This window comes from Paramormyrops kingsleyae, chromosome 4 (assembly GCF_048594095.1).
Source record: "Paramormyrops kingsleyae isolate MSU_618 chromosome 4, PKINGS_0.4, whole genome shotgun sequence".
NCBI lineage: Eukaryota > Metazoa > Chordata > Actinopteri > Osteoglossiformes > Mormyridae > Paramormyrops > Paramormyrops kingsleyae.
This window is the reverse complement of record NC_132800.1, coordinates 19,576,296-19,692,440: the sequence shown is the minus strand read 5'-3', so window position 1 is coordinate 19,692,440 and position 116,145 is coordinate 19,576,296. Positions and strand designations below refer to the sequence as shown.

At 42.5% G+C, this 116,145-nt stretch overlaps 2 protein-coding genes and 1 long non-coding RNA gene across 4 annotated transcripts; 1 reads left to right on the top strand and 2 right to left on the bottom strand.

The window, feature by feature from the left end:
• Window positions 1–17,541: 17,541 nt before the first annotated feature.
• Window positions 17,542–25,796, bottom strand: LOC111859617 (uncharacterized). Of its 2 annotated transcripts, XR_011989950.1 has the most exons (7): window positions 25,450–25,796; window positions 24,940–25,182; window positions 24,777–24,848; window positions 24,414–24,507; window positions 19,201–19,255; window positions 18,729–18,809; window positions 17,542–18,344 (listed from the first exon to the last, which is right to left on the bottom strand). It is a non-coding gene; the product is annotated as an uncharacterized lncRNA (long non-coding RNA). The 2 variants fall into 2 exon arrangements; XR_011989951.1 differs by lacking the exon at window positions 24,414–24,507.
• Window positions 25,797–39,613: 13,817 nt separating this feature from the next.
• On the top strand, window positions 39,614–91,446 carry LOC111852867 (uncharacterized). The gene is made up of 17 exons (XM_072710782.1): window positions 39,614–39,778; window positions 50,178–50,279; window positions 54,479–54,592; window positions 57,801–57,914; window positions 65,525–65,638; window positions 67,707–67,767; window positions 67,950–68,178; window positions 68,336–70,049; window positions 71,591–71,764; window positions 72,006–72,179; window positions 76,770–76,943; window positions 83,207–83,380; window positions 83,518–83,691; window positions 83,874–84,047; window positions 84,230–84,403; window positions 84,600–84,773; window positions 91,216–91,446. The coding sequence occupies exons 2-17, from the start codon at window positions 50,218–50,220 to the stop codon at window positions 91,316–91,318; spliced, it is 3,903 nt and encodes a 1,300-aa protein (XP_072566883.1). The 5' UTR covers window positions 39,614–39,778; window positions 50,178–50,217; the 3' UTR covers window positions 91,319–91,446.
• Window positions 91,447–96,884: 5,438 nt separating this feature from the next.
• Window positions 96,885–104,730, bottom strand: LOC140588771 (E3 ubiquitin/ISG15 ligase TRIM25-like). The gene is made up of 6 exons (XM_072710786.1): window positions 104,103–104,730; window positions 102,595–102,690; window positions 102,080–102,313; window positions 101,741–101,900; window positions 101,338–101,397; window positions 96,885–100,949 (listed from the first exon to the last, which is right to left on the bottom strand). Exons 1-6 carry the CDS (start codon window positions 104,691–104,693, stop codon window positions 100,432–100,434), a joined length of 1,659 nt encoding a protein of 552 aa, XP_072566887.1. The 5' UTR covers window positions 104,694–104,730; the 3' UTR covers window positions 96,885–100,431.
• Window positions 104,731–116,145: the final 11,415 nt, after the last annotated feature.

Below are 116,145 nucleotides of genomic sequence, written 5' to 3'. Positions count from 1 at the left end.
AATAACAAGGGAAGTACTGGCACCTGGCACTGAATAACAAGGGAAGTACTGGCACCTGGCACTGAATAACAAGGGGAGCACTGGCACTGAATAACAAGGGGGAGCACCAACACCTGATTCTAAATAACAAGGGGAGCACTGGCACCTGGCACTGAATGACAAGGGGAGCACTGGCACCTGGTGCTGAGTAACAAGGGGAGTACCTGCATATAGTACTTTATAAAAATCAAGTTTTTCCCCACTTCATGCACTGAATGCATTTGACTGCAACAAAGGTTGGAATAACTCACAGCCACACTTCTGTGGAAGTTAACTAGACTTTGATATACCGACAAAGCACTGTTGCTTGGAGAAAAATACAGTGAGAAATCAGCAGAAGACCGCACATGCTGAGGTGCAAACAACGTAAAACAAGAACCTTTACCATAAACAGTCTAATAGATCACTGCACTGTAAAAAGATATTTCCTCATTCCTATTAAAACTTCTTAAATAACTGATTACAATAACACTTTTGACTTTGCCCAACATTTTAATGACTAATTGTAGTAATGACAAGAGAAACTTCTTCTTCTTGTCTCTTGCCTTGCTTGTGATTTTATGCTGACTTTGAATTAAAATCTCTTGGAGATTTATGAAACAAGTCTCCAGAGTGGTACAAGTACCTTCCATGTGCTTCAGAAAAGAGCACTGCCTTCGCACTGACAGGCCTGCCGAGAGGCCAGTTTGATTACCAGTCTTGGCCGTGTGGATAAGAAGACAAGACCAATCGCATACAGCTGTTTAATAGTAAATACTCCCTGTTTTATCATTCTCCTCAAAACCATACATTTTATTCACTTTTATGCCACAGGTGATTGTAAGGTAGCCAAAAGTAAATTATCTTACCTTAAAATTTTAAGGCAGCACAGTAATATTTTTTTTAAGCTGAAACAACATTTTTTGTTTATTACAGTATATATCAACTTCAGTGCACTCAAGTTAGGTTCACAAAATAGTACACTGAAACAACTGAAAGTCAAGTTGTTACAGTGTAACTCCTGGCTCCGATTCCGCATTCACACACACCTCCATACAGAACTGGCAGGTATTGCACCACTAAAATCATGCTGCCTGGTATTATTCTTCTGCACATGTGGGTCACTTCACTGGAATCTGATACTGACACATCTGCATTTAAAAAATGAAAGTGAAACTTTTGAGGCCCTTTGCTGTTTTAGGGAAATGATAAACATATGATGGAAAATTAAATTTTAAATAATTTTTTTTTCTGTTATAGAGCTCAGTTACTCTTAAAATATATGGTAAGTTTCCATTTTGTACTCTGTTCTGAGGCTGGACAGACAGTTCCTGCAAGTTCTTCAGGAGCAGGAAGTTTGTGTAACACATACATCACACAGAAAACAAGCCCCGTGTTTATTAATATTATCACATTGGTCTATTCAGTAACTAATGTAACAAAGTACTGTGTAAGTAAGAATTCCTGCACAAAACAGCTCACGGAGGAACACTGAGACACCCACGTAAAGACATAGCAACATTCTTATGTAGGTAATTATACTGATTTAAAATATGTATTTAAAAATATATAATTTTTACTTGGGTCTTCAACATGTCACACTTCTAGTCCTGGAATTAAAAATCATGAACTACCACTAAAGTAACTGGTATCATTTTGCTAAAATATTCTCCGTCTTACCTTGAGAACTGAACAGGAAGATGGACAAAACCGGGTAATACTGGCTTGGGGAGAGAAATCGCTAAAGGTGTTTCAACTTCCTTTTTTGTAGTTAAGGGGTGGGACAGAACACATGAAAGTGAAAGGAAGGTAGAACAGTTCAGTGGATGGACAGACAGACGGATAGATGAAATAAGATAAGATAAGATAAGACTTTATCGATCCCAGACCGGGGAAATTTACTTGATACTACAGCCTAAGAAATAAAACAGCAATAAAAAAAACAAACCGAAATCTACTATAACAAAATAGAAATAAATAAGAAAGAAAAACAATGAAAAACTCACGCACACAGTTACTCATATTGTACACATGACGTGGGTAGTTGCATAGATGATACATATACAGATAATGCACCGAGTGGTTATAAATATACAAGTTGCATAGATACAGTGGATATTGTGCAGTGTAAGAACATAGTGGACAGTCAGTAGGGGAATTGCACGAGGGTAATTGCACAGATGAATGACACATATACAGATGCACCGGGTGAATATAAATATACAAGTGACATATATACAAAAATTGTGGACAAAACTGTGACCTTCTCACACTGTTCACTGCTGTGTTATAAAGTCTAATGGTAGACAGAATGAAAGATATGCAGAAGCGTTCCTTCTTACATGCTGGGTGCAGCCGTCTGGTGCTGAAGGAGCTGCATGACGCTCCCTCTGTCACGTGCAGGGGGTGAGAGGGATCGTCCACCATGGATGTAAGTTTGGCCAACAGCCTCCTCTCAGCCGCCTCCTCAGTGGAGGCCAAAGAGCAGCCCAGGACAGAGCCAGCACTCCTCACCAGCTTCTTCAGTCTCTTCCTGTCCCTCTCTGAGCTCCCGCATCCCCAGCAGGCCACTGCAAAGAATACTGCAGATGCTGCTACTGTCATAAAATGTCCTTAACAGTGTCCTGCACACTGCGAAGGACCTCAGTCTTCTCAGCAGGCGGAGACGGCCCTTCTTCTACAGGGGCGTCTGTATTGTGTGACCAGTCAGAATCAGAATTCACTTTATTGGCCTGGAATAACTACATGAACTACCCCTGAAAACTACCCCTGTGTTTTCTCCCTGTGTGTCCTGTCCGTGTCCTTGGACGGACCTCCCGGCTCTACGACTTAACGGCACCCGACCCGACAACGATCACGGATTCCCCTTTGGCTTGTGTATTTCTAATAGGACGGATTCTGGTTTTGACCCTGCTCGTGACTTGGATTTCCCTTTGGTTCGCCCCAATAAAGGACTATCAGACCCGGCCCAAGTGTTCTGTCGTGACAAATAACTTGAATAAATGAATTATACAACAGCACCTGTTCTCCCCTTTAAGGAGGAACAGTATCTGTCCGGCAAATGGAGAGTTTATGATTTCTGTGCAATTTATGGTAAAAACCTCTTCAGTGGGACATAAAATATACATATAGAGAACGGTCCCCATGTAAGAAAGCGAGTGAGAGGATGGAGGGTGGGGGACAGAGCAGGTGGGCCTGTGGGCTAAATAGGTCTATACAAATAAATCCAAGTCTGCATCTACCGCCCCCCCCCATCTAACCGTTACAGGTAACAATAAAGGAGCCAAAGAAAACTCAGCCTTATGGGCTGCTTGAGCAGATATATGAGATGAGGAGCATTTATTCAGGCTCTATGGTGATCTGAGGATCCTCTGACCAGTAGGTGGCATAGTGGTAAAAGAACTGCAAGCGTAAATCCATATTCTGCATAGAACCAAGTAGGTTCTTCAATAAAACTTAACTAGCTCATTAAACTACAAAAACCCCTGTTTACATGTAAGTCCCTGGCAATACAGGAGTAAAATGCAAAATTATTTATCATTCACACTCATTACCCACAATTCACCTTTCTCCATTTCACACACCATACATTTGTGACTCTAATTACTCTGAACATATTTACATGCTGAACATATGCTTATAGTCCTTGCATTTTGAATGGAGTATTTTAATAGTGCATGTATGTCCTGTGTCAATTTGTGCAAAACATAAAGAGGACCCTGTAATGAATATACAAGCACATCAAAATGTACCACCTACAATAATGAGTGTATCAAACATGCAGTTTTTGGGGGTGGTGTGTGACTCAGCAGGGTAGGACACCTGTGATCGGAGGATTGCTGGTTCAAATCCCAGGCTCAGCACAGTGATGTCACCACTGGGCCCCTGAGCGAGGCCCTTAATCCCCAGTCACTTGTAGGATCACATATGCACATATCACAGGGCCTAAATTCCAGGTGGCCTGAGACAAGGCCGAGCCTGGTACGAGAGGCACCAAAGGGGAGTTACATAATGTGTCCTTAGATAATCTTAGTGTTTAGTGTGCCACCCTTATAACCATGTTCACCGAGTATCACCTATTTTACCCCTTTGCACTTGAACACATATAAATTTAAATAAATAGATTGGTATAGCTACCATTGTATGTATGTTCTCATGGTATACCAGAAGAATCTGGAAAATTAGTGTAACCAGTGTGTCCTAACTTTTAGAGAGTCTTCTTTGTTAAAACCCCCCCTTCTCTTCCAACATTCCGTTGTGGTCCTTATCTGATCTTGGTGGACCGTCACCAAGTTTCTTTGTTTCTACCATGCTATGTTAAAAGAACTGAATTTAGGTGTATCTTATCCATTCTGGAGAAGATGAATTGGCATAAGCCACACCAAACAAAATATGTTGTTTCCAGATGTGCAACTTATATTGATATTACCACAAACTAACGGCCACGCCTATCTATGTATAAGACGTGCTGTTTGTAATATGAATATTTGATGTAATGTCTGCACAAAGTGTAACATCTGTTGAGGTGCAACCCAAAACCCCTGTATCCTATACTGATGTGAATCAGTCACATAGATAAAGTAATTAATTGTTTAATCAATTAATACAGATGGTATGAGGTATGTACCTGTGAAGCTGGTATGGCATGTTTGGTGTCAAACTGATTGTTAATCACCCCTGATTCCAAATCTGGTCAGTGATTACCATAAAAGTGGATGTATCAAAAGTTATAACAGCTTAATGAAAATCATCAGTAAAGGGAGAATCAGTCGGGCCATAAATCCCAAAAGGACTGATACAGACCCCCTTCCGAAAGCCCGCCAAATGGATGGCCAGCCATTGGGCCAGGAGTCGAATTCCTGGTCATCCCTATTCATGAACTTTAGACCATAAAAATCTAGCACCTCAGAACAAAGGTGTGCAGAGAATAACCGCCAGCCCGAAGGAGAACATCAGCCGGGGCAAACAGATCATCAAGCGCAGAAAAGACCATCAGCCCGGGAGACGAGAAGCCCACAAGAAACCCTCCGGTGAAGGCCCAGCTGAACAGAGAACAGCACCCAAGACAAAGCTTCACCAGGAGAGAGAATCCAGAGGGGCTCCACTCCACTGCTCCAAACGCCGCGCCTTCCTGAGTGCCATCAGCTCAACAGCTCTGCCATCAACTGCCAAGACCCCCCCCCCCCCCCACTCTTCAACCAAGTAAACCAACTTCCTTTCATTCTAACAACTTAAGCTGTTCTGTTAACCTGCTATAAGACTTTAGGGTCGTGTTTCCACAAACTGTGCTTGCTTTGCAGAACAGTATTTCCCATTTAAGGTTACTCATTTAAAATCCGGTCATTGCATTTTCATAATTACATCGTTTGTTTTATTCCGTTATTTCGTGTTTGATGTTTGTGTTAGGTGTAATGTCTGTCTTATGTTAGTTGTAGTGTTAGCTAGGAATAAATGCATGTCTTTTACACAACTTCAGCCTCCGTCATTGAGTACTCACACTAAGTTCCTGCCTCTGTGCGATCTTGCTTCACGCTCTGAACCTCAAACTCGCCTGAAACATCGCGAGACTCTCTCTCATCGGCCGTGAGGGGAGCTTCGCTACCAATCGTTTACATTACCTGGTGATGCAGCACGCTGGACGAGCCTTCTAACCCAGGTTACTAAGCGATACTGGTAATCGGTGAATCCCATTTAAGTCTCACATTAACAGACTCACAGGGATAACGCAATTGAGTTTGGAGGAGCCGACCATTCGGCATAACATTTGGTTAATAATTAGCATTAAATAATAATTAATTAAACTTTAATTAATTTCAAACATATTGGTGGAGATATTAAAAATTACCTGAGCTAATAATTCCTACACACTCCAGGGACTGATTGACCATGATTTCTCAAAAGTGTAAATTGCTTTGGATAAAAGCATCTGCCAGATATATTAAATGGAAATTAATGGTTATAGGACATGATGTCACACCCGTACTGCACTGGCCATCAGGTAAATGGATGGTTATAGGACATGATGTCACACCCGTACTGCACTGGCCATCAGGTAAATTGATGGTTATAGGACATGATGTCACACCCGTACTGCACTGGCCATCAGGTAAATGGATGGTTATAGGACATGATGTCACACCCGTACTGCACTGGCCATCAGGTAAATGGATGCTTATAGGACATGCTGTCACACCCGTACTGCACTGGCCATCAGGTAAATGGATGCTTATAGGACATGATGTCACACCCGTACTGCACTGGCGATCAGGTAAATGGATGCTTATAGGACATGCTGTCACATGATGCAGGGTACCAACCAAGATCACTTCAGTTTTAGAGCAGTCAAACTGGAGAAAATTTTGTTTCATCCGCACACTGATCTCCTCAAGACAGATGCTGAGTTTCGATGGCATTGATGGTGAAGATGATGCTGCAGAGGAGTTTTTATCAGTTTTCATGTAAAGCTGTGTGTCATCAGCATAACAGTGAAATGAAATTCCATAGCGACTAATGATTTGGCCAAGAGGGAGCATGTACTGTACTGTATAAAGTGAAAAGGATGGGGCCGAGAACTGACCCCTGCGGGACTCCACAGGTCACAGTGTGCGTCCGGGACCTTGCTTTTCCAAGGGAAATGTACTCTGTTCTGTCTGTAAGATGGGATTGAAACCAAGACCAGGCAGTGTCAGTTAGTCCAATGGTGTGATGTAACCGACTGAGGAGTATATCACGGTCAATGGTGTCGAACGCAGCAGATAAATCAAGGAGAACGAGTAGAGAAGGTGAGCCAGCATCAGCCGTCATCAGCAAGTCATTTGTGACTCTAATCAAAGCTGTTTCTGTGCTATGGGCAGAGTGAAAACCAGACTGAAATTAAGAGGTTGTTGTATTTGAGGTGATCCTGAATATAGATGGCAACTACTTTCTCCAGTACTTTAGTGAGGAATGGAAGGTTGGAAATAGGCCTATAGTTGGCAAAAACTTCTGGATCAAGGGTGGGTTTTCTGAGAAGTGGTCGGATTATAGCGGTTTTTAAAGCAGATGGAATGCAGCCAGCCTGGAGGGATTGATTTATGATTGTGGTGATCTGAGGAGTGATGGCAGAGATGTTTGCTTTCACCAAGGCTGTAGAAAAGGGATCCAGAGCACAGGTGGAGGGCTTCATCTTCCTAATAATTTCTTCAACCTCTTGTTGAGAAACTTCTAGGAAGCAATCGAGAGGCTGAACAATCTCAGGCTGTGGATTGATGGTCAGAACAGATAGACCTGGGGGACCTGGAAAAGCCGAGCGAATTGAGTTAATTTTTGCTTTGAAGAAGGTCATAAAATCGTTACAGCGCTCTTCTGTATTTTCAACAGGTATAGAAGTTTCTGGTTGGAGAATTTGATTTACAGTGGAGAATAGCTGCTTAGAGTTTCCATGGCTGTTTTTAATGACATTTGAATAAAACTGAGACCGTGCCTGTCTAAGGGACTTTGAGTATGCCTTTTGATGTTCCCGAAAGGCCAGCTTGTGGACAGTGAGACCAGTAGCATTGTGACGCCGCTCAAGGGCAGGCCCAGCTGCCTTAATTTTTCGTAGCTCATTTGTAGACCAGGGTGCTGAGCGAGAGAAGGTGACTGCTCTGGATTTGACCGGGGCATGGAGATCCAATATACTGCTCAGGGTTTCATTATAAAAGTCCACTGCAGTATCAACTGATGAGAAGTTTACATGTAGAAGATTCTGTAAGTCAACTGTCATAGATACTGGGTTGATATTTTTCAAATTTCTAAAGCAGATTTGGCGTTTGGCCTTGATGAGAGGGGAAGGAAATAGCAGCTCCATGGAGACAACCTTATGGTCAGACACACCCAAGTCATATATTAATAAATTGCTGACAAGGGCAGAGTTGGTAATGACCAAATCGAGCGTGTGCCCCCTAGTATGCGTGGGGACATCAACAAGTTGGCTGAAATTAAAGCAGTCCAATAATTGGAGAAGGTCAGCAGCAAGACGACAGGAAGGTGAATCTACATGAATATTCAGATCCCCAAGTATTAGAGCATTGGCAGAGGTTGTACTAAAAGTTGAGAGAAGCTCAGACATTTCAGTGATGAAAGATGGATTTGGTTTAGGTGGACGATAAATGAGAAGTATTGCCATAGAAGGATTGGATTTACATTTAAATGCCAGGCATTCGAAGGATGACAGCTCAGGTAGAGGCAAAGGGGACAATATCCAGGTCATTACGATAGATGACAGCCAGACCACCACCATGTTATAAACCTCAATGGCTTGCGGGCCAGCTATTGTAAGCAATAAAGCAACCTGCCTGGCATCCGGTTCTGAATCCAGTCCCATGACTTCAAGATATAGACGAAACCGCTGTTTAAAAGTGCGGCAATTGCTGTCGACATTCCCTGTTAGCTTCAGGTGCTCTGGAGGCTTCAGACCGTCCATTATGTCGCTTTCACAATCCGCTTCACTCCACAGATTCCTCATTCACAGTAGTTTCACTCCTGGTACCATGTTTTGTTCTCTTAACAATAAAGACCTTTGTCTTTAATTGTATTTTATATTTGTTTTATTCAGATCGTGAGAACCACGTTACAACTTTCTTTTTTTTTCTCTTCCTGTTCCCATAATGCCACTGACCCCTAGTGGCCTGGGGTAGAACACTATATGTCATCACACGGTACTTCTTAAAAAATGCTTTAACACTGACTGCAGCGTAACAATAATCACAGACGTATGATTCCCCAAAAAACGCCGTCAAGCTTTTTATACCGAAATAATGTTGATCTTGAAGGTACAGAAAGATTGTTTTATCACAAGGCTCGGGGTTTGTCTGAAATTTCTTAAAAATGCCAGACTTGTCACAGCGGTACCACACCACAATTTTGACTCCAAGCATTTGCTCAAACTCTGCTATGTTTGAGAATGATACCATGTCTGACTCAGTTAGACCTACTGCTTCCTGCAAACGCTTAGCTTCTAGCACTGCGATATCGTGAGCCATGTCGGGGTTTAAGAGGCGGACTACACAGTAAGCAAAGCATAGATTGTTGTCAGAGTTTTCAGAAACAATAAGCCATCTGAGCTTCTTTTGCAAAATGTCAGACTTTAAAAGCTTTGTTAATTTCTGTTGTTTGGCTGCACCACCATTTAGATTATGAACAATCTGAACGACCAGCTCCAGCGTTTCATCACTGAAAACCTCGGCATTGCTCTGCGAAAGGTTGTCTACTATCGATAGCAGATCATTTAGATCGATCTCGCCTCGAACATGTATAGCTGTGTTTTGGTTACTGAATCCCCCTGCAGTTCCACCTGTATGATATCCCCAGGCCCTGCTAAATCATTCACTGCCTTTGCCTCCAGTCCACTGTCACCCCTAACACCAGAACCGGTTCTACATCCATAGACACATTTGTATTTGGTGGCCCCCCATCTACATCGTTATCCATATTAACACAGTCCATAGCTTCATCAATACCATTCTCATTTAAATCATTTATTAAGGCGAGCATGAAGGGGCTAATTTCAGCCGGCGGTCCATCATTCAGTTCATCAATCAGCCGCTGCAGATCAGGGTTAATCGTTGCTTCACCACCGTTGTCGTTTATATGCATTCTTCTAGACCCCCCAGCTCCATCAAAACTACACATCCACCGTTTTTCAGACATGCCCCCTGCTTATTCTTTAGATCTGGTCAGACAGATCCGCCAAAAAAATCACACATCTGATCCTGATGAAGGAAGAAAACTAGTTTGAGCCCCTTCAAACGCTCCTCCCGGGAAACAGCTCTGGCCAGGGAATTCACAACAGGCAATTGCCAAGGTGTTAAGGGGTCAGTATCCCGATCTTGTGTCCACTGCAATGGTTCCGCTAAGGCACGGGTTGAGGATGCTGGAACACCGCTCGCAGATCCCCCTTGGTCCGGCAGTACGCTTCGTGTCGTGGGAGGCCCCAGTTGTCCGGTCGTCTGCTCCTGTACGCTGTCGGTTGAGGTAGCTAGCTTCGCTTCTATTCTTTCAGCAGCGGCGATCAACAATTCATCATCGGCCGTGTCTTGGGGGTGAAACGGGTGCAAAATCAAATAAGCATTTCATACAGAAAAATCAATTATACGGGGTAAGCAATATTGTTCCACGTACCGTTAAAACTATCCACTCTTTTCCGCTTATGGCTAAATTCTCGGTGTACAGGTCCTTCACGATTATCTCTGAAAATAACCATTGACGTGCATAGCAGTTCATTGCCGCTATCTGCAATTGTGAGCATATTCACATTCAGTCATTGCCACATTTAAACAATAAACCCAATAGAGATAAATAACTATGAACCAATAACTTACCACTGTCCCCTTCCTCTGTTACACGGGCCTTACTCGGACTTGACAGCGTGGGAAATTCTTGGTCAGAAATAATCGTAATGTTTTCACAGTAGAAAAATCTATAACGGCAATTCTAAAATACATTTAAATGAAAATGTAGCTAGCATACCTCCAGTTTAGCGTTTCCATCGTCACTTTGAAAGTTGATGTTTCAGATGTCAGGTGTATTTTGCACATTCATTTGCCCCCCTTAACCCCTACCCAGCCCTAACCATAACCAAACAAAACACCAGTAACCAAACAAAACACAAGAGTTTTTGCATGTCTAGTTTTTTCATTGCAGTAGAGGTTTTCCAGGTGGGGACCAGGAAACTGGTCCCCATAAGGTAAAAAAACAAACTGATATTCATCACGTTGTGGGGACATTTGTTCCCCACAAAATAAGGTACACCTGGACCACATACACACACAGACTCAGAGTGCCTGGCTAGAGCACCCATGCCTGGTATTTCATGTCATTGACTGTTTGAAACAATTATTCCTATTCAGCGCCCAAACACCTGGCATCTACGCCAGCTACACTATATGAACAAAATTACTGGGACACGCCTCTTAATCATTGAATTCAGGTGTTTCATTCAGTCCCATTGCCACAGGTGTATAACATCAAGCAACTAACAAAGAGTCAGGTTTACAAACATTTGTGAAAGAATGGAAAGTGTGGTGCTGTCATAGGATGTCACCTTCACGATAAGTCAGTCTGTGTAAAAAGCCATTGCTTTTCAGCCATTCTTGATACTTCACAACATGTACTTTGAGACCAACCATAAGATACTGCTGGAAAGTACAGCATATGGTGTTCCTTCACCTTTCTCCCCAACTCCCCCCTAACCCCCCTTATCATACACGCCAGACACACATAGGCATATATGTTTTAAAGAAGTGATTTATTGATGTTAAATGTTTTATACTTTTAAAAAGCACATTAACAAAAAGTGTTAAAACTTATTGGATAAATATTTTATACTGATTTCTAATAGCCCATTTAAGTTAAAATATTTTATTCCTTCTTTAAAACCTGTTGATTAAAAACTTTATACTTATTTGGCATGCCCTGCATTCCTGCCCCCTCGACCTCTAACGAGCCACAGCTGTTGATTTGTCTTGCCTCTCATTTCAGCCCTTGTGTGGATCACTCCAGCTGCCCCTCATCTGCTCCCCCATTAGTCCAGTATAAGAGTGCCTCCCAGTCCTGTGCTCCCCAGTCTGGTCATTGTAATTGTCCTAGTGTCTGCGTGCCTCATTGTTCCCCACCTCCTCATGGGTAGTTGTGCCTTCTCTTTGACCCCATGCGGTCAGCTTGTTTACCCTGTTCCTTTAATAAACACCTTATCTGTTTGTCCTCCTGCCTCCATTGTTGAATTGTGACCTATTTAAAACACATTTAAGTTGGTGTTTTAGTGCTTCTTTAAAACATTGGTGGTACAGCTGCTTGACTGGTGATTCTCAGAATGGAGAGTTTCAATACAAGTTTAACCTCAAAGTTACGGCTTCAGGAGGCACTGCTTGAGTGGACAAGTGTGGGTGTGACAAGACCTCACTTCTGTCTCTGAATGGTTCATTTCAGACAGGCATTATATGTAGCTGGAGCATATTAAAGTGTTTAAGTTGCTCTTGCTGTGGGCATTCCACTTTTCTCCTGCGGTCCAACATACAGGGCGACAAAACTCCACACACAGAGGACAGAATTCAACCCCCCTAACCCTGACAGTGTAAGATGACAGTGCTACACATGGGGCCAATACTGAACTCTTTATCAAATGTGTCTGGATGACATGAAATGTAATAAAAATGAAGTTATATTGGAAACAAGGAACTGGGATAAACTAGAATAAATGACAAAGATCCACATTATTTATCAGTATTATTCTCCACAAGCACAACCCTACAATGCATCATTGTAGGGTTGTGTCATCTTTCCCCTCTTCTGATGTGAAATGTGATCCTGACAGACTGACAAAATCCTTCCAAGCACAAGACAAGACATTTTCAAATCCACAGAGCTCAGGTCCTTAACTGAGAGAGGATCTCCCTCACTGTGCTCCACATCTCCATACCCAGCTCCTCAGAGAGGACATGTCCTGTAAAGAAGAAAGTCAGTCTTGTACTCAGGGAGAAGCTGCATGAAGTTTCCTCTGGTGCCTCTCAGACTGAGAGAAGGCAGCATGTGTAGGGTTAGCATAGCTAACGCCCACGCGCAGCATGTGTAGGGTTAGCATAGCTAATGCCCACGCGCAGCATGTGTAGGGCTAGCATAGCTAACGCCCACGCGCAGCATGTGTAGGGTTAGCATAGCTAACGCCCACGTGCAGCATGTGTAGGGTTAGCATAGCTAATGCCCACGCGCAGCATGTGTAGGGTTAGCATAGCTAATGCCCACGCACAGCATGTGTAGGGTTAGCATAGCTAACGCTCACACCCATGCAAGCTAACTAAAACTTTTACCAGCAACATCCTCCTCCTTCCTATTGGCTGGCTTCGCTTTCACCATGAGTGGTTTATAGCAATTCAGCTATGAGGCCCTTGTGTGGTTTCTAAACCATGATCACAAGGTTAGATAAATGTACTGTAGTTAAATTTTCCGAAAAAAAAGATGCCTGATAGACTTTTACCTGCAGTGACATCATAAAGTCAGATTAGGAAAATGGAACATTGGAACGTTTGGAAACACATGACTAGCATCCAGTCCTGCTTGTTCCCTGCCTTGTGCCCTATGCTGCCTGCGACCAAGACCCTGTATGAGATAAGTGGTATGGAAGATGGGTGGATGGATGAACACAGGGGATTTAGCACACCAATGGGGTACATTGATCCGTCCTTCTGAGACTGAAACAAGAACTAGATTGTGTGTCAGGTGTGCTGATGTTTCGAGGATCTGTTGCTGCCATCCTGGTGCCTCTGTGACTGTTCAGCACCATCCTCACCAGCTCCTGTCACTGTGTGATCTGAACTCTGCACAAATTTCAACAGATTTACATATATAAATACAGATACAGATACTTTCAGGTTAAAAACCACAATGACGTGACTTATGACACAGCGTGCGATTTGGGGTATCGGTGGTCCAGTGGCTGAAGTCCAGTCCCATGTGGGTATGGGGTTTTTACCTCTAACCTGAAAGATTATAGGACACCATAATAACATCTGTTTAATGAGCCTTACAGAGCATGTGGGAAGATTAGTATAAATTGTATTAGAATGCCATCATTATGACTTTAATCCCATTTGAAGTACTTATCTGTTTTCTGTCCTCAGTTGTTTTACATAACACAGCAACAGGAATGCCTAATGTGTCTCTGCCAAATGCACTCTTATATCTGGTGACAAGGACAGCGGGGAAGTCACTGGTTCTCAATACATACTTACAAGAATGAGGTAGCCGTGATAATGGCCTTACCATAATTCTTAACTACAATGTAATACAAAACAGTGCATGCAGACAGTCACTTGTCTTTACAAAAAAGCACAGACTATTTTATAGCAGGTAAAATTACTATATAATAATATAAAATCTCATTTAAATTAATGTAAATCTAACTTGATTAAATATTCAGTATTCTGGCACCTTGACCATGCTTTTACTGTTACAGGAAGTTACCAACGTGTTAGGCCAGAAGAATATTCTGATCCAGGAGTAGCTTTCAAAGAACCATACTATCATGCAGCAGGACCAGAAGGGGGCAGTGTGGTCTCCTATGATCTGGTCTGGGCTCTTATTTCTATAGCTGCTTGCTTGGCCATGGTTCACAGTAAACACTTTCACCCACCTCCCCCAGGGACACAGCAGTGTGGGCTTTGTTACATCACAGCTTCTCGCTCAAGGCCTGTTTTTGTGTGATGCCTTGACCAGCACTGTTTTCATTCCGTATAGTTGTTTTAAAGTGTATGACAATACATGTAAACAGCTTGTAATGTGTCTTTTATACAATGCATAGTCGTTCTACCTTCATGGCACCTGAAAAGGTCAAATACTGAGGATCTCCAAAGCAGAGGATACTGCAATATCTCAGTAGAGACCAGCGCTGAGCTTTGGTCACTGTATGCTAGTGATGGACAAAATGACGCTTCTTGAAACATTTACTGGTTTTTTGACCCCACTAGATGGCGCTCTTGGTTTGCTTTGGGGCATGTTTTGTGCCCTTTTTGAACAGAAAGCACTATCTAGTAGAGTCAAAGAAAATCAGCAAATGGTTCATGAAGCGTCATTTTGTCCTTCACTACCATGTGCATTTCCTTCAGCTTGATCGACCCATATGGAGGGAAGCATGTGATCATCAGTCAGGATCGATTCGGCTTGTGGCACAAGAAGCTGTCTGAGGAGGCTCCTGTCAGCATCATCCTGAAGGTGAGCTGCTTCACCTGGCCTGTTAACCAAATGTTACCAACACCAATGAGAAAAAACTGCATAAACTATTTGCATAAAAGAAACACTTTGCATAGACTATATATGCTTCAGGGATCTGTGAGTGTTTATTATCCACTGAGTGTAACACTGCATTACTGTCAGTTGGGTTCCATATTTTAATTGGAACAAACTCAACAACAGTTTCTTTCATCACATTTTTAATTGTGGTACTTTTCTGCTATGTCAATAGTAAGTGAACTGTGCTACTGAAATTAGTTATTTAACTAGCTATGTATGGCTAAAATTATTGTTATTGCTGATAATAGATCACTAAATTGAAATGATGATTTTATAGTATTGTAGATGCGGGGTATGGTGCAGGTGGGAAATGGTGACGATCCACTTGCAGCTCAGATACTAACGGGGGTTTATCGAAATAAAGAACACTGGGGAAATGCACAAAGAAACAGAACCACGAGGAGTCAAAAGCAAACGGGGAAAACAAATGATAACTACAAGTAACAAAGGCGGGAAACAGGGCGACACCAGGAACCAAACTAAGGGAACAGGGGAGTAACATCAGCACAGCACATAATACATGCAATAACTCACTGGAGAACAGAGCAAGACAGCCACTTACATAGAAAACTGGGGCAAACAAGGAACAGGTGTAAGACAATCAATTAACCAATTATCAAACACTAGCACAAGGAAAAAGGAGGAACTAATAACACCTAATGGACACAGAAACTAGGGAGCGTTAGAAATACCAAAAACTAGGAAAGATTAACTGGGAATTAACACTAGGAATAAAATGCAAGGCAGTGGCAGAGAACCATAAACAAGACTAATTAAACACAGGGATAAATAATATCCAACTAAGGATAAACTAAAACAAGGAAACAAAAGACTAAACACTAGGAAAAACAAAAAGGCAAATAAATCAAATCAAATTTATTTATACAGCACATTTAAAAACAACAATGTTGACAAAAGTGCTTTACATTAAAAATTAGGTCATGGAACATCAAATTTAAAACACGGAAAAATAATAATAAACTACAATAGATATGGACCACCAGAAAGTACAGCCTCACTGCTAATTAAAAGCCAGGGATTAAAGGTGAGTTTTGAGACGAGATTTAAAAACGGAGAGGCTAGGAGCCAGTCTGATGTGACGAAGCAGTTCATTCCACAACCTGGGTACAAGGACCGAGAACGCTCTGTCACCCCTATTCTTTAGCCGTGCCCGTGGAATAAGTAAAAGGGACTGGTCTGCAGACTTCAAAGATCTCAATGGAGAATAAGATTCTAAAAGATCAGCAATATACGATGGAGCCAGCCCATGTAGCGCCTTAAAAACAAACAAAGCTCAATTCTTCTCTGAACAGGGAGCCAATGCAAAGCGGCAAGAATAGGAGAGATAGGCTCTCGTTTACGAGCCAGTAAGAAGACGAGCAGCAGCATTTTGGACAATTTGTAATCGTGACAATGAAACCTGACTGATGCCAGCATAAAAAGCATTACAATAGTCATGGCAACTAATAAAAGTATGAACAACCCTCTCAAAGACATTAAAAGATATACATGGCTTAATTTTAGAGAGGAGCCTTAATTGAAATAATTGGCTTCAAACCAACAACTTGTCACGTCCGGCTCGTATGATCCTCGTGTGTGCCATGCCCCCCTCATTACCTCGTGTTAATTCCTGATTGTGATCACCTGTTGCTTGTTCAGTTCAGCCTGTCTGGTGTATTTAGTCCGTGTCTAAGTCCGTATGCGTCAGATTTGTCATTGAAGTTTCGTAATATCTGTTGCCGTCTGTTCCATCTCTCTGAATAAACCCCGTTTGTCCGTATCTACGGCTCCGCTCGCCTGCTTCTCCGCTCGCCCGCTTCTCCGCTCGCCCGCTTGCCTACGTGACACAACTGCAGGGTTAACAGCCTCTGTGCTGCACACTCAACCCCCTTATCTATGTGACAGCAATGAAATATTCAAATAGAATATTGCAAAAATATTTTTTGCCTTTTCTGTTTCAGAATCCAGTGGGCAGGTCACTGTGACTCCTGCAGTTGCAGTTCTTCTTCCAGGACAGGTTATCACTGCAGAACCATTTCGGCTATAGCTAGTAGCTGTTACAATGGTGAATTGTGTACCTATTCCTGTCTATAGTAGTACCTTCAGTAACCTGGAGAAGCTCTCGTACTGTCTATCTAGGCTGTTACTAGGTTAATGATGGATCAGTATTTTGAAATGGCAAAATATTGTGAGTTTAATGAACTTTCGTCATTACCTTTCATGCTTTCATGTACATCATGTGGTGCAACCATAATTAATATTAAAAAATTATATTTCCTTAATATATATAACATTTTAACAAATCATCAGTATACGGAAAGTTATCCTGAAATAAAAAATGGTTTGCTCTTTTTTAAAGAAAAACAATCAGTTTTAGATCACTGTTGTAATAGCACCTTGAACATGGTGGTCATGTAATTTATAGACCAATTATTTCTCAAGAACCCATATAATTGACAAATGTATAATGATACTATCCACATACGCATGCATATGGCATCAGTGATTAATATTTCATCCATAGTAATTAAAAATGTAATTTTAAATTTAATTTCCTTCCATTTTTGGTTATACACCAAATGAGCACATGGTCACACTAAATGATATAAGGACTTCATGAGTTTCAATAATTAGTCAAAAAGCTCATAGACACATACCATACAACAAGGATATTTTTATTATTTCATGAAATAAGTGCAATACACATCAGAGAACCTAACAGTGAAATACAATGCACATCATAAAAATAAGACTGAAATAGAGCTTTGAGGACTAACCCCAGGCATCTTGGAACTTTACCCAGTCTAGGCCAGTCAACTCTGGCCTTTTTCCCCTCCCTGTAACTCCTGGATGCAGCCCACTGTTTATTGGTCTCTGTTTCTTCCTCTTGGTCACCCTGAGCTCATTTGACTTGATATATTTAATCAGTCTCTGCTGTTTTCTTATATGATATCTAAAATAGTGATGTATGCTGTCATTCTGTGTCAGTGGTAGACAATGGTAGAATAAAGTTGCATGTTACCATAAAAAAACTATTAAGAATCCTTAACTAATTACAATTAGACCACAGTAATTTCTTCTTCTTTTTTAGTTTTCTTCTAGCAAGATATTCTTTTGCTAGAGGGATCAGCATTAACACAGTGCCTATGGTACCCTGATTTTTTTTGCTTGTTAAGGACATATGGGTAATAGGTTAAAATGGTTATAAAACATGTTATTAATGTAATGAATAGGTAATAAACGCAATTGCCACTGTGAATTTTCATTCAGTTAATCATTTTGGTACTTTTCATATGAATTATCAACCCATCTGAATGAAAACTGTGTTGAAATTATGGAAAAACAATAGCAATTTAAGGTAAAATTATGCCTTATATATGTAAGCTAATGTATATTTAAGCTAAGCTAAAACAATTTTATAGGGCAGTTTGTTACACACATAACCAATGTTCTGCAACAGAAGCTGATCAGAAATAGGAATGTCTATACTTCTGACGTGCAGGGTCTCTGTCACTGGCTGCAGTCTTCACCATGTAAGATAAGATACACAAGACATTATGAAGTCACACACTATTAATATCTTGAAATATCTTTGATTACCTGAGCTACTTATAAGTGTCACGACGTATGCAGGGCACAGACCAGGGAAACAAAGGCAGGACTCCAGGGGTAGGGAGAATATGGGGTTTAACTGAAGGGAAGACAAGCAGGACCAGAGAATAAGCAAAACAACACACACTGACGTTAATGACCGGACTGGGGAAACACTTGAATGCAGACTTATATACACAAGACTAATTAACAACAACAGGAAACAGCTGGTAACACAGGGATTCCACACGAGGTAGCGAGGGGGTCGTGGCACATGGGAGGATCGGACGAGCAGGACATGACAATAAGAGACTCACCATAAGAGTGTTATGCTCAGGTGGCTTTTTACTCACATCTTTAACTGCATATGTATTATTGTCAGAATCAGAATGACAGCTCTGTAGAGACAAAACGTTATATGCAGGTTTTTCCATTTCATTTATAATAACTTGCTGAAGATTTTATTCACAGTGACCATTTTAACAGTTTCTACAGGGTGATATTTAGCTGGAGAAATTGAGGTTTAGTACCTCATTCAATGGTGCTACAGCAGAACCCTTACAAAGTCTGACTACTGGCTGATACAGTTCATTGACTACAGCTGTAAGAGGATTCTGAGTTACAGCTTTCTGGTTTAATTTGCATGTAACATACACTCCCAACTTTTATCGAATTTAGGTTTGTACATGGTAACTACAGTTTAATTTAACTGAGTATTACCAGAGCAGCAGTTTGCTTTTTCTGTGAAAATGGTCTTACACTGAACCCCCTACATTACAGTCATCTCACCTGTTTAATTCCTCCTCTGTTACCTCCTCTGTTACACAGTAATTTAATCTTCCACCTAAAAGAGACAATATCAGGGAGCTCCTGAGCGGGAACACGGCACACTGACAAGGTGATGTGTAAGAGATGTGTCCCAACCAGGGATGTACGAAAGCAGCTGATACAATTATCAGTGTTGGGCAGTTCAGGTCCAGAAAGTACGAATCCAGACCAAGATTTTGTTTCTACCATTCAACTATCACAGTTGAATGAATCAGCAGTATTCCTGCACCGGCTTTGGGATTGCTGCGAGGATTGCTGGGATTGCTGCGAGAGAGTGGTGTTGAGCTGCAGCGATTGTTTGGGATTGTTTTTTTGGAGTGTTTTGAGTGTTTGTGTGCTTTACCTGTTTACGTGGGTGGCTGTTTATTTCTATTTATTGTTCTTATTTCGGTCAGCGTGAGTGCTTGTCTGTCCTGTCTGTTAATCAACAGCGCGATTATTACCGACAGAGAGCTGCGGGTGTCGCGTGCGCGGCGTTTTTCTGTCCGCGTTTAAACTCCGTAACAAACACCCGCGGGGCGATTATAACTAATAACATCTAACGTCGGTATCGCTACCAAGCGTCGGAAAAGGACAGTTGCTCCTGAGCTTTGCTCGGTCGCCAGTCGGGGCCGGGAGGACATTTTCCACTTTTTTCCCGCTCCGGCAGTAGCCTGCTGTGAGGGGGTTTTTGTGGTTTTTCGACCTCCCAAGAGCAACTTCGATTTCGCCTTGTTTTTAGTTCATACTTGGTTCAGGCAGAAGTTCTTCTGGTAAGTAGTAGTAAGTTTATCAGGTTTAAAATTTTTAATAAAATAATAATTAAGTTCCGTTTTAACACAAGTAATAACTTATTTTAGTGTACTCCGCACGTTACTGCATTTATTGTTACGCAAATTAATCTTTATAGTTAAATACACTATATAAATTTACTGGGCTGGGAGTACGGGGTCATAGTGAGTTAGTTAATTATGGGGCCAGCTCAGTGTTGCGTTTGCAAGATGTTTGCCCTTCTGGACGTTAGTGTCCAGTCGGACTTCATCTGCGAGCGATGTAAGCTAGTGGACTCACTCATGGTCAAGGTTCGCGACCTTGAGGAGCAACTGGCTCTCATCCAATGCAACAGTGAGTTAGATGAGCTAGTTGATACGCCGTTTAGGGAGACGGTGTGTACGCCACTAACGGGGGGGAGGGAGAATGAAGAGCAGAGAGGTCGAGAGAGCTGGGTGACCGTAGGTCGTAGACGCAGGAAAAGGCGTACACACGTTACAGAGGCGGCATCACCTGAGGTGTCTGTGTCTAACAGGTTTCAGGTGCTTCCAGCTTTAGAGCCGGAAGGGACTGGGGAAGCAGGTGGGCCCTTGGGCACTGAGGAGCCCCCTCCCCCCAGAAAGAGGGAGGTTGTGGTAGTGGGGGATTCAATTATTAGGGGAGTAGACAGTTATGTGTGCACGCGTGATAGAGGGTCCCGTACGGTGTCTTGCCTGCCTGGTGCCCAGGTAGGAGACCTTCCAGATCGTGTGGACAAGCTTTTGGCCCCAGCTGGGGTGGATCCAGTTGTCGTGGTGCATGTTGGCACCAACGACATAGGCAAGGGTAGAAGGGCTGTTCTGCAGGATAAATTTATAGAAGTCGCCAATAAGCTTAGAAGCAGAACGTCCATGGTGGTATTTTCCGAAATACTCCCCGTGCCACGCGCAAGTGAGGCTAAGTTAGCTGAGATAAGGAGATTAAATGCGTGGCTAAAAGGATGGTGTAGGAAAGAGGGGTTTAGGTTTATGGGGCACTGGAGGACCTTCTGGAACAGGTGGGACCTGTTCAAGCCGGATGGGTTGCATCTGAACCGGAGGGGAACCAGTGTACTGGGAAGGCGTATTTGTAGAGTAGTTGAGGAATGTTTAAACTAGGGACTGGGGGGGCAGGGAGGTTAGTTAAGTATGTAACTGGGGGGAAACGGAAAGCCCAAAAAAATCATATTATAAGTAGGCACTGTAATAAGCCTACCCTTTGTTGTCTGTATTTAAACGCCAGGAGTATTAGGAATAAAATTCATGATTTAGAGGCTCTTATCTCATCGGACTCTTATGATATTATAGCAATAACTGAAACGTGGTTGAGTGATAAGGATGGACAAGAATATAATATGGATGGTTACACATTGTTCCGTAAAGACCGTATAGGTAAGAAGGGAGGTGGTGTTGCAGTATATGTAAAGGAAATCTTGCAGGCAAGGGAGCTTACTGATATAAGTAAAAGTACGGAAGCTATATGGGTAAAATTAGATGCTACAAACTCAAATAGCCTAATTGTCGGTGTTTGTTACAGAGCACCCAATGTAGCTGCTGAGGAAAGCAGATTGTTATACAGTGATATTAGGATTATGAGCAATAAAAATGATGTGGTAGTTATGGGTGATTTTAATCTACCGGGGATACAGTGGGACATTGTTGCTGGCTCTTCTGAAAATGAACTTGAGATGGTGGAATTAGTACAGGATTGTTTTTTTACTCAGTTTGTTAACACCCCTACCAGGGGAGATGCCATTCTTGATCTTGTTTTGTCTAATAACCAGGACAGGATTGGTAAATTAGATGTTTTAGAACCACTTGACAGTAGCGATCATAACATGGTTAAATTTGAGGTTAAGTTTAGTGCCCGAAGAGCAAAGTCCAAATCAAAAATATATAATGTTAGGAAGGCTAACTTCAATTGTATGAGATTAAAACTAGAAACCGTGAACTGGATGGAGTTAAATAACAAAACTGTTGAAGAGACATGGGAATTTTTTAAAAGCACATTATTGCAAGTACAAGAGGACTTCATACCTGTTTCTAGCAAGAATAAATCTAGGAAATTGCAACCTAGGTGGTTTAATAGGGACATAAAGTATAAAGTAAGGAGGAAAAGGGCTTTGTTCCAGAGATGGAAAATAACTGATGATGACATAATAAAGCAAGAGTATCTAAATCTACAGGCTGAATTAAAAAATGACATTAGACGAGCTAAAAGGAATGTCGAAAGGAAGATTGCATTGGAGGCTAAGGATGACGTTAAAAGTTTCTTCCAGTATTTTAACTCTAAAAGAGCTCTAAAAGCTGAAATTACTAATCTGCAGGATAGTAAGGGTCTTATAATTGAAAACGACATTGACATAGTAAATGAGTTCAATGATAGTTTTGCACGGGTATTCACTGTCGAGGACACTAGTAACTTACCAGTTCTTATTACTAATTCAACATCGTCTATAACTAATATATATATAACTGAAGCTGATGTTTTGCAAAGCCTAGCTAAGCTCAAAATAAATAAATCACAGGGCCCTGATGGCATCTTACCTATAGTGTTAAAAGAGATGAGGGATATTATTTGCCGACCCTTAACATTACTGTTTCAAAAATCCTTATCTGAAGGTGTGGTACCTTCTGATTGGAAGCATGCCAACATAACGCCCATTTTCAAAAAAGGGGATAGAAGTAATTTGTCAAACTATAGGCCAATCAGTCTAACTTGTATAACTGGTAAAGTTATGGAGGCTATAATCAAAGAGAAAATGGTAGATTACCTGGACTCAAATAACATTTTGAGGGATAGCCAGCATGGATTTAGGAGAGGTAGATCCTGTTTAACAAATCTGTTGGAGTTTTTTGAGGAAGCTACTCAGGAAGTTGATGATAAGAAGGCCTATGATGTCATCTATTTAGATTTCCAAAAGGCTTTTGATGTTGTTCCCCACAAGAGGCTCTCACTTAAACTCAAAGCGACAGGTATTTTAGGAACTGTAGCGACTTGGATTGATAACTGGTTAACGGATAGGAAGCAGCGAGTAGTTATAAGAGGCTCGATGTCACAGTGGGCCTGCGTTCATAGTGGGGTACCGCAGGGTTCAATTTTAGGACCACTTTTGTTCCTAATTTACATAAATGATATAGACATCAATATATACAGTAAACTGGTGAAATTTGCAGATGACACCAAGGTGGGTGGTGTAGCAGATACTGAACTAGCGGCTCAGCAGCTACAGCGGGATCTTAATTTAATTAGTGACTGGGCTGACACCTGGCAGATGAAATTTAACATAGACAAATGTAAGGTACTCCATGTAGGGAGCAGAAATATAAAGTACAGGTATTTTATGGGACCTACTGAAATAAAGGTAGCTGATTATGAGAAAGACCTTGGTGTGTATGTTGATGCTTCCATGTCTCATTCTCGCCAGTGTGGGGAAGCAATAAAAAAGGCCAATAGGATGTTGGGGTACATCTCCAGGTGTGTGGAGTTTAAGTCAAGGGAGGTAATGCTAAGATTATACAATTCCTTGGTGAGACCTCACCTAGAATATTGTGTACAGGTTTGGTCACCATATCTTAAAAAGGACATAGCGGCCTTAGAAAAGGTGCAGCGTAGGGCCACAAGAATGATTCCTGGTCTTAGAGGAATGTCATACGAGGAAAGGTTATTTGAGCTAAATCTGTTCAGCCTCAAGCAAAGGAGACTGAGGGGGGACATGATCCAGGTCTATAAGATTCTAACAGGTTTGGATGCTGTTCAACCGAATAGTTACTTCAGCATTAGTTCAAATACAAGAACTCGTGGCCATAGGTGGAAATTAGCGGGAGAACATTTCAAACTGGATTTAAGGAAGCACTTCTTTACACAGCGTGTAGTCAGAGTATGGAATAGTCTTCCTGATAACGTAGTGCACGCTGAATCCTTGGGTTCCTTTAAATCAGAGCTAGATAAGATTTTAACAACTCTGAGCTATTAGTTAAGTTCTCCCCAAGCGAGCTCGATGGGCCGAATGGCCTCCTCTCGTTTGTATAGTTCTTATGTTCTTATGTTCACCCATTAGTGTCAGAAATGGGAGGTTACCGGGGAAGACGGTTAGGTTAGCTGGTTAGATGTCACCAGCTATTGGGATAAAAGGGCAGGCAGGACAGAGGGAAGGGAAAACAGTGAGGACTGGAGAGAGAAAGGGGGTCTCTGGAGCAGCGGGAGAGGGAGGGGTCTTGTTTTTGAGGGCATCACTCTGGGATTCATTTAATTTCATTGACTTTAATCATGTTAATTTAGGCATTTTAAGTCAGTTACCTGTTTCACCGAATCAACTATAACATCAATAAATAAATATTTTCGAATACTGAAAATGTTAAAAAAACATTAATTATTTTAAAGCAAATGAATCCTGAAACACTCACCCTATTATGCAAATTATTATAGGTAAAACATACAGCAGAATTCCCAAAACCATTAGGATTACTGTCATTAGACTCCAATTAGCCAAAATATGCCCTGTGCCAATAAAAAATGCATGTTAATCAAGACAAATCTCTTTTTATTATTACACTTAATTCTGTTTCTATTGGTATTTTTACGTTTTGAGCAACTGTGAGAATGAGACTGTATCTGACAAAATACTCTCTGCTCTGCTCTGCCTCTGTACTCAGCTTTGATGTTTATATTATTACTGTGACAGACATATGATTTTCCAGTACAATCCTCTGAGTTACGGCTCCACATCATCGATTCCACATTGAATGACTTTGGATAATGATATTCACATTGAAACACCTCAGTTGATCTCCTTACTGCACATTGGGTTTCCTCTGGGTAATCTACAGTCCATGCTCCACCTAATACCAACAAAAAAACATATTGAAAAGTTAAATCAATGTTGTTTATGCTTTTTTTCTTAAGAACAAAAGCTACAAAAAATCATTTTACCTTGAACAATTAAATCCATTTTGTTAGACACTTTACTGTCTTTCAAAGCACATGAGTATTTTCCAGAGTGATATTTGCAGACAGGACTGAAGTGAAGTGTGGATTTTGTCTCTGTCATGGGCTGGTCGTCCTTAAACCAGGTGAATTCTGATTGGCTGAGAGAGCAGCTCTCTGTGTCACATGTCAGAATCACAGAATCTCCTTCTCTCACTCCTTTAGATCGCGTCACCATAACCTTTAATTCTACAGAAAGTCACACACAGTTTTTCATTCACTGATTCTCCCCCTTTTTATGAGTAAATTTAGCATCAACACACAGAACTACTAGATGACTTCTCACTATTTTTTAAATTTCAACCTACTCATGATCCATTCTATTTATCATTTAAAAATGACTCTTATAGAACAGCGCCTTTAGAAGGAAGAGTTTATTTAATTACTTTCATTAGAGTACATTGAATTGTTATGTTTAATGGTAGCATTTACTGAAAGTGTTTAAGCAAGACTTACCACATACTTGAAGAGTCACTCCAGGCCAACCAACTGATATTCCTGTAACATAACTGGATGTAAACCCGAATTGATACACTCCAGCATCAGTGGCTTTAATGTCCTTTATCTTTAATGCGCAGTTCTTCACTCTGTCCCCCAAACACTCTGCTCTGCCCCAGTAGTCAGCATTGATGTTTGTATTATCACTGTGACAGACATGTGTTGGCTGCTCACAGTGAACATCATTATGACACCACATGAATGTCTCCACTCTGAGTGACTGTGGATAAGCAAATTCACAGGGAATCACCACAGTAGATCCTGTCACAGCACAGACTGGACTCAATGGATAGTTTATATCCAAGGCTCCTGGAAAACAAAATATTATGGAAGGCAGCATAATATAAATTGATATAAATATCAATTTTTTAATTGATTACTCAGGAGATGTGCTGAAGCAAACCGATATTTTTTTTGCAGGTTAAAATGATTATACATGCAGGATTCATCCATCTGTCTTCTGTAACTACTGTCCTGTTCAGAGTCGAGGGGGTCCAGAGTCTATCCCAAAGGCTACGGGCACAAGGCAGGGAATAACCCAGCGTGCACCATCTTATCGCGGAGGACACTAACACACTATTCACCTACACATGCATACCTACGGGCAATTTGGCATGTTTATGCAGGGAAACCGGAGTACCTGGAGGAAACCCCACGATGACATGTAGAGAACATGCAAACTCCACACACATAATAAAGAATTTAAACATAACCTGAATTTGAATTGTTCAGTATAATATTAATGGGAGTGCTACCTGTGGCCATCAGACTCACCAATGAGTCTCCTTCCTGACCAGGTATGTGCGGACAGGGGGGGCTGGGGTGCCTTAGTGCCTGCCCCCTTTGCTTGAATGAAATTGCCCCCTTTTCATGTTCAAAGTGCCCTTCTTAGACAACTGACGATCACGCAAAATTGTAGAAATTTACCAACTGCCCCCCCCCCACCCCCAGATCGCAAAAACGCACCACAATGTACCGGTTGCACATGATCCCCCATTCAGGTAGCTCCCCCTCGAAAGGTCTGCACATGCAACAGGAACGTTGTACCCTGGGCAAAATTTGAGCCAACTGCTTCACCAGAGATTTAGAATAATTTTATAGAAAAGCTGTCAGCGCAGATTTTGTCCAGGGACTCTGGTTTCAATTTGTAGCCCAAAGATGTGCAGTAAGGTTCACTGGTGCTTCTCAGTTGCCCACAGTAGGCATGGGTTGGTATGAGGTTCTGACGATATGATAACCTTAAGCAAACATATCATGGTATTGAATTTGAAAAACAAAGACATGTAAATTTACCCTAAATCTGTAATGATACTTAAAGGGGCAGTTCACCCCAAAACTGAAAAAAGATATGTTTCAGTGGGGCTTTAGTGCTATTTATCCATCTACTGTAGGTTGTTCTGTTGGGAGTTGCCTAGTTTTTGGAGATATTGTCCGTAGAAATGTCGGGCTTCTCTCGAATACAATGGGAGTGAATGGCATTATTTCTCTGGTGATTAAAGCGCCAGAAACATACATTTCAAAAATTCAACAGCAATGTCTCTTATCAGAAATCATTACCCAGTTATTGAATATTATCCACAGCCTTTGTAGTGAGCAGTTTAATGTATGAACAATTTTCTTCTACTGAGTCCACACACCAATCATATCACTGCACAGAAGATACACTGCCCGGCCAAAAAAAAAAGTCGCCATTTGAATTTTTCATTGGACCGCCTTTAGCTTTGATTATGGCACACATTTGTTATGGCATTGTTTCTACAAGCTTATGCAATATCTCACCCTTTATTTTCATCCAGATTTGCATTCATTTCTCACCGAGATCCTGTATTGACAATTGACAACTACTCCATAAAGCCTCCTTCATCACATCCCAAAGACCTTCAATGGGGTTAAGGTCATAACTCTGTGGTGACCAAGTCACACGTGAAAATGATTCCTCATGCTCCCTGAACCACTCTTTGACAATTCGAACCCATTGAATCTTGGCATTCTTGTCCTGGAATATGCCCATGCCAACAGGGAAGAAAAAAAATCCATTGATGATGAATGGAGGTGTAACCTGGCCATTCAGTAGATTCAGGTACTCAGCTGACTTCACTTTATTGCTGCATAACGTTACTGAGCTGTAATAATGATCCAGTCATTGGCTCTTAAGTATTTGCTGATATAAATTCAAATGGCGACTTTTTTTTTGGCCGGGCAGTGTATAATCCTGAGTCCCCCAGCGCTATCTGCTGCTCAGTAATACGATTTGTGTGTGAAGTTCGGTAGAAGAAAATACTTCATACATGATGTAATACTGATAATTATAACCTGTTTTTTTTCTTTTACTTTATGTCTGAGGCATATTACCCTATAACTGACATTTGTATATTTATCACATGAGTATAAGGTAATAAAATGGACGGTGTCGCTATGTACTGAATTTTATTGACTTGTTCAGCTGTATTTTATAGACGTATATGTATATACATGTATATGTATATATGTACACATACCTCACGTATATCTAAAATGTATTATGCACATTATTAATATATTATACACAATATGTGTATATACATACAGACACACACATATATATGTCTGCCAATTTTAGCTTGGATTTCTAATTTATGAGATTGACGGCTTCAGAGAAGAAGTTGTGCAGAAGGCGAGTGCTTTGAGAGGTGATGGACCAGTAACGTGTCCCTGATGATTAGAATTTAGTGATTAATTGTCATGGTTGACACACCACAGCACATAACAACGAAATGTATCCTCTGCATTTTACCCATATGTGACATAGCAGGGGGCAGCTAATTCAGCACCCTGAGAGCAGTGCTTGGGGGCGGTACCTTGCTCAGGGTACCTCAATGGCGCCTTGTTGGTCGGGGATTTGAACCAGCAATCTTTCAATTACAGGGGGGCAGGCTCTGTGGCCAAGAGGAAGCACACTTCCTCCTCACTGCCTGACATTTAAGTTTAGACTGGGGGGGGGGGGGGTCTTGTTTTGCCTACTTGCATGTAGTGATGATGAGATGAAGCCTCATTTAACACTGACGCTTTCCAGCTAACTGTGTTAAAAATAGGTTCGAAGGTTCAAATTTGACTTAATGACATACTTAGGGAACAGATCTCATTAATAGCACTGTAGATCGTCATTTTCTATGTCCATGACATCAATCTACCCCAGTTGCCTGAAACATTGAGCCCACACTGGCCAAACATCAAGCAGTTCTGCTGCCTGGAAGCCCAGAAAGAGAGAGATCATCAAGCACGCCATCACACTCACTGCATACCTGACTCGCCATCACGCTCACTGCATACCTGACTCGCCATCAAGCTCACTGCATACCTGACTCGCCATCACGCTCACTGCATACCTGACTCGCCATCACGCTCACTGCATACCTGACTCGCACCCAGGCCAGAATGTATGGATCACCACTGTGAACCAGCACTCGAGGGCAATGCTGTGCATAGCAGTGCTAAATGAGCACAATTCACTGAACATGCTCATATTTTTGGTGAACGGTGAACTAAATAAATCAGATTGCAACTCATGAATGTGAACATGAACATCGTTCACTCTGTCGAGAGTGAACAATGCTCAGACACCAGAAGTAGCACTAATAGGCAGAAAAAGTTCATATTGTGATTTGAAATACGATGCATTACGATGTGAGTCACACCTCGGAAAATGATCCTGATTTTCTTGCACATTTTTTGTCTTGACCAGTGTTGATGTGCTGTAATGCACTGGTCATGACACTAATGATTTGTTTATATCAACACACTCCAAGAGCTTTCTAACAGTAGGTGATGCTACTGATATTTTAATTGCTTATATCATTACAGCAGGTGATGATATAGGTGAACAAGAGAGTGATTATAAGGGTCTCTAACTGCTAGTTATGAATCCACCCTTTTTATATAGTCACATTTACCTTTCGTTTACTTAGCAAATGCTTTTTTCCAAAGGGACATACATTTGATCAAGGGTCAAAACAAACCACACTGTTTACCCTGGGCCTTGAACCAACAACCTTCAAGTCACAGACCCAACATCTCAAGCCACTGAGCCACATTCTCCACAGGGCTCAGGTACCCTTGGATTGTTACTAAGCACATAGAGACTAAAACTGCAAATACATGTAAACGTATAGTTACCTTTTAACATTGTGAAAATATTTGAAATGTGATTTTAAGATCATACATATCAATAATGTAGAATGGCCTCTCAGAATGAACCCTGACCCACTAAATATGAGTGGAAGCAGAAATAGGAACCTTACTGGTTGTGGTGAGCAGGAGCAGGCATGAGAGAGGGAGGATGAACTGGCAGATCTCCATCCTCATCAGGACCAACCTGCTCTCCTGAAGCTGAAACGCCAGCCTTCACTTCTGAGCTCTCAGTGTGAGCGAGTGCCTTTTTACCGTCCTGCCCCCCAGAGAGAACACGCCCCCACCCACCACTCACACTCAGAGCTGCCTATTTAGAAGTAATAACACAGAGATAGCTCATTAATCCCCATGGGGAAACGGTCTCCTTGCTTTACGCCATTGTGGTCTGTATGAGACAGACAGGCATGGGACAGCAAGCTCAGTGGTCACTGTGAGGGAGCAGCCACCTTGCAGCACCCCGGGAGCTGGGGGTTATAGGTCTTTGTCAAGGACCTACGGCCATATGACTCTTCTGCTGAGGCTGGACAACCTTCTTATTACAGACACAGAGGCTTAGCCTGCTGAGCCACACAGCATAACCGTCAGAGGGGCACAGAGACAAATCAGAGGAATCTATGCTTCTTTTTCTCCATATATGCATACAGGAGCAGTGATGTCTATCAGGACTCCTCCTCTTAGCAGTGATCCCCGACGTTAAGTCAGGTTAACATTGGGCCGTGTTTAATTCTGTGGTAAAGGACAGAAATCAGGCTTTGTTCTAATGTCCAGACCAAGATGAATGGTCATCAGTATGGAGTGGACAAATCTATATTGACTCTTGTCACAAATCTCCAGATGAGCCCACTGGCAAATGGAAACCACCAGGCTCTGTCCTCAGTGTTCCTTTACGTTAACAGTCTCACTGGGGATGAAATGGATCCCAGCCTATCGGACACAGAACTCGTACAGCTGCAAACAGTACATTGAGATTCTGTGACTGGTGTCCAACTTGAGGAAAATCCATTCTAAGAAACTCAAAAATGAATACAGGGCTAGACTTTGAAGATCAAGTGCAAAGCGCAGCTAACATTTATGGGCATGACCGAATTCATTTTGCTATTTTGACGCCGGAAACAACAGACTTTGCACAAGTGCAAGGCAAGGTTGTCCTAACTCTCTTAATATTCAGAGGCATGTTTTGGGTGTAATTAGCAATAAATAAATCGGAATGGCGCATTACTTCACCTTTACAAGGCAGCAGCTTATGATTTACAGTGGATTGCTATTACAATGTGTCACAAGGCGGGTGAGCTCGGCGAAAACGGAAGCACAGTAGTCCAGGAATCAGGGGTAAATGTGGGGCTTTTTAAAGGGATAACACACTCGGGAGCACAGGCCAACATTAGCGGGGTGGAGACATTAATGACAAGACTAGGGAAACATACTCGAACAAGGACTTAAATGCACAGGACTAATGAAACAAGAAACAGCTGGTAAACACAGGGATTCCACATGAGGTAAATGAGGGGGCGTGGCACAAGGGAGGAGCAGCACAATCAGGGTGTGACACAATGGCACGTTTGCCCAGCTAACAAAATCGCTTTTTGCCTGAGGAAACGGATGTGCTCGTGTGCGAGGTGAAAAGGTGCAAGCACATCATCTACAGGAGCTCCACTGTTCCACCTTAAGCCTTTCAGGGTGAAGCAGGCGTGGGATGAGGTAGCAGCAAGTGTGCTGAAAGTGGTATAATGATGTCAGAAGACAGAGAAAACAGAAGCTCACTGCTGACTTAATTATGCTTGTGTGTTTTTTAATTTTAATTTTGGGTCTACATTTCATAAAATATAAACAGAAATGAAATCTTTGTTCAAACAAAACACAACATACAGCTTTTAAGGTGTTTTAAAATGTTCAAATACACGGGCTGTTTTGTAATGTTCCACCTACCTTATAAATATCTGAATGTCCTTTCAATTACAGCACCTGCTTAATTCTAGTAATGAACTCAAATGATTTTTTAATGATAAGGTTTATTCTTCACTATATGCAGTATATACATATATATACACTATACAGTATTGCCAAAAGTATTGGGACACCCCTCCAAATCATTGAATTCAGGTGTCACTTCCATAGCCACAGGTGTATAAAATCAGCCACCTAGGCATGCAGACTGCTTCTACAAACATTTGCGAAAGAATGGGTCACGACCAGGAGCTCAGTGAATTCAAGTGTGGTACCGTGATAGGATGTCCTCTGTGTAATAAGTCCATTTGTGAAATTTCCTCACTACTAAATATTCCACGGTTAATTATTAGTGGTATTATAACAAAGTGGAAGCAATTGGGAACAACAGCAACTCAGCCATGAAGTGTTAGGCCACGTAAAATCACAGAGCGGGGTCAACGCTTGCTGAGGTGCACAGTGTGCAGAAGTCGCCAGCTGTCTGCAGAGTCAATAGCTACAGACCTCCAAACTTCGTGTAGTCTTCAGGTTAGCTTAAGAACAATGAATAGAGAACTTCATGGAATGGGTTTCAATGGCCGAGCAGCTGCATCCAAGCCTTACATCACCAAGTGCAATGCAAAGCGTTCGATGCAGTGGTGTAACACACGCAACCACTGGACTCTAGAGCAGCGGAAACGTGTTCTCAGGAGTGACGAATTACTCTTCTCTGTCTGGCAATCCGATGGACGAGTCTGGGTTTGGCGGTTGCCAGGAGAACGGTACTTGCCTGACTGCATTGTGCCAAGTGTAAAGTTTGGTGGAGGGGGGATTATGGTGTGGGCTTGTTTTTCAGGGGTTGGGCTTGGCCCCTTAGTACAAGTTAAAGGAACAATTAATGCTGCAGCATTCTAAGCCATTTTGGACAATTTCATGCTCCTTACTTTGGGGACGGCCCCTTCCTGTTCCTGACTGCGCACTAGTGCACAAAGCAAGGTCCATAAGGACATGCATGAGTGAGTCTGGTGTGGAGGAACTTCACTGGCCTGCACAGAGCCCTGACCTCAACCCGACAGAACACCTTTGGGATGAATTAGAGTGGAGACTGTGAACCAGGCCTTCTCGTCCAACATCAGTGCCTGACCTCGCAAATGCTGGTCAAAAATTCCCATAAACACACCCCTAAACCTTGTGGACAGCCTTCCCAGAATATCAGCTGACTGCTTCTTCCCTAAATAGTTCTTGCATAGTTTGGAGCTGTGCTTGGGTCATTGTTCTGTTGTAGGATGAAATTGCCTCAAATTAAGCGCTATTCACAGGGTATGGTATGGCGTTGCAAAATGCAGTGATAGCCTTTCTACTTCAAGGTCCCTTTTACCCCTTACAAATCTTCCACTTTACCATCACCAAAGCAGCCCCAGACCATCTCATTGCCTCCACCATGTTTGACGGATGTTGTCAAGCACTTCTCCGGCGTCTTTTCATTTGTTCTGCATCTCACAAACGTTCTTCTTTGTGATCCGAACACCTCAAACGTAGATTTGTCTATCCATAGCACTTTTTCCAATCTTCCTCTGTCCAATGCCTGTGTTCATTTGCCCATCTCAGTCTTTTCATTTTGTTGGGCATTCTGAAATATGGCTTTTCCTTTGCAATTCTCCCTAGAAGGCCAGCATCCCAGAGTTGCCTCTTCCCTGCTGACGTTGAGACTGTTATTTTGCAGGATCTATCTAATAAGGCTGCCAGTTGAAGATCTATGAGGCGTCTGTTTCTCAAACTACACACTCTAAGATAAATATCTTCTTGCTCAGTTGTGCACCAGGGTTTTCCGTTCCTCTTCCTATTGTGGTTAGAGCCAGTTTGTGCTGCTCTGTGAAGGAAGTAGTACAAAGTATTGTACGAAATCTTCAGTTTCCTGGCAATTTCTCACGTGGAGTAACGTTCATTTTTCAGAACAAGAATAGACTGACGAGTATCAGAAGAAAGTTCTTTGTTTCTGACCATTTTGAGCTTGTAATCGAACCCATGATTGCTGATGCTCCAGATACTCAACTAGTCCAAAGGAGGCCAGTTTTATTGCTTCTTTAATCAGCACAACAATTTTCATCTTTGCTGGCATAATTGCAAAAGGCTTTTCTAATGATCAGTTAACCTTTTAAAATGATAAACTTGCATTAGCAAACACAACATTCCACTGGGATACAGGACTAATTGATGCTGATAATGAGCCTCTATACACCTATGTAGATGTTACATTGATAAACAGCCATTTCCAGCTATGATAGCCATTTACAACATTAACAATGTCTACACAGTATTTCTGATCAATCTGATGTTATTTTAATGGGCAAAAACTTGCTTTTTTTCAAAACAATAACAATAATGAAATAAGTGGCATTTAGCACACATCTCAGCTTTTTCACTCTATATACAAAATGTATATATGTATATATAAAATGAAGATTTATTTGCCATTTGTACAATGGCAAATAAAGTGAGTTAAAGTGAAGCTTGGGGTCACTTTAAGCACAGTCTCAGAAGAGAGCTGGTTACCCTGTCATGCACTGGATTCAAACAGCAACCTTATGATTATAGGCCAAACCTGCTGATCCACCAACTGCTCCCCTACATACAGCATTTAAATAATCAGTGCAAATTTAGAATGACCAGAACCATTTCCTCTTTGATTAACTCATCTGCGACTGAATTAAAAATGTCACATTTGGTGATCAGTGGTTAGTGCTGTGTCTCACACTTCTGCAGATCCCATGCTGCCGCTGTGCTTCTGGACATTACAGGTCCTCCTCATGTTCATGTGGGTTTCCTCTGCGTGAGAAGAGTTTTCTCTTCATCAGCTCAAGATGCTGTCCTACCTTTGTCAGGCCACCTGTACATTTGAAGAATTTAAATTGACAACAAAATAACATTTCATCATTTCTCCCTGGCCAGTGCTATGGATTTTTCTTTTGTTACAAGATATGCACTTTGTACTGAAATGCACTTGATCAAGATGGCAGGCATCTCTGAGCACTACCATCTGTGCAAGCAAGATGTTTAACGGTCTACATAACCATGCTTCAGAGGAGACTCATGTTAAAAATCATCAGACAGACTTCCGGTTTGGTCATGGAGGAGTGAGGTGTGTGAAAGAGGGGCTCCTGACCAACTTTTCAAACATTCCACTTGATACATTTATCCGAACGAACAAAAAGCTGTCATGGTAGCAGTACTCTTGATTAGGAGGTTTCAAGGCAGGAAATGAGTTGTTCAAAGCAAAAACAAGTTCAGTCTACACCTGCTACGAGATCTACGGTTAGTATCACTAGTAAACTAGCCGCGATGACGGCGTGCGTTGGTGCAGAAAAGGAGAAAAACTCAGCTGAAAAAAACAAAAGCTCATCCATGATAAAGCTTGTTTCAGAACTAACTAGCGAATCAGTATTAAAGACGACATTTCAGCGCTTATCCAAGAATCTATTGGCCCACTACAGACCTCTGAGAACAGGTTATGGGAGACTGAACAGTTTCCGGAACCGTCTGGGTGCAGCGGTGTCCCGTGACATGTTGGTCACGGCTGAGAAATCTATCTGCAGATTCAGAACACGGCTCTGCTGGACCGCATCGACGATTTAGAAAACTGATCATACAGAGCAAACCTGCGAATCATGAATATTCCAGAGGACAGTGAAAATGGCCAAGAGACTCTCACGTTTGTGTCAGCAACGCTATCGGAGATAACGGATGCCAAGCTATTCAATAAACCGCCAGAACTTGAGAGCGAACTGCATACCTCACCCTAAAACCAGGTCAACACCACCCACCCAGGCCCTTCATGGTGTGCTCTCATAGGTTCCAGGAGAAGAAGCATCTGCTGAGGTGGGCTGGAGGACAAAGGAAATACTGTCAGGATTTACCCGGACCTTAGCACTGCCCTCACGATGAAGCACGCAGCATTCAACCCTATTACTGGATCTCACTGGATCCACTGCAGTTTGCATACAGCCAGAACAGGTCCTCCGATGACGCCACAGCCCTGACTCTCCACACTGCCCTATCCCACCTGGAGAAGAGGGACACATATGTGAGAATGCTGTTTGTAGATTACAGCTCAACGTTGAACACCATTGTTCCTTAAAGGCTGTACAGGAAACTGCAAGACCTGGGCCAGAGCAGCACCCTGTGCAGCTGGATCCTCAACTTCCTGTCAGACGCCAGGCGGTCAGACTGGGCAGCATCACCTCACCCTCTTTGACACTGAACACCGGCGCTTCCCAGGGATGTGTACCGAGGCCTCTCCTGTACTCACTTTACACCCACGACTGCTCAGCCATTAATGGCTCCAACATCATCGTTAAGTTCGCAGACGACACCAAGGTTGTGGGTCTCATCACCTACAGCAACGAAACGGCGTACAGGGAGGAGGTCCTGACACACCACAGCCAGGAGAACCACCTCACCCACAACGTTGCTAAGACCAAGGAACTGATAGTGGACTTCAGAAAGCAGAAAGGAGCCCACACCCCCATCACCATCAATGGCTCTGCTTTGGAGAGGGTGATCAGCTTCCGTTCCTCAGAGTGCACTTGGCAGAGGACCTCAAACGGACAGCTCACACGGACAAACAGTGAGGAAGGCGCAGCAGCGTCTTTTATTTCTCAGGAGACTGAAGAGGTTTGGAACAACCGCGAAGCTCTGCAGAGAGTGGTGTGGTGTTCTGAGGGGATTATTGGAGGTGAGCTTCCCTCCCTCCAGGACATCTACATCAAGAGGTGCCTGAGGAAAGCTGGGAAGTTCATCAAAGACCCCAGTCACCCCAGCCATAAACTCTTCAGGCTGCTACCGTCAGGCAGAGGGTGCTGCAGCGTCTGGTCCCAGACCAGCAGACTGAGGGACAGTTTCTTCCACTGTCAGAACTATATGGGGATCATACTGAATGACGACACAGTCTAACAGCGCGCAGGGACTGAACGGACCAGTTTAAAGATCGCGTATACTTGCTCACCTAAAAAGAATGAATACAGATACAGCGTTTCGGCAGGAAACACATCTACAAATGGCAGATTCATGTGGGATTCATGAAGTCATTGGTTGGGCAAGTTTTCCATTCTCAATTTAACACAAAGGTGAGAGGAACAGCTATTTTAATTCATAAAAAGGTGCACTTCACCGTATCCATCATTGTGTCAGACACGTAAGGAAGATACGTCATTGTTTCAGGTTGCCGTTTTCATACTCCTGTTGTATTAATCTGTGTCTATGCACCCAACTGGGATGACCTACCTTTGTTCATAAGTTCATTTCTAAGCTTCCAGACGTGAACAGATACAGTATCATATCATTTTTGGTGGGGATTTACAGTTTTTCTCAAATGCTAAAACACATTTCACAAACGTTTCCTCCATGTTCCCCAATGTCTAAACACAACACCCTTTTCTAAAGCTACATAAACACAACCACACCTTCTCACTTCAAAACTCAAACTTTCACACCAAAAGAGCAGCTCGAAGCTTTCAAAAATGTAAACACTATACACATCATTACACACTACAGCAAAACAATTGAAAACACAATGCTCAATTTGTGAGAAAGTTCTTTGTTTTATAACTGCTAATGCATATTTTTAGAAACTTTACAGTAACGGATCTTCTTAGATCTCTGCAGAGGATTAGGCATTTAGATTTGTGAGTTTCATATGAAGAGTATAAATCTATAGAAAATTCTGCATGTACACTACTGTAACACAACTCAATGCAAAAACAGAATCTATTGCACACAACAGTACTCTTGAAAACATGATCAGGGTGTGAAGTTTTTTTATTTACTTTATTCACACCACACACACACCACAATCACTGTGCGGCATCATGTCGCTGAGCTGCATCGGGCCACATCACCTCATCCACATAGCAGGCTATATTGTCTCTTGCCAGGCACCGCGGGAAAAACCCCCTGGAATGGCGAATCCATCCTTGGAAGGCCTCCACTGGGATGTCAACACAGGCCAGCTCCATTGCCCTAAGGAGGTTCTCTCTAGTGTATGGTTGTCTGTCATAAACCTTCCATCTCCACGATGAGAAGAACTCCTCTATAGGGTTCAGGAAAGGGGAGTAGGGTGGCAGACAGACGTTTAAAGAGTGGTTACTGTTGGTGGTGAACCACTCTCTGATTTGGTTTGTTCTGTGGAAGCGGACATTGTCCCAAATGATCACATAAATGTGATGTGCGGGCCCAGGATGGTGTTGTTGGCGGTCCAGGAGGATGTCTTTTAGCTCCTCTAGGAAGGTGAGGAGACGTTGGGTGTTGTAAGACCCAAGGACAGCATACCGGTGGACAAGCCCCTCCGAACCCATGGCCACACAAAGAGTAATATTACGCCCCCGTTGGCCAGGAACCTCAGTGATGGCTCTTTGGCCAATGATGTTACGGCCTCTTTGCCTTCGTTTCTGCAGCTTGAAGCCAGCCTCATCCAGGAAGAGATACTCATGAGGTCTGGCCATCGCGTCCAACTGTAATATCCTCTGTGAAAAAGTGAAAATGCACAGGTGTTCAGAACAACAGTCAATCAGGTAGCACAGTATTGTCCAGAAGTAATGTAGGCCACTGAGCAACACAGTATGTCCACTAACTGTACTGTGAACATGGATGTATACTTACTTGCACATACTCGTAATGTAGGTCTTTGTGTCGCGCAGAGTTGCGCTCAAAGGGAACCCTATACTGTAGACCTGTTTCATCCGCATCTTTTGGCGCCGGAGAACTCGGTCTATTGTGGCCAAGCTGACATCATCAATGCTCTCAAAGTTGACATTATCGGCAATGACTTTGTCTCTGATCTCCCGGAGTCTGATGAGGTTGTTCTCACGAACCATATCCACAATGAGGATTTCTTGTGCCGCTGTAAATATGGCAACCCTCCCACCTCTATGTGGTATTCTTTCAACTCTAAAGAAAGAAACGTGTTGTCAATTGACATGTTACATTTTTATTTGGTGGTGATTGTTATGGCTGGACTCACTCCATACCACTGGAATTTTTCATCCTCTTTAGGTCGCTTTAAATAGAAAGACACACCATTCGGTTTCTTTGCTGAGGCAAAAAAAAAAAAAAAAAAAAAAAATTGACATGTTTTGCAATGACAACTGATTTGAAACCAACAGACTACTTTCACAGGCTTGTAAAACTGTATTGTGACAAAGACAGCAATAGAGTACAATACCTGTTGTGTTGTCTGAATGCCCTGATAATGGTGGCCACGGTGAACCTACTCAGGTTTGGACGGACTCTTAGTCCTGCTTCAGATGACCGGACTTGGAGATCCCTGATCTAGGGGGATGGTGGTGGTCTAGTGGTTATGGATCTGGCTGGGCTATTGTGTCCTGCTTCACAATGACATGGTCAATGACTGTTGCTCGCATCTCGTCCGTAATGATGGTGCGAGGTTGTCTTGCTCTCCCTCCTGGACCTTCTCCTCTCCCTTGTTGGCCTCCTCCTCTTCCTCGTTGGCCTGCTCCTCTTCTTCCATGGCCAGCTCTTCTCCCTCCTCTGACTCGAATTCCTCTTCCCCTGACTCTGCCTTCATCCATTGTGTTTGTTTGGAATCTTCAGCAAACTGTGCACTCTGAACGTGCTTTTATACATGTGGTCACAGCATTAGCAACAAGTGTCTTCAATTTTGAGTCGTTGTGTGTAATGAATGACGCCAGGTGTGTTCATTGTGTTCAAATATTGCTGACTGTGGCAAGCATTTTGCATCACATGAGCTTTCATTTGAGAATATGAGCAGAGTTCTTTTGCAACTTGTGTTTTAGCAAGGAAAAATGTGTTTAGATTTATGAGAACGGAGGATTATGTTTTGTGAATTGTGTCTTCATGTGAAATGTGTTTATGATATTGGAAAATGATGGCTAGATTTAGTAAATGTGTTTATACAACTGGTCATTTGGTTTAGAGGATTGGCTTTTGTGTTTTAGCATTTGAGAAAAACTGTAAGTTACATGGATAATATCCCCCCGCCCCCCCAAAAAAAAACCCCTACGCTGTGCTGCTGAGTCCGTGTCCATCTTTTGTATGATACGGAACTGATAATTTCCTGTCTACATGAAAATGAAAGTGTCACCATTTTAAAGAAAGAATCGCCATTTTACCAAGAAACATGAGCACGATTCTGGAATAATATAAAGATATTCTGCATTTTAAGGTAAGATTATACTCAACACAATTACTTTGTAAACATGGACCGGGGGGCTAGGCTATAATATTTTGAAGCTATATTAAGTTTATGTTTTTGTAAGTGTTGGGGATAACTGCTAGTGTGCCGAAACATCCGGGTTTACAGTTTTTTCCAATCATTTTAACGCGTGTCTCAATACCATGTCCACTTTTTCACACCACTTACAGTTTTTTCCAATCATTTTCACACTTGTCTCAATACCATGTCCACTTTTTCACAACACTTCACACAGTGGGCTGTACCAATACACACCTGAGCACATCACTTAACCTTTGGTGCAAAATGCCCTACAATCACCAAAACGTTTCACAAGTGACTCATGCTGCCATAACCATGACAAATGCTGTCAGCCAACAACACTACTGGGCACTCAATGTTCATTGGGCTAAAAAACACTAACAACTTTCAGCATTGCAAATTACATATATAAAGTGTGGCTGTATCCTCCAGTTTGGCACAAATTACTGTCATGTTGCATTGTAAAAATAAAATAAACAAGAACTACTTTTGCATGTGAAAATTGTAATACCAACCAATTCTGAAATGCTGCAATATATTTCATTAGAAATCATGTAAGTGTTACTGTTTCTTTTTTGCAGTATGTAAATATTTCATTCCTAGCAGAAAATGCCAATCCAAAGATGGCCCCTTTTGTACATATGGCAAATTGGCACTAACCAAACAAATTCCTAGATAGGTTCTTAGCTGAAATTTCAGGCTGGTGTGTGTTTTCATTCAGCTTTCCAGCTTCAACCATTGTAAAATGCTTGGGGTGATCTAGGGCAGGGGTCTCCAACTCCAGTCCTGGAGAGCTACTGTCCAGTAGGTTTTCTATCCTACCTGGCTTCTGATGAGTCACACCTTTACTCAAGTAAATACCAGGAACAGGTGTGGCTCATCAGAAGCCAGGTAGGATAGAAAACCTACTGGACAGTAGCTCTCCAGGACCGGACTTGGAGATCTCTGATCTAGGGGGATGGTAGTGGTCTAGTAGTTAGGGATCTGGCTGGGCTCTCATTAGGAACCCCGGAAGATTGTGAGTTCACTCCCAGGAGGTGCCATCATTGTGCCCCTGAGCAAGGCCCTTGACCCCAACTTGCTCCAGGGGGACTGTCTCTGTAGATATAGTACTTCACTGTAAGTCGCTTTGGATAAAAGTGCCTGCTAAATGAATACATGTAAATGTTGTACTGTAATATATGTGTTGCCATACCCACTGTTTTTGCACAGATTACATTGTGTTGCCTTGCAAAAAGGAAAGGGACACTCCATGGCCTCATTCGTATAGATGGTGTAGATGGTAACGAAGCAGCAAACAAAAACAAAATTAGGAAATTTCTGCTAAAAGCACAATTATTTGTGTTAGTGCACGTGCATAGTGTCCTTTGTCTGTCAAAATGCAGCATATTTCAATTGACAGTGCTCTAAATTTCATTAGGTTTTGACCTGAAAGTTAACTGTTTTGAACAGATTATCTAAACGTCTGAAAAATCGGCTGTAGTTGTACAAAGTTTTGCTGGTGGCGAACACTGACTGAGAGAAGTATTCATGAAATTGTGGTGATTGAATGCATATTGTGTCAAAGCAATGCAAACGTATACATAGTTTAGCTCACATGGTCCAATGGTATGGTGCATGTGTTAAGTGTTTTGAAAAAGTGGACATGGTATTGAGACACGCGTTAAAATGATTGGAAAAAACTGTAACACATGCACCATACCATTGGACCATGTGAGCTAAACTATGTATACGTTTGCATTGCTTTGACACAATATGCATTCAATCACCACTTCCCCCAAATCTCATGAATACTTCTCTCAGTCAGTGTTCGCCACCAGCAAAACTTTGTACAACTACAGCCAATTTTTCAGACGTTTAGATAATCTGTTCAAAAGGCTTCTGATGAGCCACACCTGTTCCTGGTATTTACTTGAGTATAGGTGTGACTCATCAGAAGCCAGCTAGGATAGAAAACCTACTGGACAGTAGCTCTCCAGGACTGGAGTTGGAGACCCCTGCCCTAGATCACCCCAAGCATTTTACAATGATTGAAGCTGGAAAGCTGAATGAAACTGCCTGAAATTTCAGCTAAGAACCTATCTAGGAATTTGTTTGGTTAGTGCCAATTTGCCATATGTACGAAAGGGGCCATCTTTGGATTGGCATTTTCTGCTAGGAATGAAATATTTACATACTGCAAAAAAGAAACGGAAACACCTACATGATTTCTAATGAAATATATTACAGCATTTTAGAATTGGTTGGTATTACAATTTTTACACGCAAAAGTAGTTCTTGTTTATTTTATTTTTACAGTGCAACATGACAGTAATTTGTGCCAAACTAGAGGATACAGCCACACTTTATATATGTAATTTGCAATGCTGAAAGTTGTTAGTGTTTTTTAGCCCATTGAACATTGAGTGCCCCAGCAGTGTTGTTGGGTGACAGCATTTGTCATTGTTATGGCAGCATGAGTCACTTTTGGGTGAATTATGAAACGTTTTGGTGATTGTAGGGCATTTTGCACCAAAGGTTAAGTGATGTGCTCAGTTGTGTATTGGTACAGCCCACTGTGTTAAGTGTTGTGAAAAAGTAGATATGGTATTGAGACAAGTGTGAAAATGATTGGAAAAAACTGTAACTTAAGGCTTAATATTTTATTACAGTTTTTGCCTATTGCTTACACACTTTTTGCTAAATTTGGCACATTGTGTCAAAACTCTACACACAAACCCATCAGATATAGCACTTGGAGATTAACAACTCACGTCTATGCCAAAATGAAACACTGCAATCAAAACTTTACACTCCTTTCTAAAAATCTAATTCTTGCAACAAAACCATACACACAAGCACCATTTGAATTACTCTTTCATATCAGCAGCAACACACTGATGGGCTTTATATAAAACACTGCAGTCTTTGTGTTTCTAGTTTGCTCAGACTCAGTTTTCTGTAAAACTCAAAAGTAGAATTTCTGCAGTAATCAAACAAGAGTTTTTACAAAAAAACAAACATTCTTACAGAAATAAAAAAAAATTGAATCACAAAACAAAAGAAAAAAAAAAAAAACACTGAAGAAATTGCTCTTGGGGGAAAACATATGCTTTATTTGTGTGTGTGTGTGTGCATGCGCGTGTGTGTGTGTTTGTGGTGGGGGAGTGGGCTTATGGATCCCGCCTTCTGTTTGGATCTGGCCACAAGACCTCGTCAACATCACAGGCGATGTCCTCACGGGCTAGGCATCGGGGAAAATATCGCCTTGTGTGCCGAATCCACCCTTGGATTGATCCTATCTCAATGTCTCCACATGCCTCTTCCATTGCTTGCAGAAGAGTCATTCGGGCATGTGGTTGCCGATCATATACTTTCCACCGCCACGCTGAAAAGAATTCCTCGATTGCATTTAGAAAGGGGCTGTAAGGGGGCAGGTATAAAACTGTGAAATGATTATGGTTGTTGAACCAATCTCGGACCAGAGCTGCCCGGTGGAAACTAACATTATCCCAGATGACAACAAACCTGGACTGCTCTAGTCTGTCCTGCACAACTGCATGTAGTGCATCTAGAAATGCAACGATCTGTCCTGTATTGTAGGGACCTAGAGTGGCATGGTGATGCAGGACTCCTTGGACACTAATTGCAGCACACATGGTGATATTTCCCCCACGCTGCCCAGGGACATTTACAACAGCCCTTTGTCCAACTATGTTACGGCCCAGACGCCTGGTTTTGGCTAGATTGAAGCCTGCCTCATCCACGTAGATGAACTCATGTGGCAGTTCGGCGGCATCAAAATCCAGAACTGTCTGTAACAGAAAATATGGAATAGTGTTACTGAAAACACATATTGTATATATTTTCACACAAGTAGGGGCTGGGTTGGGTCACTATAGACAAAAATTACAAGCTGCAGGCAGGGCAGGAGGCAGCATAAACCCTCATTCCCACATCACAACATATAGTATGTAAAGTAAAGTGACACATACCTGCACATAATCATGGCGCAGATCCTTGACCCTGACACTGTTTCTCTCAAATGGCACCCTATACAGCTGCTTCATTCTGAAGTTATGTTTCTGTAGGATGGGACTTAGTGTAGAAGTGCTGACCCTGTTGATATTGCTGAATACATTTCTATCAGCAATTATGCGTTGTTGCAACTCACGAAGTCGGATTGCATTATTTTCTCGCACCATTTCAATGATGGCAAGCTCTTGTTGTTCAGTGAAGAGCCGTTTCCTTCCACCTTGAGGCGGTCGTCTAACCATTCTGTTGAAAATGCCACCACAAGATGTCATTGGTTAGGTTCTTTTTCACATACTGTACTTTCTGTACTTTTTTTCACAACTGTACACAGTACTGTAACATCACAATGTTATTCCTACCCATTTAGTACATTTAGTACAGTTAGTACAGTAATACTGTAATATGATACAGAATCATGTGACACATACAGTAGGTACAGTCTGGTGTAGAAACTTGAAGATATACCTGTCCTAGGGCTGGGCGATATGACTGAAAACTGTATCACGATATGAGTGTTTCATATCGGTCGATATCGATAATTATTGACATTTTTTATGACCCATTTAAAATAAAGACCAGGAGAAAAATATATTACATTTAAACATTTTTATTTTAAACATGGCAACAACCATGGAAAATAAAGTGTTTTTAAAATATGTGCAGTGTTTTGTAAACATAAATAAAACTGACGTAGACTGAGATACAGTACATCTGTAATATAAAAAAACAAACCTGATACAGTACAGTAACATTGTTTGAAATATAAAACCTGCAGAAATATGAAAAAGTAACTCTTCAAGTTATTCTTACTCTAATCATACTTGAAGTTGAACTATTCAAGTATATTTTCAGTCCAGGTTTTGTGCTAGGAAAAGACACACATGCAAACACTAACGAGGAAGACGCGATACGTAGGGAGCCGGAACCCGGAAGTGCGCCGTAAACACAGAGAGGAAAGAGAGAAGGGGAAACAAAAGACACGGCAGACTCGAAACGAAACACGGGATACGCGAAAAACCGGACAACATGACACATACAAACCGAAAGGATACAGACCTATAACTTAATATTCAGGAGACGGGGGGCGAGCGGCGTTAGGGAAGGGCGAGGCGACCGTCACAGTGATTCACAAAAAACCGGCAAAACTTCCATAAAGCAGTTGTTTTGCTGTGCTACGACCATTTATGACAGCTGCGTTTCCGGTGTTCCGGGCAATTCAGTTTCCCTATGTTTCCCCTGTCGCGCGCTGATTTGTACACGGTTTCGCTGTTGTTTTCATGTCTTTTTACGAAGCTCTTGAGGTAAACAAGCCACATATTTTAAAACATCACATGTTTTTTGTTTTTACTGATAATAAATGAAAGTATTTAATTCGCTGGATAGAGATATTTCTTTATGAAAACGGTATAGTATTTCTTATAAGACTATATTATGCGTGACGAACTACTGTATTCGCATGTAATACTGTACCTGAGTGATTTTCAGACATCCCACATACATATTTGCCTAAATATTAGGAGAAACATTATTTCCTGACATCCAGGATATTTGGTTCCCCCCTGTTAAAACAGGTATACAGCAACTCTGGGCCTCGGTACTAATAACAATACAGTATTCACATGTAATAATGTACTTGAGTGATTTTCAGACATTTCACATACCTCTTTGATTTAATATTAGGGGAAACATTATTTCCCGATAGACAGGGGAAACATAGGGAAACCGAATTGCCCGGAACACCTGTTCGGATCCAAACTAGCTTCGCAACCTCTGTTTTCTTCCGACGAAGAATAAAAAATATCGAACGTTTTATCGAACACATTTTTTATTGATATCGATCACGTGTCTATCGCGATACATATCGTAATCGTTTTATCGCCCAGCCCTAACCTGTCCTCCAGTCGGAATGTCCTTATTATCGATGCTACTGTGTAGCGACTGAGATTAGGGTGGACTCTTTGCCCAGCCTCCCTCATGGACAGGCCATGATTGATCACGTGGTCCACCAGAGTAGCCCTGATGTCATCTGACACACGTCTCCGCACTGGTCCTTGTCTTTGTCCTCGTCCTCTTCCACGTCCGACTCCTCTCTGTCTTTGTCCTCCTCTTCCTCTCACTCTCATTGCCTCCATGCTTGCAAAGTTCTCAAAATGTCTCACCTGAGGTCTAATTGTAGTGCTAAGGCTCAGAATGATTGGTGTTCTGTTTTCTGTGAAAGTGATTTCAGGTGTGTATGTACAGTAAGTGTGTACAATTGCCAGATGAGTTGTGCTTTTTGAACAGAGTGTTTTCTCAATGATAACAGGTGATTTCATTTTTGAACAAAGTGTCTAATGTAGAAAACGTGTTTAGTGTTTTGCAATAAGTGTGTTACAGAATTGTAAACAAAGTGCAAAGTTGAAAATGTGTTTAAGCTATGGTTACATTGTGTTTAAGATAAGATACAAGAAGTTTAGGTATTGAGGCTTTGGTGTAAGCATTCAGATTTAGTGTGTAAGCAATAGGCAAAAACTGTAAATTAGTGGCTTTACCACGGATCTCACGGATCTGTTCTGTGTTCTCCAATCTGAAAGGTGTTCAAAGAAAATAGTACGCAAGTCTGATTTCAATAATCGGTAAACAATAGGCCTAAGTCAAATTCTACCCACAGTGTAGCTGAATAACTGGAGGTGGTGTGTGTGTATCACACCGACCCACACACACACACGCACATGTAGGGTAAACATATCCTTATGGGGACCGCTCATTCATTTCAATGGGAAAAATGCTAACGCTAACTATGACAACCTTAACCCCTACCCTGCCCTAACCATAACCATAAGTAAGCAAACAAAATACAAGAGTTTTTGCATTTTTAGTTTTTTCATAGCAGTCACCGATTTTTGTAAAATAGAGTTTTCCTTTATGGGGACCAGGAAACCGGTCCCCGTAAGGAAAAAAAAAACGGATATTTATCACATTATGGGGACATTGTGTCCCCATAAGGATAGATAAACCCGCTCGCAGAGACAGATGTGTATATAGGCATTTGAGCTTGAATTTGAATTTGAGTTCAGAAAGAAATATATCCACTACATCAGCCCCTAGAATTTCAAAGGCTTATTGGCACAAGGTGGACATGCAGATACATGGCGTGCCACACTCTGCCAAACATACCTCCTGCAGCTGATAGGGGATTACAGGATATCAGTACTTTTTTCTCTTACTTTAGAACCTCTTGCGCAGGATTTTAGACTCCACTGCTGCTACCCACTTCAAAATTACAATAGTACAGATATTTTATGGGTTCTACTGAAATAATGGTAGCTGATTATGAGAAAGACCTGAACACGAACAACAGTGAACACGAATAAGATTCTGGAGTAATAGGAAGACATTTTGCATTGTAAGGTAAGACTATTGTTAATTGAATCACACATAATGACGAAGTAAAAGCACGTTTGAAGAGATTTTTGAACATTTATTCAAAATCAGTATACAACAATGAAGAGTAATATATATAAGTAATGTATACATGTACTGCGACGTGTCAATGTGTCCGAGTCCATTTTTGCTTAGACCGCTTCTGCGTTTGATGCGAGGCAGATATGCAGGAGAGATATAATGTACAAAATACGTTATTAGTCTATATAACTAACCCTTTCTTGTTGCGGCACGGTACCGCAGTGGTTAGCTCTGCTAAGAAGGTCCTGGGTTTGTTCCCCGGGTTGGGCGTAGGACCTTTCTATGTTTAGTTCGCGTGGGTTTCCACCGAGGGCTTCGGTTTTCTCTCACTGTGCATGGTAGGTTAATTGGCAACTCTAAGTTGGCTCCGTAATTGTGTGAGTGTGTGTATGTGTGTGTGAGTGTCTGTCTGTGTGAGTGTGTCTGTGAGTGTGTCTGTGTGAGTGCCCGTGTGTCTGTGAGTGTGTGTGTGTGAGTGCCCGTGTGTCTGTGAGTGTGTGTGTGTGAGTGCCCGTGTGTCTGTGAGTGTGCCTGTGTGAGTGCCCGTGTATGTGTGTGAGTGCCTGTGTGTGTGTCTGTGAGTGTTTGTGTCTGTGAGTGTGTGTGTGTGTCTGTGTGTGTGTGCCTGTGTGTGTGTGTGAGTATGTGTGTGTGTGTGTGTGTGAGTATGTGTGTGTGTGTGAGTATGTGTGTGTGTGTGTGTGTGCGCCCTGCGGTGTGTTGGCGGCTGCCCTGGGTTGTCAACTGCAATGCGTCCATTGTTACCGGGATAGGCTCCGGTCCCCACCGCGACCCCAGTTGGGATTAAGCAGTTACGGTGATGGATGGATGGAATTCAATCAACTAGGTTGTTGATATGATCAATTCATATTTCACACTAGAATAATGGTAATAAGTTTTACCATGTCGGGGTACCACAAAAAGAGAAGTAGCAGAGTAAAAATCGTAACAGATGGAATTATTTTGGACCCCAATTACATTTAATTTGTCAATTAATATTGTAGCGCGGAGGTTATTATGAACTTAACTGTACCTTCTTCGTAGATGGATGAAATGAACGAATGTCCGAACAGAAGTCTCCATTTCAAATTGATTTTACTGAAAAATCAACTGCTGCAATACATAAAACATATTTGCGGATTGTCTTCTGTGGGTCCAGTAAAAACTTCCATACAAGTGCCATATCTCATGTGGTGGTGTGTACCCTTGCAAAACTGTCATCCAAATGATAGAAAATATGTTGCCATATATTGTGTATTTTGCAACATCACAAAATAAATGGTAGAGAATAATATGAAATATTATGTTTTTATTTCCTCATTGAATATATCGCCATATCACACTGACCTATATGAAACTGTGATAAAGTTTAACCTACGAACTTTTTACATCTCCGACGCTTATGCGGCAAAAAGGTCCCACTTTCTGTTGTGCGGTGGAAGTGACACATGAAAGTGGCCAGGAGCTACCAAAGTTCCAGGTCAAGACAGCCCAGGGACTTTTAAACTGGGACCAGGTTCCAGAACTTCAGTGTGAAAGCGCCTTATAAGATTTTTGGAAGCCAGGATATGCTATGTAGGATAATAAAATAAATAAATTCTAACTTAATAATAATAATCATCACTTTACTCTTTTTTATGCCTCCCTCAACTTGCTCTTTGTAAACAAGTTGTCTGTGAATGGCACCCAGGGAGCTGGGGGTTAAGGGCCTTGCTCAAGGACCTACAGACATGCTGAGGCTGGGTTTGAATTGGTGACCTTCTGATTACAAGCACATACAGTAGGCTTAGCACATAGCTCTCACAGCCCCCATGTGTATTTTGGACAAAAATGTATACTACGTACTGTGTATAAAAATCAGTGAACCCCAAAACAGAATGGAGACCCCATGTGTAAATTCAGTGTGTTCAGTGTGTCAATGTGTTCATAAAGTGTTGAGTACTGTATCTGAGGGGAGGGGGGGCAAGCCAGCTTATTCGGGGCCCCAGCTGAGGCCAACATAAACCAATTATTACAGACCATAGTGCTGCTACTGCTTGGTCATTGTGATGTACAGTAGGTGTAACTATAATGAAGAATAATAACTAACCAATCACTGACAATCTGCAGTGTGAACTTTCTAGACTAGCCAGTGCAAAACAGTAGTGTGGCCATGCAGGTTACATTAACCTAAGCTATGTGATCATATGTCCAATATCGGATTTACATTAAGTGTATTTAGCAGCGGTGTAATGATACACAAAACTCATGGTTTGAATCCAGCCATTTGTCAACCTGTTAGAATAACAATACCTAAGAATCATGTTTTCCACAGTGAACATTTACTTGAGAATTTAGGTTCCGCCTGTGCCAAATATTTTTATGCATTTCATTGTGTGTACCCAACCAAAAACGGTGTATGAAAATGGTACACAATGAATGCTTGTACCATTACAGTCCTAATATTTAGCCAAAATGACATATTCAGATGAAATGTGTCAGCACGCGGCAAGCAGGCAAGCGGTGAAGCAGGAGAGCGAGCCGGAAATACGGACAAACGGGGTTTAATGGAGGCAGACTGACGGACAAAGCACTGCACATGACAATACAATGACAAGTCTGGGGAAGACTGACTCAGACGAGGACTAAATACAAAAGACAAGCTAGACTTAATAGGACACAGGCGATCACAATTAGGGCTGAACACGAGGTAACGAGGTGGGCGTGGCACACATCAGGAGCGGACGGAGCGGATCATGACAAAATGTGGCTGTATACAAGCAATAAAAAAAAATATCATTAGCTAGGCAAGTTTCCCTTTTGGGCGGCACGACTGCTGCATTGCCCTAACAACAGCTCTGAGTAGCAAATATTGTGTATGTATATATTTATTTACCCTTCGTGTTCACAGAAGCCCCAGCAGGAGTCATCTGGTCTAGATCAGCACAAAAATGGAGGGAGCTGCTTCTGGATTGATTCCCTCTGTGAAGAGCATAAGAAAGAGAATTATGAGGTAAGACAGAAACTGTATCTTTTTGAACTGCTTTTGACTTAATACTTTTCCTCTAGAGCAGTGATTCTCAAATTTTTCGCAATAAGTATCATCTCAGAAAGTATTTGACTGCCCAAGTACCACCTTTATGACCGGCATTAAAATACAGCAGCGTAGGCCTTGTGATTGATTGATTGATTGATTAATTCCCTTTATTGCTGTTGCAATTCACCATGTCACTAGTCACAAGTACCAGCGAAAAGCAGGCCATCAACCCGACCATACATACACAAACATTATAGGGGGTAGACAGGTCAGGAAGACAGGGGACTGTAGGAAAACTCAGAGAAACAAGATTACGTGAGGAGAGTGGAGGTGAATAAAAAAAACAGCCCCCAGACTGTACTCCAGTAGAGAGTACAATGTATGTGTAAACAAATATAGTTTACATATGTGGCAGTTTTATTCATAATATGAATAATATTTAGTATTTACTGTAATCCTCAGCCACAATTGAGTGACAACATTAACAGCCGTACTGCATTCATAGCAAGTGACCATAGTAACCACTGATTTGCATGTAAACACTCACAGCAAGTGACAATAATAACAACTGTACTGAATTTAAACATTCACAGCATTCATGCTGGAGAAGTTAAAGTTCAATTGGGTCCCAGAAGGAGTGAGGTATTTGGGCATTAAATTAAGTGAAGATCCTGAGGGAATGCCACTAAACAATTTTAATGTATTATTGCTTAGGATCAATGGGAGAAGATTAATCTGACTTGGTGGGGAAAAATTAACATTATTAAAATGACTGTAGCCACCCCCCCCCTCCCCCCCCCCCCCCCAATTTAATTATATAGTCACAGTGCTGCCAATCACAATACCAAACATAATTTTAAAAAAAATATGGGAGCGCCTCGGGATTCCCCCAGAGGAACTGGATGAAGTAGCCGGGGAGAGGGACCAAGATGCTACTGTATTTTAATTTTGTGAATAAGATGTAGTTAAACCAAATACATAAAGATACTGCTGTTAAGAGCCCTGCTGGGGGAAAAAAGAGAGAGTCTTTCCTCCTGTCGTCCCAAGCACCTCCCCAACTGAAGAGCTTTAAACCTCAACATTGTTCCCCGTGTTCCCAAGTTTCAGTAAAGAAACTGAGGGGTACTGATCCACATTTAAATGAGGAGCAGTTAGACCGCATGAGCCTTGAACTTGAATCTTAACCGGCCACCAACCGTGCACAACATATTAACGTAATTTCCCTCGGATTTTCAAAAGAAATGCATTTGCATACACATATCGGTATGTTAAAGGACAAAAAAAACTTCTGCAAGGCACTGCATATATTTTCAACCTGTTAAAATACCAGGTTTTTGTTCAAAAAAAGTGAGACCACGTTAAATTATTTAAAAACTTGCTCCACATTTAATATAATCTATAACCTGTACAATTCAATTGAAAAACAAACAAATCTTTTAGGGGAAAGGAGGAAAACTTAGGAGGTGGAAAATAGAGCTGTAAGTCTCCCAAAACCATGTGGGAAAATGTGTAGTGATCTGATGAAGCCAAGATTGAACCTTTTGGCCGCGATTCCAAAAGGTGCGTTTGCTGCAACAACAACACTGCGCACCACTAAAAGATCACCACACACACAGCACACCCACGGTGAAGCATGGTGGTGCCAGCATCATGCTTTGGGGTTTTTCTTCAGATGGAACTTCAGTGTGAGTCAAGGTGGAGGGAATTCCAGTTCCATATTCCAGTGAATATTGACCCAAACCTTCAGGTGTCTGCGAGAAAGCTGAAGATGAAGAGGGATTTCACTTTTCAGCAGGATAATGACCCTAAGTGTAACCCCAGTTCCACTCACTACGGCGAGTGGTAGGTGTACAGGGACCAGTGTACTAAGTTCGGTGGGAGCAGTGACAAAGGAGCAGTCCCGACCACAGACTTCAGAGAATTTTTTACACCTCACTTTTACTGAGGAAAAAAAAAATAAATAAAAAGGGAGGGGAAGAAAAATCAAAATAGATATATATATATATATATACCCACCTAAATACATATACAGAAAAAAAACAATTGTAGTAAAGGTATCTTGCCAAAGGGCACAATGAGTTTACTCCCCTTTTAAATTATATTTCTTCTTTAAATAAAATAGAAATTCCCAAAACCATATGATTACAACTTCTGACCTCCGTACAATATCAATTTCCAACGACAAAAATACAGGGACAGATGTACAAATGACAATTGGAGAAGTAACACAAAACAAAACAAAAGAAATAATAAAATAATAGAGGTACACCGATTAATTTCAGTCACCGTTGGTGACCTCAGGTGAAGAAAAAACTTAGCTCAATGTCCAAAGTGGAGTTCACTGGGTGGCTCGCCATCGCAGTTAGGATCTCTGCAGCGCTGAGGCCGAAGGTTCCCAATAAAAAAACCCGACAAATATTTTTAAGTCCTTTTGACAGAACCTGGTTTTCTCTCTCAGCACGAAAAGTTGAATAACTTTAAGGCAAGTATTAATGATTTCTTTTTTTTTATTTATTTTTTTTTAATTTTGCGTCCCGTTCTTTTTTTCCTTTCCCCAACTCCTATCACTCTGCCAACGTGGCTTCTCTATCACGGAAAAAAAACCTCCTTGCTTAGACCAGACCACCTCTGATTGGCCCAGTCATCCCTACATTTTATTTCAGCATTTTATACCATTTCCCACTCTTAAAGTGATATGTCAGTCCCCAACACAGGTAAAAAACAAAATGTATATATATAAAAAAAAATTAAAACTAACTAAAATCAATAAATTTCCCCCTTTCTTTGTATTTTTGGGGTTTTTGCATATATTTTTTCCTCTCTGCCCCATTTTAAGCTGGGTTACATAAGCTTACATCCAAATTAACAAAAGGATGGCTTCACCAGAAGAAAATTAAAGCTTTGGAATGACGCAGCCAGAGCCCAGACCTAAATCCAACTGAAAATCTCTGGGGTGGCCTGTAGAGGGCCGGACACAAGAGATGCCCCCACAATCTGATAGACTTGGAGCTCTTTTGCAAGGAAGGGTGGGCAAATACTGCCATGTTAAGATGTGACACGCTGATAGACTCCTACAGTACCCAAAAGGACTATATGCTGTAATTAAATCAAAAGGTGCTTCAATTAATGATTACATGTGTGTGCACTTATGCAACAAGCTTATTGTGCAATTCTTATTCTTTATATTTTCCCCCTGACAGATTTGTTTGTCTTTCAATTGAATAGTACAGTTTATAGGTTACATTAAAGGTGGGAAATAGCTTTGAAACGGTTTATCGTGATCTAATGTTTTTGCATCACAAAAACCCAGCATTTTACCATTGGTGTGTACACTTTTGATAAAGAAAACTGTAGGTTCCCCCCTCAATAATATACACTTAATAGCCATGCTTCTCGAATTAAAATATGAAGTATGTATGGATGAAAGGGTGTGTGTATATACATATATATGTATTTTTGGGGAGGTATGTCAAGTGCCAGGCCTTCAAAAGAAAACCAATAAAGCAAAAGTTAAAACATGGCACTGAGTATTTTGAGTCTAGTCAATAATATATTCCAGCTAGTGATCATTGGAGTAATTCCAAAAAAGACAGGAACACTGTCAGGGTTGTGTAGTGAAGAACACTGTGGTTTATGGTAAAACGATTGGTACATCCCACTAGCTGCATGTCTCTATAGTTAGGCAGTGATGTTAAAGTAGGAAGGGCTCCTAGCTAGGGCTGGCTCAGAGGGGAGTGCGTTAATATTTGTAGATTAATAAATGTTTTTTCTTTGTGTTTTTATTCCAGTCAACCAGTTCTTTTAAAAGTGAGACAAGCAACAGACCATCTCTCCTAACAAAAAGGTCACACATAGTGAAGTAGAGTGCAAACAAGCAAATTAATATATAAACAAATTAATCAATAGATGAGAAAAAGCAACAACTACCAAGTCTAGTGAAGGAGGATGAAAGAGTGATACAAACATTTCATATTGAAATCTTAATTTTAGATTAGACACTGTATTTCTTATTAAAGCTAACTGTGAGCAAGTATGTTTGCATCAAAGGCTTCACAGTAAATTAAAGTACAGGAAGGCAGAGCAGAAGGCTAAACAACTGAAGATTTAATGTGACCCTGTCCACATTATATGGATTATATTTATATAATGAGAGGTTTTCCTCTGGCTGTCCACAGTGTCCTGATGAAGACGCCAGGCTCACCAACACCCAGCTGTGTTTCCGTGAGGAGTGACTGGTCAATGGACCAACCAGTCCACTTCAGAGAGGGACCATTTCCATCAGATCAAAGGTAAATGTGCATTTAACCCAACATTGTTTATCACACTAAGATTCTCAGTCAAAAGGCACACAGGCACACACAATCTATGAGAAAAAAACTTTCTAATGGATATATAATTTTTAAACTTTTGTAAATATCATTGTCTTTGAGAATTTAAAAAGAGGTTCTGTCTTTTCTATTTAAGTTACATCTGAGGTAAAAGGATGAGGATTACCTGTAAAGACTGACTTCCTGTGCACTGGATTTGGAAGCTAATTAACTGAACAGTACATTTTAGATTTCAGTCCTCAGTTTATAGAGCAGGTTAGTATTTGTAGATTAATAAAAAGATCTCAGCATCTTTTTTCTTCTCGTTTTTTTACAACAGTCAGCCAGTTATTTTACAATTGAGGCAACAGACCATCTCTCCTAAGAAAAATGGTCACACATAATGAAGTAGAGTGCTAACAAACAAATTAATATATAAATGAATTAATCTATAGACTGCTGCATCTGCCTGTCATGGTGAAGAAGGAGCTGAGCTAAAAGGCAAAGCTCTCGATTTACCAGTCGATCTACGTTCCTACCCTCACCTATGGTCACGAGCTGTGGGTAGTGAACGAAAGAACGAGATCGCGAGTGCAAGCGGCCGAAATGAGTTTTCTCCGCAGGGTGGCTGGGCTCTCCCTTAGAGATGGGTGAGGAGCTCAGTCATTCGGGAGGGACTCAGAGTAGAGCCGCTGCTCCTCCGCATCGAGAGGAGCCAGATGAGGTGGCTCGGGCATCTGATCAGGATGCCTCCTGGACGCCTCCCTGGTGAGGTGTTCCGGGCATGTCCCACTGGGAGGAGGCCCCGGGGAAGACCCAGGACACGCTGGAGAGACTATGTCTCTCGGCTGGCCTGGGAACGCCTCGGGATTCCCCCAGAGGAGCTGGATGAAGTGGCTGGGGAGAGGGAAGTCTGGGTTTCCCTGCTGAGACTGCTGCCCCCGCGACCCGACCTCGGATAAGCGGGAGATAATGGATGGATGGATGGATGCTACTGTATTTTAATTTTGTGAATAAGATGTAGTTAAACCAAATACATAAAGATACTGCTGTTAAGAGCCCTGCTGGGGGAAAAAAGAGAGAGTCTTCCCTCCTGTCGTCCCAAGCACCTCCCCAACTGAAGAGCTTTAAACCTCAACATTGTTCCCCGTGTTCCCAAGTTTCAGTAAAGAAACTGAGGGGTACTGATCCACATTTAAATGAGGAGCAGTTAGACCGCATGAGTCTTGAACTTGAATCTTAACCGGCCACCAACCATGCACAACATATTAACGTAATTTCCCTCGGATTTTCAAAAGAAATGCATTTGCATACACGTATTGATATGGTAAAGGACAAAAAAAACTTTTGCAAGGCACTGCATATATTTTCAACCTGTTAAAATACCAGGATTTTGTTCAAAAAAAGTGAGACCACGTTAAATTATTTAAAAACTTGTTCCACATTTAATGTAATCTATAACCTGTACAATTCAATTGAAAAACAAACAAATCTTTTAGGGGAAAGGAGGAAAACTTAGGAGGTGGAAAATAGAGCTGTAAGTCTCCCAAAACCATGTGGGAAAATGTGTAGTGATCTGATGAAGCCAAGATTGAACCTTTTGGCCGCGATTCCAAAAGGTGTGTTTGCTGCAACAACAACACTGCGCACCACCAAAAGATCACCACACACGCAGCACACCCACGGTGAAGCATGGTGGTGCCAGCATCATGCTTTGGGGTTTTTCTTCAGATGGAACTTCAGTGTGAGTCAAGGTGGAGGGAATTCCAGTTCCATATTCCAGTGAATATTGACCCAAACCTTCAGGTGTCTGCAAGAAAGCTGAAGATGAAGAGGGATTTCACTTTTCAGCATGATAATGACCCTAAGCATACATCCAAATTAACAAAAGGATGGCTTCACCAGAAGAAAATTAAAGCTTTGGAATGACGCAGCCAGAGCCCAGACCTAAATCCAACTGAAAATCTCTGGGGTGGCCTGTAGAGGGCCAGACACAAGAGATGCCCCCACAATCTGATAGACTTGGAGCTCTTTTGCAAGGAAGGGTGGGCAAATACTGCCATGTTAAGATGTGACATGCTGATAGACTCCTACAGTACCCAAAAGGACTATATGCTGTAATTAAATCAAAAGGTGCTTCAATTAATGATTACATGTGTGTGCACTTATGCAACAAGCTTATTGTGCAATTCTTATTCTTTATATTTTCCCCCTGACAGATTTGCTTGTTTTTCAATTGAATAGTACAGTTTATAGGTTACATTAAAGGTGGGAAATAGCTTTGAAACGGTTTATCGTGATCTAATGTTTTTGCATCACAAAAACCCAGCATTTTACCATTGGTGTGTACACTTTTGATAAAGAAAACTGTAGGTTCCCCCCTCAATAGTATACACTTAATAACCATGCTTCTCGAATTAAAATATTAAGTATGTATGGATGAAAGGGTGTGTGTATATACATATATATGTATTTTTGGGGAGGTATGTCAAGTGCCAGGCCTTCAAAAGAAAACCAATAAAGCAAAAGTTAAAACATGGCACTGAGTATTTTGAGTCTAGTCAATAATATATTCCAGCTAGTGATCATTGGAGTAATTCCAAAAAAGACAGGAACACTGTCAGGGTTGTGTAGTGAAGAACACTGTGGTTTATGGTAAAACGATTGGTACATCCCACTAGCTGCATGTCTCTATAGTTAGGCAGTGATGTTAAAGTAGGAAGGGCTCCTAGCTAGGGCTGGCTCAGAGGGGAGTGCGTTAATATTTGTAGATTAATAAATGTTTTTTCTTTGTGTTTTTATTCCAGTCAACCAGTTCTTTTAAAAGTGAGACAAGCAACAGACCATCTCTCCTAACAAAAAGGTCACACATAGTGAAGTAGAGTGCAAACAAGCAAATTAATATATAAACAAATTAATCAATAGATGAGAAAAAGCAACAACTACCAAGTCTAGTGAAGGAGGATGAAAGAGTGATACAAACATTTCATATTGAAATCTTAATTTTAGATTAGACACTGTATTCCATATAAAAGCTGTGAACAAGTATGTTTGCATCAAGAGCTTCACAGCATATTAAAGTACAGGAAGGCAGAGCAGAAGGCTAAACAGCTGAAGATTTAACGTGACCCTGTCCACATTATATGGATTATATTTATATAATGAGAGGTTTTCCTCTGGCTGTCCACAGTGTCCTGATAAAGAGACCAGGCTCACCAACACCCAGCTGTGTTTCCGTGAGGAGTGACTGGTCAATGGACCTACCAGTCCACTTCAGAGAGGTAGAATTTCCATCAGATCAAAGGTAAATGTGCATTTAACCCAACATTGTTTATCACACTAAGATTCTCAGTCAAAAGGCGTACAGGCACACACAAGCTATGAGAAAAAAACTTTCTAATGGATATATAATTTTTTAACTTTTGTAAATCTCATTGGTAAAAGGATGAGGATTACCTGTAAAGACTGACTTCCTGTGCACTGGAACTGGAAGCTAAATAACTGAACAGTACATTTTAGATTTCAGTCCTCAGCTTACAGAGCAGGTTAAACAAACAAATTAATATATAAATGAATTAATCTATAGACTGCTGCATCGGTCTGTCATGGTGAAGAAGGAGCTGAGCCAAAAGGCAAAGCTCTCGATTTACCAGTCGATCTACGTTCTTACCCTCACCTATGGTCACGAGCTGTGGGTAGTGACTGAAAGAACGAGATCGCGAGCGCAAGCGGCCGAAATGAGTTTCCTCCGCAGGGTGGCTGGGCTCTCCCTTAGAGATAGGGTGAGGAGCTCGGTCATTTGGAAGAGACTCAGAGTAGATCTGCTGCTCCTACGCATCGAGAGGAGTCAGATGAGGTGGCTCGGGCATCTGATTAGGATGCCTCCTGGACGCCTCCCTGGTGAGGTGTTCCGGGCATGTCCCACTGGGAGGAGGCCCCGGGGAAGACCCAGGACACGCTGGAGGGACTATGTCTCTCGGCTGGCCTGGGAACGCCTCGGGATTCCCCCAGAGGAGCTGGAGGAAGTGGCTGGGGAGAGGGAAGTCTGGGTTTCCCTGCTTAAACTGCTGCTCCCATGACCTGACCTCGGATTCAGCGGGAGATAATGGATGGATGGATGGATGCTACTGTATTTTAATTTTGTGAATAAGATGTAGTTAAACCAAATACATAAAGATACTGCTGTTAAGAGCCCTGCTGGGGGGAAAGAAAAAGAGAGTGTCTTACTTCCTGTCGTCCCAAGCACCTCCGCAACTGAAGAGCTTTAAACCTCAACATTGTTCCCCGTGTTCCCAAGTTTCAGTAAAGAAACTGAGGGGTACTGATCCACATTTAAATGAGGAGCAGTTAAACCGCATGAGTCTTGAACTTGAATCTTAACCAGCCACCAACCGTGCACAACATATTAACGTAATTTCCCTCGGATTTTCAAAAGAAATGCGTTTGCATACACGTATCAGTATGTTAAAGGACAAAAAAAACTTCTGAAAGGCACTGCATATATTTTCAACCTGTTAAAATACCAGGTTTTTGTTCAAAAAAAGTGAGACCACGTTAAATTATTTAAAACATAAGAACATAAGAAATTTACAAACGAGAGGCCATTCGGCCCATCAAGCTCGTTTGGGGAGAACTTAACTAATAGCTCAGAGTTGTTAAAATCTTATCTAGCTCTGTTTTAAAGGTACCCAGGGTTTTAGCTTCCACTACACTAGCAGGAAGACTATTCCATACTCTAACTACACGCTGTGTAAAGAAGAGCTTCCTCAAATTTGTTTAAAATGTTCTCCCGCTAATTTCCACTTATGGCCACGAGTTCTAGTATTTAGACTAATATTGAAATAGTCATTTGGCTGAACAGCATCCAGACCCGTTAGAATCTTATAGACCTGAATCATATCCCCCCTTAGTCTCCTTTGCTCAAGGCTAAACAGATTCAGTTCCGCTAACCTCTCCTCATAAGACATTCCTCTAAGACCAGGAATCATTCTCGTAGCTCTTCGTTGCACCTTTTCCAAGGCAGCAATGTCCTTCTTGAGGTATGGTGACCAAACCTGCACACAGTATTCTAGGTGGGGTCTTACCAAGGAATTATATAAGTGTAACATCACCTCCCTTGACTTAAACTCCACACATCTAGAGATATAACCCAACATTCTGTTCGCCTTTTTTATTGCTTCCCCACACTGGCGAGAGGGGGACATGGAAGCATCAACATACATACCGAGATCTTTCTCGTAATCAGCTACCTTTATTTCAGTGGAACCCATAAAATATCTGTACTTTATATTTCTGCTCCCTGCATGGATTACCTTGCATTTATCTGTGTTAAATTTCATCTGCCATGTATCAGCCCATTCGCTAATTAAATCCAGATCCCGTTGAAGCCTCTCTGCTGCTAGATTAGTATCTGCTACCCCGCCCACCTTGGTGTCGTCTGCAAATTTAACCAGTTTACTGTATGTATTTGTGTCAATATCATTAATGTAAATTAGGAACAATAGAGGTCCTAAAATTGAACCCTGCGGTACCCCACTATGAACGGAGGCCCACTGTGACATTGTGCCTCTAATAACTACTCGCTGCTTCCTGTCACTTAGCCAGTTTTTGATCCAAGTTGCCACAGTTCCTAAAATCCCTGCAGCTTTAAGCTTTAGCAAGAGACGTTTGTGGGGGACAACATCAAAGGCCTTCTGGAAATCTAAGTAAATCACATCATAGGCCTTTTTGTGATCAATTTCACTTGTAGCTTCCTCAAAGAACTCAAGTAGATTCGTTAAGCAGGATCTACCTCTCCTAAATCCATGTTGGCTATCCTTTATGATGTTATTTGCATCTAGGTAATCTACCATTTTCACTTGAATTATAGCTTCCATTATTTTTCCAGTAATGCTAGTTAAACTGATTGGCCTATAGTTTGCTGGATTACTTCTATCCCCTTTTTTGAATATGGGTGTTATATTAGCATGCTTCCAATCTGATGGTACCACACCCGCAGATAACGATTTCTGGAATATTAAAGTTAAAGGTTGGCTAATAATATCCCTCATCTCTTTTAAGACTATTGGTAAGATGCCATCAGGCCCCTGCGATTTATTTATTTTGAGTTTAGCTAGGCTTAGTATCACATCAACCTCAGTTATACATATATTGGTCATAGACGATGCTGTATTCGTATTAATTGGTGGTAAGTTACTTGTGTTCTCTACTGTGAACACCCTTGAAAAATAATCATTAAACTCATTTACCATATCAATTTCATTATCAATTATAAGTCCCTTACTATCCTGCAAATTAGTGATTTCAGCTTTTAGTGCTCTCTTGGAGTTAAAATATTGGAAGAAACCTTTACTGTCATGCTTAGCCTCCAATGCAATTTTTCTTTCTACATCCCTCTTGGATAGCCTAATGTCATTTTTTAACTCTGCCTGTAGACTTAGATACTCCTGCTTAATTTTGAAATCATTAGTTATTTTCCATTTTTGGAACAGAGCCCTTTTCCTCCTGACTTTATTCTTAATTTCCTTAGTAAACCACCTTGGTTGTCGTTTCCTAGATTTAGTTTTGCTGGAAACAGGTATGAAGTCCTCTTGCACTTGCAACAATGTGCTTTTGAAAAATTCCCATGCCTCTTCTACTGTTTTGCTATTTAACTCTGTCCAGTTTACAGTTTCTAATTTCCGTCTCATACTATTAAAGTTAGCCTTCCTAACATTGTATACTTTTAATTTCGACTTTGCTCTTCGGACACTAAAATTAACCTCGAATTTAACCATGTTATGATCACTACCGTACAATGGGTCTAAAACCTCTAATTTTCCAATCCTATCCTGGTTATTACAGAAAACCAGATCAAGAAGGGCTTCTCCCCTGGTAGGAGTATTAACAAACTGAGTAAAAAAACAATCCTGTACTAATTCCACCATCTCAAGTTCATTTACAGAAGAGCCAGAGATTGTGTCCCACTGTATCCCAGGTAAATTAAAATCACCCATAACCACCACATAATTTTTATTACTCATAATCCTGATATCATCATATAATATTCTGCTTTCCTCTACAGCTACATTAGGTGCTCTATAACAAACCCCGACAATTAGGCCATTTGAATCTTTAGCATCAAGTTTTATCCATACAGCTTCTGAATTTTTATTTTTATCAGTGAGATCCCTTGCCTGCAAGTTTTCTTTTACGTATACTGCAACACCACCTCCCTTCTTGCCTATCCGGTCTCTACGGAACAACGTATAACCATCCATATTATATTCATCACCATCATTGTCACTCATCCATGTTTCAGTTATTCCTATAATGTCATAATTGTCTGAAGAAATTAAAGCCTCTAAGTCAGTAATTTTGTTTCTAATACTCCTAGCATTCAAATACAGACCACTAATGGTAGGCCTTTTACAGTGTCTACTTTTAATATTTATTTGGGCTTTCCGTCTCTCCCCACATAAATTCTTAACTGACCTCCCTGCCCCCCCAGTCCCTAGTTTAAACATTCCTCAACTATTCTGCACATACGCCTCCCCAATACACTGGTTCCCCTATGGTTCAGGTGTAACCCGTCCGGCTTGAACAGGTCCCACCTGTTCCAGAAGGTCTGCCAGTGCCCCATAAACCTGAACCCCTCTTTCCTACACCACCATTTTAGCCACGCATTTAATCCCCTTACTGTATCTCAGCTAACTTTGCCTTACTTGCACGTGGCACGGGAAGTATTCCAGAGAATACCACCGTGGATGTTCTGCTTCTAAGCTTATCCGCGACTTCTATAAATTTATCTTGCAGAACAGCCCTTCTTCCCTTTCCTATGTCATTGGTGCCAACATGCACCACGACCACTGGATCCACCCCGGCTGGGGCCAAAAGCCTGTCCACTCGATCTGGAAGGTCCCCTACCTGGGCACCAGGCAGGCAAGACACCGTACGGGACCCTCTATCACGGGTGCACACATAACTATCTACACCTCTTATAATTGAATCCCCTACTACCACAACCTCCCTCCTACTGGGGTTAGGTGGCTCCTTGGTGCCCAAGGGCTCACCTGCCTCCACAGTCTCTTCCGGCTCTAAAGCTGGAAGCACCTGAAAGCGGTTAGACACCGCTACTTCAGGTGATGCCGCCTCTGTGAACTGTGTACGCCCTTTTCTACGTCTACGACCTACGTTCACCCAGCTCTCTCGACCTACCTGTTCATCATTCTCCCCCCTCCCCGCTTGTGACGTACACACAGTCTCCCTAGAAGGCGTATTAACTCTCTCGTTTAACTCATTGTTATGTTGGATGAGAGCCAGTCGCTCCTGTAGGTCACGAACCTGGACCATGAGTGAGTCAACTAACCTACATCGCTCGCAGACGAAATCCGACTGGACGCAAGCATCCAGAAGGGCAAACATCTTGCAAACACAAAACTGAGCTGGCCCCATAATTACCTAACTCACTATGTCCCCGTCCTTTACTCCCAGCCCAGTATATTAATAGAGGATATTTAAACTTTTAGTTGATCTAATTAACGTATAGTTAAAACAAAGTGCCGCGTACACTAAAACACTAAATTAACACTTGGGTTAAATCGGAACTTTATTATAAATTATCCGGCAGCGTCAGCGATAACAACCTTTAAAATAACCAAATTTACAATTACTTACCCGAGATTAACTTCCTGCTGAACCACGTTTAGCTAAACTAAAGCGAAGTTGCTCTAGGGAGGCCAAAAAAACACAAAAAACCCTCTCAAAGCAGGCTACTGCCGGAGCGGGAAAAAAAGTGGAAAATGTCCTCCCGGCCCCGACCGGCGACCGAGCAAAGCTCCGGAGCAACTGTCCTTTTAAAGTTAATGTTACCGATGTTCGATAATATTTCCCGCGGGTGTTTGATGCGAAGGACGCAGACAGAAACGCCGCTCGCGCCCGCAGCTGTCGGTAACACTCACGCTGTCAATTAACAAGGACAGACAATTACACACGTAAAAATAAAAGTTAAAAATGAAACAACAACCACCCTCGTAACCGTGCTGGCACACAAACACTCAAATATACTTTACAGATAATTCAAATCAACCGCTTCAACAGGCGCACAACACAAGTGCACACAGCGACTACACCACTCCCGAACAGTACAGCAATCCCAGCAGCTCAATGAAAAACTTGCTCCACATTTAATGTAATCTATAACCTGTACAATTCAATTGAAAAACAAACAAATCTTTTAGGGGAAAGGAGGAAAACTTAGGAGGTGGAAAATAGAGCTGTAAGTCTCCCAAAACCATGTGGGAAAATGTGTAGTGATCTGATGAAGCCAAGATTGAACCTTTTGGCCGCGATTCCAAAAGGTGCGTTTGCTGCAACAACAACACTGCGCACCACCAAAAGATCACCACACACACAGCACACCCACGGTGAAGCATGGTGGTGCCAGCATCATGCTTTGGGGTTTTTCTTCAGATGGAACTTCAGTGTGAGTCAAGGTGGAGGGAATTCCAGTTCCATATTCCAGTGAATATTGACCCAAACCTTCAGGTGTCTGCTACAAAGCTGAAGATGAAGAGGGATTTCACTTTTCAGCACGATAATGACCCTAAGCATACATCCAAATTAACAAAAGGATGGCTTCACCAGAAGAAAATTAAAGCTTTGGAATGACGCAGCCAGAGCCCAGACCTAAATCCAACTGAAAATCTCTGGGGTGGCCTGTAGAGGGCCGGACACAAGAGATGCCCCCACAATCTGATAGACTTGGAGCACTTTTGCAAGGAAGGGTGGGCAAATACTGCCATGTTAAGATGTGACACGCTGATAGACTCCTACAGTACCCAAAAGGACTATATGCTGTAATTAAATCAAAAGGTGCTACAATTAATGATTACATGTGTGTGCACTTATGCAACAAGCTTATTGTGCAATTCTTATTCTTTATATTTTCCCCCTGACAGATTTGTTTGTCTTTCAATTGAATTGTACAGTTTATAGGTTACATTAAAGGTGGGAAATAGCTTTGAAACGGTTTATCGTGGTCTAAAGTTTTTGCATCACAAAAACCCAGCATTTTACCATTGGTGTGTACACTTTTGATAAAGAAAACTGTAGGTTCCCCCCTCAATAATATACACTTAATAGCCATGCTTCTCGAATTAAAATATGAAGTATGTATGGATGAAAGGGTGTGTGTATATACAGTACATATATATGTATTTTTGAGGAGGTATGTCAAGTGCCAGGCCTTCAAAAGAAAACCAATAAAGCAAAAGTTAAAACATGGCACTGAGTATTTTGAGTCTAGTCAATAATATATTCCAGCTAGTGATCATTGGAGTAATTCCAAAAAAGACAGGAACACTGTCAGGGTTGTGTAGTGAAGAACACTGTGATTTATGGTAAAACGATTGGTACAGCCCACTAGCTGCATGTCTCTATAGTTAGGCAGTGATGTTAAAGTAGGAAGGGCTCCTAGCTAGGGCTGGCTCAGAGGGGAGTGCGTTAATATTTGTAGATTAATAAATGTTTTTTCTTTGTATTTTTGTTCCAGTCAACCAGTTCTTTTAAAAGTGAGACAAGCAACAGACCATCTCTCCTAACAAAAAGGTCACACATAGTGAAGTAGAGTGCAAACAAGCAAATTAATATATAAAAAAATGAATCAATAGATGAGAAAAAGCAAGAACAGCCAAGTCTAGTGAAGGAGGATGAAAGAGTGATACAAACATTTCATATTGAAATCTTAATTTTAGATTATACACTGTATTCCATATAAAAGCTGTGAACAAGTATGTTTGCATCAAGAGCTTCACAGCATATTAAAGTACAGGAAGGCAGAGCAGAAGGCTAAACAGCTGAAGATTTAACGTGACCCTGTCCAAAGTATATGGATTATATTTATATAATGAGAGGTTTTCCTCTGGCTGTCCACAGTGTCCTGACGGAGAGAGCAGGCTCACCAACACCCAGCTGTGTTTCCGTGAGGAGTGACGGGTCAATGGACCTACCAGTCCACTTCAGAGAGGTACAATTTCCATCAGATCAAAGGTAAATGTGCATTTAACCCAACATTGTTTATCACACTAAGATTCTCAGTCAAAAGGCACACAGGCACTCACAATCTATGAGAAAAAAACTTTCTAATGGATATATAATTTTTTAACTTTTGTAAATCTCATTGTCTTTGAGAATTTAAAAAGAGGTTCTGTCTTTTCTAAGTTACATCTGAGGTAAAAGGATGAGGATTACCTGTAAAGACTGACTTCCTGTGCACTGGATTTGGAAGCTAATTAACTGAACAGTACATTTTAGATTTCAGTCCTCAGTTTACAGAGCAGGTTAGTGTTTGTAAATTAATAAAAAGACCTCAGCATCTTTTTTCTTCTCGTTTTTTTACCACTGTCAGCCAGTTATTTTACAATTGAGGCAACAGACCTTCTCCTAACAAAAATGGTCACACATAGTGACGTAGAGCACAAAAAAACAAATTAATATATAAACAAATTAATTAATAGACAAGAAAAAGCAACAACAGCCAAGTCTAGTGTAGGAGGTTGTAACGATACTGAATGTTTCATATTGAAATCTTAATTTTAGATTAGTCTAGGGCTGAACGATTCATCGATTTTAAATCTAAATCATCATTCGAAATGACAAAATTAAGAAAATCGCAAAGAGTGAAAGGACCATCTGACCCAGGGTTTAAAACTGTTGTGATAATAGTTTTACAAATTCATGTCGTCCTCCTTTTGTGACTGTCATTCTCACCAATTAGAATTGCTGTGCTCTTCAAGTGTGAAGTTTGTGTTTACAAAAAAGTTTTCACACTTGTGTTTTCAAAGAGATATATTTGCACCTTTACATTTGCACATATTTTTCGAAAATAGGTTACAACCACAAATCAGGATTACAAATGCACAATAAGGGACGGAAACCCTGTGTTTAGATTTCTTAGCATCCTGAAGGCATGTGAATGGAGCAGCATTATGATAGTCACGTGAATCCAGCCAATAATACCGGAAACAAAAGTCAAATGATTTTTGACTGGCTGTCAGGGTTTGAGGCACACAGATACCGCCCACTTGCTGCTAAGTGTCTGGCTGTTACAGGTGTACAAACCTTTGGGTGCGTGAGAAAGCTGCCAGAAATCCCAGCATTTCGGGCGCACATTAACGTTTGTACCCTTGTAATCCCAAGGGACAAAATAAATCCCTTCTGGTTCAGCAGGTTTGTTTTCAGCTGAAAGAGAAACAGGGGTGCTCTCTGTGAAATCTGGGGGAGGGGGTACCATGCTTGTGGATCGAATGGACAAATTTCTATATTTGTAAATTGGCATATGTTTTATTTAAACCAAAATTGTTATATAAATGGTTTGGCATGAACATTTAATCTATGTGATTTGATAGTAAAAAAAAAAAGTACCCTCCCCAAATTCCGCCCCTGGATAGTTTGGTGATTAAGTCGATATCTGTGTGAAATCATATTAATCACTTTACAAGCAGTAACCCCTGAATGTTACTGAGTGACTGGGAGCTACAAGCCAAACCGTCCCTCCTGGCTGCTACCTGCTGTCTCTCTGTGCTGCCACTAGATGTCACTGCTTCTCTTATACTGTCATAAGCAAGCTGATGTCAGGAAGCCGCCCTAATGAAATAAGCTCAGAATGTGGATGGCAGTTACATCTATTTAAATACAAATGTAGGTTATTATTCCCCCAGCAGCAGCAGTGGTAGTCAGTGTCAGTGCAGGACCTTTGTCTCTCCATAAAATGCCTATTTTAGCGGCGGCACAGAGGGCAGCGCTGTGGCTTCACACCCCCAGTGTTGGAGGCTGAGCCCCCTGTCTGTCTGCAGCTGCACGCTCTCCCTCTATCACATGGGTTTCCTCCTGCCGTCCAAAAACACGTGTTTAGGCTACTTTCTAAATTCCCCATGACATATGACAGCCTCTGTGTGTCTGTGTCCTGTGATGGACTAGAATCCCCCCCAGGGTGAACCCGTATCCTAGGCCTTCTGCTGTCTGAAATACACCCCCCCACCCTGCCCCACCCCCAAACCAGGATAAGTGGCTGGAGGATGGATGGATTAATGGATGGATATTTGTGTTTTTTTCGCAGGGACCAAGAGAAAAGGTGTAATTCACACTCATATAAAGGAGACTTATCATCCATCTTCAAGGTGTGTTTATTACTGAAGTATATTTTGTAAAATTTTATCTAAATTGACATATATCTTTGACAGAGATACAATAAGTAGTTGATCCTGTCAAAGGGATGATACCTACAACTAATTCACAAGTGAAATTATAAAATGATACGGTTCCAGAGTGATAATAATTAAACTGTAACTGTTCATTTCAGTTACAGGAGGAAAAAGCTCAAACATTTCTGAAGGATGAGCTGATGAAGTTGAAAAGGTACCTGGAACAGAATGACCCAGAATGCTCTGAGCCTCAGCTGGAGGAGGACAATGACCTGGACAGTGATGGTCAGATGCAGAAGACCTGTGGTAGAGAGGGAGCTCTGAAGATCACACTGAACATCCTGAGGACCATGAAGCAAAATGATCTCGCTGACATGCTGGAGAAGAGTAAGAGCTGTACCTCATTCAGCGTGTATTTGCCACAAAAAATGTCAAAATGTGTATTAAATTCAGATTATAGTTTAATCTGATTTAATTTGTCTTGTATGAGCAAAAAAATGTGTTTTTTGAGAAGTTAGTGCATTTTCCTCTCATTTCTTTTCAGAACTTCTATCTCAATGTCAGCACAGAATCAAATGTAACCTGAAGAAGAAATTTGAGTGTGTATTTGAAGGGAAAGCTAAGGAAGGACAGCCAACATTTCTCAAAGAGATTTACACAGAACTCTACATAACTGACGGGGGAACTGGAGGAGTCAATGATGAACATGAAGTGAGACAGATTGAAACAGCATCCAAGAAAAGGCAAACAGAAGATACTGCAGTCAAGTGCAGTGATATATTTAAACCCTTACATGGGCGTGTGACACCTATCAGAACTGTACTCACTAAAGGGGTCGCAGGTATCGGGAAAACAGTCTCTGTGCAGAAATTTATTCTTGACTGGGCAGAAGGAAAAGCAAACCAGGACATTCACTTCATATTTGCTCTTCCTTTCCGGGATCTGAATTTGATTAAGGATGAATACAGTCTGATTGATCTGCTTCATCACTTTCTCCCAGAACTGAAATCACTTGAATCCACTGAGCTGTACAGGTACAAAGTTTTGTTGATCTTCGATGGTCTGGATGAGTGTCGCCTTCCTCTAGATTTTCAGAATAATGAGAGCTGGTTTGATGTAACAAAGAAAACGTCATTGGATGTTCTATTGACTAACCTCATTAAGGGGAATCTGCTTCCATCAGCTCTCCTCTGGATAACCTCCCAGCCAGCAGCAGCCAATCAGATACCTCCTGAGTGTGTCCACCAGGTGACAGAGATACAAGGTTTCAATGATGCCCAGAAGAAGGAGTATTTCAGGAAGAGATTTAGTGATCAGAGCCTGGCCAGCAGGATTATCACACATGTGAAATCATCAAGGAGCCTCTTCATTTTGTGCCACATACCTGTGTTCTGCTGGATTTCAGCCACTGTCCTTGAGAGTCTTTTTAGTGAGTCTGACAGTGGAGAAATTCCAAGGACTCTGACTGAAATGTACACACACTTCCTGATCCTTCAGGCAAGTTTTAAAAATGAGAAGTATATGGAAAAACATAAAATCAAGCTTAATGAATGCACTAAATCTAGGAAGAAATTCCTTTTAAAACTTGGTAAACTGGCTTTTCATAACCTTGAGAAAGGCAATCTCATATTTTATGAGCAAGATCTGACAGAGAATGGCATTGATGTCACAGAGGCTTCAGTTTACTCTGGAGTGTGCACAGAAGTCTTTAAAGGGGAGTATGGGTTGTACCAGGAGAAGGTGTACTGCTTTGTGCATCTGAGCATTCAGGAGTATCTCGCTGCTTTATACGTGTTTCTGTCAAACTCATCAGCTGACCTGCTGAAGACTGCAGTGGATGAGGCATTAAGGAGCAAGAATGGACACTTGGACCTCTACCTCCGCTTCCTCCTTGGCCTCTCAACAAAGTCCAGTGAGATTCTACTGGGACAGACAAGAACCAGTTCACATAACATTAAGAAAACAGCCCAGTACATCAAGGAGAAAATACGGGAGAATTTATCTGCAGAAAGGACCATCAACCTGTTCCACTGTCTGAATGAACTGGGTGACAATTCTCTAACAGAGGAAGTACAAAGATACCTGAGATCAGGAAGCCATTCAGCAGCAGACCTCTCACCTGCACAGTGGTCAGCTCTGGCCTTTGTGTTACTGATGTCAGATAAGGAGCTGGATGTGTTTGATCTGAAGAAATTCATCAGATCAGATGAAGATCTTCAGAGGCTGCTGCCTGTGATCAAGAAATCCAGGAGAGCTGTGTAAGTGACGTGGGGATGAAAATCATGTTTGTTCTGGCAGTTTTACATATACATTGTCTGAAATATACAAGATATACAGTTTATTCCTCCACGTGCATTAATAACCATGCTGGACTTTTTTGATAATCCAGATTTTATAATAACTGAGGGTAGTGATGTAGTAAAAAAAAGTAACATTTCCATTACTTCCATGTTACTAAAAATGTATGCAAGGAGAGTATTGGGGGCTGGGGGGTTGTGAGGGATCAGTATGGATATGATTTGTTATATGGATTTTGAGAGGGCACTGCACTGACAAATATAAGAAAACGTGAGGACTGTTAAACGGATTTCTTCCGTGATCAAACTCATCACCATTACTCTCCAGTGTAAAAAAAAAACAGCAAACAGATAATATAAGATAATAGGCGCCTATGCAGGTTACAAGTTACTTCTGCTCAACTAATTGTGCAGTACTTTGTAATTAATCATAGCCAGTATTAAAGCTTATGATAAATCTTTATATTGAATCCTTAAATTAAGATAGGATTAACACAAATAGGATATAGTATATAAATCATTATCACAAACATATTGTAGTGACAACAGGTTGAATACATCTTAAAGAAAACTACTGGGCATTGGCAAACGACTCTTTTATCTTGAGCCCTTAAAAGGATTATAATTTAAGCAAAATGAAAGCCTAAACCTTACTATGCACAAAGAACAGGCAAAATACAGAGGGGATAAGACATTTTGACCACGTATTAACACATGGTTGTAACATAGACATGAAATGGTACATGGTAGACAGTACAAAAATGCATAGTTACCGCGGACAAGAAAATCACAATAACTATGGAATCAGATTTGTGCCAATATTATCAAGCAAAACTTTTTTGACATCAAGCAAAAACAAGGCTTCGAGAAGAAAAAAAAGTAAATGAAGCAAAAGAAATGTCATCTCAAAAGTCAAATTTATAACTTGCAACCACGATTGGTCTTTTGATAATGTAATAAATAAATAAACCAATAAATAAAACAATCACCTGTTTGCAAGTTATAAATTTTACTTTTGAGATGACACTTCTTTTGCTTCATTTACTTTTTTTTCTTCTCGAAGCCTTGTTTTTGCTTGAAGTCAAAAAAAATTTGTTTGATAATGTTGGCACAAATCTGATTCCATAAATAACAACTACACTTTTGCACAAAAACGGAGACTAACACTATGCACTATATGAAGGGGGTGTGGTACACACGGAGAGAATGTGAATGCAGTAAACGTGTTATGTGTGGAGATGTGGGCTAGTCCCACCTCACCCAGAACACCCAGTGAACTATTTACATGCAGGATCCCATTAAGCCGCAGCACTGCACTCAATGGTACAATACTGACAAAAAATGACAAAGTTAATAAACAAATTGAGCAAAAATATACATTTATTATACAAATTGATTACTGTTGGTTACAATGCAAATAAAGTGAAAAATTTAAAAGATTTTTGGCTACCTATTTGAGGAAAATGGTTATTTATTGGAGAATGTTCTCTGTCCCTCTGCAGGCTGTCAGGCTGTAGCGTCACAGAAGAAGGCTGTTCTTCCCTGGCTTCAGCTCTGAGGTCAAACTCCTCACACCTGAGAGAGCTGGACCTGAGTGACAATGACCTGCAGGATTCAGGGGTGAAGCTGCTCTCTGCTGTACTGGGGGATTCACACTGTAAACTGGGGATACTGAGGTCAGTATTACTAGGTATGCCACACTGTAAACTGGAAATACTGAGGTCAAAATTACTTGGTTTTCTGGATTGTAAACTAGAGATACTAAGGTCATTATTACTAGGTATTCAATGCCGGTAACTGTAATTATTCAAAGTATTCACATTGTAAATATGAAAGTAGTCACATTTGCTTAAACGTTTTGCTTGTAATGGTGAGTTGATCTTATTTATTGGAGACTTTTTTTCTGTCTCTCTGCAGGCTGTCAGGCTGTAGCGTCACAGAAGAAGGCTGTTCTTCCCTGGCTTCAGCTCTGAGGTCAATCCCCTCACACCTGAGAGAGCTGGACCTGAGTGACAATCACCCAGGAGACTCTGGAGTGAAGCTGCTCTCTGCTCTACTGGAGGATCCCAGCTGTAAACTGGAGATACTGAGGTCAGTATATGACCATGAATATGATTTGTTATACGGATTTTGAGAGGGCACTGCGCTGACAAATAAAAAATATTATGAGACCGCTACATAAATAACTAATTTGAAGCTCGGGAGATAATATTGTAGCGCGAGTGAGATGGCTCTGAGTAGCTGAGCCATTTACAGTACATATCCTGGCATGCTTGTGAGCCGTGTAAATAGCCCCTGTACGTCATTGTAATTGTAAATACTCGTGGTGTTCCCCATTGTTGTATGTGCCCTTATCTGTGTCCTGTGTGAATCCTGCCTGATCCTCACGTGTCTCTAGACATTGTGTAAACTACCCACCGTACGTGTGTCATCAGACTTCCCCGCATTTCACCATAATTGTCATGACCTGCTTGTTCGCCCCTCCTGTGTGCCACGCCCACCTCGTTACCTCATGTTACTTACCGATTGTTTGCACCTGTTTCCTGTGAATCCTGGCTTTTCTTGTGTATTTAGTCCGCGTCTGTGTCAGTATCCCTAGATCCGTCATTGATGTCTGCCCCGATTGTGTTAATAAACCCCGTTTGCCTGACTTTACGGCTCGACTCGCCTGCTTTCCCGCTCGCCTGCTTGCCATCACAACAGAATGCAGGCGAGTCGAGCCGTAAAGTCAGGCAAACTTGACAATAATATGTCAAGCGCCACGATATTTAACTAACTTACATTTTAGGAGCCTCACAACTTTTTACCCTTGAGCACCTTCAGGAGATAAATAAAAAATTGCTAGTTCGTTAGAACTATATAGTATGATGCGTGCAATTCTGGTGTAGGGTATAACTGAGATTCGGCGCAGTACAGCAGTTTGGACATATTGAGTCTATGATTCTGATTCCATGTTTAGCATTAGCGATGTCGGTAATTGTGTAACTAGTACGTACCTATTCTGAAGAAATTTAATACCGAACAGCTTTCAAAAATGCAGTATTGCGGTACTATTTCAGTACATGGTATCCCGCGCAATGTCCCGTAGCGCACACGGAGCAGGAAGACAGCACAGGATCCAAAGCGATTGGGTAATTATGGGGTTTATTATGGACAAATCAGGAGCATTACGCATACACAAAGGATAGACGTCACAAGGTTAATGACCAGACTGGGGAAACATACTTAAACGCAGACTTAAATACACAGGACTAATGACAGCAACTCGAAACAACTTATCACACGGGGATTCCACACAAGGTAATGAGGGGGCAGACACGGGAGGAGCAGACGAGCGGGGCATGACACGCAACACTAGTCTGCACAAACTGTGGGACTATCTTCTAAAACGTGCAGAAGAAATAAACACAATTTGCTGCGTTGCGTACTAGCTAAATCGATGTGTGTCATTGTGCCCAAAATGATTCCAAATAATCCACAAAATAAGGACTTTAATAATAAATTCCAATTTGCTGTGTGATAGTGCTTTCCTTCCCATAAGGGGAATTCTGTGAGTGCAGTGGTTGCTCACTGGCATCCTCTGCTGGCCTCTGCAGCTGCTCCTGGCTGATAGTAGAATAGAATAGAATAGAATGTCCTTATTATCATAGTACTAGGATTGGGTATCATTTGGGGTTTTCCAATACTGGTGCTAAAATGATACTTTAAAAATAGTTCCTGAACCCGTACTTAAAAAATAATAATAAAGCACAAATGAAGGTTGACGACATTAAAGAACAGCTTTTTTAGTTCTAAACCAAATTTGAACTTCAAACTGAACAATTTATTAACACCTTAAATGTATAAAGGTATTGGGGCTTTGAATCGATTAAGAAAACTAATTAATTGCATAGTACTTTGTAATTAATCATAGCTAATATTAAGACTTATGATAAATCTTTACATTGAATCCTTACTGACGGCCGCCATACTTAGGGAGTAGCTGTTGCTGTAGCAGATCAGCTCCTTCCGATGGTGTCTGATGTCACACAGCTTTCAGTGAGTGTATCATGAGACTCAGGCTAAGGCACTCATTGGGTGTCTTGTCTGTTGTTTCAGTGTTTGCTCCGACCGCGGTGAGTGGTCTCTCGTTGAGGGAGACATTTTACTCACAACTTCGCTCGGTGGTTGAAGGGTGCCCACAAGGTGACACTCCTCTGGTCATGGGTGACTTCAGTGTGGTCTAGTGACCCACGTCCTGCTTACAGAGGAATAGAAGCATTATGTACATCTGAATTTGTTCCTTGGAGACTTGCAGTCAGGGCGGGTGACAGAACGGTCCTTACGGATGACACTGCAGTTGTGACCCGCTGGGCCGGCTACTTTGAGCAGTTGTTTAAAGCTGACCCTCTGCCTAGGATGTTGGACATCTCTGGGTCCACAGTTCTCAAAGCTGATCCTCTGATCAGCTGTGAATCACCAAATCTCACTGAGATTGCACGGGTGGTGAATCAGCTGAGGGTAGGGAAGACTGCAGGGATCTGTGATATCCGGAGTGAATTTCTCCAGGCTGGTGGTAAGGCTGTCCTCCTGGTATTGCAGGCAATCTTTGCCTCCGTTTGGGAGTCAGGCGTCATCCCAACTGACTGGAAAACGGGACTTGTAGTCCCCATCTGGAATGGGAAGGGTGATTGCCTGGATTGCAGCAACTACAGGCGGATAACACAGCTTACAGTACTGGGTAAGGTCCTTGCCAGGGTCATCCTTAACAGGATCCATGAAAACTTGCTTGCCTGTTAGTGACCGGAGCAGTCTGGTTTTACACCTACAGTAAGTAGTCTACCATCGATCGTTTCCTTATACTGAGGGTTCTCATCGAGTGCAAGCATGAATATCAGCAGACGTTCTTTGCAGCCTTTGTCAATTTTCCTAAACCATTTGACTCAGTTGATCGAGTTCCCCTGTGGAGCAATCTGAGACTTTGCGGGATCACCCCAAGGTTACTGGATGTCATGGCCGGCTTGTAAACTGGTACTGTGAATGCTGTGCAGAATGGAGGGAGAACCACTGCGTTCTTCCCAGTTGATTCTGGGGTTCGCCAGGGATGTGTTCTTGCTCCTACTCTGTTCAATGCCTGTAGGGACTGGGTGTTGGGCAGGGTCATGGGGTCCAGCAGCTATGGGGAGTCCATTGGTGAAGAAATATTTACTGATCTTGACTTTGTGGACAATACCGTGATCTTAGCGGAGTCAATGAAGGCTCTGATTGGGGCTCTTGAGAGACTGAGCAAGGAGTCTAAGTGTCTGGGATTGCGGGTGTCCTGGATAAAGACCAAGATCCAGGCATTTAAGGACTTCTTATGCACAGCCATCAGTAGTGTGTCTGTCTGCGGGGAGAATATCGACCTTGTTGAGAGATTTACCTACCTCGGCAGCGACATTCATGTCTCTGGTGACTTATGAAGACAGCAGATGGATTGGAAGAGTAGGTGGGTCATGAGGTCGCTGTGTGGCGCTCCCGATATCTATCCAAGAGGACGAAGGTCCAAGGCTTTATAGTCCTGGTGCTCCCTGTCTTGCTGTATGGCTGTGAGACATGGATGGTATCCAGTGAGCTGAAACGAAGACTGGACTCCTTCGGTACTCTGTCTCTTCGGAGATTCCTTGGGTACTGCTGGTTTGACTTGGTTAGCAGTTGCTAGTCCTGAATGAGGCACATTACCTGCATTGTGAGGGAGCGTCAGTTACAGCACTGCGGCCATGTGGCGCGTTTCCCTGGGGATGATCTGACTCGCAGGATCCTTATTGCTGAGGACCCAAGTGGCTAGACCAGGCCAAGGGAATGCCCACGTAACACCTGGCTGCAGAAGACAGATGGCCATTTCGGAGGGTGGGACTGGACCGTGTATCTGTGTGGGGGATCAATGGCCAGGATCCCGAGGAGTTTCGCTGTGTGGTGGGTGCGGCAACGCGCTGCATCGACGCATGCTCCTCCAACCTGACCTGAATCCTGAAATTAACATAGGATTAACACAAATAGGATATAGTATATAGATCATTATCACAAACATATTGAAGTGACAACAGGTTGAATACATCTTAAAGAAAACAACTGGGGTTGGCAAAGCACTCTTTTATTTTGAGGCCTTAAAAGGATTATAATTTAAGCAAAACGAAAGCCTAAACCTTGCTATGCACAAAGAACAGGCAAAATACAGAGGGGATAAGACATTTTGACCACGTATTAACACATGGTTGTAACAAAGACATGAAAAGTTACATGGTAGACAGTACAAAAATGCATAGTTACCACGGACAAGATAATCACAATAACAACTACACTTTTGCACAAAAACGGAGACTAACACTATGCACTATATGAAGGGGGTGTGGTACACACGGAGAGAATGTGAATGCAGTACACGTGTTATGTGTGGAGATGTGGGCTAGTCCCGCCTCACCCAGAACACCCAGTGAACTATTTACATGCAGGATCCCATTAAGCCGCAGCACTGCACTCAATGGTACAATACTGACAAAAAAAGACAAAGTTAATAAACAAATTGAGCAAAAATATACATTTATTATACAAATTGATTACTGTTGGTTACAATGCAATTAAGGTGAAAGATTAAAAAGATTTTTGGCTACCTATTTGAGGAAAATGGTTATTTATTGGAGACTTTTCTCTGTCCCTCTGCAGGCTGTCAGGCTGTAACGTCACAGAAGAAGGCTGTTCTTCCCTGGCTTCAGCTCTGAGGTCAAACCCCTCCCCCCTGAGAGAGCTGGACCTGAGTGACAATGACCCAGGAGACTCTGGAGTGAAGCTGCTCTCTGCTCTACTGGAGGATCCCAGTTGTAAACTGGAGATACTGAGGTCAGTATATGACCATGAATATGATTTGTTATACGGATTTTGAGAGGGCACTGCGCTGAGAAATAAAAAAAATAACGTGAGGACGCAAAACTGTTAAACGTATTTCTTCTGCGATCAAACTCATCACCATTACTATCCAGTGTAAAAAAAAAAACAATAAACAATAAACAAATAAAAAACTTCCCGCACAGCGCATTATGCTTGCTTATTTCCTTACAACACAGTATAACATAGTAACCTGTAGGTACAGATGCTAGTTTGATGATGTTAACATAGCTGTTTGCTGTATAATAAGATATTGCTATATTATGAGACCGCTACATAAATAACTAATTTGAAGCTCGGGAGATAATATTGTAGCGCTAGTGAGATGGCTCTGAGTAGCTGAGCCATTTACATATCCTGGCATGCTTGTGAGCCGTGTAAATAGCCCCTGTACGTCATTGTTATTGTAAATACTCGTGGTGTTCCCCATTGTTGTATGTGCCCTTATCTGTGTCCTGTGTGAATCCTGCCTGATCCTCACGTGTCTCTAGACATTGTGTAAACTACCCACCGTACGTGTGTCATCAGACTTCCCCGCATTTCACCATAATTGTCATGACCTGCTCGTTCGCCCCTCCTGTGTGCCACGCCCACCTCGTGTTATTTACCGATTGTTTGCACCTGTTTCCTGTGAATCCTGGCTTTTCTTGTGTATTTAGTCCGTGTCTGTGTCAGTATCCCTAGATCCGTCATTGATGTCTGCCCCGATTGTGTTAATAAACCCCGTTTGCCTGACTTTACGGCTCGACTCGCCTGCTTTCCCGCTCGCCTGCTTGCCATCACAACAGAATGCAGGCGAGTCGAGCCGTAAAGTCAGGCAAACTTGACAATAATGTGTCAAGCGCCACGATATTTAACTAACTTACATTTTAGTAGCCTCACAACTTTTTACCCTTGAGCACCTTCAGGAGATAAATAAAAAATTGCTAGTTCGTTAGAACTATATAGTATGATGTGTGCAATTCTGGTGTAGGGTATAACAGATTCGGCGCAGTACAGCAGTTTGGACATATTGAGTCTATGATTCTGATTCCATGTTTAGCATTAGCGATGTCGGTAATTGTGTAACTAGTACGTACCTATTCTGAAGAAATTTAATACCGAACAGCTTTCAAAAATGCAATATTGCGGTACTATTTCAGTACATGGTATCCCGCGCAATGTCCCGTAGCGCACACGGAGCAGGAAGACAGCACAGGATCCAAAGCGATTGGGTAATTATGGGGTTTATTATGGACAAATCAGGAGCATTACGCACACACAAAGGATAGACGTCACAAGGTTAATGACCAGACTGGGGAAACATACTTAAACGCAGACTTAAATACACAGGACTAATGACAGCAACTCGAAACAACTTATCACACGGGGATTCCACACAAGGTAATGAGGGGGCAGACACGGGAGGAGCAGACGAGCGGGGCATGACACGCAACACTAGTCTGCACAAACTGTGGGACTATCTTCTAAAACGTGCAGAAGAAATAAACACAATTTGCTGCGTTGCATACTAGCTAAATCGATGTGTGTCATTGTGCCCAAAATGATTCCAAATAATCCACAAAATAAGGACTTTAATACAGTCGAACCTCGTTACAACGTACCCCGTTTATAACGTTTACACCAATACAACGTTCAAATTTCGATGTCCCGAATTCGCGTAATGCATTATTCCATTTGCCGGTATCGCTTAGAACGTACACCTTTACAGCGTAAACTTCGATATAACGTATGATTTTCAGAGGAAAATAGGCAAATTGACCTTCGTTACAACGTACAGCCTCATCTTCCGAGTGCGCGCACAATTCAGAATCGGCTGTTGCCGGCCATCTACATCGCTTAGCAACGCCTAACTGTATGAACCTATCCTCACGAAGCATTCCACGCCGGCCGGACTCCTTGCATGCAGCCCCCGTTTTTTCATGGTTTTGCATGGTGTCATGCTGCGGCATATCAAGCAAGATGCCTGCTAAAAGGAAACCGATTTCGCTGACCGACAAGGTGGAAATAATTCAGAATTTCTGTATACATGGCAGCCTTATACTGCCGACGCAAACTAAGTTCTGAAACTGTCTGGTTATTGGGGTAATTGTGTGACATATAGTGAAAGAAATTAACAAAAGACAGATGTCTAACACATGCATCGAAATTTATTTCAGCCAATTGAATCATATACAGGTGCATAATTTCGGTTTGACATTAGGTTACAGTAAGGCGATTTGAACGATAAGCCGGCAGTGGATTTTGCGTTATGTCGGCTGTCTATGAGTAACTGATATTAACCTAGTTTGAAGAATATAGTTCCTATTATATTCTTCAAACTACACAAGCTGTATGTCATAGTGTCTACTTGAGGGGTGTTTTCTAAAAGTTTTTTTATATGCATTTTGTGTTCTATCATTCATTTTGAGGGACTTGGTTACAACGTACTATGGTTATAACGTACAAATTCTTAATTCCCCCGAGGTACGTTGTAACGAAGTTCGACTGTAATAAATTCCAATTTGCTTTGTGATAGTGCTTTCCTTCCAATAAGGGGGGGCGCACAATTCTGTGAGTGCTGTCTCTGGTTGCTCACTGGCATCCTCTGCTAACCTCAGCTGCTCCTGGCTGTCAGTAGAATAGAATAGAATGCCCTTATTGTCACAGTACTAGGATTGGGTATCATTTGGGGTTTTTCCGATACTGGTGCTAAAATGATACTTTTAAAATAGTACCTGAACCCGTACTTAAAAAATAATAATAAAGCACAAACGAAGGTTGACGACATTAAAGAACAGCTTTTTTAGTTCTAAACCAAATTTGAACTTCAAACTGAACAATTTATTAACACCTTAAATGTATAAAGCTATTGGGGCTTTGAATCGATTAAGAAAACTAATTGCATAGTACTTTGTAATTAATCATAGCTAATACAGTAAAACTGGTCTAAGTCGCCGGCTTGTAACTCGTCAATGTGCACAAGTCGACGCTCAAGCAAAAGTCCCGATTTTTCCTAATGATGTTTCCTTTAAAATTCCTTGTGTAAATTGCCGCTTGTAAGTCGTCAAATTCCCTTAGTCGTCACCTAAATCCCAGTCCCGAACAACACAAATGAATGGATTCCCGCCACCTGCTTCACATCGCCTGCTTGTCACCATGGCAATGTAGAAACGGGGAACCCCCACCTATCGCACTAGTCGCTGCCTGGTCTTAAGTCTCGCGTGTATAGTGTGGTGTAGCCGTGATGAGTAGAGGTATGGTGTTACAGTATATTTACTAGTCGGCAAAACGGCGAGATAGATATAAGTCGCCGAAGTGTCGACTTTATAAGTCGGCAAAACGGCGAGTTATATTTACTAGTCGACAAAACGGCGAGATAGACATAAGTCGCCAAAGTGTCGACTTAGGTGTATCTTGTCAATTCTCTAAGTCGTCACTTTTAAGCTGGTCCCGCGAGTGTCGACTTAGACTAGTTTTACTGTATTAAGACTTATGATAAATCTTTACATTGAATCCTTAATGACGGCCGCCATACTCAGGATGTAGCTGCTGCTGTAGCAGATCAGCTCCTTCCGATGGTGTCTGATGTCACTCCTTTCAATGAGCGAATCATGAGACTCAGGCTAAGGCACTCATTGGCTGTCTTGTCTGTTGTTTCAGTGTTTGCTCCGACCGCGGTGAGTGTTCTCTCGTTGAGGGAGACATTTTACTCACAACTTCGCTCGGTGGTTGAAGGGTGCCCACAAGGTGACACTCCTCTGGTCATGGGTGACTTCAGTGTGGCCTAGTGACCCACGTCCTGCTTACAGAGGAATAGAAGCATTATGTACATCTGAATTTGTTCCTTGGAGACTTGCAGTCAGGGCGGGTGACAGAACGGTCCTTACGGATGACACTGCAGTTGTGACCCGCTGGGCCGGCTACTTTGAGCAGTTGTTTAAAGCTGACCCTCTGCCTAGGATGTTGGACATCTCTGGGTCCACAGTTCTCAAAGCTGATCCTCTGATCAGCTGTGAATCACCCAATCTCACTGAGATTGCACGGGTGGTGAATCAGCTGAGGGTAGGGAAGACTGCAGGGATCTGTGATATCCGGAGTGAATTTCTCCAGGCTGGTGGTAAGGCTGTCCTCCTGGTATTGCAGGCAATCTTTGCCTCCGTTTGGGAGTCAGGCGTCATCCCAACTGACTGGAAAACGGGACTTGTAGTCCCCATCTGGAATGGGAAGGGTGATTGCCTGGATTGCAGCAACTACAGGCGGATAACACAGCTTACTGTACTGGGTAAGGTCCTTGCCAGGGTCATCCTTAACAGGATCCATGAAAACTTGCTTGCCTGTTAGTGACCGGAGCAGTCTGGTTTTACACCTACAGTAAGTAGTCTACCATCGATCGTTTCCTTATACTGAGGGTTCTCATCGAGTGCAAGCATGAATATCAGCAGACGTTCTTTGCAGCCTTTGTCAATTTTCCTAAACCATTTGACTCAGTTGATCGAGTTCCCCTGTGGAGCAATCTGAGACTTTGCGGGATCACCCCAAGGTTACTGGATGTCATGGCCGGCTTGTAAACTGGTACTGTGAATGCTGTGCAGAATGGAGGGAGAACCACTGCGTTCTTCCCAGTTGATTCTGGGGTTCGCCAGGGATGTGTTCTTGCTCCTACTCTGTTCAATGCCTGTAGGGACTGGGTGTTGGGCAGGGTCATGGGGTCCAGCAGCTATGGGGAGTCCATTGGTGAAGAAATATTTACTGATCTTGACTTTGTGGACAATACCGTGATCTTAGCGGAGTCAATGAAGGCTCTGATTGGGGCTCTTGAGAGACTGAGCAAGGAGTGTCTGGGATTGCGGGTGTCCTGGATAAAGACCAAGATCCAGGCATTTAAGGACTTCTTATGCACAGCCATCAGTAGTGTGTCTGTCTGCGGGGAGAATATCGACCTTGTTGAGAGATTTACCTACCTCGGCAGCGACATTCATGTCTCTGGTGACTTATGAAGACAGCAGATGGATTGGAAGAGTAGGGGGGTCATGAGGTCGCTGTGTGGCGCTCCCGATATCTATCCAAGAGGACGAAGGTCCAAGGCTTTATAGTCCTGGTGCTCCCTGTCTTGCTGTATGGCTGTGAGACATGGATGGTATCCAGTGAGCTGAAACGAAGACTGGACTTCTTCGGTACTCTGTCTCTTCGGAGATTCCTTGGGTACTGCTGGTTTGACTTGGTTAGCAGTTGCTAGAGGAGTCCCGAATGAGGCACATTACCTGCATTGTGAGGGAGCGTCAGTTACAGCACTGCGGCCATGTGGCGCGTTTCCCTGGGGATGATCCGACTCACAGGATCCTTATTGCTGAGGACCCAAGTGGCTAGACCAGGCCAAGGGAATGCCCACGTAACACCTGGCTGCAGAAGACAGATGGCCATTTCGGAGGGTGGGACTGGACCGTGTATCTGTGTGGGGGATCGATGGCCAGGATCCCGAGGAGTTTCGCTGTGTGGTGGGTGCGGCAACGCGCTGCATCGACGCATGCTCCTCCAACCTGACCTGAATCCTGAAATTAACACAGGATTAACACAAATAGGATATAGTATATAGATCATTATCACAAACATATTGAAGTGACAACAGGTTGAATACATCTTAAAGAAAACAACTGGGGTTGGCAAAGCACTCTTTTATTTTGAGGCCTTAAAGGATTATAATTTAAGCAAAACGAAAGCCTAAACCTTGCTATGCACAAAGAACAGGCAAAATACAGAGGGGATAAGACATTTTGACCACGTATTAACACATGGTTGTAACAAAGACATGAAAAGTTACATGGTAGACAGTACAAAAATGCATAGTTACCACGGACAAGATAATCACAATAACAACTACACTTTTGCACAAAAACGGAGACTAACACTATGCACTATATGAAGGGGGTGTGGTACACACGGAGAGAATGTGAATGCAGTAAACGTGTTATGTGTGGAGATGTGGGCTAGTCCCGCCTCACCCAGAACACCCAGTGAACTATTTACATGCAGGCTCCCATTAAGCCGCAGCACTGCACTCAATGGTACAATACTGACAAAAAAATAGTTAATAAACAAATTGAGCAAAAATATACATTTGTTATACAAATTGATTACTGTTGGTTACAATGCAATTAAGGTGAAAGATTAAAAAGATTTTTGCTGCCTATTTGAGGAAAATGGTTATCTATTGGAGACTTTTCTCTGTCCCTCTGCAGGCTGTCAGGCTGTAGAGTCACAGAAGAAGGCGGTTCTTCCCTGGCTTCAACTCTGAGGTCAAACTCCTCACACCTGAGAGAGCTGGACCTGAGTGACAATGACCTGAAGAATTCAGGAGTGAAGCTGCTCTCTGCTGGACTGGGGGATTCACACTGTAAACTGGAGATACTGAGGTCAGTATTACTGATTATTACACAGTGTAAACTAATTACTGAAATCTTTACTGAAGTTGTCACATGTACTTAAAGATAATACTGCTAGTTGTGATATGTTTTTATCTATTGGAGACATATTGTCTGTCCCTCTGCAGGCTGTCAGGCTGTAGAGTCACAGAAGAAGGCTGTTCTTCCCTGGCTTCAGCTCTCAGATCAAACTCCTCTCCGCTGACAGAGCTGGACCTGAGTGACAATTACCTGAAGAATTCAGGAGTGAAGCTGCTCTCTGCTGGACTGGGGGATTCACACTGTAAACTGGAGATACTGAGGTCAGTATTACTGGGTATTTCACACTGCAAATTGGTGATACTGAGGTCAGTATTACTGATTGTTCCACAGTGTAAACTAATTACTGAAATCTTTACTGAAGTTGTCACATGTACTTAAAGATAATACTGCTAGTGGTGATATGTTTTTATCTATTGGAGACATATTGTCTGTCCCTCTGCAGGCTGTCAGGCTGTAGAGTCACAGAGAGAGGCTGTTCTTCCCTGGCTTCAGCTCTCAGATCAAACCCCTCACATCTGAGAGAGCTGGACCTGAGTGACAATGACCTGAAGAATTCAGGAGTGAAGCTGCTCTCTGCTGGACTGGGGGATTCACACTGTAAACTGGAGATACTGAGGTCAGTATTACTGGGTATTTCACACTGCAAATTGGTGATACTGAGGTCAGTATTACTGATTATTCCACAGTGTAAACTAATTACTGAAATCTTTACTGAAGTTGTCACATGTACTTAAAGATAATACTGCTAGTGGTGATATGTTTTTATCTATTGGAGACATATTGTCTGTCTCTCTGCAGGCTGTCATTCTGTAGAGTCACAGAAGAAGGCTGTTCTTCCCTGGCTTCAGCTCTCAGATCAAACCCCTCACACCTGAGAGAGCTGGACCTGAATGACAATGACCTGAAGAATTCAGGAGTGAAGCTGCTCTCTGCTGGACTGGGGGATTCACATTGTAAACTGGAGATACTGAGGTCAGTATTACTGGGTATTTCACACTGCAAATTGGTGATAATGAAGTCAATATTACTGGGTGTTCCTCACTGTAAACTGTAGTTATTCAAAGTAGTCACACTTTAAATATGAAAGTAGTCATATTTACTTAAATGCTATGCTTGTAATGCTGTGATAATCTTATTTATCGGAGAGATATTGTCTGTCTCACTGCAGACTATCAGGCTGTAGAGTCACAGAAGAAGGCTATTCTTTGCTGGCTTCAGCTCTGAGGTCAAACCCCTCACATCTGAGAAAGCTGGACCTCAGCTACAACCACCCAGGAGACTCAGGAGTGAAGCTGCTCTCTGCTCACCTGGAGGATCCCAGCTGTAAACTGGAGAAGCTGAAGTGAGTATAGAATGTGTGTCTGTCCCTGTTATAGACTTGTGTATGTTGCGGAAATTCAACTGCTAAATAAATGGATACAGCAGTACTATGTCACTCTGCTTCTCCTGTAGTGTGGACCACAGTGGAGAATCAATCAATCAATCAATCAATTAATCAATCCATCCATCCATCCCTCATGAATACCATTCAGTACATCACTGAATGTCATCATAGGGCAGAAAAACTGAGCAATTAAAAAACAGTAGTTCTGCACATAGCTTTAAAGGTGGCATGACCTTAAAAAGGCCTGGAAACCCTCCAATGTGGCTGAATTACAACAATTCTGCAAAGATGAGTAGGCCAAAATTCCTCTACGGCGCTGTAAAACACTCATTGCTAGTTATCGCAAACGTTTGATTGCAGTTGTTGCTGCTAAGGGTGACCCAGCCAGTTATTAGGGTTAGGGGGTAATCACTTTTTCATACAGGGCCATTCATATAGGTTTGGATTTTCTTTTCCCCTTAATAATGATCACCTTCATTTAAAAACTGCATTTTGTGTTTACTTGTGTCATATTTGTCTAATATTTAAATTTGTTTTATGATCTGAAACATTTACATGTGACAAACATACAAAAAAAATATGAAATCAGGAAGGGGGCAAACACTTTTTCATACCACTGTATTGATCTCTAAAGCCCTGGTTAAGAATATTCAGAGTGCTTGTACTGGAAATATCATTCTCTCTGATCATGCACCGGTTGATATTGTACTGACCTTAGACGATGGGAAAACTATGCAATGGCAATTTAATAACTCTTACAAAATGAGGTGGCCTACAACTTCATGAAAACAGCCATGGAAGAATATTGGCTACTTAATGGTGGCTCTGTCTTGGACCCTGGCATTACCTGGGATGTTTTCAAGACAGTTTATAAGTGATGGTTAATCCAATATTGCTCATACCAGAAATCACTCGACAGTAAAAAAAAAAAAAAAAAAAACTTAAGCTAGAATGACACATTAACTTAAAGAATATGTCAAAAAATGGACCAACCGCTTAAAATAAAACAACGTGACATTTAATATGAATACCACTATCTACAGACCAATATGACCAGTTCTCTTCATTGGTTGAGGTGTTTTTTGTCTCCAAGTAGTAAAGATTTACTGGAACAAGACACATTACAGGAAATTAAGGATGCTGTAAAGGACCTTAGACCATGTTGGGCCTCAGGAGATGGTGACTAATCTGATTTTTAAAATTTGATTATTATCTTAGCTGGTAGACTATTTCTCTTTCATAATGCTCTGGAAAGACGTTCCCTCCCTAATTCAATGAAAAGTCTGATTACTTTAATTCACAGAAAAGGGACTAGACCCCCAACAATGTCGTAATTACAGACCAATTTCACTCTGTAACGCAAATAGTAAAATACTTAAGGTGCTGGCAGTCAGATTCGACTATATACTTCCCACAATAATACATAAGACCAGATCACCTGCTGACAATCTGAGAAGGCTCTTCTACTGTACCTAGTATAGAAAAACTGTAATAATCCTGTAGCCTGTTCCTTAGATATGGATGTTGTAACCCGGAAATCAGGGAGTCAGAAGCAAGCGAAGGAGGAAAGAAAATGAACTATTTAAAACAGGGAAACCAAATGGACCGCAAGGGGTCAGAAAACAGGGATACCAGATCAGGCTTAGGTTTAGGCGTCATTGACCACACTGGGGAGAAACCCCAAGCCGAGAAGAGTCCGGGACACAAAACACTGGACACAAGCAGGGACACTGGACAGGACTGGAGGAGACTTGGGATAGCAAGGGGAGCAGCTGACACCGAGCACCCCGAAACAGGACAGACAGGTGCAGATATGGGATGGGCAAGACCAGGGACACGGGATCAGATACACGGCAGGGCTGGGGACATAGCTGAGGACCAAGAGGACTACAGACCTGACCTACTCCCACACAGGGCAGACAGGTGATCAGGACAGAACAAAGCAAGTGGACAATGACGTTGGACACTAGACCAGACACAGGATACCACAAGGGGCATGTAACAGACCAGGGCACAACCAAGCACAGCAGGGGGAAACACAGGCATGATATACACCCAGTGGCCCACTGGGATTGCTGGGCAGGAGGGCACTGCTGGAACCGCAGGGCAAGAGGGCACCAAGGGACCTGCAGGACGGAGACGAGGGGGTGCTGATGGACTAGGAGGATGCTCTTGAGACTACAGGGCTGGGGCTAGAGAGCGCAGGTGTTCCCCTCCTCAAGGAGGCCGCTGAAGGGTCCGGGCAGGCAGCGCTGGGCAGACCTGAGTCTGGGCAGTAGGCCTGGATGGTAAGTCCATGCCTCCCCCTCTGGGATACAAACATGTGGCCCAAACCCTCATCTGTGCCCCTGTCGACTGCTCCGGGACATGGAACTGGGACAATGAGGGATTAGGGCTAATGCTGGTACCCGCAGAGTCGGAGATAAGGAAAGGGGGTCCTAACTCCAGGTCCTCAGGCTGGACCTCAGCTAGTTCAATCCCTTCAGGGCAGGTGGTGGCTGAGCAGTCAGGCATTGGTCTGGTGGTGACCTGTAGGGGACAAGAGAGGTACCCAGGCAGCAGGAGATGAGGTGGGCGCTGACGGGAACCAGAAAGCAACATGGCGGGCACCAGCGGTGCACCAGGAGATGAGGAGGGCACGGCCAGTCATCAAGCGACAGTGAGTGGTATCTGGACGACAGCAGGGCAGGGTTCATACCAAGGTCAGCAGCAGCCCCTCCAGAGCGGGGAGCCTGTAGTGTGGATGGAGGACCATTCTCTGGGTCAAACCCCAGGGCACCAGGTGACAAGCAGCATCGAGTCGGGACACCTGGGAACAACACAGGGCTGAGTCACCACCAGAGATGTGACAGGCAGAGCAGCACTGGGACATTCGGAGATGGGTACAGCAGAACGACTCATTCCAGGTCGAGAGTATAAAGAGGTCGGCCCTCTCTGGACCAAGCACTAGGCAAGTGACAGAGGCCTCACCTGCTTTGGATGCTGTGGGTATGGGATAAAAGCAATCCTCCCTGGGCTGGGAGGATTATTTTATTTAATTAAAATGATAATACCCAAAGTAAGCTACATAGCTCATATGCCACCCTTCATCCTCCCTACACAATCTTGAATATAATAAATGTCTTGAGGTATTCATATGGTAAGAGAAAAAAACCCTGTTTAATTCTGATAAATTATATGCTGCCAGGGATAGTGGGGACTTTGCCTACCCAGGCTAGACTGGTCGTTTTCACTCTTGCAGCCATCAGAAAGTTCCCTGCCAGAATACACGGCCACTGCGTGGGTTAAAATTGAAGAGGAGATACTTGACCACTTTCTAACTGATGCCTTTATAATGCAGTCAGGTCTTTCCTCTTAAACCCCTTAAATCCAGTCTTACAGTTTTCAAGAGAAAGATAGAAAATGCTGCATAGTCAAATAAAAAGCTTTTCCTGCTTGACAACTGAAGCATCTATTTATCATAACGCAAAAATACAAATAGCAGACAAGCCACTCTGCTGGTGTCAATGGGTAAATATAGGGATTCTATGTCTAAAAGATCTATACAAAGAAGACCATATGGTTTCCTTTAACTTTACAACAAACCCCTTCCTACAATGTATTAACATTGATGGGTGCACAAAATAAATCAAATTATTTTTAACCTTATTTTTCCACAAGTGGGCATAGTCATAACCCTACTGACCATATATATGTATCGAGGCAGTTGTTTTTTGTGTAACTCCTTAACATTTGTTCTTTTTGGGCATGCGCTTAGTGTACTTTTTTTTTTAGATTTGTTAGTATTGTCCTAAGACAGCACCTGTAGTCCTCCACAAACTGGTGGTGATACCCAACGTCTCCTCAGTAAATTCGGTTCATTTTACGGTCTCAGGTTCTTCAGAGTCACTCACTCAAAAGATCTGGGTTAACGAGCCCTTTGAGTCAACAAGTCCAACCTGTGCTATGAGGAACAAGTCACACGTACTTATCCGCTCATTCAGTCCAGTCAGAGAATCTGAGTCTGTTCACGAACCGAATCGGAAGTTCTGTGGATTCACTCGTAATTCTATGCATCCACAGTAGTTCAGATCCGTGATTCAGAGTCTGCTGTGTTTCCAGCTCTGCAGGATAACCTACAGGCAGCTCACCTGCGCTATCTCCAACCTAATCAAATGTTATAGGAGACTCAGTGCTGGTATACTGGCAAAGGGAGGTTGTACAAAGTATTAAAAGCAGGAGTGCATGCATGACACCTTCTATTAAACCTACCTGTATGTGTAAAACATTTTCAGCGATTCAGAGTTCTCTATGTTTTGGGTTGTGAAGGAAGTTTACCTGATCCACTTGGGATAAATGGATCCGAGTCTGCTGTTTCGCGAGTCCCTCTGATTTACTCATGCAGTCCGGATCTGTTAGTGACTGATACAGAAGAACCAGAGTCTGCTTGATCTGGTGTTCTGACAAAACATCCTACCTATTGAGACGTGCTATCGAGCCTTTCTGCGCATGTGCAGTCCCAGCGTTTTGGGATTAGGGTTAGGTTTTAGGGGTTAGGGTTAGGTTTTAGGGGTTAGGGTTAGGTTTTAGGGTAAACATAAGGGTTTTAGGGGTTTTTGGAGGGTTAGGGTTAGGGTAACAGTTAGGGTTAAGGCTATCGATTAGCAGTACGGTGGGATGTTTTGATAAAGTAGGACGTTTTGTCAGAACACTCACTCTGTTACATATTCGGGGGCTCTGATTGTGCAGGAAGTTCCTTTGATCCGTCCACTCTGTCAGCTCCAGTGAGTCCTATGGCGTTTAATTAGTGCCAAAACTTGTGCGTGTATGCGTTCACTAGCAGAAAACCCATCCTCTCTACTTGCCCGCATTTGCACAGCACTCACTCGCTCGGCGTTAAATTAGTGCCAAAAGTCGAACCTCGCAAGCGCACACGCGCGCTGAAAACCCATCCTCTCTACGCGCTCGCGTCTGCACAGCACTCGCTCGCTCAACAGGATGAATTTTGACACTTTGGAGGCGGGAACAGTGGCTAATGTTTCCGCTCCTTTGATTGGTTTTTTTGAATATTGACTACGATTGGCTATTTGCTTTGGTAGAAGATGAAGATAACCGGGCAGTGACACGTAATCAAGCAATTCAGCTACGGTACATTTGCTTTGTCCCACGGTGCACTGCCTAAATCACACTTTACAACTTATTTATGGATTAAGTTAGTTATCAACTGTCCATATGTATGAGATGGAGCAGTGGCATGTACTGTAATATGGATACAATGTAATAATCAATAACTGTTAGATAGAAAGGGATCTTGAAAATCCAAGGGGTGTGCATTATCCCCCAGAGTCCACTGATGAAAGCACACTCCATAGAACATGTGTAAATAACCACCTGAAAGGTTTATTATTTTAGTTGAATTACCTGTTTGATTTTTCAGAGCTATTTTATTTTTTTAATATTGTCTAAAATTTTCTCCTATTAGTTGACTGTCAAGTACAGAAGCCTTAAGCCATCCTATGCACCAGGGTAAAAAGGGGAGCTTTTATTTTGATAAAGGTCAATGGCAGTTTTTTTCTCTACGCATGCCTGTGGAATCGTCAGTAAGGCTACTGCGCTCATCAGAAACAGTGGTTACGTAGCCTACGACTAATGTTTATCAGTTAATGGACCCGTAATGAGGCATGAGCTCTTACGGTGGTTGTACCTTATATGTTTATGCGAGGTGTACTATGTTGAAAGTAGAAAATAAAACTGTAAACTACACCAGCAGTCAGGATTCAAGGTTGCCAACTCTCACGCATCTGGCGTGACACGCTTTCAGTCTCTCACGCTCACACAAGTGTTACGGCAAATCTATATCATTCCATTATAAACCTAAAATTTTGTTACATCAAAAGCATTGGAGTACTTTGTAGACCCTACTGATTATTTATGAGGTAATAAGACAGTTACATTCATATAAATGCATGTGCAGACTTCGAATTGAAAATCTCAGTCCAGCTTGCTGACCAGAGTTGGTAACTGAACTGCTGTGTAATTTTATCTACCTGTAATTAAGCCTCTTAATTTAGCACATGCAGTATTTTGTCGTGCCTTAATGCTGTGCGGGCATCCGACATTTCCTGAGGTATTTCACATACTTGAATTCCTGCTTCGTTTTTATATTTTATGTATCGTACAGAATAATAGAGCGCAGGCTAAAGTGCAGTTCGGTCCCCAGCGAGTCTCTCAGCGCGGCGTGTCTCACAGCGCAGGGGGCAGCCGGAGCGCCGCAGACTCGGGCGGCTACATGAGTATATTGGGAATAAAATGTGTGTATTGGAGCGAGTTCTGTGTTAGTGAGTGTGTGAGGTGTGACAGTGATAATAATGGACATCCTGGGCTTTGTGATGGGATTAATCGCTCTTCCTCTTGCCTACAGACTCCTGCCAGCTGACGCTGGACCCCAACACAGCAAACAGCCGCCTGTCTCTGTCAGAGGGGAACAGGAAGGTGACATGGGGGGCAAAGCAGCCATATCCTGATCATCCAGAGAGATTTGACTGCTGGTCCCCAGTTCTGTGCAGAGAGAGTCTAACTGGTCACTGTTACTGGGAGGCTGAGTGGAGTGGATATGTAGCCCGCATAGGAGTGACTTATAAAGGAATCGGGAGGAAAGGAGAGATTGTTCACTGTGGGCTTGGATGGAATGACAAGTCATGGAGTCTGTTCTGCTCTCCTGACAGTTACTCTGTCCGGCACAATAATAAAGAGACTGACATACCCATAAAGCCCTCAGACTCCCGCAGAGTAGGAGTGTATCTGGACTGGGGGGCTGGTGCTCTGTCCTTCTACAGAGTCTCCTCTGATGGACTGACCCTCCTGTACAGCTTCACCTCCTCATTCACTGAGCCCCTCTATCCAGGGTTTTGTGTTATTAACTCCTGTGCATGCTGGGATAGCTAACTGTATGCTGGAGGAATCGTTTTTATCAGAATGTATCATGTTGTTGCTTCTCCATGGTAAATCTCTGCTTTTTAAACAGTGTAATCCCTTTTACTTTAAAATGTGATGTATGCTTCACAAAATAAGTGACTAGGTTCAGCAAGTTGAACAAACATGTAAAATAACCGTTTTTCTGTATGATTAACATGTGATGAGGACCTCCGATCGACGCATAGATGCTGATGTAGAGTGTGAGTGCTCCGGTAAACTTTTCGTTTTTTCGACTATCCAGCCCTTATTCATTAAAATGGCATCCAACAGTGCTAAATCGAGTAAGAAGAGGACCCAGGCCTAACGATTGAGGCTATCACTGCACTGCTCGAGCAACACCGGGACGCGCTAACCACCGAATTCAGAGCATCTTTTAGTACGCCCGACTCAAAATTAGAGCAAATATACCTCACATTGGAAGATCACGGTCAACGACTGTCCTCTTTAGAACTCGCCGCAGAAGACCTTAGCCAGCAAATGTTGGATCTGGAGAACGTCTGTAGCACCCTGCACGATGGCAACAATAGGTTGAAGGCTAAAGTTACAGACCTGGAGGGCCGAAGCAGACGTCAGAACATACGGCTCCTGGGCATACCCAAATGTATTGAAGGCGGTCGCTCTACGGACTTTATCTCGAGTTTGTTGTGCAAAGTGTTCGGGAACGACTCGCTGCCATCCCCCCCCAAAATCGATAGGGCTCATCGTTCGCTTAGTGCCAAGCTGGCCCCCGGGCAGTGACCACGACCAGTCATTCTCCGTCTTCACCGATACCAGACTAAGGAGCTTCTCATCAGAGAGGCACGGCGTAGAGGAAAGCTTGAATTCTGCAGCCAGTCAATTCGGGTCTTAGAAGACTACAGCCCTGAAGTACTTACTGTAGACAATGGGCGGAATATTAGGACGTCATGGCAGACCTTTACAAAAGGGGACTGAGACCGGTTCTGCTGCTGCTGCCCAGTGGAGCAAGAAAGTGGCTGTCCTCTGTGGATGAGGCACGGACCTATATCAAGACTCTCCCCATGTTATTGAAACCCACTGAAAGGGACCTCGCTGTGTCTTAGACAGTTTTGTTTGTGACGTAGTATTACTTCCTCCTTTGTTGTTTCATTTTTTCTTCTTTCTTTCTCTGTTGGTGTCAAACTTGGTATTTTGCTTTGGCCTTCTGATGGAGCCTGCGCTGTATATGCTAGCTTAGTTCGTCTGAGTATTATCAAGTCGATCAAGGACATTTGTCTAATTATTTTTGATTGAAACCGTATCTAGCAATCGGTGTGTGGGATACTGATCTTATCTAAAGGAAGAGGGGAAGAGGTGAGCGTGTTGATCATGGGAACTTGTCTTATTATTTTAACCGGAAGCCGCATTACCCAGACAAGACTGGAAATTTGAGAACGCCTTGTCTGAGGGGAGGGGTGAGCCTGGCCGGCTCGTCCCCTGCTCGCACGTAATGCCCAAAATTAGTATAAAGGAAAGGGGAGATCTCAGTGTTGGTTGGAGTTCAGCCGTGGGATAGAGCGCGCATCGCCCGGCACTTTCTCGGGACTCACGTGTTGGTCTCCTGCCAGGACTGAAACGGGCTCCCCAGTCTAAGAGTGAAGGTGGGTGATGATAGCACGTCCGAGTGTAAATAGCTTTGCAGTGTCTGTGTACTGATTCAATCATTATTGGGATTAATTATCATTGCATGAGAATTATAATAACAATAATATCAATTTGTACTTTCTTTGTATGCATGTTTTATTTATCACTTTCATATATACATATAATCAGTTGTATTGGCAGTTTGATTACTGTTTATGATCTATAATACTATTGGATATCACTTGTGATATAAGATTATTTTGCATTGCCTTTGATCCAATATCTTGGTATTGATCTTTAATGCAAGGTTAATTTTGTATTACTTTTAATAAAGTGTTTCTGTTAGGACTTAAGTGTGCCTGTTTGTTCCTTCGAGGGCCCTATATCCCCCTCACATCATCTTAAAACACTGAAGCTGAAGCATTGTTTTAGAGGTGCTTTTACCTTTGTTCTATAGCACCGGAGTGATGGCTACTGTAGCAATTATTAGCTCAAGTAAATTTTAATATCTGCAACAATATGTTTTTAATTTCATTTCATTTTAATTAATTATTATTTAATGCTGATTATTAACCAATTATTATGCCGAATGGTCGGCTCCTCCAAACTCGATTGCGGTATCCCCGTAAGTCTGTTAATGTGAGACTTAAATGGGATTCACTAATTACCAGTATCACTTAGTAACCCAGGTTAGAAGGCTCGTCCGGCGAGCTGCATCACCAGGTAATGTAAACGATTGGTAGCGAAGCTCCCCTCACGGCCAATGAGAGAGTCTCGAGATATTTCAGGCGAGTTTGAGGTTTCAGAGCTAAGTAGCCAGATCGCACAGAGGCAGGGACTATTGTGGGGGGAGGGGGTTGTTAAACAAAGAAAGAGGAATCTCTGAAAGTTAGGACACACTAGGATACCTGGTGAGACTATTCAACTTTTCTTCTGGTATAACCATGGGAACATACATGCTGTGAACATGGTTACAAGGGTGGCACACAAAACACTAAGATTGTCTAAGGACACATACAAACATAACCTATCTGTATATTGAGACTAGTAGTCGTGAGTAATTCAATATACAGGGTTTACAAAAGCAAACTTAAATGAAACTTCCTTTAGGGTGTTCGTCTGTTGGGTGAGTGGTATGTAAGGCAGGATGTCTGGGGAGGGGGTTGTGTGCCAAGTCGAGGGACCCCTGTCCATTAGGTCCACTCTGCTGTCTGTAGGTCCCTAAATCTTTGGGCAATAAAGGTTGGAGTGCTGGCCTCCCTTGTTATCTGTGTGTGTGTTTATGTGTGTTTGTGTGTGTGGGGTCACTAACCCCCCTTTGGTGCCTAGGCCAATGTCTACCTCTCGTACCAGGCTGGGCCTTGTCTCAGGCCACCTGGAATTTAAGCCCTGTGATATATGCATGTGTGATCCTACACTACAGTATAAGCTACACTGAGACGGGAAGATTTTTTTCTTTAGCAGTGTGACGGTCATGGAGCGACTGCACAGAGAGGCCCTCCATGGATACTGTTCTACATGCAAATGCACACACACACACATTCTCGCACACACACGCACATACACTTGTACATGAACTTTCACATTCACGTTCGCATATAACATTATTGAGCGAACATTGGACTGGTGTTTTAATAAATGCAATGTACATGTAATGGAAAAAAAACACAAGACTACCTTGTTATCCTGTGGACATTTATTGTGCTTAGGTAGGGGCGCAAACTTGAGCACAAGAGAGATGTTTATGTGCATAAAATGATTACTGTTGTGCAGTGAATGTTGTTGCGGTCTTTGATCTGGCAGCATCTGCCCAGCAGCAAAAGGGTGTCATCAGGAAACAAAATATTATTTATTTGGTTTTGGGCCTAGTTCATGCTGGTTATGGCCATGGGGATGACAGAGCCGGCCTTGATCAAACCACCTTTGTATTGTGTCTTTTCATGTGCTACTAGGATGGAATGTTTTTGTATTTATTTAGTAAATCTGCATGTGTGAGAACTTGTGCTTTTGTCTCAGGGTCTCTCTTGTCCGTCCATCCATCCACCCATTAACTTCTGCTTGTCTGGGGTTCGGGTCGCAGGGGTAGCAGCTTCAGTAGAGGCACCCAGACTTCCTCTCCCCAGCTACCTCCACCAGCTCCTCGGGGGGACACCGAGGCGTTCCCAGGCCAGCCGAGAGCCTTGACGTCCGTCGGTATATATTGACCCTGTTTTCGCTGCCTCTGCAGTTATTTTTGAGTCTGCATCTCGGCGTTTGGTGCGTGGCTAGCTTGTTTTGCTAGTTTTCCGGTGACCGGCATGAAGCTAAAATACACCGTCCTGCAGTTGTTAAGTCATAACCATTATTCAACTCCAACGTGCATTTCAGCCATAAAAGAACTTGGACTTCTGCGCCGACCACGCTATGTCCATAGAAGTTCTCGGCGTAAGTTTGTTTACCATCAGCCTGGCTGTTCTGCTTCATCCATTCCATCTGTATGGTCCGTTGTCGCTCGTCAAACACGTCATCAGAGCGATGTTACTCCAGGTGTTTGTAGCATTGGAAACAAAACGCGATTTCTGCCGGATGGCCTCGGAAATTATCCGAGGATGCCACTTACCAAGCAGGTCAGAAAACGCGGAGTGGATCTCACTGTATTACGGCCATTACAGAAATTTACTACACCAAAAATGCTCAAAATAGAACTTTTTAATTCACAATCTATCACTAATAAATCAGTACTTATACAAGATCATATTATAGACAAAAGCTTGGATTTTATGTGCATAATGGAAACATGGCATCAGCCAGAGGTTTTTTTGGCACTAAATGAAGCTTGCACCCCTGGTTATAGCTACCTGGAGAAAGCCCGCAGTACGGGACGTGGTGGTGGTTTAGCTGTATTATACTGACAGCAACTGGATTTGTCTCCCCTCATTGTGCCTACAATGTCTTCATTTGAATGCCTTGCATTTAAGTGCAAAGCCCCTCTCCCCATGACGATGCTGCTAATATATCGACCCCCTAAACCAAACTCAGTATTTATCTCTGAGATGCATGATTTTCTTACATCCATTTGTACTACTTCTTCCAACATTATTATACTCGGTGACTTTAATGTTCATGTAGACACTCCCTCCTGCCATTTGGCAGTCGAGTTTTTACAACTACTGGATTGCCTCAATCTTCAACAGCATGTTAATGTTCCTACACATTTCAGAGGGCATATCTTGGATCTGGTTATTACAAACTCTGTACCCATTAGCAACCTTTTTGTGTATGATCTGGGGGTGTCCGACCACAAGGTCGTTTCAATGGAGCTGTCACTCCCTTGTTCCCCCACAAAAGCAAAACGACAAATATGTTACAGAAATTTGAATAAGATCAACCCAGATATTCTGAGTAAAGATCTTCAACATCTCTCCTCTGTTGAATGTTCCTCAGTCACCGAGTCAGTTGACTTCTACAATCAATCACTCAACAGTATCCTGGATTTCCATGCCCCTGTCAGATATAGAACTGTCTGTTTCTCACGTTCAGCCCCCTGCTATATGTTGCACACACAGAAGAGGCAGGGTTTTCTGGTGGCACTCATAAGTTCTTTTTATTAGTCACACTGTAAATTGGAATAAACACGATAAGAAATTAGAACAGATTTCCCCGTGTTTAACACGACTGGCAGTGCGACGATTTCATCAATGGATGAAACTCGCAGTCGCGTTAACTCACAACACATAGGGTCATCTACATACACACTAATTGAAACGCGATTATACGGTATCGTCTTAAATTCTGCAGCTCACATTAACATTCCAATCATCCGCCTACACGTAATAATATAGTGCTAACATACATTAACCGTATAACAATATATAACGTTTCCTTTCTATCGCCCTCTCTAAACCATATACTTTCTTAACCAACATTATACTATTTAACAAACAATGACAAAATATCACGAAACACAAATGAAATGATAATCCATTACTCGGTTCGCTCCACAAATAATATCGAGCACATTACCGTGTCGAACGACATCCACCATCTCTGTTCTGCTACCACATGGCGCGAGCTAACTGGCCGCATTCCAACCATGACTGCGCTAATGCGATTAGTTTCCTCGATATATCACCCGCGTGCCGCAACCAAACATATAAAATACACGACAAGCATTTAATAGACGTAACCCACGATGCCACATTACTTCTCTTACCTGTAAATTGGAATAAACACGATAAGAAATTAGAACAGATTTCCCCGTGTTTAACACGACTGGCAGTGCGACGATTTCATCAATGGATGAAACTCGCAATTGCTCCCTCTAGCGTCACCCGCCAGTATGTACAGGTCTACGTAATTACATAAGCATCATTCCATTTTATACAAACTTAAAGTTATGTCAGAATACTCATGTACTTAATAAACAATAAACAATAATAATATACATTAACATGTATCATCTGGATTCATACCTCTACATATACATGTGAATTGCGGAAGATGAAGACAACTGGGCGTGTACTTGAGCGACGTATGCAGGCATCAGGACTCACTGTTCATAAGCAAGTTTACAGAAGACATCAGAAAGCATATGCAAGAACATTGAGAGCTGCAAGATCACAGTTTTATTCAAATATCATTAACAATAGCTCTGGAAATTCAAAGCAACTTTTCTCTACTATTGATTGCCTATTGAAACCAAAATTTCAATCTCATCTGGAAGCTACAGAAGAAAATTGCAATAATATCATTACTTTCTTCAGAAAAAAAGTGGATACCATCCGCTCGTCTCTATCGAGTGCCTCTGCAATACCTGTCCTGAAGGATGATCCCCAACAAGGAAATTTGCAACCTTTCAGCAGTTTATCTAAAGTTACGCCGCAAGAGGTTGAGGTCATTGTCAGAAAGATGAAACCAACAAATTGTGCTCTGGATCCCTTTCCTACAGTATTGGTTAAATCCAACCTTTGTGCTATAAGTCCCCTGATTACCAAGATAATAAATCAGTCTCTTCAGATTGGATATGTTCCCGCCACATTGAAATCGGCTATCATCAGACCACTTGTAAAAAAATCCACCTTAGATCCAGAAGTACTTGCAAACTACAGGCCCATTTCTAACCTCCCGTTCCTTTCAAAAGTGCTGGAAAAAGTAATTGCTGCTCAGCTTCAGTCTCATCTAAAAAAAAAATAATTTGTTTGAGAAATTCCAGTCTGGTTTCCGCCCATGCCACAGCGTGGAAACAGCTCTGGTTAGAGTATCGAATGACCTTCTGATGTCGGCTGATGCTGGTTTTCCATCACTTCTCATACTGTTGGACTTGTCTTCGGCCTTTGATACTGTTGATCACAACATTCTGCTTCACAGATTACGTTATACTGTAGGACTGTCTAATTGTTTACAATTGGTTCTCCTCTTATCTTACTGAAAGAACGGAGCATGTTGCCCTGGGAGAGGCTAAATCCGCTATACACAATGTCACCTGTGGTGTTCCTCAGGGCTCTGTGCTCGGTCCCATTTTGTTTATATTGTATATGCTTCCCCTGGGCTGTATCATCAGCAATCATGGTATTTCATTTCATTGCTATGCTGATGACACGCAGCTTTACCTCAAAATAAATTCAACCTCCTCATCTACTTTATCATCATCCACTTTGACAATTTGTTTGGAGGAGATAAAGTCATGGATGAAGCAAAATTTCCTGCAGCTGAACAGCTCTAAAACTGAAGCTATGTTAGTAGGCACCCCACACCAGGTTAGGGCCTCTAACATCACCAGTATTACCTTTTCTGGTGAGGATATCCCATTGTCAACATCTGTTATAAACCTTGGAGTTAAAATGGACACTCATTTGTCGTATGAGGCTCATGTCAAACATCTGTGTAAAACATCTTATTTCCACCTCAGGAATATAGCAAAACTGCGTCCAGCACTCACGTTTGCTGACGCAGAAAAGTTAGACCATGCGTTTGTCTCCTCCAGGCTGGACTTCTGCAATGCACTGCTCATTGGGACTACTGGAAAAACTCGCCTTCAAAAGCTGCAGTATATTCAAAACGGTGCTGCTAGGATCCTGATGGGAGGGCGTAAATACGATCATATTACGCCCATTCTTAAATCTCTTCACTGGCTCCCTGTTTCATTTAGAATTGATTACAAGGTTGCCCTTCTTACCCACCAGTGTATTTATGGGAACGCCCCTCCCTACCTCAAAGAACTTGTCGCCCAACATTCGTCCTCATGAAACCTCCGCTCTGTATCATTACATCTTTTGAAAACCCCTAAGACTAAACTTCAGAGCATGGGAGATCAAGCCTTTTGCGCAGCTGCACCTAGACTGTGGAATGCTCTTCCTGAGTATCTGAGGACGCCACAGACTGTTGATGCTTTTAAATCTGGTCTTAAAACTTATCTTTTTAATAGAGCTTTTCGGGTCGAATTAATTTTGTAGCACTTTGAGATTTGCTTTCAAATATAAAGTGCATTATAAATTAAATGTATTATTATTATTATTACAACAGTGGTGACAGCACAAGTGATGTAATATTCCATCTAAAAAGCTAAAATCATGTCTGGATGAACAGTCTACCAAAAGCAGAAGGTGTGATGGTAGCACTGTTATATGGAGCACCCCCTAAACATAGCAATGTTCTGAATATGTAATACAGTCTAAGTTTACACAGCCAGCATAAACAAAACTTAACCTGTAAGATCTAGACCTACCACATTAGGTATAGGAAGGTGCCTATTTCTACCTACTGCTCAGACCATCTGACCAAAACCAGACATTCAATGGGGGGGATGTGCTACACGCAGGTTTCTACAATCTGTCCTATTTCTCCTGACCCGTTATATCTAGACTAAAATTTATCCAGCCTGTCACAGCAGTATTTACGTCTTACACTGGCCACCAGTGACAGTCAGTGCTCCATTTTCCATCAGTGCTGATATACTGTTTCTATGCCGTGGACAACATTCCGACCCTTTGGACACCTCAGTTACTGCTTGAAGTTAATAGTTTTGTTAATGGGGTTTATTTTCATATTCATTATTTCCACTTTTTACACAAAATGTTTAATACCCCAAATTTAAAGAGACGAGTTAATCTAATTTGTGCAGACTGACCCTACAGTTATTAAGCTCAAACCCAGGATAGAGGGGCTCAGTGAACGTGTCCTGGACCCTGTGCAGGAGGGTCACTGTGTGAGAGACGCTGTAGAAGGACAGAGTTCCTGCCCTGTGATCCAGGTACACTCCTATCCTGGGGGAGTGGGGGGCAGATACTGCAGTTGATTTACAATTATGCTGGAATGAGTAACTGGAGTAGGAGCAGGACAAACACCAGGACTTGTCATTGTATCCAAGCCTGCTGTCGTCATGCCCTCCTTTTATCCCTTTATATGTGACGGCTATACTGACCCCAGTCCCACTCCACTCAACCTCCCAGTAGCAGCGCCCAGTCAGACCCTCTGTACACAGCACTTGGGCAATTGAGTCAGACGCCTCCCTGTAATAAGAATATGACTGTCTCTGGACCGTCCATGTCACCACTCTGTTCCCATCAGACAGATGGAGGTTATTGTTTGCTGTGTTGGGGTCCAGAGTGAGCTGACAGGAATCTGATGGAGGAGAAGATCAGAAGGTGATGTTTTGGTCTCATTCATTCCTTATGTTAAAAACAGTGTTTTGGTTTGTTTTAATGCTTTGAAAAGTATTTTGGAAAGTAAAAATAAATAAATGTATGTTTAGCTATTCATGTTTATATGGTCATATTCTCAACACAGATGTCTCAGAGAACAAAATGATATATAAAATAATATTAATCATCAGCAGCCACATTGCAAACAGATTTAAAGGCTCCTGACATAAACAGCTCATGCAAATGTGAAAGACCAGGAGGCAGCGGGAGAGAGAAAGAGAAGCTCCACTAGCAGAAGAAAACGAAACACAATAAAACACACTCCACCTCATACAGGGAGAGAGAAGCGTGTGTGTGAACAGACTCACATTGTAAGAATTCTGCTCTGGTCGTGGGCACTGATACCGGTATGACAGTGTCTTTGGTAACTAGAAGGAGACAGAGAGAAACAGGGATGTAAGTAAAAGGAATTTACTTGTGGGAGATGAACTTTACTCACTGTGGAGACACCAGCAGTAGATTATTATCATTATGAGGGCAGTTTAAAAATGTAATAATCATTCTGAGTGAAACGCAATAGAAATTTCTCAAGGATTTTAAATTGTATCATTTTGCAAAAATATGATTCCTACTATTTTCTGGTTTTCTGAAAAATTTAATCTTACTGGAAATAGAAACTGAAATGTGAGGTTGACTGTATTATACTGTATACTCTCTCTGCATGGTCTGTACAGAACATGAACAGAGTGGAAAATGTATTTATTTATTAACCTGTGTGTTTGATCTCTGTCGTTTTCTTTTCGCAAACATTCTCCAGTTGATCCTTCAGTTCAGAAACCATCTTCTTCACTTTCTCGAAAGAGCAGCGTGGATAGACAGAGATTCTGGGTCCAACTGAAGCTTCAGGGCTGACAAGAAGGACCCGGCACCTCTACAGACACACAGACTGAGTAAACAGCTTCATAAAAACAGATGTGCATTTCAAATCTAATTAAAAGGAAGCTTTTAATGAATTTCTGCCAAAAAAACAAACAATTTGAAATACAAATAAAGACATACATCAATTTGAATACCTTGGTTTTCTTATTGCCAAAGTAGCTGTTCTGTTACCTGGAGGACATGGATGTGATCCTCTGTGTGTGAAAGCTGCTCAAGTTCAGAGTGTCTCCTCTTCAGTTCATCAATCTCCTGCTTCAGTCTCTCCATGTGTCCTTCACCCAGACTCACTGCAGCCTTCTCCTCATCTCTGATCAGCTGTGTCACCTCAGAGCGTCTTCTCTCAATGGAGCGGATCATCTCAGTGAAGATCCTCTCGCTGTCCTCCACTGCTGACTGTGCTGAGCTCTGTTGGTGACACAGGGAGCAGAGGACGGTAAATTACAATTGGCCCCTTTTGAGACTCCAGAGAGCCTCATTGTACAATAGAGATGTGAGCTGACAGGAGGTATAGAAACAGCACAGGGCTGGGGTTTGTAGCGTCACCATGCTGGATGCCTCAACGACTAAAATCCAGCCATTAACTAAATCTTAAAGGACTTAAGTTGCCCGCTGTGGAAGAGCCTCGATTCAAGCCTGAAATGGTTCTTACAGACCAGCTGTTATCTTCTCCTCAGGTTCATACTCACTGTGATTGAGTCCACAGCCTCTCTCAGCTCCTGCAGCTCCTTCTCTCTCATCTGAATTCTCTGCTGAAATTCCCTCTGAGTTTCACCCATTTGTTTCTACAGATAGGAAACAAGATGACAAAACAGGTTTGTTTCATTAGCTGAGATCACATTCATTAATCATCCTGTCCAGGGTGGACCCCAGCCTTGTGCCCTATGCTGCCTGGGAAAGGCTCCAGGCACTCCCTGTGACCCTGACCCAGATCAGCTGTTAGGAGATGGATGGATGGATGGATGGATGGATACCTCAGCACCACATTAGCTACATTAGAATGTAATGAAATGGTGTGAAGTTTTTTTTTCTGGTAGTTTGAGTGCCAATCCTGCCACCAACCCCAAAATTTTCCCTGAAAGTTATAGGACCTGCTTGCAGGGACATCATACCCAGGATGAAAAAATGCAGGTTATAGGCCTTGCCGAAGGGCCCAATGGAGTATCATCACTCCTGGCATTCAGAGGATTCGAACCCCTAGCCTCAGACCCACCACTCCGCCCCATGTACATACATGCGCTTAGTTACCACTTTATTAGGTACAAACAGCTAGTACCGGGTAGGACCCACTTTGCCTCTAGAACCACTTCATCTGTAATTTAGATGTGTTTTCAGTGAAGTCATTCTGATTACCACTGTTATACTGCACTGTAATCATTGCACTTGAAGCTTCCTGTTAGCTGTAGTTAAGAAGTTGGCCTATTCACCTCTGACCTCTCTCGTTAACAAAGTGTTTTTGCCCACGGAACTGCCACAGTCTGGTTGGTTTGTTTATTACAGCATTCTCTGTAAACTCTACACACTGTAGTGTGTGAAAATCCCAGGATGGTGGCTGTTTCTGTGATGCTGGAACCACAACGCTTAGGACCAACAGTCACACCATATTTAAAACCTCTTAGCTCACACATCTCAGCCATTTAAATCCACTGTTTGAAGATGTTTTCAGTAGGAATTCTATCAGGACTTTTTTCATTTAATAGTAACATCTGACACAGGGTTGAGCCATGGAGAACATGGTTATTGTCATGCCCCGATCGTCCGCTCCTTTCGTGTGCCAAGCCCCCTCATTAACCCCATGTGGATTCCCCGTGTTTACCAGCTGTTCCTGATTGTTGTCATTAGTCCATTGTATTTAGTCCGCGTTTCCGTTTGTTTCCCCAGTCCAGTCATTGATGTGATGTGGTATCGTTGCGTGCTTGTTGTGCTACAATTAAACCTTGTGTTCCTGATCCCTGGCTTCCTGCTTGTTTGCCTGCACTCCGGGCGCGTACGCGCCGTAACAGTTATTGATAAGAATGAAGGCATGAAAATTTATCCTTAACCAGTTGTAATACATTTTCAGTGGTTAATTTTCTGTGCATTTTCTTCTCATGTAATTAACCAGACTTAATTATAATCTCTTTTTAATGCAAACGTATTAAAACATTTTTACTTTATATAAAATTCATAATTTATATATAAGCATTTCCAGTCTGACCTGTATCTCCGCCCTTCCTGCAGCAGTTGATACTGTATCATGGCCTCTGTGTTCATCCATCGTACAGAGATAACAGATACACTGCTGGTCGGTACGGCAGTAGACCTCCAGGGGTTTGTCATGCTGGGAACAGACCTTGTCCTTCAGATGGCTGGTGGCATCAATGAGCTTGTGTTGTTTTGCATGGTGGAGTTTATTGTGAAGCTGCAGGTCATTTTCACAGTAGGAGGCCAGACACACCAGGCAGGACTTGACAGCTTTGTGTTTTCTCCCAGTACAGACGTCACACTCCACATCTCCAGGTCCAGCATAATGGTCAGCAGGAGTAGCTGCTTGTAGTCCAGTCTTCTTCAGTTTCTCCACCACTTCACCCAGTATGGTGTTTCTGCCCAGAACAGGTTTGGGTGTGAAGGTCTGTCTGCACTGGGGGCAGCTGTAAACTCCAGCATGATCCTCCTGATCCAAGCAGCTCTTAATGCAGCTCATACAGTAACTGTGTCCACAGGGAATAGTCACTGGATCCTTCAGTAGATCCAGACAGATCGGACAACTGAACTGGTTCTGATCCACTGTGACTCTGCCTTCTGCCATTTTACCACAAACACTGATAGGATTCAGTTTAGTTTCCTCTCACAGTCGTCTCTTTGTGAGAGATGGAGGAACTTCCTGCTTCTCAGGCTGCAGTAGGTGTGGTTTTGGACTGAGGCCAGACTGAGAAGAGCAGACTGAGCAAACAGTGGAGCTGAAATTTATGAAAGCTGTGAATGACATGCATGCGAGGAAGACCATCCCTCCTCTTCAACAGGCACTATGTTAGTCCACAATTGAGAAGAATATGCTATATAAATATACTGGGCTAGGAGTAAAGGACGGGGTCATAGTGAGCTAGTTAATTATGGGGCCAGCTCACTGTTGTGTTTGCAAGATGTTTGCCCTTCTGGATGTTTGTGTCCAGTCGGACTTCATCTGCGAGCGATGTAAGTTAGTGGACTCACTCATGGTCAAGGTTCATGACCTAGAGGAGCAACTGGCTCTCATCCAATTCAATTCAATTCTTTTATTGTCATGTGTACAATGTACCGTGTACAATGAAATGCTTGCTTGCATGTGCTCCTGCAGACAGTGAATATAGACAACAGGATGACAAGTGAATGAATGATAAAGTGAATTATAAATAAGTAAATAAATAAGAACAAAATCACAGGAATAAATAGAGACAGAGACATAAATATATGTGTGGGTAGCAATGGAGGTGACACAGGTTACTGATTGTTCATGAGTGATTGCAGTTGGGTAGAAACTGTTCCTGAACCTGGAGGTGCGCGTCCGAATGGACTTCAGTCGCTTCCCAGATGGGAGGAGGGTGTGAAGTGACAGTGCAGGGTGGCTGGGGTCCCGTCTGATACGGTTCACTTTCCTGAGACAGCGTGTAGTGAGGATGTCATGGATCGCAGGGAGCTGTGTGCCCGTGATCTTCTGTGCTGAGGTCACCACACGCTGCAGAGCTCTGTTGTCCTGAACTGAGCAGCTGCTGTACCAGGATGTGATGCATCCTGTCAGGATGGATTCCACAGCCAACCTGTAGAATCTGCACAGGGTTATGGGGGACATCTGGTCTTTCCTCAGACTCCTGAGGAAGTAGAGGCATTGTTGGGCTCTCTTAACTATTGCCGCAGTGTGACTTGACCATTTGAGGTCATCAGTGAGGGTGTCTCCGAGGAACCTAAAGCTGCTGACCTGCTCCACAGCCTCACCTCCGATGTAGGTGGGGCTGTGCTCTGTTGCCTGTTTGAAGAAATCCACAATCATCTCCTTAGTTTTGTTAACGTTGAGGGTGAGGTTGTTGTCCTGACACCATTCTGCCAGGAGTCTGACCTCCTCCCTGTAGGCCGTCTCATCGTCCTCGCTGATCAGACCTATTACGGTGGTATCGTCAGCAAACTTAAGGATGGTGTTAGAGCTGGACCGGATGGAGTACCTGGCAAGGTACTCAAGGCGTGCTCAGACCAACTGGCAGGAATTTTCACCAAGATTTTCAACATCTCCCTATCCCGAGCCATTGTCCCATACTGCTGGAAATCCTCTACCATCATTCCAGTTCCAAAAACATCTGCCTGCAAAAACCTGAACAACTTTAGGCCTGTGGCATTAACATCTGTGGCAATGAAGTGCCTGGAAAAGCTGGTTGCCAAGCACATCAAAGACTACCTCCCTCCATCATTTGACCCCCACCAGTTAGCCTACAGGGCAAACCGTTCCACTGAGGACGCCATTGCCATCGCCCTCCATGCGACGCTGAGACACCTTGACCACCCGGGTAACTATGCAAGACTGCTCTTCATAGATTTCAGCTCAGCATTCAATACAATACACCCGGACATTCTGGTCAAAAAACTCCTGGACTTACGCCTCCCCCCCTCCACCTGCGCTTGGATTAAAGACTTCCTCTCCAATAGGCCGCAACAAGTGAGACTCGGTCGCCATCTTTCCCCTTCGCTCACACTCAGCACTGGCTCCCCCCAAGGCTGTGTGTTGAGCCCACTCCTGTACACACTCTATACATCAGATTGTTCCCCCACCCACCCCTCCAACCTCATCATAAAGTTCGCAGATGATACCACAGTGGTCGGTCTCATTTCAGGGGGCGATGAGACAGCATACAGAGATGAGGCGCAGTCACTTGCAACTTGGTGCGCATCAAACAACTTACTTCTCAACACAATAAAAACCAAGGAAATCATCATAGACTTCAGACGCAAACGCACTGCCCATGCTCCACTAAATCTTAACGGGGACTGCATTGAGCGGGTGGCGTCAGTTAAATTCCTAGGGGTACACATCGCCGAAGATCTAACTTGGTCCACCAACACTAAAGCAATAACTAAGAAGGCCCAGCAGCGTATGCACTTCCTGAGAATTCTCAGGAAAAACCATCTGGAACAGGAGCTGCTGGTGTCCTTCTACCGGTCAGTCATCGAAAGCATACTCACCTTCAGCGTCACAGTATGGTATGCGGGATGTACAGCAGCAGACAGGAAGGCCCTGCAGAGGGTCATTTACACAGCCCAAAAGATCATAGGCCGCCCTCTGCCCTCCCTGGAAAAGCTCGCCGAATCCCGCTGCCTCTCCAGGTCCAAGTCCATTCTCAAAGACTCTGCCCACCCAGCCCATCACTTGTTCAACCCGCTTCCCTCCGGCAGGCGGTTCAGGTCACTAAACGCCAAGACTACAAGACTTTCCAACAGCTTTTTTCCCTGGGCCATACGTTCACTTAACAAAAGCAATATCCCTCTGCAGACATTGGCCACCCACCACCCCAATCCCCCCCCTCCCTCCACCGTCTACAATGATTAACTATGTCTCTGGAAATTGTATTTGATCACTTTATCCTCATCACCCTCGCACTTTAACACCAGGCATTTGATAGTCTGATGCTGTTACGTTTACTACGATGTTATACCTTTGTGCAGGGGAGTGTCTTGTTTTGGCTGGAAGGTGGGGACTAATGTTTTGGGCGAGAGGAGTGAATAGGTTTGGGGGGAGTGTATGAGTGAGTGTGGGTAGGCTGCCTTGGGGCTGATTTGTTAATTCTCAACTATATTAGTTTTAAAACACTGACTAAGAGTGGCAACTCTAAATTTCGTTGTGTTTAATACTACGTATTTTATGCAATGACAAATAAAGCTTTTAATTCTAATTCTAATTCTGTACTTAGCTACACAGTCATGGGTGTAGATAGAGTAAAGCAGGGGGCTCAGCACACTGCCCTGCGGGGTGCCAGTGCTCATGGTGATGATGGAGGAGGTTTTTCCACCAATACGCACTGGCTGAGGTCTGTCGGTGAGGAAATCCAGTACCCAGTTGCACAGTGAAGAGCTAAGCCCCAGATCCAGGAGTTTAGTGATGAGCTGGGATGGAATGACGGTGTTAAATGCAGAGCTGTAGTCCACAAACAGCAGCCTGGCATAACAGTTCTTGTTTTCCAGATGAGACAGAGTGGTGTGGAGTGTTATGGAGATCCTCCGTGGACCAGTTGCTACGATAGGAAAACTGGAAGGGGTCCAGACTGTCAGGGATGTTGTCCTTGATGTGTTCTAGCAGCAGCCTCTCAAAGCACTTCATGGCTATGGGAGTAAGTGCTACTGAGAAAAAGTCCTCCTCACGTCATCCTGGGAGAGCCTCAGGCTGGAGTCTTGCGGAGCTGCGGGGGGGGGCTTGTCCATGTTAGCGAGCGAAAAAAACGTTCAACTCGTCCGGGAGTGAAGCGGCGGTAACTGTGGTCGCGTGTGTCCGGGGTTTGTAGTCCGTGATCAACTGAATGCCCTGGCACATCCGACGAGCGTCTGCTGTGCTGTTAAACTGAGTGTCTAGTTTATGGGCGTACTCTTTTTGTATGCCTGAGTATCTCCGGAGTGAAACGCACTGCTGCGTTCCTGGATCCGCCGGCAAACTTCAGCACACATCCAGGGCTTCTGGTTGGGAAATACACATACAGACCTTGTGGGTACGCAGTCTTCCACACATTTCCCGATGAAGCCCGTGACCACTGTGGCATACTCGTCCAGATTTCCAGGGGACTCTTTGAAAACATCCCAGTCCACAGATTCAAAGCAGTCCCTAAGCGTCTCCTCCACTTCCGGTGTCCAGCAGTGCACCTCTCGCACGGCCGGTTCTACGTGCTTCAACTGCTGCTTGTAAACAGGGAGGAGCAGCACAGAGCGATGGTCTGACTGTCCGAGGTTCGGCCGCGGGAGCGAGCGGTACGCGTTTTTGTGTGCGGTGTAGCAGTGATCCAACATATTAGCACCCCTGGTGGGACAGGAGACATGTTGGTAGTATCTGGGGTAAACCGACCTGAGGCTTGCTTTGTTGAAGTCCCCGGCGATGATAACCAGACCTTCGGGGTGTGAGTTTTCGCAGTCCGTAATGAGGCGGTATAGTTCCTTAAGTGCGGTACTGGTGTTTGCTTGTGGGGGGTTGTAAACAGCTGCCATGTGCTCAGCTGTAAACTCCCTAGCCAGGTAAAACGGCCGGCGCTTGATGATCAGACACTCCAGGTCCAGAGAGCAGCTTTGTGAGATAACTCCCACATCCGTACACCATGCATTGTTGATGAGGAAGCATACCCTGCCACCTCTCTTTTTCCCGGAGGAGACCGACCGATCAGCGCGGTAGATAGAGAAGCCGTCGGGCTGGACAGCCGAATCCGGTGTGCAGGCGGTGAGCCATGTTTCTGTGAGGCAGAAAACACAACAGCCACGCAGATCTCGCTGAAGACGAAGTCTACCACGGAGATCGTCCAGTTTGTTGTCCAGAGACTGGACATTAGCCAGGAAAATGCTAGGCAGTGGAAGTCGTAGTCCACAGCGTTTCATCCTCGCTTGGATCCCGCCACGCCAGCCACGTTTTCTCCTCCGTGTCCTCCGGGCATGATCGGGTGAGTCGCGTCCGCCACCTTGGTTTTGAGTTATTGTGGCGAGTAGCCCCATGTCGCTAACTTCAAAAGTCACGACTTGTGCCTTTGTTGCTCCGATGTTTATCAATGTTGAACGATCGTACTTAATGAAACAGTGAACAGACCGTACAAACAGGGACAATAGCAAAAATGCAGACACAAAAATGAAAAGTTTATGAGGAGCAGCACGCAACACATCACCTCTCTCCAGTGCCATCTTGATCCAACACAACAACGAGTTAAAGGAAAGTGTTATTAATACGCCTTTTAGGGAGACTGTGTGTATGACACAAATGGGGAGGGGGAAAAATGGAGAACAGGTAGGTCGAGAGAGCTGGGTGAACGTAGGTCATAGACGTAGAAAAGGGCGTACACAGTTCACAGAGGCGGCATCACCAGAAGAAACGGTGTCTAACCGCTTTCAGGTGCTTCCAGCTTTAGAGCTGGAAGAGACTGGGGAGGCAGGAGGGTCCTTGGGCACTGAGGACCCCCCTGCCCCCAGGAAGAGGGAGGTTGTGGTAGTAGGGGATTCAATTCTTAGAGGTATAGACAGTTATGCGTGGTCCCGTACAGTGTCTTGCCTGCCTGGTGCCCAGGTAGGAGACCTTCCGAATCATGGGCACCGGCTTTTGACACCAGCCAGGCTGGATCCAGTGGTCGTGGTGCATATTGGCACCAATGACATAGGAAAGGGCAGGAGGGCTGTTCTGCAAGATAAATTTATAGAAGTCACAGTGCTAGGAGTATTAGAAACAAAATTCATGATTTAGAGGCTTTAATTTCATCAGACACTTATGACATTATAGGAATAACAGAAACATGGATGAGTCACGATGATGGAGAAGAATATAATATGGATGGTTACACATTGTTCCGTAGAGACCGGATAGGCAAGAAGGGAGGTGGTGTTGCAGTATATGTAAAAGAAAACTTGCAGGCAAGGGATCTCACTGATAAAAATAAAAGTACAGAAGCTGTATGGATAAAACTAGATGCTAAGAACTCAAATGGCCTAATTGTCGGGGTTTGTTATAAAGCACCTAATGTAGCTGTAGAGGAAAGCAGAATGTTATATGATGATATCAGGGTTATGAGTAATAAAAATGATGTGGTGGTTATGGGTGATTTTAATTTACCCGGGATACAGTGGGACTTCTGTAAATGAACTTGAAATGGTGGAATTAGTATTTTACTCAGTTTGTTAATACCCCTACCAGGGGAGAAGCCCTTAATGATCTTGTTTTCTCTAACAACCAGGATAGGATTGAAAAATTAGAGGTTTTAGAACCACTGGACAGTAGTGATCACAACATGATTAAATTTGAGGTTAATTTTAGTGTCCAAAGAGCAAAGTCGAAATTAAAAGTACACAATGTGAGGAAGGCTAACTTTAATGGTATGAGACTGAAACTAGAAACTGTAAACTGGATGGAGTTAAATAGCAAAACAGTTGAAGAGGCATGAGAATTATTTAAAAGCACATTGCTGCAAGTGCAAGAGGACTTCATACCTGTTTCCAGTAAAACTAAATCTAGGAAACGACAACAAGGTGGTTTACTAAGGAAATTAAAAATAAAGTCAGGAGGAAAAGGGCTCTGTTCCACAATTGGAAAATAACTAATGATTTCAAAATAAAGCAGGAGTATCTAAGTCTACAGGTTGAGTTAAAAAATAACATTAGACTTGCTAAGAGGAATGTAGAAAGGAAAATTGCATTGGAGGCTAAGGATGACATTAAAAGTTTCTTCTAATACTTTAACTCCAAAAGCTGAAATCACTAATCTGCAGGATAGTAAGAGTCTTATAATTGAAAATGAAATTGATTTCATTTTTAATGATTATTTTACACGAGTATTCACAGTAGAGAACACAAGTAACCTGCCACCATTTAGTACAAATACAGCGTCATCTATGACTAATATACGTATAACTGAGGCTGATGTGGTACAAAGCCTAGCTAAGCTCAAAATAAATAAATTGCAGGGCCCTGATGGTATCTTACCTATAGTTTTAAAAGAGATGAGGGATATTATTAGCCAACCTTTAACTCTAATATTCCAGAAATCGTTATCTGTGGGTGTGGTACCTTCTGATTGGAAGCATGCTAATATAACACCCATATTCAGAAAAGGGGATAGAAGTAATCCAGCAAACTATAGGCCAATATATGTCTTCATATATATACACAGATGTCTTCAAAATGTTCACAGACATCTTTAACATTTCCCTGAACCAGGCAGTCGTCCCCACAAGCTTAAACGTCACCATCATCACACCTAAGCTGAATAAGTCTTCTGCCTCTTGCCTCGATGCCTACTGCCCTGTAGCAGTCACACCTGTCATCATGAATTGCTTTGAAAGGCTAGTATTGGGGCACCTGAACGCTGGTCTTCCCAAATCACATGTCCGTCTCCAATTTGCTTATCGCCCAATCCGGTCCACTGAGGATGCCATATCCTCTGACCTCCATCTGGCCCTTTCCCATCTTGAAAGGAAGAACACGTGTAAGAAAGCTGCTCATTGACTACAGTTCAGCGTTCAGCACCATCATCCCCCAGAAGCTCATAGGGAAGTTAAGCCTGCTGGGCTTCAGCACTTCCCTGTATAACTGGGTCCTGGATTCCTTGCCAGAGAGACCCCAGACAGTCTGCATCAGAGACATCACCTCCAGCAGCACCATGCTGAGCACCGGCTCCCCCAGGGCTGTGTGCCCAGCCCACTCCTGATCACCCTCCTGTCCCATGACTGTAGTGCTGCATACAGCTTCAGCACCATCACCAAGTTTGCTGAAGACACAAAGGAGGTGGATCTCATCAGCAATGGTGATGAGTCGGCGTACAGGATGGAGATTCAGCAACTGGTGGACCGGTGTAATTAAACTGAGGTACCTTAAATCCGACAAGTTCAGAATCCAAGATGGCTGCGCCCTTTATCAACAGAAGGGAAAGTTATAGTTTTATACTGTTTAAGCACTACTTCTCATTTGTGGCTCATTAAATCGGTCGCACACACTATACCGTCCAACTTATCTGTGGACGTGTTGCTATGGAGTTTTATACGTAAAGCACCGTGTGTAATGTGTTATCAACTGATATTGCTAACAATGGCAATTAACCGGGCTAGAATTGGATTTCATGATTAGTTGGATTATTTGTCAGATTTACAGTAGTTTGGGCTAATTGTAAGTAAAAGAAGATAAAGACCATTTAAACTGAGGTACCTTAAATCTGACAAGTTGTCGGGCTAGGCAAAAAATCTTGGTTTTTGATATGGGTCCATGGTATTGCACTTCTGTGGTAAATGGAATGCATCCGACTCATGTTCAAGATGTTCAATAAACATGTTAAGTGCATATATATTCCCTTTTTTCTTGAGTCTGTTTGCTCATGCAAAATTAAATGTGATTAATATAGATTAAAAATGAATGATATTTAATCGTGATTAATCAAAATTAATCCACAGGAACCCTGTGATTAATCTGATTAAAAATTTTAATCATTTGACAGCACTAAATGCAAAATAGCCACCCTTTGCTCTGATTACTGCTTTTCTTTGCTAAACACCTCTGGGAACTCCTTCAAGACTGTTGGAAAACCATTTCAGGTGACTACTTCTTGAAACTCATCGAGAGAATGCCAAGAGTGTGCAAAGCAGTAATCTCAGCAAAGGGTGGCTATTTTGAAGAAACTAGAATATAAAACATGTTTTCAGTTATTTCACCTTTTTTTTGTTAAGTACATAACTCCACATGTGTTCATTCATAGTTTTGATGCCTTCAGTGAGAATCTACCAATGTAAATGGTCATGAAAATAAAGACAACACATTCAATGAGAAGGTGTGTCCAAACTTTTGGCCTGTACTGTATATATATATATATATATATATATATATATATATATATATATATATATATATAATTAATGGGTTAACGTGGATTGATCTATCATCATGATTAATCTGATTAAAATTTTTAATGCAATTAACCCATCTGTAGTGCAGAATGACTCAAAATCCCTGAAATGTCTCTGTCAACCCATTTCGGGTAGTTTTGGTGCGTTCCATTTACCCTCGGAACTCATATTCTGAGTCAGATTCCGAGTTTTGAAGCCGGAAGTGACGACATGCGTGCCCCCTTTTTTTTTGTTGGAGATCTGAGAAATATCTCAGAGCAGCACAGAGGATCCCGAGTTCAGAATTCAAGATGGCTGCGCCCTTTATCAACAGAAGGGAAAGTTATAGTTTTATACTGTTTAAGCACTACTTCTCATTTGTGGCTCATTAAATCGGTCGCACACACTATACCATCCAACTTATCTGTGGACGTGTTGCTATGGAGTTTTATACGTAAAGCACCGCGCGTAATGTGTTATCAACTGATATTGCTAACAATGGCAATTAACCGGGCTAGAATTGGATTTCATGATTAGTCGGATTATTTGTCAGATTTACAGTAGTTTGGGCTAATTGTAAGTAAAAGAAGATAAAGACCATTTAAACTGAGGTACCTTAAATCTGACAAGTTGTCGGGCTAGGCAAAAAATCTTGGTTTTTGATATGGGTCCATGGTATCGCACTTCTGTGGCAAATGGAATGCATTTTACTTGTATGTCAAGAGCCTTTGAACCTGTTGGCAATGCAGCTGCTGATGTTTAATTTTTTTGCTTGTCATGTTGTTCTTTGAGACATCCATGTTGTGAATAAGACCATTTACAGGGGGTCCTCGGCAGTGGCGTGCACAGACATTTTGGGGGGCAAGTGCTCCAGGGGGAAAAAAGGGCACTTTTTGCATATGTGGAAAACCTTTTCTTTTTATAATAAAAAAAACGCACAGGTTAAATGCAATTTGACTTTTATTTCAAAACATTCTCTAAAAATCAAAAATCACACCACAAAAAGATAAAATCTGTATCCAACTCTAAACTATATACATACATATTCTCAAGTGTCCATTAAATGGAGTGTACTGCTCTAAAGAAGCATCCTTCTTGGTGCCATGTCTTTGTAGATGTTGATGACCTCGTTGTAATTGATCTCCACATCTTTCTCAATGGCCAACAAGAGGAGATCAGACAACCTTTCTTCTCCACACAAACTTCTTAGTTTATTTTTGATTATTTTTAAATATGTCTAAAGACAGTCAAAGACATTAATTTCAATCTTACCAAAGTAGGACAGTAGTTGACGTTAGTTATGGAAAGGCTAATCCACAAAAACGGAGAAACGTCCATAATTCTATTATTCATAATCATGTCAAGGTTTTAGGTTTTTCTGCAGTTCCATCTCTAAAAAGTGTGATGTCTTCCCGTCACTGACTTCAGTTTGAAAACTTTGTATTTATTCACAGATTTCCGTGAGATCATCCTAAAATTTGTAACGAAAAATGGGCTCAAAAGAGCCCTCTGCCTAACGGCATGTAGCCTATAGCATAACGTGATATTTTCAATAGTGTATGCAAAAAGGTCGGAATTGATGGAGAGTGGGGTTGCCTAAATGGTTTAGGTTACATTTTAAATGTGTCGTTTTTTTGTTTATCCATATGGATGGATGGAGGGGGCAAGCTGGCAAAGTTTGTCATGTGCAGTTTCTGACAGGCTACTTCACAACAAAACAATTGCAGGTTGGTCTTAGAGGGCAAACAGAATAATTTCACTCGATTCATGGGTTACCTGACTGGTTGGGAAGGGAAAGAGCTGCCGTGTTGTCCGCCGTGGCTCCCAGTCGCTATAGTTAGCCTACTATGCCTACTCCAAGTAGTCCTATGTCATGCCGCTGCTACACGCCTCACAACAAATGAACTGCAAGCGTGTTCACGTGACACGGTGACAGTGAAAAAGCGACAGGGTTCGGGTGTCTTTGAAGAAGGGGCACAAATCAAGCCATTATTTTCACACCTTTTTAAATCGCGCAGCTTTAAAAAAAAAAAAAATAAATCACGTCTTTCAAAAGGGCACTTTTTTGGACTGAGGGCAAAAGGGCAAGTGCTTCAGCACCACCTCGTCTCTATCTGTGCACGGCAGTGGTCCTCGGGTTACGACAAGTCAAAACACACCCTTCTCTGATCTCTTTACAATGTCTAATTTCACTTCCATCGTGATGGGTTTCCTCTTCACAAACACTTGCACTTCTAACAGTCCAAAATGGCGTAGGTATGCGAACTGAGGGACACCAACTCCCTCACTCGGCGTTACACCGTGTTACTGCGAACGCTAATGGTGTAAGCCGAAACACTCAAGTCTCAATTTTTTTGAGTTTTTATGGGAGTGAGTACGGAAGCCTTGAAGGGCAAAACACACCAACAACCCCAACGAACCCCCCCCCATAGTAAGGGCAAAACATGTGTTCGCTTTTGCTTTTGTGTTTTTGAATTTTCTGGTGTGTTTTTGCTTTTGCTGGTGTGTTTTTGAATTTGCTGGTGTGTTTTTGAATTTGCTGTTGTGTTTTCATATTTGATGGTGTGTTTTTGCTTTTGCTGGTGTGTTTTTGAATTTGTTAGTGTGTTTTGCCCTTCAGGGCTTCCGTAAGTGAGCGTTGTAAACTCGAAATGTCATGTTGAGACGTCGTAACTCGAGGACCAGCTGTAAACTTGA

Bases quoted from the DNA above. Each gene is read 5' to 3' on its own strand.
- LOC140588771 (XM_072710786.1), bottom strand. From the start codon at position 104,693: ATGGCAGAAGGCAGAGTCACAGTGGATCAGAACCAGTTCAGTTGTCCG. The intron at 102,314-102,594 runs GTGAGTATGAAC...TGTCACCAACAG, and splicing joins AGGCTGTGGACTCAATCACA to AGCTCAGCACAGTCAGCAGT. The intron at 101,398-101,740 runs GTTAATAAATAA...GTCTCCTTCTAG, and splicing joins GACAGAGATCAAACACACAG to TTACCAAAGACACTGTCATA.
- LOC111852867 (XM_072710782.1), top strand. From the start codon at position 50,218: ATGGAGGGAGCTGCTTCTGGATTGATTCCCTCTGTGAAGAGCATAAGA. The intron at 65,639-67,706 runs GTAAATGTGCAT...TTTTTTTCGCAG, and splicing joins CAATTTCCATCAGATCAAAG to GGACCAAGAGAAAAGGTGTA. The intron at 68,179-68,335 runs GTAAGAGCTGTA...ATTTCTTTTCAG, and splicing joins CGCTGACATGCTGGAGAAGA to AACTTCTATCTCAATGTCAG.